This window comes from Semicossyphus pulcher, unplaced genomic scaffold (assembly GCF_022749685.1).
Source record: "Semicossyphus pulcher isolate SPU_LCO1_2020_fin unplaced genomic scaffold, fSemPul1.0.p SCAF_6, whole genome shotgun sequence".
NCBI lineage: Eukaryota > Metazoa > Chordata > Actinopteri > Labriformes > Labridae > Semicossyphus > Semicossyphus pulcher.
Window position 1 is genome coordinate 5386151 of NW_027211737.1, and position 134381 is coordinate 5520531.

At 40.9% G+C, this 134381-nt stretch overlaps 4 protein-coding genes across 4 annotated transcripts; 2 read left to right on the plus strand and 2 right to left on the minus strand.

Annotated features, from left to right (window-relative positions):
• Positions 1-207: 207 nt before the first annotated feature.
• Positions 208-8199, minus strand: LOC138609734 (NLR family CARD domain-containing protein 3-like). The gene is made up of 5 exons (XM_069682381.1): positions 7902-8199; positions 4426-4434; positions 2276-3786; positions 1842-2194; positions 208-397 (listed from the first exon to the last, which is right to left on the minus strand). The coding sequence occupies exons 1-5, from the start codon at positions 8197-8199 to the stop codon at positions 220-222; spliced, it is 2349 nt and encodes a 782-aa protein (XP_069538482.1). The 3' UTR covers positions 208-219.
• A 41111-nt stretch (positions 8200-49310) lies between these two features.
• Positions 49311-50285, minus strand: tcima (transcriptional and immune response regulator a). The gene has a single exon (XM_069683468.1). The coding sequence runs from the start codon at positions 50155-50157 to the stop codon at positions 49855-49857; it is 303 nt and encodes a 100-aa protein (XP_069539569.1). The 5' UTR covers positions 50158-50285; the 3' UTR covers positions 49311-49854.
• Positions 50286-56480: 6195 nt separating this feature from the next.
• LOC138610282 (STAM-binding protein-like A) lies at positions 56481-64178 on the plus strand. The gene is made up of 10 exons (XM_069683012.1): positions 56481-56592; positions 58908-59132; positions 59532-59607; positions 59688-59783; positions 60413-60791; positions 61004-61128; positions 61605-61742; positions 61923-62035; positions 62149-62248; positions 63171-64178. Exons 2-10 carry the CDS (start codon positions 58930-58932, stop codon positions 63225-63227), a joined length of 1287 nt encoding a protein of 428 aa, XP_069539113.1. The 5' UTR covers positions 56481-56592; positions 58908-58929; the 3' UTR covers positions 63228-64178.
• A 904-nt stretch (positions 64179-65082) lies between these two features.
• On the plus strand, positions 65083-109348 carry ppil2 (peptidylprolyl isomerase (cyclophilin)-like 2). The gene is made up of 20 exons (XM_069683565.1): positions 65083-65223; positions 65432-65481; positions 66382-66427; positions 66669-66731; positions 67449-67500; positions 68309-68360; positions 68776-68867; positions 69309-69398; positions 69500-69575; positions 70919-71079; positions 75925-76000; positions 78392-78498; positions 86595-86684; positions 90454-90487; positions 97472-97589; positions 98189-98245; positions 101658-101730; positions 104048-104110; positions 105549-105691; positions 109131-109348. The coding sequence occupies exons 1-20, from the start codon at positions 65192-65194 to the stop codon at positions 109231-109233; spliced, it is 1578 nt and encodes a 525-aa protein (XP_069539666.1). The 5' UTR covers positions 65083-65191; the 3' UTR covers positions 109234-109348.
• Positions 109349-134381: the final 25033 nt, after the last annotated feature.

Genomic DNA, 134381 nt, shown 5'->3' on the forward strand with positions numbered 1-134381 from the left:
ACTGCTGACATCATCTTCACGGTCTGATCGACACCAATGTGAGTCGTGTGGAAACTTTCAAACAATTAATTTCTCCTTTTTCTTTTCTTGACTCGTTGTTTGGAAAGACAGAACATGTTTAAATCACTCCTTCAGATCTGTGATCAGGTCGATCCTGAAGATTAATGACCCAAAACTTTAAAACCTCATAAGAAACACTACATGCTACAGTCAGTAAACTTACTGAAGAGTCTCCAGTCTACAGTTTGGACTCTCCACTCCAGCAGACAGCAGCTTCACTCCTGAATCCTGCAGATCGTTGTTGCTCAGGTCCAGCTCTGTCAGATGGGAGGGGTTGGACTTCAGAGCTGAGGCCACAACTTCCCAGTGAGTCTCTGACAGTCCACAGCGAACAAGTCTGTTATGACACATTAATTACATGATATGTTATAATGAAAGAGACACTTTGTGTTTACTTCATGAGTCTGATCACAGTTTGACACATCAGGTTAAATAAAACTCTAAGTTTGCTGTTCACCTCAGGGTTCAGCTCATCTTATCTTTCTGTGTTTGACATGAAACAATAATTCTCCTCACTCCCTCTCGTACCTGCACACTTTGAATCTTTGATTTGATGTTCTCAGTTTATCAGTATTAAGAGAAATAACACTGGTGTGTATACGATCTCTTTAAAAGTCTGAATTTGACCAGAATGTTCTGAGATATTCATCAGACCTTAAATATTGGTGGAAGCTGTGCATTTCCTGCTCCTACTCTTCTCTACAGCAACAAGAGAGAGAAAGACCTGTCAGCTTCTTTCTGTGAGCAACAAAATATCAGGAAACACTTCAAACACAGCCATGTAACACAACCTCCCTCTGTAAACTGTGGAACTCATGAGCAACTAAATGCACCACTGCTCAGTTCAACACACTCAGGGGTGTTACTGTGACAGTCTGTGTCGTATGAGCAGCAGTTTACAGAAGCTAATGTTAGCTAATGTTAGCAAACTGTACATAGATATTGTTGTGTAACTGACATCACTGAACCAGTTGGCAGGTTTGATGACGATTCTCTGCTTGTGCTACCAAATCACTGTGTTACAGCTCTCAACATGATCCCATAGTTTCACCTGTGGCCACAGCGGCTGCAGCAAACATTAGATACTCAATCTGAATCATACTAATAACACTTATCCTTTATCTATAGCACTTTGTAGAAACACGTTTACAAAGTGCTTTGACAACAGAAACACTGGATATATACAGAGCATCACAAAGTAAAATAAAGTGCTTTGTAGAAATAGAAAATATAAAGCAGAGTGTGTTGCGTCCCCGACCATCCTCTGTCCTGACCAGAAACATGGCAGAAATAATCACATGAAAGCAATTCTCTCTGTCTTCAGAAATCTGCTTTAGAAAATGAAACAGATCTTTTTTTAAACTTTGAAGAATAGTGGTCATAGTTATTGATTAGATAGCACACCTTGCAGAATCTACTCATGTAGTAATCATTTTACTGGTAGCTGTAAAACACTGTTATATATATATATGTCGTTAAATGCTGCTGTGATAAAACATCAGCAGAAAAAAGGTCAAAGGTGACACATATTAGAAATAACTAGAAAAGCTTTTCCTTCATGAACTTGACAGCAGGAAACAAAACTGACTGAAACAACAGTTTTGCATTTCAAACATTTGAAACAGCTCAAGAGAATCTGTGACAGAATAAACTGACAGATCATTTGTGCAATAAAAGAGTGGAACAGTATTTAAGAGTAATGATAATTCTATAGTGATGATGTTTGAAGAACTGAACTACTTATTAACCTGATTTGTAATTTTAATCACATCTGGACTCACCGAGCCTTTCTGCAGTTCCTCACAGCTGGAATCAGTCTCAGTCGTCCCTGATCTGATGTTTTGTACTTCTGCAGGTCCAACTCATCCAGAACCTCCTCTGACATCTGCAGCATGTAGGCCAGAGCAGAGCAGTGGATCTCAGAGAGTTTTTTCTCTGATCTGTTCTCTGACTTCAGGAACTCTTGGATCTCCTGGTGTACTGAGTGGTCGTTCATCTCCATCAGACAGTGGAAGATGTTGATGCTTCTGTCAGGAGAGATATCTTTACTATTCATCTCCTTCAGGTTGTTGATGACTCTCTGGATGATTTCTGGACTGTTGTCTGTCCGGCCCAGCAGGCCTCCTGAGAGTCCCTGGTTGGACTTCAGAGAGAGGTCATGAAGGAAGCGAACAAACAGGTCCAGGTGACCACTTTTGTTTGCTTCCTTCATGGCCTCTCTCTGGTTGGACTTCAGAGAGAGGCCATGCAGGAAGCGAACAAACAGGTCCAGGTGACCATTCTTACTTTGAAGGGATCTCTCCATGACACTCCTCAAAAAGTCATCCAGGGATCGTTTCTTCCTGGTTTTGCTGTTGTTGTTCTCTTCTAGGAAAGCCTCCATTACTTGCGTGTTCTTGTTTGTGTAACAGTGGAACATGTAGACTGCAGCCAGGAACTCTTGAACGCTCAGATGAACAAAGCAGTAGACTGTTTTCTTGAAGATCACACACTCTCTTTTAAAGATCTCAGTACAAACTCCTGAGTACACCGAGGCCTCTGTGACATCCAGACCACACTGCTCCAGGTCTTCTTGGTAGAACATGATGTTTCCTGTCTCCAGATGTTCAAACGCCAGCCTCCCCAGCTTCAGAAGAACTTCCCTGTCAGCCTCCATCAGTTCCTGAGGACTCACCTGATGTCCCGCATCATACTTCTGCTTCTTCCTCTTTGTCTGAACCAGCAGGAAGTGTGAGTACATGTCAGTCAGGGTCTTGGGCAGCTCTCCCCTCTGGTCTGTGGTCATCATGTGCTCCAGAACTGTAGCAGTGATCCAGCAGAAGACTGGGATTAGACACATGATGTGGAGGCTCCTGGATGTCTTCATGTGTGAGATGATTCTGCTGGACAGCTCTTCATCACTGAACCTCCTCCTGAAGTACTCCTCCTTCTGGGCGTCAGTGAAGCCTCGGACTTCTGTTAGCCTGTCAATGTATGTAGGAGGGATCTGATTGGCTGCTGCAGGTCGGGAAGTTATCCAGACGAGAGCCGAGGGAAGCAGATTCCCCTTGATGAGATTCATCAACAGGACTTTGACTGATGACTTCTGTGAGACGTCAGACACAACCTGAGTGTTGGTGAAATCTAATGAAAGCCTGCTTTCATCCAGGCCGTCAAAGATGAACAACAGTTTACAGACAGCGAGCGTCTCTGCTATGAGCTTCTGTAATGTTGGATGGAAATCATGAAGCAGCTTGAGAAGACTGTACTGCTCGTCTTTGATCAGGTTCAGCTCCCTGAAGGAAAGCAGAATCAGCAGACTGACATCTTGGTTCTCCAAGCCCTCTGCCCAGTCCAGAGTGAACTTCTGCACTGAGAAGGTTTTTCCAACACCAGCGACGCCGTTCGTCAGGACCACTCTGATGGGTGTCTGTTGGTCAGGTAAGGCTTTAAAGATTTCCTGGCACTTGATTGGAGTGTCACGGAGGGTCTCCATCTTAGACTTAGACTCAACTTTATTGATCCCTTTGGGATGACTCCCTCTGGGAAATTCAGTCTTGGAAGCTGTCTCAAGCTGCCTGACCTCATGTTGGGTTTTAACCTCCTCACTCTGTCCCTCAGTGATGTAGAGCTCAGTGTAGATTCTGTTGAGGAGTGTTCCACTTCCTGTTTCATCAGTTCCTTCAGTCACACGTTCACATCTCGTCCTCAGACTGATCTTATGTTGATCTAAAACCTCCTGCTGACCTTTTAATAAAAAGATAAAAAAGTGTGAAACGAAACCAAGAACATTTGACAGTCTGGTGATTATCTTATTGCCAAAAAGAAGATCAGTATAAGAAAATATAAAGTGTTAAAGTGTGAGAGTGCCACAAGTGTCAAACAAATTGTAAAAGGGAGTGCATGAGAAGGTTTTAAATCTAAGAGATAGCCTAAGTTTTTGAATGCCTGTTTTGCCTTTAATTTGTCATGTCTGCTCATTTTCCTTTAGTTAAGTTACCATTTTTGTCTCGTTCTTTCATGTTTTGTCATTTCCTGTTTTATTTTGAAAGTAACCCTGTCCCCTCTTGTTTCAGATCACTTTACTTCCTGCCCCTGTTTTTCCTGCGTCTGGTGATTGTCTGGCCCCTCCCTAATTGGTTTCACCTGTCACACCGTCTCGTCAAGTGTCCGGTAAAAGGCGGGGCTCGTCAGTGAGGAGGAGGACACTGATGAGCCAGACTACGTCTGAGGATTTTCCTCCCCACACCATGACTGAGGTACTGATCATGGTTAAGAACACTACTTTGAGGAAAGGGGCTCTTATTGATTCCGGGGCGGATGAATGCCTCATGGCATGGGATCTGGCTAAGACTCTGGGGTTGAGGACTGAATTATTGGATAGACCCCTTGAGGCTAGTGCCTTAAATGCCAAGCTCCTATTTAAAGTGACACATAAAACTGAACCGGTCAAGTTATGTATTGGGAAGCACTGTGAGCGTTTAAGCTTTCATTTATTTGACTCAGCATTACACTCACTGGTCCTGGGGCTCCCTTGGCTAAAGAAACATAACCCTCACCTAGACTGGAATAAGGGTACTGTCATGGGGTGGAGAGAAGAATGTAATGATCTCATGTTTTGCTTCTTATTGTCAGAGTACGTTGGTAGGTGGTTCTGATGTTGGCCTTAGCTCGTCAGCCCCTCCTGCTTCCCCCGCTGCTACGGACAAGCCTAATCTTATCAATGTACCATTTTGTTACCATGATTTAGGTGTATGCGATGTCTCTGCCTCCTCATCGCCCTTACGACTGCGCCATTGAGTTGATTCCCGGTGCTTCCATTCCTAAGGTCCGTCTGTATTCCTGTCACAATTTCAAGTTAAACAAAAAGGTGAGGACCCAGAAGCAGACTTATATGTATTTAATTAAACAAAAAGGCAAATAAGTACAAACAAAATCTAAACTCCAACAAAAGACAAAAAAAGGAAAATCAAAAGACAGAGCAAAAAACTTACAAACAAAACCGGGAAAAAGGTAATCCAAGGGAACATGAGGAGGGATCAGGGGAGGCACAAAGATAATCCAGAGTAAGGTCAGGGACATAGACTCACACACGATGGACGACAATGAACTGGCCACGAGACATGGGAGCACAGAGACTAAATAAACTTAGGAGGTGAGGCTAATCAGACACAGGTGAGACAATCAAGGGGCAGGTGAAAACAATCAGGGCAGGGCACATAATCAAACAAGCGGGAAACACAAAGGCAGGAAGTGGACCAACACGAGAGACAAGGTGACAAAGTAAAACAGGAAATGATCTAATCAAAAAGACACAAGTGAACCGAACATTGAATACACTAAACACAAAACTAAACAATGAGAACTCATGACAGGGAGACAAAGTGACAAGGTAAAACAAGAAATAATAACTGAACACCGAAATACAAGAGAAAAACATAACTAAACTAGAATGACTCATGACAATTCCATCTCCGGACCGGAGAAAAGGGCTATGGAGAAATACATTCAAAAGAGCCTGAAGGCGGGGCTTATTCGTCCCTCTTCCTCTCCGGCAGTAGTCGGTTTCTTTGTTGTGAGTAAAAAAGACAGCTCACTACGGCCATGCATTGACTATTTGGCTCTAAATGAAATAACTGTTAAAAATAGATACCCCCTCCCCTTACAGACAGCTAAGGTTTTCACGAATCATCTGGTGCATATTATGGAGGGGGATGAATGGAAGACGGGGTTTAATACACCTTCAGGCCATTATGAGTACCTTGTCATGCCATTTGGTTTAACTAACACTCCCGCAGTGTTTCAGAACCTAGTCAACGATGTGCTCAGGGAGTTTTTGGACAGATTCGTGTTTGTCTACTTGGATGACATTCTTATCTTTTCTCGGGATGAGGAGACACACCAGGACCATGTTCGTCAAGTGTTAACTCGCCTGCTGGCTAATGAACTTTATGTCAAAGCAGAAAAATGTGAGTTTCATGCCGGGTCGGTATTGTTCCAGGGCTTCATTGTAGCCCCGGGACAGATCCAAATGGACCTGGCTAAAGTAAAAGCTGTTGCAGAGTGGCCGGTTCCAGATAGCCGTGTAAAGGTGCAGCAATTCTTGGGTTTTGCTAACTTCTACAGGCGGTTTATCCGGAATTTTAGCCCAGTAGCAGCGCCTTTGCATACATTATCCTCTTCTAAGTCTTCTTTTCAGTGGACCACCAAGGCTGGGGAAGCGTTCGAGAAGTTGAAGAGGACAACCGCTCCCATTCTGTCCGTTCCTGACCCTGCCCAGCAGTTTGTTGTGGAGGTGGACGCCTCCAACGAGGGGATAGGGGCGGTTCTGTCCCAAAGATCAGCAGAGGACAGCAAGATGCATCCCTGCACCTTTCTGTCTCGCAAGTTGTCACCAGCAGAAAAGAACTATGATGTGGGAAATAAAGAGCTGCTGGCAGTCAAGGTGGTGTTGGAGGAGTGGCATCACTGGCTAGAGGGGACCCAGCAGGCATTTATCATCTGGACTGATCATAAGAATTTGCAGTACATTATAAACGCTAAAACACTCAACTCACGCCAAGCCCGGTGGTCTCTGTTTTTTAATTGTTTCGATTTTGTTTTGTCTTTCAGGCCAGGATCCCGAAACGCTAAACCGGATGCCCTTTCCAGGTTGTATGATCCTGAGCCTGTTGCCAAGAAGCCAGAAGCTATCCTTCCACTGAACTGTGTGGTAGGGGCAGTCTCATGGCGAATAGAATCTGAGGTTAAGCCAGCAAATGGTGAGAACCTGCCACCTGCTGGCTGCCCGCCTAACCGTCTCTTTGTGCCAGAGACTAAGCGGCCACAGGTGGTGCACCGGGCTCACACCGCGTTGTTAACCTGTCACCCTGGGGTTAAACGCACCCTCTTTGTCATCCAGCAGCGCTTCTGGTGGCCGGCCATGGAAAAGGATGTCAAAGAGTACGTGAAGGCGTGTCCTATCTGCGCTAGAAGCAAAACGTCATCCAGAGCGCAGATGGAGCTCCTGCAGCCCTTGCCTATTCCCCATTGGCTATGGGCTGAAATCTCCCTGGACTTTGTTACTGGACTGCCGGACTCTGAAGGTAACACCACCGTGCTCACGGTGGTGGACCGTTTTTCTAAATTGACTCACTTCATTGCTTTGCCAAAACTTCCTTCTGCTAAGGAGACAGCAGAAATAATGTGTAATCATGTCTTCAAGATCCACGGGTTTCCTGTTAATGTTGTTTCAGACCGGGGTCCCCAGTTCATCTCCCTATCTTGGAAGGAGTTTTGTTCCCTCATTGGAGCCACTGTCAGCCTCACGTCGGGATACCACCCTCACACAGTGTTTCCGCTATATACATTTAGTGGCGGCGCTCACGCTGCAAAAATGATTGCCGCCGCTGCTTCAGATTTCTATGACGTGTCCTGGAGTTACAATTAAACAACTCCACAGAGATGTCCGCTCCAAATGAGCAGTCGTTCGCCCGCTCTCCTCGCTGAGGAAGAGCACTGAAACAGTGACAGGAGTAACAGGACGTCAATCACACATGAAGTCGTGGCAAGAGGTGCAGGTGTGTTAGGGGATTGAAGAAAAGCAAAGTGATCAGAACTTAAGGTGAAGAAGAGAGTACAGTTCAAATGTGGAAGTAAGAAAGAACAATCTAGAAAGAGGGCAATCCAGAGTCTACATGTGATGTGCCCCCCCCAGAATTTCTTCCGGGTTCAGATTTATCTTCAAAGGAGAACACGGGACACGTGACACAGAGCAGATATGTCTGCTGGAGCAGAACAAATCAGTTCACATGTGATGTTATTTATAAAGCTCTTAATGTTGGTGCTGAATGACACAACAAATGTCTGATGGACGGTCTTACTTTGTAAAGTGCTGGTCTGACTGGCTGTCTGCAGTCCAGGTGTTGTTCTGGATCTTTCTCCACACTGGGGACAGGAGGAGTCTCCTGATGAACCACACTGGTCCCAGTATGAGGGGAGGCACTGTCTGCAGAACCAGTGTCCACAGCTGGTAGAGACTGGATCCTTCAGGACGTCCTGACACACAGCACAGCAGGACGGCTGCTCCTCCACAGAAACATGACTCCTCTTCTTCTCTCTGTTAAGACATTTCTTTATGACTGAAATGATTTGTTGAATTTGGTAGAAAAATATCACCATGTGATCAACACTGTGTAGAAGCTGTGATAGCTCACAGAGAGCACTGAAAGTGTTTGTCTGTCAGAGGCTGCTTCTCATGTCTCTTAAATTGCATCCATGCTTCCTTCACTTGCATCTTAGTCCCTCCCACCAGAGATGCATGGAGAGACGGGAGGAAACGAAGAGAGGAGAGAGGACACCAAGAGAGGAGAGAGGAAACAAGGGAATGTTTTTTAAGAGACATGAGACGTCCTTTCCGATGAAGCGTCACTTGCAGCGACGTCCGTTTGTGACGACCACATCATCTGCTCTAACAGCTGTTTGTGTCTGCAGACATGTGCTCTGTATTAATTCTAATAAAACACACAGTAACAGTGTTTTCTCTCTGTAAGCTGTTACCTATAACAAACACCTGCACATGAAGAACAGGCTGCAGTCTGTGTTCCTGCTGCAGAACCATACGGACATTTCTTACCAGCACTGTGTCTTTATATTATTTGTTCATTATTTACATTTTATAACTGATAATCTGAATTAATTATTTAATAAGCCCAAATACTGTCTGTTCATGAACTATGAAAATGATTTATTAGGCTAAAAGTTTCAGGGTAAATAGAAATCCCGTCACGCTGATCAAACCGACCTCATTGATGATCAGTCTCACACGTAGTGTTACCTGCTGACAGAGAGACTCTCCTGCTCCCTCTGAATTCATTCAATTATCTGTAATAAAAGTTAACAGGGAAATAACTGATCATGACGAGAGGTATTTTTTTAGATTGAATTTAATAGAAATGAATCTGTTTTGCTACTTTTGATTTTTAGACAATTAACTTATTTTTACTCAAAAACATCAAATCTGCAGTTATTCACTGCATTTTATTTATTTTAGTTATGCTCAATATTTCGTTCTAAACGATCACAGGTTGTCAAATACCAACTCATTATACCAACGTTGTTTGTAGACGGTTTCAAGGCACCCTGTGAAGTCTGTTTAAAGGTCCGCTTCTTCCTCTCAAACTTCAGTGATGTTGTGAAGTTTCACATTAGTCCGATCTGCTGCAGCGTCCAATCACTAACTGATATCTAATAAGTGGGCGTGTCGGCCAGCTAAAGAATTCTGTGGAGGCTGCTCTCATGTATCCTCGCTTATCTCTCCTCTGAATTCGCTCCTCTGAATTCCCTCCTCTCTCCTCGCTCCTCCGAGCAGTGCTAAGAGCTTTGAGACGGTCCTAAATATGGGCGGCTCCGGAACTACTTCCGGTTCAAGCAAGGAGCAAGAAGCGAGGATATATCAAATAAGAGACATGAGAAGCAACCACAGACTCTGCTGGAGCCTCCCACCCTCCTGCTGCTTCTCCTGCACACACCCCTCTGCTCATTATCCAGTCAGCACCTGCCAGCTTTTTCCATGCCACTGACTCTTCCCCTCATTGCCAGCCTGCTCCTCCTGCCACACACCTGTGGCCTGTTAGCTCATTCACCCCTCAGTATTTAAACAAGCCATCTTGCCTTTGTCATTTGCCGGATCGTAGTTTGAGCTTCTGCCTGCTTCGCATCCCGCCGTTCTGTATGTATTGCCTTTTGGATTTTGACCTGTGCTTGCTACATGTTTTTGAACTTTTGCCTGTCGCCTCTGTACCTCTGCCTGATTCTGTGGATTTGTGGTTTTGACCTCTGGAAAGGACTGTACATTGCTCTAACTAAGTAAAATAACTGTTGCTGCCTTACTCCTGCCTCTGCCCTGTGATTCTGCGTATGGGTTCTCTCTGATCTGTGACACTGTCCTTTCATTAACTGCTTTCCTATCTGACAGTCTTATTAAACATTCAGTGATCTGCCTGTAGTCTGTTAGTAATACAAACACTTCCTGCAGCTGCTTCACAGTAAAAGCCTCCATTAAAGACAGCTGATTATGTCCTTCACCGTTTTACTCTCACTGTGGGCGGCTCAGCGTGAGTAGGTCATGTTTGAACTGAGGTCAGAAGTGGCCTAAATTAAACTGAAGTAGAGCAGCAGGCTCATTATTATTTTATGATTATTACGCCTCTGTTACGTTCCGTCCTCCGATGCCTCTGAGCCGGCATCAGAGGACGGAACGTGACGAAACGGCGTCTGTGTAAACTGCAGAGCCGGCAGGGCGGGACAGCGCCGTGTGTGTTTGAAGCACGCGCTTGGTTTACACTTCACACACGTTTTGCTTCCGCAACGCTGGAACGCTATTTAAAAAGACTCTGGGGCGGCGGCGTTGTGTGGTCCAATGTAGAATAACAAGGTGGCATGAGGACGGACCTTCGTTACGGCGCTGAGGAGGAACCGCAGTGTAAAAAAGGCTTCAGACACACAGCATGTAACAGAGGTGTCACAGGTTCAAGTCCAGACAGGTGCCTTTGTTTTCAGGCCCTTTATGTCTTCAGTCACTTTCCACTGTTCAGGGACGGACTGGGACATAAAAGCAGCTCTGGAGTTTGACACAAACATCACGTGAACACAACGTGGTCCCTGACAGGGTTCTCACATAGCCTCATTTTATCTAACAGTGCTATACAAGCCAGTGTATCGATGTAGAACCATCACTAATGTAGTACTACCACAGACACAATGATGTCAGTGTGCTGCAGTGTTTATATATCTGTGTCTCTCTCTAGTTGAACAACAATACTCACTGAGTGTCAGAGCCTGCTGTGCTCCTCATCCTGAATAAACACATTTAAACACATCAAGTCTTTTCTTTACGTTTTATAACCACATTGTGACTGCAGCAAGTTTCTGAATCTTCCTCCTGTTCCTGCTTTATTTACGTATATCCCAGCATGCAATGAAAGTAACACTTCATAATGCAGAAAACTCTACGCACTAATATGCAAGTTTAACAACATACGTTTGTCACGTTTTTCACATTTAATGATCCAAATATAAAAAGATTGTAATAACTGGCAGTGACAGCGTTTAAAAGGGAACATAAGGTCTGAGCATTTAACTGTAATGAAGCTGTTTGATGGGACTTGAGATACTACTGTCACATGTATTGTCTCTGTTGTACTTGATTTCAAAGTACTACAACCAAATACTTCTAGTGTTATAAAATGTTTAGATATTATCGGTCGACTAGGAGTTAGAGTACGGCCCTCACATCTTTCCTCCAGAGGACAACTGACAGCAGCCGTTTAATGTCCTGATAACACCTGAATCCACTGGAGAATTACCAAGTGCAACTTTGAGCTTCATTTTTTTCACCATGTTTTACACAAGTAGTGAGTTAAAGAGAAGATGAATCTATTGTCCACAAATGTCCACTGGGTAATAAAGCTACACACAGCTGTAAACAACTTTAAACAACATGTAACCAACAAGGTCCGGGTAGGTCCGGGTATCATCGGATAATCTGTTCTGTGATCAGATAACCCAATGGCAGGCATTTGTTTATATTGTGCATATTTCATACTGCATATTCCCATTCATTCATTCATTCATACCAAACATTGATGACTACCTCAACTACGACTACCACCAACACCAATATTAATTCTAGTAGACTACTACAAATACTGATAATAATAATTATAATAATAATAATAGTTCTGTAATTACAATTTAACTTAAATCTACATTCTTATATCATTTCATTATTTTTTAAATCAAGGAGTTCAGAACATTTTTTGCAAGTCTGGAAAACGTTTTGTTACATATTTTGTTTCCTCTTAACTCCAAATTAACATTTATATGAAGATGAGGTAAAAAAAACCCTCAAATTTCTTTCAGACAAATTTGGGCCAAATTTATAATTTCTACATCACAGATTTTGATTTACTTTTCACAACTGAAGATTTTTGTGATTTTTTTTTTATTAAGTGATATCATTTTAGGTTGGGCTGCACGGTGGTGCAGTGGTTAGCGCTGTTGCCTCACAGCTAGAAGGTCACTGGTTCAAACCCCAGTTTGGGCAAGGTGGGCCTTTCTGTGAGGAGTTTCCATGTTCTCCTCGTGCATGCGTGGGTTCCCTCCGGGGTCTCCGGCTTCCTCCCACAGTCCAAAGACATGCTCGTAAGGTAAATCGGTGACTCTAGATTGCCCATAGGTGTGGGTGTGAGTGCGAAAGGTTGTCTGTCTCTATGTGTCAGCCCTGTGATTTACTGGCGACCAGTCCAGGGTGTACCCCGCCTTTCGCCCAATGACAGCTGGGATAGGCACCAGTCCCCCCCGCGACCCTGAACAGGATAAGCCAGCGGTCACCAAACGGCGGACCGCGGTCCGGATCCGGACCCAACTGCCGTCGTCTCCAGACCCCGGACCTGTTTGCAGTTTTGACAAGCGCATCTATTTTAACCTGCGCAGCTTTTTTGTCTTTGCGGTAGTGATTTGGGGGTTCAAGAAACTCACAGACCAATGTATTTGTTGTAAATCATCACACGTAACGCTACTCAGCCAATCAAATCTGTCACTCAGATTGCCACTGACCCAGAATCTGACAGATACAGACTGAAGAGCTAGCCAACAAGAGAGTTACAGAGACACAGTGGGAGAAAATAAGTGAGTTAGGGAAAAGTAGACATGGCTCTAAAATAAGAGCAGTAGAGAAAACCAAGCTTTTAAGACTGGACAGACTCGTATATGTTCCGTGACCGTGGCAATTATTAAATGCGGACATTGTCTGACACTGTCACTCCGTTTGTCTCTGTTAACAGAGACTCCAGGCTGCAGTTTAGTTCAAACACTTTATTGATAAACCTGAGAGTTACACAGAGCTACATCAGGCTTCATCATCATGACTAGTTTTCCTCTTATTTCCGCAGTTCTGTTCTTATATGTACCGGTATGTGCCCTCTCTCTCTCCCCCTCGCTCTCACTCTCTCCAGCAGTCCGTCAGTATACAGTGCGTTTAAATAGTATTTATTTCATAGTCATTGCCTGTTTTAAAACTCACTATGACTCACCATGAGAAAAAGTCTAATGCAACTGCATTTCGGCAAAACAAAAAAATAAAATTTGGCAAACATGAAATAAAATATAAAGTGAATCCTCCTGTTATGGTCAAATCTTGATATTCTGTCAGGAGGCAGAGAGACAGCAGCTTAAGTGAAGAGGTAAAGCTGTCTCTCTCTTTCATTTGATTTCTGCATGGACAACATTATACTACCAGTAGTGCCACACATTATTATTATTTGTTTTCATTTACAAATAAAGACACTTCCATCACAAACTGGGGCAAAGAATAAACCCCCCAACATACAAACACACACTATATTTCCTTACCAATATTGAAGTATTCATTCTTATTATTGTTAAATTATAAGAGCTCTGTGTAAAAGTGATTAGCATTGTTGTAAAAACTATTAAGCCTAACTGTATTTTCTTTATTTGATTTGACAGACGTTCAAAATGTATAAATGTATGGTACTGAATCATAACGCAGGTCAGACATTATGATGTTCCGGACCTTTGCTTGAGAAAAAAAACCTCTAACTTTCAAGTTTAATTGAGTACCCTTGGTATAAAAAGATGGACGACATGACAGCTCCCTAGAAGTAAAGCCAAAACATTTCGGGCACCCCCTGCTGACTGGCTGCAGTATAGGTCATAAAGCCCGCCTCCTCCATGTTAACAGATGGGACATGAGTCAAACTATAAAATCAAAATACACACCAGATACATTTTTCTCAAACATGGTTTCTGTCATTATAGTTAGTTCTCATCCTGCTGATTTACGTCCAAGTGTTTATTTTTCCGACAAGTGTATTTTTAATTAGTTATTTGATGCTTTAATAAGGATGATTGACAGCTCTGTTGACAAATACGGCTCCTGCAGCCGATCTGTTCCTGATTAGCAGACTAGAGGACGATCCGCGAGAGGAGACGTAACTTAAACAATCACTACAGTCATTGAAGTTTCAGCTGCACGGATCAGTTCAGTTAAACATGTTCAAAGCTAACCTGTCGTCGTCTTCTTCTGCTACTGAAAAATAGTTTGTGACTGTGGTGAGGCTGCGGCCGGGATGGTGTGCGTAAAAACACAAGCCCCAGACTGGAATAACTTTATGGCAGTTTACTTGAAGTTTGACTGTGAAGTAGTGTGAATAGCAGACTTAACAAAGTACATTTGAATGTCCATAATTACCGCTCTTCATTTAAACGGGACACATGACAAAAGTACTGACATCTCTTTTCTCTCGTCTTAATTTGCAGATTTAATATTAAAGTCATCCAAAAGTAACTAAAAGTAATCAGTTACGTTACTTTAACATTGTGATACTTGGATTACGTTACTGATCACATTTTTAACAGGTAATGAGTAACTGTATCAGAACACATTTATAAAGTAACCCTCCCAACCCTGGATGTCACTGTATGGTTGGCCAACATATAACCTCTGCCTACACACGCTGTAACCTGCTGTGAGGTGTTATTACCTGAGGTTTCCAAGTAAAGACGTGTGTTCACCTCTCTCATCTGATTACTGAAGCCAACACAGACACTACAATGTTATTATATGAACTGATTCAAGATGGCAGCTGGTAGATCAGAACGGTGATATGAAAAATATTTAAATATTTGAAGCAGATTTTGAAACGTAATGAATCCTATATTTTCTGAAGTGTAAATTCTGAAATGGAGGTTTCAAGTGTTTCCTGCAGAAGAAACATCAGAAGTTTGTGGATATAAAACTCAGACTATATCCACCTTAGTGTGAAACTGTTCCTGCAGTAATCGTTCTGCATCAGGAATATAAATCTATTAGCAAAACATTTAGTATTCATCCTCAATGAATCGTCGTCTGTCAGGTCAGTTTACAGTAAAAACAGTCTCTTACTTTGTGTCTGAGGGTCCAGGTTCATTACTGAAGTCTGGAGGACAATCTTTGGACAGGTCACTCTTCAGAGACAGACAGCTGGATACTGCAGACTCTGCTCCGTCCTCCTCTTCATCCACACAAACACTCATCTTCTGGTAGAACATTCAAGAAAAACAAGTCTGTCAAGGAGTCACACACGCAAGCATGTGCACGCATGCGCACACACACACACACACACACACTCACACACACTCACACACACGCTCACGCACACTCACACTCACACGCACTCGCACACGCACACGCACATGCACACACACACACACACACACATGCATGCACGCACACACACACACACACACACACACACACACACACACATGCATGCACGCACACACACACACACACACACACACAGTATACAGTGAATTAAAGCAGTCAGCGCTCCACCTGCTCAGTGTTCTTTATATCTCTGCCTGTTTTCTTGAGTTACTGAAGGTTTCATGTAAATTATTCAGCCAATCAGACTTTGTGTCCACAGATGAAACAAACTGTCGAGTTTATTCGAACTTTTCTTTCCTCTACAGTCCACAGGTAGAAAAGTGACTCAGAGACTTTAACAGTCAAATGATACAAATGTTTGTTAACACTCACCCTGCCTCAGCCTTCAGCTTTGTCTCCTTCTGCTCCGTCGACTCAAAATGGAGTCTGAGGTGCCTGACACTTTCACTTTCAGGTTCCCTCCCTGTTCTCATGGATCACCTGGACAGGTTGCTCCTCCCCTCTCCATTTACAGGAAATGAGCTGAGTGTAACTAAAAAGAGCACAGTGAGCGGGAGCAGGTTGTCTAAGTAGTCACATTGTGCCACCACAACAACCTCCTGCTCAACACATCCAAAACCCAACAGGAACAACAGTCCCATCACTTTTTTCACACACCTCAGCATCACCTTTATATGGAGCTAAATTTACATCATCAAAACTCCTGAAGAGACTTTTCTGTGCAGAAAGGTGAAGAAGGACTGATCCTACATGTTTGTACAACGTTAAAGTATCCTGATCTTGTTGACAACAGTCTGGTATGGCAGCTTGCACAGTAGACTCTGTGTTCCTCACCTCATTGTTTTTCAGGGGGACATTTCTGAGGATGTACAGTCATGGCCAGAAATATTGGCACCCCTGCACTTCTGTCTGATAATGCACCACTTCTCCCAGAAAATTGTTGCAATTACAAATGCTTTGGTATTCACATGTTTATTTCTTTTATTTGCATTGGAACAACACAAAAAAGCAGAGAAAAAAAGTCAAATCTGATATAATTCTACACAGAACTCCAAAAATGGATTGGACAAAATTATTGGCACCTTTTCAAAATTTTAAGAAATAATTGTATTTCAAGCGTGTGATGTTCCTTTAATTTGCATTTAAACTCACCCGTGGCAAGTAACAGGTGCTGGCAATATAGAAATCACATTTGCAGCCAGTTAAAATGGAGAAAAGTTGACTAAACCTTTGTGTTGTGTGTCTGTGTGTACCACACTGAGCATGGAGAAAAGAAAGAGCAAAGAATTGTCAGAGGATTTGAGAACCAAAATTGTGGAAAAGCATGGACAATCTCAAGGCTACAAGTCCATCTCCAGAGCTCTTAATGTTCCTGTGTCCACTGTGCGCAATGTCATCAAGACGTTTACAGCCCGTGGTACTGTAGCTAACCTCCCTGGACGTGGATGGAAGAGAAAAATTGATAAAAGATTGCAACGAAGGATTGTTTGAATGGTGGATAAAGAACCTCAGTCAACTTCCAAACAAATTCAAGCTGACCTGCAGACACAGGGTACAATAGTGTCAGCTCGCACTATCCGTCGCCATCTGAATGAAATGGGACGCTATGGTAGGAGGCCCAGGAGGACCCCACTGCTGACAGAGACATAAAAAAGCCAGACTGGAGTTTGCCTAAACTTACCTGAGGAAGCCTAAATCCTTCTGGGAGAACGTTCTGTGGACAGATGAGACCAAAGTAGAGCTTTTTGGTAAAGTCCATCATTGTACTGTTTACAGAAAACGAAATGAGGCCTTCAAAGAAAAGAACACGATCCCTACGGTCAAACATGGTGGAGGTTCACAGATGTTTTGGGGTTGCTTTGCTGCTTCTGGCACCGGATGCCTTGACTGTGTGTATGGCATCATGAAATCTAAAGACTACCAAAGAATTTTGGGGCACAGTGTAGGGCCCAGTGTCAGAAAGCTGGGTCTCCGTCAGAGGTCATGGGTCTTCCAGCAGGACAATGACCCAAAGCATACTTCAAAAAGCACCCAGAAATGGTTTAAGACAAAGCGCTGGAGAGTTCTGAAGTGGCCAGCAATGAGTCCAGATCTAAATCCCATAGAACACCTGTGGAGAGATCTCAAAACAGCATTTGGGAGAAGGCACCCTTCAAATCTGAGAGACCTGGAGCAGTTGGCAAAAGAAGAGTGGTCCAAAATTCCAGTAGAGAGGTGTAAGAAACTCATTGATGGTTATAGGAAGCGATTGATTTCAGTTATTTTTTCCAAAGGGTGTGCTACCAAATATTAAGTTGAGGGTGCCAATAATTTTGTCCAATCCATTTTTGGAGTTCTGTGTAGAATTATATCAGATTTGACTTTTTTTCTCTGCTTTTTTGTGTTGTTCCAATGCAAATAAAAGAAATAAACATGTGAATACCAAAGCATTTGTAATTGCAACAATTTTCTGGGAGAAGTGGTGCATTATCTGACAGAAGTGCAGGGGTGCCAATATTTTTGGCCATGACTGTATGTGATGTATAAAGAGAGAGAGAGAGAGCGACTGCCTGCACACAGACAGCCCGGACACAAAACAAAAACTGGTCCTTTAAGCATGAGGCTTATTATTCAGCTGTATAATTGTCAGGTTAGTGAAGTGCTTTTTTGCAATCTTTCTTTATATTAAATAGTGTTTATTTAATTATAGATTTCCATGACAATTATTTGTGTTTTGTAACAGCTGCACCTCGTCCCATCATGGTTAAGGCTACGGCTACACATACAGACAGTTCAAGGAGCAGACGTGCTGTTTGCTTTTAGCGGCTACACCTGCAGCACACACAACACCTGAGGTTGTGTGTGGTTTCATAAAGCGACAGTCCCAGGGCTGACCACGCTGATTAAACATATATTTGATCATCAGTAGCAGTTAGAACCCGACCAACTTATCGGTCAACTGATTTTATTGGTCGATATTCGCACTTCGCAGATATATTGCTATCGGCATAGAAGCACTCATATGCTCAGATACTTATACATTCAATTGAAGCAGTGCTACGGGAAAACGCCAGTGCACCTCCTGACTAGCAGTGGGTGCAATTTTAATCTTGATATCATGAGTTTACTAAATTACCGCTCAAATCAAGAAATGAAACAGCCAGTTACAACTATAAACCTGCATACAAATGACAATTACCAACACATGCAGAACATATGGTGTAAACAGACATATTAAAAGCACTAACAAAATATTTTTTTGCATTTTGTAACATAAATAGCAAACTTAACAACTTAAACTACTCAGTCAGCACTAGGCGGCAGGCATGATGGGAAATGAGGACGTCCCTATCACTGCCAGAGTGCGTGTCACAGCTGAGCAGAGCAGCACACCCAGCGAAGGGAAGCATTATCTTTCCCATACAGAACGAAACATTGTGAACAACAAACTCATGTTAAAATCAGAGTAACCAGCCAAAGAAAGATGTTTCTACCCTTTGCGCATCTAAACTGCGCAGACGAGATTGCGTGTGCACAGTCTGGTTCTCAGTTAGTTTTGAGTTTGATAGTAACGAAGGCACAGGAGCTTTAAGCTTTATTGTCTGCTAGTTTCACAGCAGTTACGCTCTAAACAACAAGCTTACAGGTCTACACCTCCGTACAACTCCCGAGGAAGATACAGGGTTTTGTTTTAATAAGCCATCGTCGCGCTGCTGCCAGGTGTGTGCGTCCGTCTACTCCGCCCGCAGCACACCTGCTGCTCCTTACAGCAGTGACACACACGCGCACGGACTGTTCTCATTCACAGAACGGCAAATGAAGCTATTTGTGAAGTCCCTTTCGCGTCTCATAAAGATGTTAAAGTTACGATGTTCCGGTGTTACAGAGAGCAGAGCACAGAGACAGCCATGTCACCGTGATGCTGCGTGTTGATTGAGTCCCGACCTGCGGACTGTTGGCTGAGCTCCAGACCACTGCCCCGCGATAGACATTCTGCTCATTAAGCCTTTTATTACTTTTATTAACAGCATCAGTCTGTGAGCTGGTGAGCTGTGTTTAGTGAAGGTGGGAAAAACAAGAAAATCATTTTTGTTCCTACTTTAGTGTGTTTTTGTGTTATACTCACTTCTGTTTAATTTGATATTTTATTTTAGTGCTATTTAAGCTGCTACAGAAACACTATTTTATTTGAATTTTGAATGTCTTGCAAATGTGACAATAACTTTTCAGATTTGGAATTGTAATATTTTAATTTCAGATACATTTTGAACATATGTGAATATATCGGCCGATATATCGATATCGGAATTTTTTTACTCCCTAATATCGGGATCGGCATTGGCCCCAAAAGTCCAATATCGGTCGGGCTCTAGTAGCAATGGTTGATGACATACCGTATTAATAACACAAGTGAGGCCCACAGGTCTGTTAGTATTTATTTTACAAAGAATGTGTCGCTCCAACTGTACTCTCTACTGTTTCATGCAGGTGTCAGAGTCTGAACAAGGAGTGATAAAAGTGTCTGTGTCTGTGTGTGTGTGTGTGTGTGGGGGGGGGGGGGTTGTTATAAGCAAGGCTTAAAAGTCCCAAATAATACAAAGTATGATTGTTAATTGTTTACATAAAAACACACTGCGTTTATCTGGTATAAGTTTCTGTATTTTTTAAAAATTGAAATTAATATCGCAGAGCAAAAAAATATCGCAATACATGTTTTTTCCATATCATACTCATATTGTTCAGCCCTAGTCACAGCTCTAAGAGCTGACACCACTGCTCAGATACCTACCTATTGTCAGGTCCTGAGTTTTTGTCTGTACTTCCTGTTTTATTTTGTTAATCTCCCCACTTCTTGTTTGCATTAATTTGAGGTTTCTTTACTCCCTGTGTGTGTGATTGCTTATTGTTTTCACCTGTGTCTCGTTGTCTCCTCCCCTCTTGTGTATATTAGCCTGTCTTCCCCAGTGTGTCTTTGTCAGATTGTCTGCATCCTTCATGAGTAGTTTTCCGGCATTTATTCCTCGTGTTTGTTTCCCAGTGTATGATCAGTTTTCCTCGTGTTCTCCTTTTTGCCCAGCACTTTTGTACTTCTGCCTGTCTAGTTTGCTGCCTTGGTTTTGACTTTTGCCTGTTTTTTGGACTACGACGTTGCCTTCCGATTTTTGTTCTGCTGCAATTGACATTGAGGTTTTCTGGTGAGTCTGGGGACTGTAGACCGTTTCTCACTCAATGTGAGCTCCATTTTGAGTTTCAAGCTGCTGCTTTCCCTTCTGACCGTAGTAAGGTAGCCTACATGATTTCTTTTATGTCTGGTCGTGCTAAAGCCTGGGCCACGGCGGAGTGGAACCGCCGTTCTGCCGTCTGTAACTCCCTGTCACTCTTGGAGAAGACGTTCACTCAGATTTTTCAGACTGTTACTCCTGGCCGTGAGGCAGCTAAGGCTTTGGTTGCTATGCGGCAAGGAAGACGCAGTGTAATGGACTATGCAATTGAATTCAGAACTCTAGCGGCAGATAGTGGATGGAACCAACCTGCTTTGGTAGATGCCTTTTTTAATGGACTGTCAGAACGTGTTCAGGACTTGTTAACCCCCCTTGATCTGCCCTCTGAGCTTGATGCTTTAGTGTCTCTTGCGTCGAAGATCGACAAGAGGTTGCTAGAGCGGGACAGGGTCAGAGGATCCCTGACACTTACACAGAACAAATAATTTTTTATCTGTTCAATGCACCTCAACATCAACTCGTTTTAGGCTATCCATGGTTAATTCAGCACAACCCACACATAGATTGGTCCTCCGGCAAGGTTCTGTCATGGGGGAGCAACTGTAAGACGCAGTGTTTTTTGGACCCACCTGTTTCCTGCTCCGAAGGGGTTTCCACCTCACCTGAGGAGGTCGATGAGGAGGAGTTTCCGGATTTGTACGCAGTTCCGCCCTGTTACCTGGACCTCAAACAGGTATTTAATAAGACTAAAGCTACATCCTGACCTCCTCACCGCCCTTGTGATTGCTCCATAGACTTGCTTCCTGGCTCCCCGCCCCCTCGTGGCCGCCTGTACTCCCTGTCGGCACCCGAACATCGGGCTATGGAGGAGTACGTTGGTGCAGCTCTCAAGGCTGGAATCATCCGGCCTTCCTCATCACCTGCTGGAGCCGGTTTCTTCTTTGTGGGAAAGAAGGATAAGACTCTTCGACCCTGCATTGACTATTGTGGACTCAATAGCATTACTGTCAAGAACAGGTATCCCCTCCCACTCATTTTCTCTGGTTTCAAGCTCCTTCAGGGGGCCAAGATTTTTACCAAGCTGGACTTGCGTAAAGCTTACCATTTGGTATGCATCAGGGAGGGGGATGAGTGGAAGACGGCATTCAATACTCCCACTTGCCATTATGAGTATCTTGTCATGCCCTTTGGACTCACTAATGCTCCTGCTGTGTTCCAGTCGATGGTGAATGATGTTCTCCGTGAATGTTTGAACAAGTTTGTGTTTGTGTACCTGGATGACATTTTGATTTTCTCCTCAGATGTTGATTCTCACAAGAAGCATGTACGACAGGTGTTAGAACTGTTATTGGCTAGCCAATTGTTTGTTAAAGCAGAAAAGTGTGAGTTTCATGTGCCAACTGTCTCCTTTTTGGGGTTTGTGGTGTCTGAGGGGAAGGTCAGCATGGATCCTGAGAAGGTTCGGGCCGTTCAGGACTGGCCCACACCCACTTCCAGGAAGGAGGTTCAACGCTTCCTGGGGTTTGCTAACTTTTATAGAAAGTTCATCCGTAACTTCAGCCAGGTTGCTTCTCCTCTGCATGCTCTTACCACCTCCAAGGTGCAGTTCCAGTGGTCCCCCCAGGCAGATTCCGCCTTCCAAAGGCTCAAGAACCGTTTCACCACCGCCCCTGTGTTGATCCTTCCAGATCCTAAGCGACAGTTCGTGGTGGAGGTGGACGCCTCCGATTTGGGGGCTGGGGCGGTTCTCTCTCAGCGCTCTGAAAAGGACAACAAGCTCCGCCCTTGTGCCTTCCTGTCCCGCAGGTTTTCCTCCGCTGAGAGAAATTATGATGTGGGGGATCGTGAGTTGTTGGCGATCAAGTTGGCTTTGGAGGAGTGGAGGCATTGTCTGGAGGGGGCTGAGCAGCCCCACAAGAACAGTGAGTACATCCGAGCAGCTAAAAGACTGAACCTTCGTCAAGCCAGGTGGGCCCTTTTTTTTTTCACGGTTCAATTTTTGCATTTCTTACCTTCCAGGCTCTAAAAATGTCAAGCCCAATGCCCTGTCTAGACTGTTTAAGGGAGATTCTGCTCCTAAGGATTCAGAGACAATTATCCCTGAAGTTTGTGTAGTGGGTTGTGTCACCTAGGAGATTGAGGAGCGGGTCAAGAACGCTAACCAAGGGGTTCAGATTCCCCCAGAGGTACCTCCCAACAAATTGTTTGTCACCCCTGATCTTCGGGGGCCAGTGATTACTTGGGCTCACTCTTCTCTCTTCTCCTGTCATTCTGGTTTCCGCAGAACTATGTCCCGGGTCCACGAGAGGTTTTGGTGGCCAGGTATGAGGAATGATGTCAACGAATACGTGGCGGCCTGCATGACCTGTGAACAGAGCAAGAGCAAGAACGCCCCTAGTGTCGGGCTTCTCCAGCCTCTACCGGTACCACAGCGGCCCTGGTCGGACATTTCTCTCGACTTTGTCACCTGTCTACCGCCTTCTGAGGGTAACACTGTAGTGCTTACAGTAGTAGACCGCTTCTCCAAGATGGTTCGGTTCATACCGTTACCAAAAATTCCCTCTGCCAAAGAAACGGCAGAGGTGCTCTTGTCTCATGTTTGACGAGTTTTTGGGTTTCCCAGGAATGTCCTGTCTGACCGGGGTCCGCAGTTTGTGGCCCAGTTCTGGAGGGCGTTCTGCCAGCTCATAGGCGCCACGGTTAGTCTGACCTCAGGCCACCATCCTCAGACCAATGGGCAAATGTAGTGGTTAAACCAGGAGCTGGAGAAGGGACTCCGCTGCCTGGCTTCCCAGAATCCTGCTTCCTGGAGCAAGTTTGTCATGTGGGTGGAGTATGCCCACAACACGCTCCCCTGCTCCTGCACTGGCCTGTCCCCGTTCCAGTGCATCTTCGGTTACCAGCCACCTCTGTTTGCTGCACTGGAGAAGGAGGTCAGCGTCCCGTCTGCTGTCGCCTTGGTCCGACGTTGCCGTCGGATGTGGACCCGGGCCCGTCAGAACCTCCTTAAGTCCTCACTGGCCTACAAGAAGTTTGCGGACCGGTAGAGGAGAGCAGCGCCAGCTTATGAAGTTGGACAACGTGTGTGGTTGTCCACCAGACATCTGCCCCTCAAGCTGCAGTCCCGTAAGTTGGCGCCCCGTTTTGTTGGACCATTCCCAGTGTCAAAGGTTATTGTAACGAAGAGCCCATCGTTACTGGTGACTGACGGCTTGGTTGCCATGTAAATATTGCACACTGGGTTTGGTTAGAGGCACAACTTAAATTATTAATGGTACTTGGCACTTTGATAGTAGTATTTGCACTTTATTAGCGATCTTTGCACAGTACATTTATTACATTGCATATTTGCATATTTTAGGATTAAACATTATTTATTGATTGTGTACAAACAGTATTTATTTACGTTTTAAGCCCATGATTGAGGTGGTCTTCTGGCGGGTGCTGGCTTGAGAGCGCTGCTCCGCCTAAAAGAGAGGGGAGTTAGAAAGCTCCGATGATGCTGTTTGTTTACGTGAATTAATAATTAACAAACGGTGACATGTGTTCCGTTTAGGGTGTGCAGTATGTAGTATGTGTTGATCGTGGTAATAAGTGTGTGTGCTAGTGCCTTAAATGTAGATTGATGTATAAGTTGTGTGATCACTCACCTGTCTTGTCCTGTGTCCGCTCCAGGGTGTTCGGGCCAAAAGATTCCCCCGGGGAACGGACACCCAGATAAACGGAAAAAGGGATAAGATAGGCAGAGGGGAGGTGAAATAGTGTGGTGTATATTTATATTTATTGTAAGTACGGGTAATGGGGTTTATTTAGTGTTAAATAGCAGACTGTGTTTATTGTTAATATTATGGATAGGGGTATAATGTATACCTATTTCGTCAGCCCATTTTTGTTTATTCATAATATTTTGGAGAGCACCTCCAAATAGGTTGGTCCAATATGAGTCTACCGGTGGCACAGTATAAAAGGCGCCATACATCATCTGTCTGTGTTGCTGGTCAGGGCTATGTTGGACCCTGTTAACTGCTGCTGTTTTTTTTGTTGATGGCTGAATAAACATGTCTTTTGGTACACCTTACCACCGACTTGCCGTCATTTTCCACCCTGAACACTGCATCATCCAGCCGCGGAACGGGTCATTCTAACAAGTGGTGTCAAGAAGCTGGGGCCCACACCTGCAGTGACATGATGACAAGAGGTGGAAAGAAAAACGACACAGAGGAGCCAGACCAGGGAGCTTGCTCATCAGCTGACCCGAGCACCATGGCAGAGGTTAAAGCAGACGACAAGCTGGAGGAGCTAACAGGTCTGGTGAAGTCTTTCATCCGATCTCAAGCAGTGAAAGATCAACAGATGGAGAAGGAGTTCTGCCGTCAAAAGAAGCAATGGACCAATATGCAGCATCAATTTGTGCAAGTACAGCTGAAAGTGAACCAAATGAGCCAAGACAGACAAGGGCATGACACACAGGCTGACCAGCTAAATGATGATAATGGTGAACACTATGAAGGTTATGATTACTATGATGATGATGATGATGATCCAGGTGAAATGACCAGCAGAATGAGTCAAGGTTTCAGACCCTGGCGGGAACCCCTTGCCCACAGGGAGCCCAAATTGCTGCCATTAACCACAGAAGATGACATTGAACACTTCCTGACAACGTTTGAGAGAATGGCACATGTATGTCACTGGGCCAAAGATGGTTGGGCTGTGCGTCTTGTTCCCCTGCTAACGGGAAAAGCTCGCAGTGCCTATGTCATGATGGACATCAAAGACTCTGAAAATTATGACAAAGTTAAAGCAGCAATCTTAAAGAAATATGAAATCACACCCGATACTTACCGAGACGATTCCGGTCCCTGAGGATTGAGCCTGGTGCGACTCCACAAGAGCTGTATGTTCGGCTGAAGGACCTCTTCTCAAAATAAGTCAAGCCAGAAAAATCGACGGTAAAATAAATATCAGAGACTATTATCCTGGAACAGTTTCTGAGAATGGTCCATCCGGAGCTCGACACATGGATCAGAGAGCATGAACCCAAGACAGCGGAGGAAGCAGCTCGCCTGGCAGAGGTCTTCACATCAGCCAGAAAAGGGAGCCGGCAGGCCACCTTTGGCTGGGAAGACCACCAAGCCCATTCACGTGAGTCCACTGGGGGGGACAGGGGTCTGGTCAGCCAAGAAGTAGAGGGTTTTCTAATAATAGGCAGTTCACTCCCCAAGCCCATGCTAAAAAACCTCCACCTAGGTCATTCAAACAGGAAGTTAGATGCTACCACTGCAATGGTTTAGGTCACACTAAGCAGTTTTGCCCAGCCTTAAACCACACCAAGCCATCTCTCCTGTGTTCAGTCCCAAGGCCTACCAGGTTAGACACTGTAAGTAAGGCAGGCAGAACAGCACCAGTCCTGATCAATGGTCAGCGCGAGGAAGCTTTACTTGACACAGCATGCTTTCAGACAGTTGTTTTGCCTAGTTTGGTGCCAAGGGAAAAGTGGAGTGAGGACAGGTCAAGGATAGGCTGCAATCACGGGGATGAACATGTTTACCCCACAGCTGAGGTCTATCTGACAGTAGGAGGGCAGACTTTCCTGTTGTCGGTACCATTAGCCCCCACATTGCCATATCCAGTCATTCTAGGAAATGATGTCCCTACACTATATGACCTTGTAAACCAGCCTGTTTGTGAGCCTGACATGAGCAGTTGTGAGGTTCAGAGCGCAAAGGCAGATGGTAGGGAGCCACCAGTCACGTTGCCAGTCCCTGTAGTACCCTGTAACGTCACCACCAGAGCGCAGAGTGCAAAAGGAGACCTCAGCCAGTTGCCTTTCTTTGGGGTAGACTGGGAGGCAGGGCCAGTTAAACCTCACAAGCCAAAAGCACAGAAAAGGAGGGAAAAGCTAATGGGTGCCCCTTGGGAAAGAACAGAAGAACTGCCCGAACCACCAAGCATGCTAGATTTTGACTTTCCCCCAGACATAGGGACATTACAAAAACAGGACACCACACTGCAACAGTGGTTTGAAAAGGTAACAGAGGTTGAGGGAATTAAGCAGAAAAACCAAAGCTGTCTAGATGATGCCACTTATGTTGTCAGAGAAGGCCTTCTGTACCAGTGAAAGGGTCAGATTGAGTCATTAGCACTGCCACAACAGTTTAGATACAAAGTCATGGAGTTGGGTCACCCAATTCCATGGGCTGGTCACATGGCTTTTCAGAAAACTCTGAACAGGATTGCTAGTCGGTTTGTTTGGCCAGGGATGTATACACAAGTCTCGCTGTTTTGTAGTTCGTGTGAAACATGCCAACTTACCTCAACAAAGGGAGTAGCACGAGCACAATTGCAGTCTTTGCCAATCATAGACACCCCTTTTGAGAGGATAGCGATGGATATTGTGGGACCACTGGAGAGGAGCTCTTCAGGTCACCGGTACATACTAGTTATATGTGACTATGCCACCCGTTATCCTGAAGCCTTCCCCCTCAGGTCAATCAAAGCTAGACATGTAGCAAACTGCCTCTTACAACTCTTTTCCAGAGTAGGGATAGCAAAAGAGGTCTTAACAGACTGTGGGACAAATTTTTGGTCCAAACTATTGCAGCACGTTTACAAAGTTTTAGGAATTAAGGGCATTAAGACCACCCCTTACCACCCCCAGACGGACGGGCTGGTAGAACGATACAACCAGACACTAAAAAACATGCTGCGCAAGTTTGTCTCGCATACAGGTGCTGATTGGGACCAGTGGCTACCGTACCTGTTGTTTGCCTACCGGGAGGTACCACAAGTGTCAACAGGTTTCTCACCTTTTGAACTGTTGTACGGCCGCCAGGTGAGAGGGCATTTGGACCTTGTAAAAGACCACTGGGAAAGTCCGGGTCATTCTAACAGTTATTAATCCTGTTGCTGTGAAACTGATACTTCCTAGGTCCCTTCGTGTGAACCCCACTTTTCATGTCAGTGAGGTTCAGCCCGTCAGAACTAGTCCTCTGGTCCCTCCTGCCAGACCCCCTCCTCCCGCCCGGATCGTTGATGGGGGTCCTGTTTACACAGTCCAGAGACTGCTGGCGGTTCGCCGTCGGGGAAGGGGTTTCCAGTACCTCATAGATTGGGAGGGGTATGGACCAGAGGAGAGGTCTGGACCAGAGGAGAGGTCTTGGGTCTCTTCTCGGAACATCGTGGACCCGGACCTCATCAGAGACTTCCACCACGACCACCCTCATGATCCTGGGCCTTCAGGAGTCGGCCATAGAGGGGGGGGTAGTGTCAGGTCCTGAGTTTTTGTCTGTATTTCCTGTTTTATTTTGTTAATCTCCCCACTTCCTGTTTGCATTCATTTGAGGTTTCTTTACTCCCTGTGTGTGTGATTGCTTATTGTTTTCACCTGTGTCTCGTTGTCTCCTCCCCTCTTGTGTATATTAGCCTGTCTTCCCCAGTGTGTCTTTATCAGATTGTCTGCATCCTTCGTGAGTAGTTTTCCGGCATTTATTCCTCGCGTTTGTTTCCCAGTGTATGATCAGTTTTCCTCGTGTTCTCCTTTTTGCCCAGCGCTTTTGTACTTCTGCCTGTCTAGTTTGCTGCCTTGGTTTTGACATTTGCCTGTTTTTTGGACTACGACCTTGCCTTCCGATTTTTGTTCTGCTGCCATTGACTGATCTCCTGTGTACCGAACTCTGCCAATAAACGGTTGAAGGAATCTGCACTGTCTCAGGTCTGCTCAGTTGGGTCCTGTTGTCCGTCTGAACGTGACACCTATCACTGCGACTGCCCTGGCGCAGCTCTTTTAGCTTCTGGGCCATGCATGTTTTGATATCAACAGGACTCACATGTGGAAATCTCTTCTGAACATGGTCTGTCAGATGAATTACAAAATGAACATAATCAATATCTACTTTAAAAATATGAGGCAAATGCATATCTATTAGAATTGCACATAAGCACAGACAACTAATTTGTTCTTACCAATTATTGTTTCCACCTTGGCTGGGTCCAAGGCAGGCCTGGTCTCGCCATCCTAAATCTGTGGTGATCAGCAGTGAGGAGGAGGCTGGGGGGAATGAAAGATGGTCAGGGGGTTAGGGGGGAAGAGAAAAGAAATACATTTTTAGTTCACCAGTTTGAGGGGTTTTAAAGCAAAAATGTATCAACAACGCACACAAAATTATCTATCTTTCTCCAAATTAGTACACCCAACTAGGGATGCAGCAATTAACCAGGTACACTATTAATCACGCTTAAATCGTCATGCTTATTTAATCGTGAATGTCAAAGTATTTATTTATTCTTCAAAGGGCATTACCAGTTTAACCATAGCCAAATAACATTTCAACTTTATTATTATGACACTGCGTGGTTTCACCTGGTTCATTACTGCTTCTTTACTAAAGGACATGTTTTTCATCTCCTCTCGCCGAGAGTAGTGCATTTTAAACACTTATTATAGGTTAAAGTGCTAAGTCCTCCCCCATGCTATAAAAATGTTTTGCTACTTCAGAATTACTAAACGAGAAGAGAAAAAGCGCGTTGTGATTTTCTCTCGCTGCTTTATGCTTTTTTTGACAAGTTAATAGAAAAGTCCACTTCTAACACTACTAAGCACATCCAAATAACATTTAAACCTAATTATTATGGCAGTCGGCGTGGTTTTATTTGGCACATATACACTATATTAATACATACACACTATATATACACTATGTGCACCTTTGACAATGACAATGTTAACAATAACAATAACTTTATTGATCCCCAAAGGGAAATTCACTTGTTGCTACACACTAACACTAAGACTTAGATGCACAGATAATTTGTATACACACAGGAATATTGCGCAGTATAAAGGAATCAACACTCTGTACACTCTTAAAGAATAGTATATAGATACTAGTATATAGAATAGTGTATCTATGTATATAGTCTATAATTTATTACAGTTTACTTTCAATATAATTTCTTTGGTTTTGGGGATTTTTCATGGGATTTCAAGAGTTGTGGCTTGTGATATGTATCAAGAAGTGATGTTACATTGGCAAACTGTATTTGCATGATAAGTTTAAAGAAATTAATTGAGATTTACTCTCTTGACCATAGATACTGGTGTGGTAAAGTGATTTATTGGCACACTGTTGAGTTATTGACTATCACACTCAAACAGAAAATGAGTCATAGTGTAATTTGTCCTTGTAGTGCACGAGAGCATTGTTTTTCCTTCCCCCAGCAGACTTCAACACAATACTTTATGTTTATTCTGGGCTTTTCTCCACCTGTGTGTTCTCCCACATTGGACTTTGGAATCTACAATAAACATGACAAATGAATAGAAAATGGCTCTTGGATGTAAAACAGGAAGGGCCTTTCTTTCCCCGCATGCAACTCCTTTGTTTATTGTTTCACACAGAAGGCAAGGCATGTCTTGTCATGCTGTATTCATATTTATTTATTTTTATTATTATTATTATTATTTTTACAGTGAATTATCATTGCTTTGATGCCAGACAAGAAGAGTATCTCTTTGGTCAAGGCAAGAATTCCTGTAAGCGTATACATTTCAAAAACAATATTAAAGTATACATTTTGGCCACTAGATGGGGTAATTGTCTAAAGGTACATGTGAGTTTGATGACAATTCTCTACATGTTTGTATAAGGGACTGAACTTCTGCCAGAAAAGGATATGCATGCAACAATTACAATCAAAGAAACAGGAACCAAAAAATACCTTTGTCAGAACGTCACTGGAAGTTTGGATAGAGTTATGTCACAAGAGTCATAGCCAATGAATTAGATCAGTATCACACCACACCTTCCAATTTTAAACAAGTTTAAATCCAAAATAACTGGAATTGGCAAGCCAGGCTGGTTTAAGCCAAACCATTACTAGTCCGTTCTAGATGAACATTTTAAAATGTAAACCATGACCTTTTCATCTGCAAACATTAATGCTGCATGATGTCTACCTTTAAAAAGGACCAAATTATTTATACAGTGACTGTAGATGTCGCATTATTAGTTACATCTTTCAGAAGGGTTTTCAGAATATTAGTGAACATGTATCACCTTTTCTAACACCAGGTGGCACTGCACTCTGCATCCAGCAAGCTTAGTTTGGAAATTCCCTGTCTCTGAATCCAAATGCCAATTAGTCTCAGCAGGTTAAAGCTTGATCAACCACCTTACAGACTGATACAGATCTGTTTCTATGTTAATGTTAAGTAAATATTAGAGGTTAGAGAAAACTTCTTTCAATGATTATACAATGTTTGGATAAGCTCATGAAATACACTGTAACAATATCACATTTAGAAATATATATTATAAAATAAAAACAAAAGCTTGTTTGAAAACTGGGTTGAGAAATAATGGAATCTGATTCTGAGTAGTGTGAAGGGTAGAGCCTTCACTTACCAGTCCCCCCCCCCCCCCCCCCCCTCCTCTGGAACAATCTACCAGTCAGGGTCCGGGAGGCAGACACCCTCTCTACTTTTAAAAGTAGACTTAAAACTTTCCTCTTTGATAAAGCTTATAGTTAGGGCTGGCTCAGGCTTGGACTAGCCCATAGTTATGCTGCTATAGGTTTAGACTGCCGGGGGGATCTGACACACCGAGCTCCTGTCTCTCTCTCTGTCTCTCTCTGTGTCTGTCTCTGTCTGTCTGTCTGTCTCCGTCTCTCTGTCTGTCTGTCTCTGTCTCTCTGTCTCTCTCTGTCTGTCTTTCTGTGTGTCTCTCTCTGCCTCTCTCTCTGCCTCTGCCTCTCTCTGTATGCATATATGTTATATTAATGCAGCTCATTAACTCTGTATCTTCTGGTCCCATTAACATTACTAACCACATATATCTTCCTGGGAGTTTTTGTGCTCCCTTGTCTTGTAGGTTCGTTGCTGCAGACCACCTGCTGCTGTGGACCTGCTCAACTGCAACAACAACTAATATCAGTCTTCCCCATAGTATCATTATTGTTGCTGCTAATGTTAAATAGTAGACCTGTTAACTCCAACTGTTACAATTACTTTTACTACAGCCTTTATCAGTACTCTGCTTCTCTTGCTAATTTATTATCAGTCTTTCATTATGACTATGCTGTTCTTGCTAATCTTTACACTATTATTGGCATTGTAACCATAAGTATGTATTACCTGTTGTTGTTGATGTAACAAAAACATATGTTGTTGTTGCTCTCTTTGCCTGTCTCTATCCTGCATCTCCTTCTATCCCGTTTTTCATCCCATCCAGTCGAGGCAGATGGCTGTTCAAAATGAGTCTGGTTCTGCTCGAGGTTTCTGCCTGTTAAAAGGACGTTTTTCCTTGCCAATCTCCTCCTTCTCATATTGTGCAGCTGGCTTGAGGGAGATCACCAGGGAGTTGAAAGTTTGATATTGAGCACACAGCTGATATAGGCACGTGGATTGTTTACATTGATCGTTACCGAATGACATCTGCACCTTTTTTTAGCTTCATAAACAGCGACAATCAATGCAGACAGTAGGGATGTACGGAGTTAGATACACAATATCTCCTCACCTCCTCATTTTCATATTGTGCAGCAGGGAGCTGAAAGTTGGATATTGAGCGCACAGCTGATATAGGCACATGGATTGTTTACATTGCATAATAGAACTGACTGGACGACTGTTGATTTGTAGCAGAAATCTCCACGGAATCGTTTAATTGCAGCTTCAGGACACGTTAAAGAAGCAGCGGTGGCAACAATTCTGTGGCCGCCACCACTAAATGTATGTAGCAGAAACATTGCTGCTTCTCCAAGTCCACCCCAGTTAGAAAATAAAAGAATGACATGTTGTCATCTCCGACGGTGGATGTGCACCTGGGGACAGCACACACAGGTATGATGGGGAAAAAAGCAAACGTTAGGTAGCTAATTGCAACAGGTATCTGCAGAGACGTTCAGAGTATGTGGACACGAGTTAGCTCAGACTCAGAGTGGAAGATTCATTGAGAGACGAGAAGTGTTATTGCATCTGTGAGGGCGGGACAACTGCAGCTGATTATTTCACACTTGGTTCAAGGAAATTTAATCAAAGTTTATCTCAAAGGTAGAGTGTAAAGGTGAAACTATTTGTAGGGGGGAGGGTTGCTGCCTACCAAGCTGGGAGACCCAATCTATAATGCAAAAGGGCAGTGAAATTACACATACACATACACACAAAATCAAAATATAGCAACCAAAACTATAAATAGTTTTAAAATTTAAATCCAGAAAACATACATTCTTGTGGTAATTCTGTAGAGACAACGAAGAAGGCAAAATGAAGAGGTGCAACATTAGTTGTTTCACAGAAGTCTGTGAAGGTTCTCAGTCATCCAGGTCATCGTAACACTAAGCTTAATCCGAAAGGCAACTGGACTTGGCTGGCAACAAGACTTCAACCAAATCCAGAATGTTCGCCTTCACAGAACATTTCTGTGAAGGCTGCTGCTTGTCAAGACTTTAGCAATCCTACCATATGACCATATATGGTATAAGTGCTGTTTTTTCAAGAACAGTGTTTCCATTCTGTATGTTTGCAAGATTAATTTCTTTCCTCTTTTGGTTAAGTTATCCCATTCCTTGTTTGTAGTTTATGTTGTTCCCCAGAGCCAGTGTGACCACAGACCCAGTGTGTTGTGAAAAAGAATCACATTACATTCTACCATATTTTGATAACATAGATCCCTCCAAATCGTCTCGATACAATTAAGATTGTGGTGTAATAAATCAAAGCTGAATTTCCAAAACAGGTGATGAGCATGCAAAACAAAACAGAAAACAGAAAAAGGATTATTATTATCATTACTTAACCTAATTGTATCATGAAAATTACCATTGAGATACAAAAACCCACTACACTATTGTCTTGGCCAAGACAGCAGCATTAAAAAAAGATTGACCTAAAAGAGAAACAGCAGACCAACACAAACAGAAATTCCATGAAAAAATGTAATAGCAGTATTCCTGCTACAGGTCATGCACATTCAGTGGTCAAAGAAGTCAAAAAAGGGGGGATTTTTTAATACTGTTTTTGTAATCTTGCACATAAATAATGCATTAATGTGGCTCTGTAACTGATAAAGACGAATGAGCAACCGCTTTCCAGATCTCAGATCTGATTAAAAAAATACTCAAGGGCAAGTTCATAAAAGAGTGGATGGCGGCTACTGATATTTATGCTGATAAATTGCGTATCATTTGCCATCACTATCTTCCCCGTCTTAAGGTCCTACTAACAAAGCACGAATGATGTTCAAGCTAAAACACGCCCATACAACTTTAAAGTTCCATGCAATGAATGTTTGTTTTGCGTCTGACTGTGGAGATGATTTTTAGTTCTTCAAAACAGAGAAAGAAACTCCATTTGATGGAGCAGATTGGCTGGACACTCAATGTCGCAACTGAGTGTGGTTATATTGGCGGTCTATTTAAGCCGCAAGATTTCCGGTCTCTCCCTCTACTCTGTCATTGCCATCGCTGCTCTGCACCAGTACTGTGCTCTTACTTTCAGCCCCAGCATCCACCTGTAGGCTCCGAATAGGGGGTTTAAGATATTATCTCATCACTCCTTAATTTCTGCATGTAAAATAAATCAACGAGGAGTGATGAGGTCGGAGCCTAGACGCCAAACACAAGCAATGTTTTGCTGCTGCAATAAACATTTCAAACTATAACAACGTGAGTTGTCTGACTGAAATGCAATGCCGAAAACATGCTGCAAATAAAAAAAAGTGCTGCAAAAGTCCAAAACAAATGCATTAACATCAAACACGCTGCAAATACAGAAACGATACAAAGTCAAAAGCACACAAACCCAGAAAACACATGCAAAAGAACACAACTGAAGTGCTCCAGACCTGCAGGGGACCCTCAGTGTAACAGGTTTTTTGTTGATGGGAGAGAGAGAAACAAGACATTTATTAATTATCAGAGTGTCTCTCTCTGCCATGTAACACTGACTGTTCAAAAAACATAACTGTATAACATGAGCAAATAAATCCTACAACTGTTGTTGAGAAATGGCTCCTGATCGACAGACAGCTTTCCTAAAGTAACCGTTGCTTAGTGTAGCTTCTGTTAGCTCGGATCTCAGTTACCTGTGCAGCTAGCGGTACTTAAGATGACTCTCCCCGGTTTGGGGCTCTAAGCAAGTGAAGTGTTGGTGTTAACTCCTCCAGAGTTATCAGGCCTGCAGGAGAAGGCACGGCCAGGTCACTACCAATACAACGAGAGACCAACAGCTCAATTTGAGGACAGGGAAGACATAAGCACGGTGGTTTTCTTGCAGGGTGCAACCTTAGCCTGCTGTCTTCGAACCTCCCATCAATCAGCCCGAAATGCAATCAGTTAACCGTGGGTGTGTAAGCCGACAGCCTGCCTGTCTTGAGCCAGCTTGCTAGAAAGTCAGCTGCCCAGTACTCCAGACCCCAGATGCCGAGCTCAGATTCCATATCGGTCAGCCAAGGCCGTTAACATCAAGTCTGACCTCAGTTTTAATTTCTTGTAGATCTGGTTTTAGACTCCACCAACTCCTGAGGGAAACATGACTCTCCAGCACCTAAAAAGAAAAGTAAAGCTGAGTCTGACAGGAAATGTCATTAGTTTGCAGGTATTTGGTCTTAAGGAACAAATTATTATTTTGTTTTACCGTTACATTTTTATGCTTCATAATCAATGTCTGTAAGACATTTGCCACTGTTTAGATATTTCAGTCAGTGAGTTATCTGGGTCAACCAAAGTGACTAATGAACTGACACTACTGACCATGCCAGTCTGCAAAAAATGCACCAAATCATGTACCTTTTGATTTTAGTAGACTGACAGCCTGAGTCATCAAATCCCTCGACTAGACTAGAGTTCCCTGCAACAGAGCACATGTTGTCCAACTTAATATCATCTGACATCCATTTTATATTATTGCAGCATCAAGTGAAACCTGGTTTGTATGAAAACAATTTGTTGGTAGCTGATAGTGGTGCCTTCCAATGTTCCCTAGCCTGAGGTTACGCTTGTGGAAGAGTTTCATATTTCAAACGTTGTCTTACATAAACTTGGATTAAATATCAGAAACTTGCTTAATCCCGACCACCTAGGATAGTACATGCTGATAGTAAGTAAGCCAAGACAACTACAAATGTTATGAACTTTAGTTACCTCTGCCTTTGTAACACACTATCCCTGACCGGACAGTCTGTTCTTTGAATTTTGTGTGAGATTTGTCCCTGGAGTTACAGCAGAGTCATGTCCAGGGCTTGGTCAGGATGGGGGCCTCTATTGTTCACATTTTTCTTTATCAGTGTGTGAGGTTTTATGTTGTGTAAGTCAGTGACTGTGTGTGTGTGTGTGTGTGTGTGTGTGTGTGTGTGTGTGTGTGTGTGTTAAGCAGCTCTGGAGAAAGCCCTTTCCTGTGTGGCGCTGTAGGTTCCTTCTGGGGCCGTGCAGACGACTGCCGCACAGACATGCTGTCTCGCTCCAGTTCCACCACAAGGCCTTCCCATTGTTCTCTCTGCCCCTCACTCCCTTTTCTTCTGTTCAGTCTGCCAACATGCCACCCCCTCAGGTGCAGCTGATCTATCACCCAGAGAAGGAGGAAGGACAGAACTAGAAACAATAGCCCACAGTTTTTAATTATAAGGTACATTTATTTTCGTTTCTCTATGTTTTGCTTCTTACTTTTAGGGTTGACAGGAGTTGAGCCGTGTGAATCTGTGTCAGCATGCAAACTAAGACTAATCTATGGGATTCAGTCTGATTTTGGTTAGGATAAGGGTCCATTTTATATGGTACTTTATATGGTATGTACTAACTACTTTGAGATGTGAAAATCACACACATTTCCATACAGATATTATTTCATTAGTCAGTGGCTTCATCTTATCATAGGTGGGGGAGAATCAATCTAATAGCTGACGTCTTTCTCAGCGTTGGATGCAAGACAGGGAAACAACATTACTGTATTGAACACAGTAGTGCAAAAGATGAATGTAGTAATGAATAGCTGTTGGTACAGTGAAAAGGGTCGACACTGGTGGACAAGTGCAATCTTTCAATGATAACGTCTTTATGAGTACCCAGGAGCGTAAATCCCACATAAGATTATTGCTGTGCCTTCTTCCCTCCCCGAACAACAGTAGAATGGAATGTGTTTATTGTACAGGTGCATGAAAGACCAGAGAAAGAGACTTAATATATTGCAAAAGACGGTAACACTTTCTTTGAAGGGGTGTGCATAAGACTGACATGACACCTTCATAACCATGACATGACTGTTGTCATTAAGTGTAATTCCGTCGATTATGTCATTTTTAATGCAAAGTTGACATTGTATGAGATGTCATGACAACTTGACCTTAACAACGACAAAATAACCTGACAAACTTTCTTTTCTTTTTGTTTCTATTTAAGTTTCACATAAAAAAGTGTGTATATTTACAGTATGTAACTAATTTTTTATTTCATTATCTTTATATTATAAAACTGATTCTGTTGAACGTCACAATAAATTGATTTTAGAAAACTTGTCTGGGCATGTTTTTTTCCTCCACCTGTTCCTAACCAAGTCGGAAGCATTTGTCCTGGAGTCGAGAAGGAATACTGCTAAGCCAACACATGTAAGTTACCATTTACAATACTTTTAAGTTAAGTTTTTATCCGATCAGCATGATTGTGTTTCTCTAGCTATTGCAAGAGCATCGCTCCGTTTCCTCCATGAACGATATGTTTGACATTTTTGTGGGTGACACAAGGCCTTATCAAATGCGCGCTTATTTCAGTTAACCGTACAAAGTACATTTTTAAAGACAAATGCTGTTTCTCCCTTGAAGTAGAATCTCCTTGTCAGTTTATTAGTCGAACAGTCTTGCGTGGCCGCCATGCCTGAAGTTCGCTAGTAAATCATACACTTGTAAGCTGACATGCATGCAGGCTTGTAGAAGGTCGACATGAGGTTGTCTCTATGTAATGTGAATTACTCAGTCACAAACCACTCAACTGAAATCACTCATGACGCAAGGTTTGGGAGTAAATACATTAAATTACTGCCTCTGTACCATAGACTCTAAAATAATAGACGTAGTCTCAGTGACGTCACTCACTGGTTTCTGAAGAAGCGTTTTGAAGCCCAAATTGCACCGGCGCTGGGTGTCGCCTTATTGGAAGAGCCCGCTAATACAGAGGCAGGCAAAGAGGCGGAGCTGAAGCACGAGCTGAAGCCTATGGCTGAGGACTATAGGCGGGCCACATGAATCAGCCAGCTACAGCTATGAAGCTAGGCTATATGCTCCTCAGCGTAGTGAGCGGTTATTAGCCATAGACTGTATAAATAATGAATGAGCTAGTTTAAGTTTACCAGGAGGGGATTCTGTTTGTGACGGTGACTGACTGCAGGTGTTTAGTTATCTGACTAAAGAAGTAGCAGACTCGCTGCTCGCTCACTTGTGTTGCTTATTCTGCAGACATCAGAGTCAGTCGGGGTAGCAATAGGCCAACAGCAACCCCTACGATGTGTGTGTCATTCAGGTACACATTAGGTAAGCCTGTCAGCAGATTGCAGACTGTAAATGTTTTACAGGTTTTTGTAGCTTTTTTGTACAACTTTTGCTTTATGGGGAAAACTTCACCAGGAAGTGAAAATTCATGGTCATCTCAACAAATGTTTCTGGTTGTTAATCATAGTGTTTTGTTTGTTTGTCATACAGGGAACAACAGAGGGCGATGTCCATGAGCACCTGAAAATGAGGATATATGCTTACTGTGAGCCTGATGCAATGGGCATCATCATCATGGGTATCCCAGTGCTTACTGATCTTGACAATCTGGCCGGAGCATGCTGTTCATAAACCATGTCAAAGAAATTAAACTAAAAACCTTGTACTCACTCTTGACTTTGCTTACATAATTGGATATCATACATCAGCTGTGTGAGCAAAAACTAACTTTAATCTATTTAATTGAAATTTGGGCTCCATACAGCCAGACTAAATCAGGGCTATATCGAGCACAGACGTTTAAAGTACGTCTTTTCCTTGCTGGGTAGGCACTGTCGAGGTGTCCTTGAGCAAGGCACTGAATTCCCCAACTTCTCAGGGTATATGTCCATGTGCAGCCCCCTCACTCTAACATCTCTCCAAAAATGCATGTCCTTAGGGTCCTGTTTGTGCATGTGTGTATTTGGGGCCAATGTGTGTGTATTCTGTTTGTAAAAACAGAACAAAAAACAAATTGAATATCTCCTCGGAGATTAATAAAGTATTTATCCTATATTTTATGTCCCCTTCTTTGTTTTGTCAAGCTGCTACTATGATCTGGGAGGCTGTATTATCTTGGCCTATGATCGACATCACTATGATAATCGGAGCAAGAGGGAGGCAGTTCACACTGTTAGTCTGCGATGGCGGGCGATGAAAGCTTTTAATCTGCCTACTTATGTCGGCTCGTTGCAGAAGTGAAGATGAAGGCTTTAGCAAACGAGTGGGCTCACATGATGAGACGGCGACCGGTACAGAGAGGGAAATGTTGTAAGAGGGTCTTTAACTGGGTCAGTACTGCAACAAGTCATGTACATAAAGTAGAATAGCTTTGAGTAGTTTTTTGCTGGTTATTAAACAGACTGAAAGCCCCTCATAAAGAGTAATCAGAATTAATTTCAATGTGTGGCAAAGTGAGCCTCCCCTGAAAGAACATAAAAGCAGCTGCGCCCCCCCACATCTAACTTCACTTTTTTTTAATTACTCCTCCACAATTCATGAACTAAATTGCAAACAGCCTCCAAAATTTCACAACTAAAATCATTCATTATAACTAGGACTCTACAATCTATACTGGCTGCGACTACAGCAAATAGATGAGTCTCAGTTAGCCAATGGTAGTTGCAGTTCCTGGCCATAAATGGGGGGGCAGTGTCGCCAAAATGTGTGTAGTCTGCCGGAAATAGTAGAAGAAGACAACTTTGCGACCGACTTGTAGACTTAATTCTTCATTGTGCATAAATTATGTTTTTACGTAGGATGTAGAAGTCAAATGAGAATTAATTAATAGGATTGGTACCCAGATGTTGAGCAAATGTACGTATTAATTGCTCTTTTAAATTAATCTTGCCTGCTCATCTAGCCGATCAATAACTTAAATAGGAAACTGAAATCAAAGTTTGCCAAAATGAAGCGATCACATCATTTAACACGGATTCCTTGGTTGTTGGCATGTGTTTACTTTGCATTAAATGACTTTCTACGCTTTGCTGACACGCAGCAGCGGGGGAACATAGACTCAATGCGTAAAACAAGGGAGTAGAAAATGACTCGCATATTACGCCCGCCCCCTGCGCAGCATACGCGGCTGGTGGAGAATGCAGCATTGAATAACATTGGAGCGGCTCTGTCCCGGCACACGCGTGACAAAATAATCTCTCTCTCTCTCTGTGTAGTTACAAAACATCGATCTATTTTGCCCCACACATCACAGACGTTCATGTTTAAAGTTATTTTTTCTGGTTTATTTTTTCTCATGCTGCGCCTCCCCTGAAGTCCTTTAGTGCCCCCCAGGGGAGGCGCGCCTCACACTTAGAAAACCGTTGCTCTATATGACCTACAAAAGCAAACCAGACCATCAGCTACAAGATTGATTGTTTCTATATAGTTATTTTTAATGCCTGAAACCGCCCGCAGGGGGTAGGTGTCAGACGAAGCGATTAACTGCACGCTGCCTTTGTTTACATTTTCCAGGGCAAAGCTTTAAAGTGAGTGATACATATGACTGTTAAAGAAAACAGGATAAGTTTGTTATGTCACTTTCAGAATGTATAGGACAAAATCAGCAAAGAGATGAGAAGTACGGCTTTGTCCACAGGGGGCGCCAAAATCAACACAAACAGAAAGTTACTCACAGGAGCTTTAACTCACTGGACACCCTTGCTCTCTGTCTCTCTCATACCTACAGCAGCGTAAAAGAAAAACAGACACACTGAGAGGTCCGCTGGTACGTCCCTCCTGTAAATGCATCGATTGAGGTGCGACGTCTGCTGTGAAATATTAACGTTCTTATTCTGAAAAATATTTTAAGTGCAGCTGTGCAGCGTTGGTCTGATTCATTGGTTTTGAGGATTTTGACACGCAACGTCTTTGTGTCTTGTGTATTATCAAGTTTAATAAATGCACCTCAGCTGATGTCTCTGAGTGAAATATGGCCTCTGCAGTAACACCCAGCTAGTCACATTTTGGGCTGAGGACAATGGAGGCTTTTAGGCTGCACAAAGGGTAGTTTAATTCTCAGCATGCCCAACCACACCAGTGAGGGAAACCTACAGAGTCTCTGTCTGCATTTGCTTGGACCAGACCCCCCGAACAGGATTTAAACCTGTTCAGATTAACCCTGTACGTCAAGTCAGCGGGAGCTGGAGAAGCATAGCAGAGCACACCACCTCACTGCTTTAGCCATGCAGCATGGCACCAACAGTAAAGCCGATAAGTAGATCAGCTGTCAGCCCGAACCGACCACACCACACACAAAACAGTAACCTCTACTGAGCAGGCCTCTGTTGTATTTTAGTGACATAATTCAGTCAGTCTCTTCTTGAAAACTTCCATTTTAGAGCATCCATCCTTTATTCAGTGTTCAGACCCAGAAAGAAGCACTTATACAGTTAAACACATCCCACTTGGTGTATGTGGTAATATTCAAGATGCTTGTTAGGGACAGCCTGAGATCACTGTCACCTAAATCCTACTCAGCTTTTTGCAACAATGTCCAGGCTAAGATCAAACCCATGCATTTTAGAGCACACAAGACACTGCAAAAGGTATCAAAGGTTGAACTTTTTACTGCCTAAACGTAGAAGTCATTTTTTCCCTCAGCTTCAGTTATGTCACAGTGTTCGCAGACACACTGTCCGTTAGGCTGGTGTAAACATTCTCCAAATCTATTTACAGAAAACAAAGCAAGAGTATGGAGGTAGACAAGAACATTGACTGTTTACCAAACACTACAAAAGAAATAGACAAGGAGAGAGATATCCATTTAGCCTTTTTGGTTTGGATGTTGTATACCTGAGGCATGTCACACAGTGTGATGAGATGGATGAGATCACTGTTGGCATTCACATGGACCAGGTGTCTTGATTCTGCATGCATAATAGGACACATGTGACCTTTGTTCTTTGCATTTGCATCATCCAGTTGTGTTTGGTTTTAGTGTCAGTTATCTGTGTAGGTACTGTATTATCAGAGCCAAGCTAGCAACTGGTTTGACTCGCAACCCAACATAAAGGTCACAGCTCGGAAACCACTGTAACCAGCAGGCCCCCCTCCTCTGGAACAATCTACCAGTCAGGGTCCGGGAGGCAGACACCCTCTCTACTTTTAAAAGTAGACTTAAAACTTTCCTCTTTGATAAAGCTTATAGTTAGGGCTGGCTCAGGCTTGGACTAGCCCAGAGTTATGCTGCTATAGGTTTAGACTGCCGGGGGATATGACACACTGAGCTCCTGTCTCTCTCTCTCTCTCTCTCTCTCTCTCTCTCTGTGTGTCTCTCTCTGTATATCTGTTATCTGGCATTGTAAACATTGTATGTATTACCTGTTGTTGTTGTTGTTGTTGTTGTTGTTGTAACAAGAACATATGTTGTTGTTTCTCTCTTTGCCTGTCTCTATCCTGCATCTCCTTTTATCCCATTTTCGGCCCATCCAGTCAAGGCAGACGGCTGTTCAACATGAGTCTGGTTCTGCTCGAGGTTTCTGCCTGTTAAAAGGAAGTTTTTCTGCCGATGTGCCGAATGTTGCTAAGTGCTACTCATGGTGGATTCATGTTGGGCCTCTCTTTAAATAACTTAACAAAGAGTCGATCTAGACCTGCTCTTTCTGTAAAGTGTCTCGAGATAACTTTGGTTATGATTTGGCGCTATACAAATAAAATGTGATTGATTGACACGTAGCATGTAATCACAAGACAACCAGTAGGTGGGGCAGTACATTTTATCTTCTTTGTCTTCTCTTTACTTGAGATAATAATTGTATAAATAAATAAAGGTAACGCTTAATAATACGGCCCGCAGCTTACCGTGTGTACCCGCGACTAAGAATGTAAAATCATAGCATGCATCAGTACTTAAATGTATGTGTGGTGGAACAAGGGAGTAACAATTAGGAATTTTAGAGGCAAGGAGAAAAACATTATACTGTAATTTTCTCCTTGCTACTTAAGTTCCTAATTGTTACTCCCTTGTTCCACCACACCTACATTTAAGTACTGATACGTGCAATTTCATTATAAGCGGGTACTTACACGGTAAGTTGCAGGCCGTATCGTAACGCGCTACCGCAAAAAACTATTTACAACATAAAGTATATAACATTTAATGATATTTTTGAGTATGTGTGTTTTTTTTTCTGCTGAGCAGGGAGTCCCCTGCTGGACCTGGATGGGCGTCTACAATAAAGACCCTGGTTTCTTTTGACATCATCTGGGCTGATCTCCAGAGGGTTTGCAGGGCTGACTCAATCAACGGCTGCCATGTCACTGAGATGTTTTCAGAACGTCGCAATACGAGTTCGTAAAACGTACAACTTCACAACCTTATTTTGACAAACGAAATCTCACAAAAAAAAAACATTTCAACAGGCAAAACTGTTCTACAAAACATTTTAAAAAAGGATGATTGCTTTACAATTCTTTACCTTGCCTGTTAAAGTAGTCATGGTCAGGTAGCACCTCCAGGGTGGACGCCTCAGAAGATAGCTGGTCCCGCAGGTGAGAACCACTGACTGCCTTCAAGCCATTCTCCCCCTCATCCTCCACCACATCCTCCTCGGGCTCATCCTCCAGGACCATGATGTCACCAGCTCCAAGCAGATGTTGTGCAGGATGGCACAAGCTGTTATGACCTGTAATGGTAAAGGAAAGAAGTTATACCTCCTGAAAAAAAGGATTTGATTTACTCCTCTTCAATATTCTAAAAATATAATTTCTTACGTGAGGTACAAAGGTGAGGTGCACCTCCAGCGCTTGAAGGAAGATGGCCCAGAATCTGGTCTCCATCATTTCAAAGGCACGCTCTATAATTGAGCGTGCCCTGGTATGATGGCCGTTGAAACACTGGGCTCCCACACCCTGTCATGACCTCTCGTAGGGAGTGGTGAGGGGGAGAGGGCGTTCGAGGCGCGGGTACCCACCATCTGAAAGGATAAAGTGCCCTGGAGGAGGGTAGACTGGACTGCAGTACAGTGGGCTCTGCCGGAGCATTATAAAGTCATGGACTGACCCCGACCAGCCCACGTAGGTGTCAATGAAGCGGCCCTGATGGTCACATCATGTGGACGATGCGCTGGAAAGAGGAACATCCCAAAGACTCTAGGGACCTCCCTGTATGATGCCCCACTTGCTACTCAGAAAAGAAAAAAACAGGGTCTCAATTGTGGCACCCCAACCATGTCTCCTATCCTGCTTGAGAAGGTCTAGCAATCTGGCCTCGTGTCCTCCCCATCAAAAAGTCTTTTCAGCACAGGAAGGCTTGGGTTTATCCTGCAATACAGGGGTCGTTGCTGGTTTAGGGAGAGGTGAGGAATAAAAGGAGAAGGAAAACTTTTAGAGGGATATGTATTTTCATCTATCTCTCTGGTCAGCCTTTTTTAGCTGGTTGACTTAAGAAGTATTTAGATCTTTACTTAAGTAAAAAGTGCATATACCAAACTGTGCAAATACTGCACTACAAATAAAAATTGAAACCATCAAATGAAAACCATACTAAAGAAAAAGCATGATCAGAAATATTATGCAGTAAAATGGATTCTCTTGGTGCAAATATTTTATTATGTTGGATTATCTAATTTCCCCTGTCAAATTAATCTGATTGACAAGAGCTGTGACACTGTTTACAGAAAAAAGTTCATATACTTTTTAAGTATCTTTCTTTAAAATAAAATGCTGCATTCATGTGTAAGTTGCATTTTACTTACTTATTTTAACTACTTTATAAACTGCTGGGTAGTTTAATCTACAGCGATGCATCATATTCTATCAGAGAGTCAAAAACAGCCTGTTTCAGCTTTGTGACAATGTATTTTCCAGCTCACACAAGAGGATTTTTCAAAGGTTTATTTAGATCATGAAGCAGGATAAGTTTGTCCTCATATAAAGGAACACTTCATCCTACAGTTTATCACAAATTCAACATCACCAATTCACAGAAACGTGGTTTGCCCTCGACAGGAAAGGTATGAATAATTGTAATCTGAAAATTAACTAGTAACCAAAGATTTCATGGCATATGTCATGGAGTACAAAAGTACAGTATTTACCTCTTACATGTACCGGAGTGGATGTTTAAAGTTGTACTTGAGTAAATAGTTATATTTCCCCACTGGTTAGTTTAAAATGAAATTATATTGTCACTGTTTACTGAATTTAGCCATACATTTACTAACTTGTTAAGTAGCTAATGTTAACATTACGGTTAGCTGAAAGTACACAACTTGACCAATTGAACTTACCTGGCCTCCATGGTTCCCTCTCGGCCTGAGGTACATCATGCGTCAGCGGTGAAGCACCTCCATCTCCCCCAGTAAAAGATACAAAATAAAAAATTAAATGAAAATCTTGGGCTCCATTTTTCTTTTTTTTCTCCTTTTCGCCGCTGTCAGGGTTGCTAGGCGACAGTAGTTGTGTTTTGTGATGCAAGGGTAAGGGCGGGAACAGGAAATCCTCCGTAGACCAGACTGTCTCATTTCAGTTTGGCCTTAGCGGTCAAACCAGCCTACAAATGACGCATCCTTCACAGGCTGGGCCCAACAAAGAATGCAGCCTCTGGATTGGGACACAGATATTAGTACAACATCACTGGGACTTTTCACTCTGTGTATTCCTCCACCTCAGCCGTGATAAAAAACAGCTGACCTTTGGTGACCTGTAGACTAGGAGTGCAGGGGAATGTCTGGTTGCTTGACAAAAGAAGTCCAGGTTCAGTTAAGTTGTGGAACGAGCTGGGCTGGTGGAGCAAACAGTAGCTAATCTGTGGTTGATTGTTACCCTTTACTACTATTTTCCGTTATTTTGAAGCCGTGGTCAGATAAAGTCTTTCGACCGCCCTTTGTTGGCGTGTTTGTCATTTATTGTTTATTTACTTTATGAAGTAAATTTACTACAAAGTTTGGATCGTTTTTTCGTTTGGTAAATAAATGACCTCTTTTGTTTGGATGTGTTAAAAACACGGCTTTTAATAAGAAAATCCAACAGAAGACTATCACATTACAATAACCATGTGTACCTTCTTTGAAGAGATATTGCTGTGAATTTGGCCTTTTCAGAAGTAGACAATATACGAATATAAGATTAACGACTTTATAATCTCAGTAACCTATATTCAAGTGTATTTCTAATTTTTGCAAGCTTTTGTATTGCTATTTATTTAGTTATTCATTTTTTACCTAGGCCTACCTAATATAGCGTTGTTTTAGCTTATTAAGGGGCCCCTACTGAGTGACGGCCCTGGGGCGGCCCCACCTTCTGCCTCCGCAATTGGTCCGCTACAGTCTGCAAGGCAACATGTTCTTTTGCATATAGAGCAGGAACGTGAGAAGGTACAGACAGTTCTAGATAGTATGAATTGTAAAAATTTCATCAAACTAATCAAAGAGTGAAGTGAAAATAGTATGTGTAACATAATTGCTAGGGGCACGCTGAATTGAAATGTTAGAATTCATGATAGTGGCATAAACTCCTACTCCTAAACTCCTACAGGGACGACAACAAGGATCTGACAATGATTAATCCTTTGATCGATTGATCTGAAGAGGCTTATATTTCTGGCTCCGTCTGTTTACAACTGAGAAGCCTTTTGGATAGGAGGTGAAAACGTCTTCAAAAACTTCAACAAAGTCCAGTTGCCTTTTGAATTAGCTTCGAATTACAGTGACCTGGATGACTGAGAACCTTCACACACAGCCAACATCATTTAATCAGATGGGACACTGACTTATAAACAGGGCTGTAAATGATCTGGAAGATCCTTCCAGATGAGTGCTGACTAATCCTAAGCCTGTGTACAGCTCATGCTAAGTCCCTCATCACAGTTTGAACCAGTCTGCACTGGAATCGAGTTGACGGCCACTCCCTTTGCTGTAATCACTAATCTAGTGCCTGCTCCTATCTTTTCCCTTATTCGACACCTTCTGGCTTGATTATAACAATAGAGTGATATTTAACCTTTCCCAGAGCTGCTCAACTTTGCATCAGAAGCAGAAAAAAGATGACATCGACCCTTTTGCAGCCATTTGATCCTAAACTCTGTTATTTATACAAATGTTTCCCGGAGCACAAGGACTCTGTAATCTCGGCCCGATAGGCACCCTTCATCTTTGACCTTTCTAATTATAAAAATAAATCAACTAAAATAAATCAGCTAAGGGGGCTGCACAGTGGTCCAGTGGTTAGCGCTGTTGCCTCACAGCTAGAAGGTTCCTATTGAACCGCGGTTCGAAAGAAGTGGGCCTTTCTGTGTGAAGACTGTACCTCTCGCCCAATCACAGCTGGGATAGGCTCTAGCCCCCCCCCCCCCGTGACCCTGAACAGGATAAGCGTAATAGAAAATGGATGGAATTCAACTAATTGGTGTCAAACAGAGTAATGTTTTGTTCTCCCTGAAGTTTTTTTTGAGCAACACTGTTGAAGTTCATCATGTCTTATATTATCATTTATGCAATTGAATTGATCTTATTGCTATTAAAGGGAGAAGGGGCTAACTGGTGTGAGATACATGAGCCAAACAAAAGGAACAGCTACCAGATAAGGCAAAAATATACATCGTGATTTAACTATCTAATAAAATGGTAGCTTAAATAAAAGCTTAGGTAGGCAATTTATTGTCTAAAAAAATGTCTGTATTAGTTACTGTGGTTCTCTTTTCACTGACAGCAATCACATCGTCTTTCAAAAAAATATCCGCTAGCTGTGCTTGTTGCTGCCCTGTCATGAGCCAACCCAGTCATTGGAATTCACCCAAGAATGGCAAAGGAAGTTGACAATGGTTAGTGATGACAGCAACGCAGTGTGCGCATATTTCATAAAAATATTTTGGAAAATGTTTTAACCATTGACTTTTGTTTTAACAATGAACAAAGAAAGCAGCCTTCTGGTTCAGGAGGTCACATGGCTTACCAAAGCGTGTGCCACGATGTCGTGAAAAACCAAACCCCCCTCAGATGGACAATCATGTTTCAGGCAGCGGGCTATCTTAGCGTAGCTTAACTAAGCGCAAAGACTGAAAACACTTTTTAGCAGTAAAGTTTAGTCACCTCTTTTTCATTTCAGCAAAACAAACACTTTATATTAAAATATATTCAATATATTATCGATGGAAAACATTCCTTAAAAAAAGTTTATTGCCCCCAAAAATCCCTGTCAATATTTTGTCAGAAGTTTAGGAAGGTACTTTGACTCAGCATTATAAAGCACCTTCAAAGTAGTAGTAATTTGTCTTTAAACCCACTAATTTCTTGATTCAAACAGTCTTTTACATGAAGAAAATCATTTTTAAATTAGTTCCTTTATATAAATGGTTCATTTGATTATTCTATTTCTCCACTTTTTTCCCCTTTACATTCAGAAAAGTCCAGTCTAGCACATCTTAGAAAGACATTTGGGAAATGTTGAAGTTTGATTAGAGTGTGAGCATCTTCCTGTCTGTGGTGTGATGAAATGTGTTTCTGGCCGCAGGACAAAAACATTCCTTTTCCCAGTCACAGGTAATTATTCAGCGGGGAGTTCCACACTTGACTGATACTGAAGCTTCCTATTTCTTTCAGCACATTCAAGGAGTGTCTACAGTCAGATGTCGTCATGCACAACAACTCAGGGAACTGGTTTGAGCCGGCAGAGGGACTACAACAGCAAGCAGATTAGCAGGCATCCACTCAAGTGATCTGTGTTTCTGCAGCTAAGCCTTGTAAACACCCAACGGTTGATGAAATACTGTAAAAAATATACCCAAACGATTGTAAATGTGTAGAAGTGTAGTGGGTGATTGCAGTGATAGAGGGGTTATTTATGCTTTTCTGGAGAATACAGAATCAGAGGCTGAGAAACCTAAGCCTCCACTGTTATACCATACTTAGACACACTCTTATCTCGAGAGCAGGGATGATTACAGAATCCAGCACAATGCTGTGTGGATAAGGCATTCCACCCCCATACCCTCCCCGCCCAAACTGAGCCAAACCGGTTCAGGCTTGTCTGGTGAAGCATATATCCCTCTGAGGGGAAACCCTGTGAAGCTTAACCACATCCTCTCATGAGTAACTCTACTCCCTGTAAATGGCCTCTGGGCTACAGAATGGAAATGATTCAGGGATAAATGTTTTCATCATGTGCCTATTTTTTATTTTCATTTTGTGGTTGTGAAATTAGGCTACACCTGATACTTGATTACACGACTCAAACCTTTTCATGCGTGCTGCATTACTTTGTTATGTTTCCATATACCAAGACTAAGACACGCTTTTCTATTTCTAGGGTTTTCTGTGGTGATTTGGTTTGTTTTAACAGATGGGTTACTCTGTTTGACAAAAATCTTCGTCACAGTTGTTGGATCGCAGATGGCTAAGATGTGTATTAGTGTATTAATTGTAAAAAAAACTATTTAAAATTTATTTAATCATGGATGAAGATATATCTGTTCATTTTTATGACCGTTCACTTGTTCTTCAAAGAAAAAGCTAATCAAAGTAATCCTGCTTTGTAAATACCCTGTGTATACGACACAACTCATATAACCAGAAATAAGCCACATTTATATGTATCAGCCATTACCGCATATTTATGTCAACCCCATGGCCTGGTGTGATGACAAATTGTGGTATCAATGTCATAATAAGGACAAACAGGGCTGCAACCTTTCTATAGAAAGAAATAATTTATTAAAAATGACAAAGGAACATATCTTGCAATGTTATAACATTTTTGACAACAACACTGTGGCCACTAAAGGCTAGTCCTTAATTAACAAAGTGAAGCTTAGTGACAAGGCATATGTTCAGAAGAGGCATTCGTTCTTCTGCACCACAAAGTCACATTTCAAGCTGTGATCACAATCAATACAGTACTGTGCACCTGTACACGGTGCGGCCTCACACTCAGGCATCCACAGGAGTGTTCCAATGAATTCAAGTCTCAAGGAGGACGTTTATGTCCATATTCCCAGTCAGTAAATCTTGCTCCGTGGGCTTAAGACAGGACTCTTCGCTGTCTGATCTGTCTATGAGGCGGAACCCGCCGCATATCGCCCTCCTTGCGGCCGGCTACACGTCCTGTACTGCACCTGATGCGTCCTCCCAGGCGCTATATTAGCCGAACCTATGGCGGTAACTCAGTCATATCAGGAGTGTCTTCACATTCTGGTCATTCGAGAGACAGGCAGTAAAAGCGTTGTAAGACCCAGTCAACGCATTTTAAGCAACAACCGCACCATTCCCGCGATCTGGAGGAATTTATCCTTTTTTCGCTGCTTCAGGGCCATCAGAGCCCTGGCCGTCTCCTCCGGGTCCTGTGTGTATGAGAAGATGCTCCTCACTCTCTCCTCCGCCTTCATGTCGCCCATTTTCTGGAAGAGTCTTATCAACGCGTCCTGGTTGACTTTCTCAAAAATGTTGGCCACTGCCTTCTTGCGGTGCGCCGTGTCGAACTTGTTGCCGTGGACGGAGGGGCTGACGCGACGGCATTCAGATAACATATATGTCGACATCTTGTCCCTTTTTCTCCGCGGTAATCTCGGCCTTCGAACTCGGTGAGGATGAGTTCTAAGTTGCCTACTGTTTCACCGGAGCGTCTCTTGATTTCAGTGCTTGGGCGATGAGCACAGCAACGCTTATCCTGGTGGTATTTATAGAGTGAAGTGGGAGGTTTGCACTCCGGGAAGCACTGGCAATATTAAGAGGCGCCGCCCCACTCGTTGGAGAGAGCCAGCCCAGCCTCACTGGTTACTTACTGGGGGGAATTGAGGAGTCTTTTCAGTCAAACCAACACCCCACAAGGGTTATTTGTTAAATAGTACATCACCGTTTTCTTTAAAGTCATGATTATGACAAAATTAGGTAGAAAAGCTGTTAAAAAGTGGCGCCACGTACTGTATGTATGTAAAGTGACAACTGACACAACTCACAGAAGCTCCCACATGAAGGACAAAATGAAAGACATGTTTTTCTTTTGTAAAGTGATGGAGATTAATTAGGCTATAGCTGACTGAATAAAGACTGCTTTTAAGTCTAATTATTATTATTATTATTTTATTGTGTCTTCTTCATTATCCTCTTTATTCTATTAACTTATATTAATAGTCGTATTATGCTTATACATTGAATTGCTATTCATGAAAGGATCGCAACTGTGCTTTGGCAACGCATGTTGCATATCATACCAAAATAGATTATTGAACTGGAATATACTCGGGGTACTTAGTCAGAAAAAGGGTCTGCTGGTGAAAACTGTATATTATTATGCAGCATTATGTGATAACATTCCCTCTGCAGATGCTTAACATAGCTCCAAAATGTCTGTAGATATAGTCCAGGTCACACATAAGACATGGAAAAGGTTTGATCCAAGTTTAAGGCGTCTTCCTGATGAAGTAACACGGTCAATGTTCAGCGTTATCTCTTTACGTAGACCAATTGTGCTATGTTTATGTCTTTTTTATGGCTGTACAGAACTTAAGACAATAAATGTAATACATTTTATTCTGAAACCACCTGAATATTTGGCCAAACAATATCTGAGATGAGATGCCTTGAGCAAGAAGAAGGTGTTCGTCAACAAAATGTTTGAGGTTTAAATGAAGAATCAATTTTAAAATGCTCCAAACAGATTTTATGTGTTTATGAGCCAAAGGTTTGGTTCACCACAGGAAGGTTGCATGATGTAACAGGTGGCCTGACATAGTTTACAGTTAGGGATAGGGATCATGCAGTCAGTAATCTCACACCAAAGTAAAAGTACTTTGACACAGATTGATGACTTGGCAGATACATGCACAACAGTAAGATGAACAGTGTGAGACCAGACACATGGGTACTATTATAAGTACTATGAGGCAGTTTGTTTCTTTTATTCTTCAACTTTGTCGTACAAAATGTGTCCTGCACATTTTAAAGGTTGGGCTTTCAACAATATAACAACATGTTTCATGTTTATGCTTAATGCAAAGTTTAAGATTGATATATTTTTATTCACTTTTTTCCCAAGAGAATAGAAGATAGATACCTCACTCAGTTCTTATGAAGCTACACTATCATATGTGTGGGAAGTGCAGAGTGGAAGAAGGATCATTACTGCATATGGGAGTGCACATTAGTGATAGCATTTTGGGTCAAAGTTATAAAATAAAATCTCTCACTTTTGTAAGTTCTACTCATTCGAATGAACATATCTTTATATCATCTAATCATAATCATAAAGGGGGGTGGTTAGCACCGTCGCCTCACAGCAGGACTGTTCCTGGTTTAATCCTCAGGTCTCCGGCTTCCTCCCACAGTCCAAAAACATGCTTGTTAGGTTGATTGCTGACTCTAAATTGCCCATAGGTGTGGGTGTGAGTGTGAAAGGTTGTCTGTCTCTATGTGTCAGCCCTGTGATTGCCTGGCGACCAGTCCAGGGTGTACCCTGCCCTTCGCCCAATTACAGCTGGGATAGGCTCCAGCTCCCCGCAACCCTGAACAGGATAAGCCGTATAGATAATGGATGGATAGTGCATGGAATAAATAAAGATATGTAAGGTTTTGTTCTCATTCATTCATTTTTCTGTTTTTAACCCACATGAGCCTCGTATCATTTGATGCTTGTTGAAAAAATAGGTATTAAGACCAACTGACAAAATTTGCACACACTGAATCCAAAATCCATAATTCAGAGATAGGATGTTTGTATTGGCTAAAATGTTTGGAAATGCTTCAGTTGGTTTTGGCTGTTCTTCTCGTCCCAGATATCAGATACCGCCGCTTACCTAATCCACACATGAGGTAAGCATGAGGCACCTTTATCAGAAGATGGCCCACAGCAGACTTTGGCCTTTGAGTTCAACACCATATGATAATCTGTTAAAGAAAAGAAAAACACCAGAAAAGAAACATTTAAGAATTAAATTGTGGAAAACCGATGGCATCTTTTTGGATCATAGATCATAGGATTGATTATCACTGCAATAACATGCCATGATATGATGAATCATGAATCCCCTCAGACGGCAGGACTTTACTGAAACCTGCAGCTTGCAGCAATCTCCCAGCATGTCTGTTATGCTGCTAACATTAGGGGAGGAGGACAACGTAATCATCAGAAAAACATATAAATACACTGAAACAACAGATGAGATTTACAGCTGCCTCACAAAGTCTGAAACACTCTTCAACCTTAAAATTCAGCGGCATCCCCTGGTTTCCTTTAATGAGGCAGGATGGGCTGCTACAGGAACATGCTTTACAACTTGCTAGTGGGAGTTGCATCAAAGTCACCATTAACCAAGCAGATACAGTTTGGAGTTCATGTTTCCTCTGTCCTCTGCCCCTCTCTTCCTTAGACATGTATTCATGTGCCCCACAAGATCAACTACTATAATCCTTTAACCCTTTATCAAGCAACATCAGCAGGTCTATATTCCAATTTCATTGAAACGTTGGTGTATAACATCACTTATTCCATAATTTATACTTAATGTCTTCAGTCAATGTTTTTCACTCTGCTAATTCACACACTGAGAGCTTTAATGTTCAACCATAGTCTTTTACTACTCGACCACTACATCAATGGACACAATAGATATTGTCAAGTGTGGTGACCATGCATTATGTCGCCGGTACAATGGAGAAATACATGAATTGATAGGGTTTGGTCCAGCAGTAGGTAAAAGGAAGCGCTTTAGACGGTCAAGGTGGTCCGGGTACCATCGGATTGTCATCGGATTGTCACTCAGAATCCAAAATTGAAAAAACAACAAAACCAATTCAAAGGAAACGGTCCAGTTTGGTTTTTTGTCCATTTATTATTTAGATTTTTATTGCAATGAATAAAGGAATACATTTGGGCAGTAATGTGACACGGAAGTAATAGTTAAAATGTCAAAATAAAAGCCCCTAAACAGCGCTGGCTGGCTGGCAAGATAGATAGATGGACACAGATCGATTAGAACTGAACTTAAATCTACATTCTTTTATAATTTCATTATTTTTATATCAAAGAGTCCAGAACATTTTTTGCAGGTCTTTAAAGGAGAATTAGGTAGTTCAAAAAGAAAATCTTACAATTAAATAATCAAATCTCGACACCACAGATTTTGGTTTCCTTATTTCCTGTTTATCAATTTTCTTCTCACAATTGAAGACTTTTTGTGATTATTTTTTTATTAAGTGATATAATTTTCTAAGTTGTATAATATAATAATATATATATAAGGTTATGAGCAGCAACATGGTTTAGGATAATCATGACAACAGCAAATAATGATATGAATTATACAACATATTACAATTGAACTTAAAGGTACATTGCTCTATCATTTCATTTGGCCTGAGTGACTCATTTTACTAACAGGTATATATTCCAAATGTGTATAATAGTAGGCAACAAACAGTTACATGTAATTTTCAGCTGCCAAAGAATGATTGTGGTGTGTCTCTGCCCAAAAATAACTAGATCTAAATTTATAGACATGATCATTTCCAGCAATCAAATATACTTTGTTACCACACAACCATATAGAAATGAGAAAATAACACTTAAAGTGTCATCTTCCTTGTTTCAGTGGACAAATGCACATTGTAAATCTACAGGAACATATTTCTCTTTACAATTTACCAGAGGATCTAAATATGCAGTGGGGTGTGAGAGATGTCACTGGCTTGCTTTGCAAATATTGTTTTCCTTTCCGCGTGTTGGAGGCCTCTTGGGGCAGCTCTTGTGCCACAGTGGGCAAAGGCAATACTGGGTCTTACAGGGTAAAGGCTAAACCTCTGTCATCTCCCATCATTGCACCTGCGCTTCTAATCTGTACATGCAAGACCTGGTTTTAGTCTGACCATTGCATTCTGCACCTGCAATGATGGGAACAACTGTATAATTTCTACAGGTACTCTCACTTTATCTTTTAAGTGTCCCACCGTAAACAAAGACGGCAGGGCTTGATGGAGAGAGAGAAAGAGAAAGGCTTGTATCAGACTTCACAGAGTTCTCTTTGGAGCCACAAGTGTTATTTTCTCATTTCTATATGGTTGTGAGGTAACAAAGTATATTTGATTGCTGGAAATGATCATGTCTATACATTTAGATCAAGTTATTTTTGGGCATAGACAAACCACAATCATTCTTTGGCAGCTGAAAATTACATGTTACTGTTTGTTGCCTATTTTTATACACATTTGGAATATATACCTGTTCGTAAAATGAGTCACTCAGGCCAAATATAATGATAGAGCAATGTACCTTTAAGTTCAATTGTAATATGTTGTATAATTGTTATCATTACTTTGCTGTTGTCATGATTATCCTAAACCATGTCAATGTTTGTAACCTTCAGGGTGGAGAATGGGGACCTCTGCTGGTGACTTTGAAGATGCTCTATTTGGCTGGACGATGTTAACTAAACAACATAAAATTAATTCACTTAATAAAAAAAGATCACAAAAAACATTCAGCTGTGAAAAGAAAATTGATAAACAGGAAATAAGTAAACCAAAATCTGTGATGTAGAGATTTGTAATGTAGCCCAAATTTGTATGAAAGAAATGTAATTTTTTTTTTTACAACTACCTTAACTTCCTTAAAGGTTAATTTTGGGTTAAGATGAAACAAAATATGTAACAAAATGTGTTGCAGACTTGCAAAAAAAGTTCTGGACTCTTTGATATAAAAATAATGAAATGATATAAGAATGTAGATTTAAGTTAAATTGTAATTTCAAAATTGTTATTAGAATTATTATTATCAGTATTTGTAGTAGTCTACTAGAATTCATATTGGTGGTAGTAGTAGTAGTTGATGTAGTGATCAATGTTTGTCAAGGGAATATGTAGTATGTAGTATGAAATATGCACAAAATAAACGAGAAAACGGAAGTACGGAGCCGTTTTGTCACTCAGAATCGAAAATTGAAAAAACGACAAAACCAATTCAAAGGAAACGGTCCCATTTGGGTCCCGTGGTCCACTCAATTTGCATATTTACTTTTCCTCGTACGACATGGACACAGAAATGCAGAGATAAATAAGTGTGGAAATAAATAAATAAATAAATGTAGGAATGTAGAAATACATAATTAAATAGACGTGGAAATGTAGAAATAAATAAATACATTAAGAAATAAATAAATAAATGAATAGATGTGGAAATGTAGAAATAAATGTAGAAATAAATAAATGTGGAAATGAATAAATAAATAAATAAATAAATGTAGAAATAAATAAATAAATGTATATATAATAGTCCTTTTATTTTTTTTTACCAAATTTGTTTATTTGTATATTTTCTTATGTATTTATTTAGTATTTATGCATTTATTTGATCATTTATTTATTTATATATGCTTATGTCATTTTTTGTCCTTCATATAATAGAGGACCGACTTGAAAAGGACGGCGCATGGACGGCGAAAAAATTACATCATCTAAGATAAACTGTCAAACAAAATGCTGAAAAATTGGGATTTTAGAGTAAAGTAAGTATCTAAATAACCAGCTGAATAAATAAATAAGTCACTTTTCAAAACGACCTAAAACTAAATTGTGCCGATAAATGTTTACTTATGTTTATCTCACTTTCCTATCAATAAAATGTTGTAAATTACCATGCATTTTTATACAATCAAATACGATATTACACGTATTACACGTCTCCCTAGTGTAGTAAAAATACATATAAAGGGATATTTACTCTACAAACGATATCATAGCAGTTATTTGTTTATTTACGTATTTATTTGTTGATTGGCATTTATTTAACTGCTCATCATATCGATATCCCTCTCTGCCGGCGTGATGATCAGTGACGTCAGGCGGAAGTTGTTCTGATTGCGGAAGTGTACAGATGCCGTAGGTGCAGCCCACCGTAGCAATCTGGTTTCGGACTGTGTAATTTGATCGTATTTTGATCCAGCTGTATGTAGGCCTGTGGGAGCTTCAGTTTACAGCTCGATCGGGTAAGAATGAAGATAAAGTTACTTGACGGTTGTTGCTTCTTAATCTTTTATGGTCCTACTGTAAAGAAACCTAGCTTGGCTAAGTTAGCGCGGCTAACGCGATGTCTGGACAAACATTGATCACTTCAGTGACAGGGCTAGCTACAAAATCAAGAGACGGTTGAGGGAAAAGCGGATTTTTATGACACCACAGAGCAAGGCTCTGGACTAAACGACTTAAGACCTTCTTAATATGGTGAAAGTATACTAACTACTTGAGCTAAAAGGGCCCATAGTTTCACATGATGTATAATTTACCTCTGGATCTCTTCTTTGAGGTTTGATAGTTTTAAAAGTAATTTCGACACGAAATTTTGTAGTTTACCTGTACCTGTCAGATTATACACATACAATTAGTGTGTCTTTTGTTCACTTAAGTCCTACATTTTCATTTTTGTTGTTTACATTTCGAACCTCACAACAGCAGGGTATTGTGAGATGAGAATTTACTTACAGGAAGACTGAAGAGTTATAAGAACACCAACTGAAGGGAGGACAGTAATCTGTGAAGTAATGTTAACTTCCCAGAATTGATCACTTTTAGATGATTTGTTAAATTTTACCGTTCTCATAAATAAAAGGGAAACAAAAGAAGTTAAAATACATTTTCCCTTAAAGATAGGAGTGAACAAACACATTTTCCAAAGCACTCCTGACTTCTCATTTCTTTGAATAGCACTATAAATGTCAAGTTTCTGATAATTTTGTGAGCCAGACTGATGACAGTATAGGCTACAGAAAAGTGAAGTTCTTTAAAAAATACAAAGAACTAGAAACCACTTGACAGCTCGCTCCACCTCTCCCCTTTTATCAGAGCGAAACCTCTCTAGTTTAACAGTTAACTATTTGTCCTCTCTTGACATACTTCATGTTTCCGGCTGATTAAGATGTCATCATGACAGAATCAATGCAAACCACCTGACTGTTAGTCAGCATGATGAGGAAGCATTCTCACATTTGTCTTCATTTGATCGATAAAGAGTAGAAAACTCAGAGTCATCTCGAATGGACCATCTTAGCAGAGCAGAGTCACTGCTCCTCTAAATATACTCAGTAAGATTTGTGGCCTCAATACAGGGAGTGAAGAGAGAGACGCTGCATAGTTGTGCTAGTTTATGTGTTCTTGCACTCTAACTGAATTTATTTCTTAATATCACACATGCATACTTTACAAATAATAAAGCTCAAGACAGATCATAACATCACATCCAAAGGAATGCAAGTTTGATATTTATGAGCAAAAGTTTTCCAGGAACATCTTTGGGACTTCCAACTAGAAACCCCCAAGATCTTGTTGTGCTTTTAGGAACTTGGCTTCGAACTTCTATTAAAGTTTTACCTAAAGTGAGGAATGGAGTTCTATACATTATTCCTTAAATGTTTTGGTCTCGGGTTGAAGATACTCAGCAAGTCTGCAGTCGTGATGGAAGGATATTTAGTTCAAAACAAAATTGCCTTCATGAAAATGAAATACCTAATGAAAAGCATCGTAAATGGAAGAAAGGGTGTCTGTCACACCAATGTCATAAACAAACACAGTGCAACATCAGCTGTTGAACTGTGCTTAAAGGCTCAGTTCACTTAAAAAGCATTGTCTCTGTTATCCTGTACAGTATCTTGACATGAAGGAAGTTTTTCAGGTTTTTCCAGCTGTTTAGTTCCGTTTATTGGATTATTTGCAAAGAACAACAGAAAGTAAACAGAAACATTGACAGTTGCAGAAGTAGTGACTGATGTATGGAAGATGTGTAAAGCTAGTTTCGAACACCCTTGATGAAAGTTGATGATAAAGGAATCATTAAATGACAAGTTATTATTCAGAATCTTAAAATCATTGCATTAATAAACCAGAACAAGAACAAGATCCATCCATGAGAACCCACAAAACAGACAAATAATAAACAAAAAAAGCAAAACATTTATAGCAGACTTAAACTTAGAATATATTACTTAAGAGTTAAATGTTTCAGTGAAAATTGTTAAAATGGGCATTTTTTGTGCTTGTCCTCAATGTTTTTCACTTTGTTTTTTTGGCGGCAGAAGTTACAGACAGAGCTCTCAAAAATGAAACATGTAAAACTGAAACCATCTGCTTCAGTAAGCTGTCGGGAGCCTCAAATGATGAAGATATCAAAAGAGCTTTTTAATGTCAAAGAATCTAAACAAGGACTGAACCAAAAAGAACAGTTTTCAAACTCTCTCTGACTTACAGTGTACTTGGTTTGTTCAGGTTCATCACCTCATTGCAGCATTACATCATTAGCTTGTGTTTACAGTGTTCCAGGCTGAGCTGCCACCATGGCGGACCACAATGACGTCAGTCTGCAGCCGGAGGAGCGAGTGCGAGCTCTGACCAAGAAGGGCAGCTCAGTGGAAGTCAATGACGATGTCCCCCCGCGCCGCTACTTCCGCTCCGGCATGGAGATGATCCGCATGGCTAATGTGTACACAGATGAGGGCAACATCGAGCACGCCTTCGTGCTGTACAATAAATACATCACGTGAGTGTTTACGCTGCTGTTGATTAACTTGTAATGAGCTTTTGCTTGTATTTGTCGTGTTTGGCTCATTAATTGTAGTAACTTGACCTTCATTCTAATCGGTTTGGTCCTGCTTAGTTTGAGGTTTTCACACAAATAAAAACAAAAAAGCAAATCAAACACCTTCCTCAGGATAAAGCTTATTGCCTTCCTGGAAAAGGTGGACTTATTTTAGTAGTTTAAAGCAAATTAACATGCGGCTCTCCACATTTTGTTATACCTCTGATGGAAGATAGGCAGACAGGTGAAGATTTTATTTTCAGAAAGCCCACCAGAGGCGATGTCATCTTCAATTTCTCTGAAGCAGCCATGGACAAATGTTTATCAGAGAATAACAAGACGCTTCTTTTGTTTATCCAGACTCTTTATAGAAAAACTGCCCAAGCATCGGGATTACAAGACAGCTAACATCCCTGAGAAGAAGGACACACTAAAGGTATGCAAACAGTGTTAATAGATAAATATGAATGAGTATGGACTGAAATGTTTCAACTCTACATTTTCGTTCTCCTCCAGAAACTGAAGGATGTTGCATTTCCTCAAGCAGAGGTCCTGAAAAAAGCTCTTCTGAGGAGATTTGAACAAGAGTATGCACAGTATCTCGTCAAGAAGGTAAACCTAGCCTTCTTACAGTTGTCCTACTTAGCTGTTGCTTTGCCTTTCTTTTTCTTTTCATCCCACAGTAAACACAGTCCTTAATAGTGCCGTACTTCTTACTGCAGATTGATATAATTGTTCGTAATCCTCCACAGTCTCGGATTAGAGCTGCGTCTGAAGCAACAGTCTGTTATTTACTGTTGCCATATTCACATAACAGACCTTAGAATCCTGTAACTGACCAATCAGATTTGAGGATTCACCACAGCCGTGTAATAAAGCAAAATATCTAATACACATTTACGATACAATAGACACTGCTCACTGATTTTACAATGTATTGTGTGAACGCTGAACAAGTGAAACGTTAATCAACAGCTGCAGACCATGGTTGTACTACAAGGAAGCAGTTTTTATTAACAGAGTAAATGGGGGGTAAACAATAACATTGACCTTGAAGAATCACATTTCTGTTACAGTGATTAAAACAGGCGTCTAGTAAGAATCAGCCTACATCTTACACTGAAGACAACCTAACCATCAAAGAAGATGAGCAATAGATGTGATATAATTAAGCTTTGGAGCAATGGTCAGAGAAAGAAACCACCTGCTGAAACTCACATGTATGTGATGTGTTTGCTCAGAAAGCGGAGGAGGAGGCCCTGGCCCGGGAGCAGTCCAAGCAGCGAGCGCTGGACGCCGAGCGGGAGCGTGTGGCTGAGATGCAGCGGCGGCAGCGGGAGCAGGAGCAGTTCAGTGCCTTTGAGGAAATGATCCGCCGCCAGGAGCTGGAGAAGGAGCGCCAGCGCGTGCTCCTAGAGTTCGCCGCGCCGGTCGCACCGTCACCCGACACGCCCCTCATCCCAGGTATCCAGGGCCCCTTGCCGGTCTCCCCCTCAGATCCCCAGAGCCCAAGTGACCCGTCCGCCAACCACCAATATAACCGGCCTCCTGCAAGCGGCGGTCCGCCCAGCTTTGACCGCTCGCTGAAGCCCGGCTCTCTGGTCAGCCCAGGGAACAACAGTGAGTTAATCTTTTTCTGCCACGAGGGGCCGGCCGTCAGAGGATTTAAATACTGCCCTGCTCCTGCTTTAAAGTATTTATTCTTCTGAGCTGATTTCTGTCCCCCCCTGACCTACTTTATTTCCAGTTCAAACCATGCTGTGTTTCAGAACGACACTTGAAGCTAACTTTTGCATTCAGCTTTTGTTTACTCCTCTACATGGTGTTCGCAGATACAATGGTGGATGCCCTTCGGCAGTTGGCTGTTCCTGCTGAGCTGTGCCGGAGCTTTCTGAGGTTGGCCGAGGCCAACACAAGCCGAGCTGTAGAAACGTGTGGCATCCTGTGTGGCAAACTGGTAAGCTTCTGAAACAGAGCGACTGTGTTGAATAGATCTGTTACAGGAAGCACAAAATGTGTGTCAATCAGATGTTAATAAAAGCTTTAAATCAATCAGGAGTTTTAAACATCACTGAGTGTAGAGGGTTAAAGAATGAATTCCCTGTTCATTGTCTAATGAGTGTGTGAGGAATGTGGATTGTAGGTTCTGAATGAAACTTCGACATCAGCTGACCTCCCACCCCAGAGGGCCAGAACATAACTGACACTTATATGACTGTCCCAGATCTCCCAGGGCTTTTGTTTGAATAGATGAATCATTTTCTGTTCAGGTTAACTTAAAGTTAACTTTTTTAGGAGCATGTCTAAGTTTTGTTTTAACCAGCTGTAAACCATTAAGAGATGTTATTTTTGCTCCGACAAAGTCTTTCAGCAAACGTTGTCTGTGCATTATTTAAAAAATGTAATAGTTTGACAGTTTTTGTTTTTTTCCAGACCAGAAATGCGTTCACCGTGACCCACGTCATCGTACCAAAGCAGTGTGGTGGTCCGGACTATTGTGACACAGAAAATGAGGAGGAACTCTTCCTCATCCAGGACCAGTATGATCTCATCACTCTGGGCTGGATACATGTGAGTGAGGACGGGCAAATTCAGATTCTGTGCTGACAGAGAATTACCTTCCCCATGTGTGAACCACAAAATCTGCAAAAACATTTTGTAATTTTGTCCAGTTCACTGAAACATACAGTGTGTTTTCATGTAATACCCTGTTGACAATGTAAACCAATATCTGTCCACCGTGCGTCCCAGACTCACCCCACACAGACGGCCTTCCTGTCCAGCGTGGACCTCCACACGCACTGCTCTTACCAGATGATGCTGCCGGAGGCCATCGCTATCGTCTGCTCGCCCAAGTTTAACGAGTGAGTCAGAAACCTGCTGCTGTCCTGTCTTCATAAACATTTTTAGGATGCTGTCAGTGTATTTTCCAAAGTCTCTCTGTGCTAAACTGTGCCTGTGTGTGTGTTTGATCCAGAATCGGCTACTTCAGGTTGACAGATCGAGGAACAGAGGAAATCTCTACGTGTAAACAGAAAGGCTTTCACCCTCACAGCAAAGACCCCCCTCTATTTACAGTGAGTACATCACTGCTGTGAGGCAAACAAATTGTTAGTAAAAAAATGGCTCATTTTAACAATGTACTAGCTCCAAATAACATCTGGTTATAGGGATGGGAATTGCTAAGATTTATTCATGTTGATGCCATTAACAACACTGTTAATTGATTTGGTTCTATTTAGAATCTCTTACTGATTTATGATTGATTTTCTGTATGAGGAACAAAGTAGGCCTACAAGGGTTTTAAGCATCAACACAAAAGTTTGGTGATGACATAATGGATGATATGAGAGAATATTTGCATTTATGTATTTTTAGTCAAAGAAAAATCTGCTACATTTGCCTGCGTGGCCCTGGTAACGTGTTTATGTGAGAGATATTTGCCCTTGGTAAAGAATGTGCTGCTTGGTTGTGAAGCAGAGAAACATGCATTGAGTATTTAATGCATAGCATTCCTGGAACTTGCAGCATGTGCCCACTAACGGCATTCAACCTCAATTTCAGAGCATTTCTCAACGGCACTTGCTGTTGCTAGGTTACGAAGATAGATTATACAAAGAAAACAATGGAAAGGAATCGTGTACCCTCAAACAAACAATGGATTAGCTTCTTCTCCGCCATTGTTGTTGACGAAGTTGATATCAGAATACCTGCCCATTCTTGATTCTGATGAGTCAGTGAGGGAGAAGTGACAATGACGAGCACGGCAGTGTTCCAGATGTTGAAATATTTTCAACTGAGAGCACTGGGAGCGCAGTGACAAAGAACAGCTGACACCCAGGGCTGAGCGCTGAAAACTCTGATCTGCATTGGTTTTGTTTAGAAAACATGTGCTGCCATTAGGGGACACAATGTGTGAAAATAATGTCTTCTTTGCAAGCTGTGCTGCTTTGTAGGTTTTTTCCCTGTCTCTAACTCTTATCTGTTTCTCCTCGTCAGCACGCGGGACACGTCACCATCACTGACGACACTGTGTCCATGATGGATTTGCGGTGATTTTGTTGTTTTTTCCACCAGAACACTCACAGACTGTTTTATCGAGCTGCAGACATTTTACTGGAGAAAACACTCATGTTGTTTTTAGGACGGTACAGAGCGAACGCCGGCCACAAGTTTACCATTTACAAGGACTTCTGTTGTTCTCAAAACGAACGACATTGTGAACTTTTTTTTGCTCTTTAAGAAAAAAAAACATATTATTGCACTTTCCAAGCAAACAACTTCTCTCCCCTTCATGGACTGGCAAACCTCTGGCTCTACAACCCCTCTGTTTTTCTGTCCCTGTATGCTCTTGATATTTTGTTTGTTTTGCCATTAATAAAAATGTACGTTTGTGCGTGACGTGTCTGGTAACCCAACCTTTGTTTCATAATTGTTATCAAAGTTTGGTTCTGCCTGACGGAAAAAGTGCCAAGGACGAGAACATTCACATGTTGTTGAGTTGTTTATTGTGTATCAAGAAGTTCAGTTAGAAGTCTTAATTGTTCTTTTGACTCGTGTTTCCCTCATAAGCTGTTGAAGTGCTCTGAGTGATGAGAGAGTGGAAAGCAGTTGTAACTCAGGTATGCAGGCAGTGTTGCTGCTCTGTATTATATTTTTATATCCAAACACTCTCACTCCACAGTATCCTTTATCCATAAAGGGTTTTGTTGAAGTTTAATCCCTGCTTATGACGGATCCACCGCCTACATGTTTTTATTTTCTCGTTCTTTCTTTGTCTTTTGGGGGAAATGGGTTGGTTGTACCTGTATAATGAAGACATGCGTGCAACAGGTGATCTGAATGTACTTTCTGCTACACATTACTAACCACCTGGCCATGTTTCATGCCTCTAACCGTTTCTGTTTGCTCCCTTCTCTTGTTAGAAGAAGTAAATGATTAGCCATAAATGTGAGAATACCTTCAATGAATCAAATGCCAAGAAAAAATAAACTCATTGTAGATTTATTTGTTCTGCATTGTTGTTTTTGTCATATTTGTTCACTTATAAGTTTAAAGCATATTTACAGAGTAGAAAATCTATTATGTAGAGAAAGAAGTGAAATAATGGAAACCAAGTGTTCACTTTCAAACTAAATGGGATATGGGATAGCATAACTTATGTTATTATTAATATCATCACTGCATGCTTTAAAGTAAAAAATATATGGCACAAAAAATTACGAATTACAAAGCAAACCCATCCTCTTCTACAGATGATCAAAGAGCATTTCTTTAAATATGAGCAATTGGTCATAGGGAGTATTTAAACAAGTTTGTGTTTATGATTTACTGTGATTGAAATCATTGTCTGCTGGTAGACAGCAGGTAAAAGAAGACAGAGGTGCAAACACATCTAATAGTCTGGGGATGACCCTGGGAAGATGAAGGAAATGGGAGTGAGTTACAAAGATTTGGGGTTTGGTTGGAGAGGAAACATAAATCTGGTTTCAGGAAAAATGTCCAAAAAATTAAACACAGTTCGGCTTAAGAGGTGTTCAGTAGCAACAATTTCCAGCTGATAGAGAAGCCTATGCATGACTTTAGGTTTTGGGGGGTTTTTTTATGGAAAAAACAAGTTAGAAAAGCATCAAGTTTTAAAACGATTCTCCATTCATGCTCCTGCAGATGTAGGAACTGTTTTAGCTTTAAAGTGTTTGAATAGTCAGCTGATTATAGAGGGAAATAATACATATTGTATACATGAATTAAATTATTCTCTAACACATTGATTATTCATATGTGGAATTTGGGTTTACAAAAACCCCAACCACGAAACCAGGCAGTGAAAATTCATTTATTAACCCATCTTCCGTTAGATGGCGCCAGAGTGCTGGTGATATGAGTGTTGTACCGTCAATCCTGACGACGATCGAGAACATAAACAGGAAGTCACAAAAGGCGAGCAGGCTGTGTGTTTTTGTCGGTAAATCTTCCGATTTTATCCTAAATAATCTCCCGAACCAACACAAAAATTCAAAATGGGGAAGCGACAGCACCAAAAAGATAAAATGTAAGTATCAAAGTAATCCTGAAGAACAAATCGCACCCCTGAAACGAGCTTGTTGTTGTTAGCTTAGCGAGCTAATATTGCTTGCTAACGAGCTAGCTAACTAACTTGTAGTATCTTATTCCTCGTATTTGTTAACCATAATTATTTATTATATTTTTATTTTCATTGTCTTTCCTCTTTTAAGTGTGTATTTTTATGCTCCGTACAGGTACATAACATGTACAGAGTACACACACTTCTATGGAGGGAAACGAGCAGGTGAGTTGACTTACATCTCTAACGTTCACCCATTTATCTTTTTACGTTAACGATAGCTAGATGGTTAAACAGACATTAACAGTTACACCTATGAAGTAAGCTTTATCAGCTTGTTAACAAAGTGAACTTCATGGAGGCTATAGCTATTCACATAACAGTTTAATAGGTCTATATTCAATAACTTAGCAAAAAATAATATAACAGTTAGCCCTAATACAGCAGCATTAAAATAAGACGCTCCTGGGGCGTGTTATGGTCAGTGTTTATTGATATTACACTGTAAACACAAACGAAAGCCTCCAAAATTACCATAAAGTTCAGTCGACACATCTCAACAAAACCTGACAACGTTAACCTTCATGATGGTAGAATTTATTGTAGGGCCATTGAATCAGTCTGAGGGTTACCAACTTTTTTGCTGGTGACCTCTCAAATTGAAACAGTTTCTCCCCAAAATCCTTTGTCTACCTGTTGTCACCATTTGAACCAAAATGACGTACTTACCTAATTTTACTTAGATAACTTTTCTGTCTGGAAAAGGTAACATCATCCAGCTATTCAGAGGACCATTAAAAGAAAAAAATATAGAATCAGCAAGACATTTTAGGGCAGAAGTATTTTTTTCTGCTTTCCATGCAGTTAATATTCTTGCAACCACTTGTTGCCTACCAAATCCCATGTTGAAAACCACTGTATCAGACTACATTAGTTTTTGCTTCAGTACGTAAACAAAACATGTTGGCAAATCAGAGTGTGCTGCTACGCTGAATTTTACAAGATGCTGATCAAACATTTTTAATATCAAAGATTCTGTCCATCACTGGGGACAAATACCGTCCATTGTAACTGTCATATGATGTTAGATTTTAATTTATGTTGCTTAATCTTTGTACTTTTCAGAAATCCCACAGTCAAACTTCAGACGGCTTCCGTTTGATCACTGCAGGTGAGAAGAGATAAATAGATATAAGATAGAGATAGATACAATTCAACTATATTCTGCTCATTGGGTTAGCTTTAAGACCAATTACCAATTCTGGCCATGCCACCAATTGTAGTGGATGCTTAAAGCTATATATTAGACAAATGTGAAAATGTGATGCAATAACATGTATGTAAATCTTGCTGGATGCAAGTTTTTGATGTGTAATTGTAACTACTTAACTGTTTACTCTGAATCATATCAGCTTGTCCCTTCAGCCATTTGAGTATCCTGTCTGTACTGAGGAGGGAGTCGTCTTTGACCTGCTGTAAGTTGATTATGCTGCCTATATAATAAAGAAAAAACATTTTTACATTCGACAAGACTGTCAGCTGCCTTTGGCTCTTAGACGAACCTGGAAAGAAATAATTCATCATGATGTAATTAATCTTAAAATTAACTGTGTCTTATTGCTTACTGTTCCCTGAACGTGGAGGGATCAAAAAGAGGACTGAGTAAAACATGCTGTGGCCTCTATTGCATCCCTCCATTGGCTTCCTGTAAAATTCTGAATAAACTACAAGATCCTGTTAATTACATATAAATCACTGCATGACCTCGCCCTCAGCTACATTTCAGACCTCCTCGTTCTATATTCTACTTCTCGTCCACTCCGATCATCTAATCTCGGCCTTCTATCAATCCCACGTTTTAATACCAAAACAAAAGGTGATCGCACGTTTGCTGTTTTAGCCCCGACTCGTCAGATCTGCTGAAACTGATTTGTATTGACAGGCCTTCTTGCAGCTCTCCATCTCTGTCTTGTGTTTAAGTTTGTTTTCGTTTTGCCTTGTTTAACTTTGTGATTTTTGCCTTTTTTGTCTTGGTTTTTATGTTTTTTATTCCTGTGTTTGTGAAGCACTTTGTAACCTGGTGTTTTAAAAAGTGCTCTATAAATTAAGCTTTACTTAGTGTATTATGGTATTTGGTTGTGTCTGGTGTAGTCCTTAAGTTAACATCAATTCCTTTCTGTCTTGTGTTTCAGGAGCATCGTCCCATGGATCAAGAAGTACGGTACTAACCCCGCCTCTGGAGAGGTATGAAAACAACTCAGAGAATGCAACCAAAAACATGTGTCTTCAGCAGACTGCTCCTACTACCTCGTATAGATTAACTATGTGACTATGTGCAAACACCATGAATGTCATACAAAGGAAAGAGATGCATTGTACTAGACGTTGCTGCTAGCTGCTTTTCACATGAATCATTTGCTGCAGCATAAGCTTAAAATAAAACACATCAAGAAAACACAACAAGAAAACATGGGCGATCTTGACGAGAGGTAAACTGGTCTTCATCCATCTTCAGCTCCTGGATGAGCGGATGAAATTCCCCATGTATTATGCGCTCTTGCAGAATAGGGTGCACCCACATGTGCTTTGGTTTTTGTTGTCTCTTTTTCTGACGCAGATTAACAAGTGATACACCAAGTGCAGTTCTCCTTTCACTATCCATATTGTAAAGGAAAGAATTAGCTTACGTTTTAAGGGAAATCTAACAATAATTTTATGTTTGTGATTGAATATCATTACTTACAGTAGCATCACCATAGCAACATATCCTCATGCGTGTTTCGTTTTGCCGTCCTGCCTTTCTGTCAGAGTGTTTGTTTAGTAGCGTATGTGTGTTTGTAATGTGTTGATTATTTCATAGCTAAATATAAAACCTTAAAAACATCAGATCTTGTAAACAGTTAAAATATTTTAGTGTTCATAAAAATGATCCTTGCATCCTTGCGGTGCATAAAAAAATCTTGGAAAGTACAACGTTTCTTTCCTTCATTTTTTTATCACCTCATTTTTTATGAATGCACACCAACAACTCAGTGTCTTTCCTTTCCAACAGAAACTGGAAGCAAAGTCCCTCATCAAACTGAACATCGCCAAGAACATCGATGGTAAATACTCCTATTGCGTGTCTTCAATGTACTTTAACTTATAGTAGGAAACAGGGACAGAGTTGATTTTTGTCATTAGAGCTCAACAAGTTTCTAATCACCAAAATCAGCTGGTTGTTAAGAAAGAAAAGGTCAAGCTCACACTTATCTCTCTGCACCACTGTGTGAGAGAGCAGCTTGAAAGAGAAAATGTGGCTGAAAGAGAGTCGGAGGGTAATTTTTTGGAGGGGATAAGAGCAAATTAAAGAAAGTGGAGGAGGAATATGTGGGCGGGATGATATAATTCAGCAGGGAGCACATTACATGAGGTACTCCTTGACTTCTGAAGGAGATGAGTCCTCAGCCTGTGTTATGGATGAAAAGGACTCTGCTGCTTTTCTCACTTCTGATTTTTTCGCTTTTCATTTTGTTCCAGGAAAGTATCACTGCCCTGTTCTGTACAACGTCTTCACAAACAATTCTCACATTGTTGCCAACAAGGTCACCGGCAACGTGTTTTCTTATGAGGTGGGTGAACTCACACACTTTCCCTGCATTGGTCCTCACACAGATTATTTTATGGAACAGATCGATGTCTAAAATTTCACACCCAAACACGCACACAGAGATGTTATTGATTTAGATTTCAGTGTGATACAGAGCAGATACTCGGCCCACATGGCCCCACAAGATGCTGCCTTACATCACATCCAATTTGTTTTGCACTACAAATGTTTTTCCAAACAAATTAAGGATTACATGCTGTAGAGGACACGCTCGTCTGTTTGTCAAGATAAATTGGACAAAGTAGAATCCTCATTTCTTTTTATAAATGTCTTTGCAGAAGAAAACAAGCAGACATCTACACTATAGGGCTATTAAGGAACATAAAAAAATCAGAAAACAACCAATTGTTTTAGCTCATTTTGTCATACTTCTGTTTACTTAAATATATCTGTTTCCACCCAGGCTGTTGAGCAGCTCAACATTAAGACCAAAAGCTTTAAAGATCTGCTCACTGACGAACCCTTCACCAGAAAGGACATTATAACACTTCAGGTGGGCTGATGCTTTATTTTGGTTTCAAAAGCTAAAAGTTTTTCATGAAGGGAAACATGACCTTTAATCTGATCGGAAGTGTGTCCATTTTGTCTTTGTAGGACCCAACAAACCTTGATAAATTCAACGTTTCCAACTTCTTCCACGTGAAAAACAACCTGAAAGTGTTGGATCCAGGTGAGTTATCAAACTCCCTTGTAAATTAGGAATTGTGCTGTGGACTTGGCTTTTTTGTTAATCAGGAATCAAGATAAACTTCCTTTCAGTGTTAATTTCTTGAACAAAATAATGACGATAAATGGTCGTCACCGACCTTTTTTCCATGGCGAAGACGAGACTTTGATAATAAAAACTATGATGACACATGGTTTGTTTTCGTTAACGAGATCAGCCGGGAGTAAATGTTAGTGGTGGGCTGTCAGACATTCAAAATAAGGATGCGTTGACAGACATCGGTCCCATCAGCAAATAAGGTGGCATGCGCCTATGTTTTTATTATTTAACTGCTTTAATTGTGCAGTAAAATTTTATTGTGACATAAGCACTTACATAATGTAAGCACTGAAAAATGTTTGTACTATGACCAGGTGATACTAAAACAGGCTAAAGAGGCTTTTCAGGCAGTTATTTTCAGTAAAAAGATTTGTATGTGAAAGAAGTTTAAATAAAAAGATGTGTTGGGAATTTTAAAGATTGAATTCATGCTTTCTCAAAGAGTGTGATGAAGGCCTGAATGAATTTATCTTTCACAATTAAAGTTAATTTTGGCCCCTTATCCAGACGAGGGCATTCATTATTACAGTTATTGAAAAAAACATTGGTCGGCCATCGGCAGAATTGTGGTTTTAAACAGGTATCGGCCCTGAATTTCTCAATCGGTGCATCCCTAATTCAAAATGCATATTTTCTCTGTCTGTCGAAATACAAGCAATGCATTCCTGTAACTGGGTAACCTGGTTGGAGGTAACGGGTATCACGAAGCTGGTTATGAATGTTCTCTGTTGACTCAGGCTTTCTGCTTCAGGCTCTGTGCACGCTCACAGAAAAAGGAGCGTTTTACGTGTCAGTTGGCGCTTCTTCTGCTCAAAAAGGAGCGAACATCGGCTGTCTGCTTCAGTCAGACTGTTAAATGAGAAGAGCTGATGAAAAGGAATCTTTAGATGTGTCTTTACTGTACGGATGATCTGCTGAAATTTTACCTGATGTAAACAGGTAAAAACAAGGAATGGGGAGACTGGAGAGGGGGTCATATTTTCTTAAGAGAGAAAACGTTTCTAAAAGAAATGACTAAAATGTTTCGACTTGTCGTCGACTCAAACTAGACCGAAAATATAAAGGGTAAAAATGACTAAAATGTGACTAAAACTAAGAAGCATTTTCGCCTGAAGACTGAGACTGAATCTAAAATAGTTGCCAGAATGAACACTGCTACTTTTGGAGTTCAGTCTCTATAGGATATGAAAGTACTGCTGTTAAATCATTTCCTTCCTTTTGCTTACTTCTTCCCTCGTATGGCTCAGATGAAGAAAAGGCCAAGCAGCACCCGTCCTACCACCTGAAGAGCACCAATCTGGAGACCAGGGAGACCTTAGCCGAGCTCTACAAAGAGTACAAAGGGGATCAGCTCCTGGCTTCCACTATGAAGGAGCCAGAGGCCAAGAAGACAGACAAGTTCAATGCGGTAAGAAAACACACTATAATGCTAAAACTATTATAACTGCAAAGTCGTACAAGAGATGGAGAGCGAGGAAATGTTGAATGAAAATATAAAATGGATAAAGAACATCTCTACTTTTGATGTCGGAAAGTCGGATAGAGGGAGAGATACAGACAGACAGACAGACAGACAGGTAGACAGACAGACGTACACACAGCAACAAAAACAACAACACACTTATGGTTAGAACTGAATAGAAGTGATAAGTTATATGCAAATATTAGTGGCGCAGTGGTTAGCGCTATTCCCTAAGGTTCCTGGTTCAAATCCCGGTTTGGACAAAGTGGGCCTTTCTGTGTGGAGTTTGCATGTTCTCCTCGTGCATGCGTGGGTTCCTTTTGGGTACTCCGGCTTCTTCCCACAGTCCAAAGACATGCTCGTTAGGTTCATTGCTGGCTCTAAATTGTCTGTGTGGGTGTGAATGTGAGCGTGAAAGGTTGTCTGTCTCTATGTGTGAGCCCTGTGACTGACTGGTGATCAGTCCAGGGTGTAACCCCGCCTCTTGCCCACTGATAGCTGGGATAGGCTCCAGCATCCCGTGACCCTGCACAGGATAAGCGGTGTAGATAATGGATGGATGAATTAGCAATAACAACTAGAAAAATGGTAATGTAAGTCATTAATAAAGATTATCTTAGCAGTTTAAGTCGAGCAGGTCCCTGCAATGAAAACAAAATAATGTAAGCTAGTTGCTCAGTCCTAGGACTGTCTGTTATAATCAAGATCTCAGTTTCGTTCTCTTTGGCTCCACCTATGGCGATAAACGGTAATTGCAGGACCACACTTCCCAGATATCCAGTGTTTCATGTGTGACGTCCACGGTTGGCTCCAGTTGTAACTCTTGATTTTCCTGGCTGACGGTCGCTTTCCTTTTTAGACTGTTTGCTTCATCTGAGCGACAATTTGTTTCTTCTTCTTAGTATTTTCACTTATTGTTGAAGTTGTATCTGTAGTCATCCATCTTTTCTTTGTTTGTTCAGCCATAGTAGATTACTGTTTACTCACAACACTTGCAGAGAGCGGAAAAGCAGCCACTTAGCTCCACTGCTGGGTGAAAACGTGTCACTACAGCCGCTTTCCAACTGGTCAGAAAACCTGCAAACAGCCGGCATTTTTGCTTAGTGGGAAAGGTTACACTCGGCTTCATACCCGGGTCAAATTCCACCAGTCTCTGTTCCAGCAGCGCTCGAACATAGACAATAGACCAGATACAATAAGACCTAACCACCGTAACATCATCACTTGCTTTCCTTCTGCTTACCAAAGAGTATAATGTAAGTTCTTTGTGCGTACTACTAACCCTGTTTCCTGTGCGTTTGTGACTTCAGACGGTGACGCAGCAAAAAAAGGACAGACAGGAGTATACTCCACAGGCGATGGGAAAAGAGATAATCAGCATTTATTAGTCTCTCGGGTCTGAAAACCCCACGTCAACGCACTCATTTTGATAGGAAAGGGGTATGACTGGGTGCCGCTTGGGATTTTTTTCCTGTGAAACTTGCACCCGACATCCTGTAATTGTGCAAATGCAAAGGCTTTCATCAGTGGGCCATAGGCTCAATCACCATTGTGTTACTCATTCAGCGATAGACAGTGACTTAACAGACATTTATTTAAATGAAAATCTTCAAATTATTACTGTAAACTTCTTAAATTTTAGCATTATTTCAGATCAGTCTAGACATGAGAGACATTTGATTCTTGAGCTTTCAGTCACACAAGTTGTACCAGGCTTGAATGAGAAGGAAAGAAGGACTTAATTTAGAGAATAAATGTTATTATTACTTTGTACACCGGAGGGAGCTAAACACACATTAATGCACTGACAGCACTGTGGGCAACGAGACAAACAACCGCATCCAGAAGCAGAACAAAGAACATTTACAGTTCTGCGAGGAAGATGAATAATGGAGCATTAAAGGAGTTTAAACAGATATATAACCAGACCCAGGCAGTAAGAACATGTCAGGGTTTAAAAATACAAACATGACTGAGAAATAGATTCGACAAAGGCCTCGTTAAATATTCAGCAGGTTTAGATACTTAATTTCAATTAGATTCTTCATACTTATTGTAACCCATCTAAATGTCTGCTTTTAGTCATTTAAAGTCAGGTGTAACCTTTGGGGAATCAAACGCACAGAATCGTAACAAAAAAGGTCACCCGCGGCCACGCAACCACCGTGCCTGTGTCCTTGAATGACCGGGGGGAAGATGTCTGATTCAATTTGAACGGCATCAACACTCCTCTTCTTATCAGCTCTACTTTGATGCTACACCGTGTCTGGTTTTTTACGCCCGAGCTTTTCCTTGGTTGCTCTCCGTCTCGAGTTCACAGTCGATGTGACGCTCTGACAGCATCCGAGAGAACAGGGAATATAGGTCAGACGGAGCATACAAGGTAAAGTCTGCGCTTTCATGCGCCTTCACAAGAACTAGAGCAGAAGAATGCTAAACCAGGACCGTAGAGTAGACTTTCTGAAATCCACTTTCACATCTCTTCCTTCCTCTATTGACTTGAATAACTCCTCCAATCCTGCTGCATTGTAGGGTATATTTCTGATGTTGAGTATTACTGTGCAGCAAATGTGTTCTACTATAATTTAAGCTCAAAGAACCTTAAAGCTTCTCCAATGCCCCTTAATTATGAGATGGTATAAATCTCTCAGGGCTGGGGATGTTGTGCTCTTAATCACACAGAAGCTGCAGAGGCTGTCATTAAGCTAGTTTGCACTTGATGCACCACTTAGTGCAAATGAGGGGACCAGCCAAGTGTGTGGCTGGAAAGAGGTGTGGGCTGAGTGGCGCGATTATTCTTCCAGTGGGGGATGAAGCTCGAGGCTCTTTTTAATGAGAAAGTGTCGGTTCTGTTGAAGTGCCTCTGAGCAGAAAACCTGATCTGAGCTGATCCCGATCTCCAGTGTCTCTACAGTCTCTAATACATCACGACTGGGATAAACACCTAAACAAATTATCCTTATTACATATACATTTTCTTTTCTTCAAGGTAGTGATTAAACAACTCAACTCTGTGCTAATGTAGACCCATTATAACACTTGAAAGAGTTGTAAATCATTCCGTGTGAAGCTCATTCTTGACCATGAAAAAATATATATGTGACAAAATCAGAAAACCTTTCAACTCAGGAGTTTTATTTTTTTTTATTACCTTTATTTATAGGACAGCTGAAGAGAGACAGGAAATGTGGGGGACAACATGCAGCAAACTATCGATAGCACAGAAGTCGAGCCTGCGATCAGTGCGTTGAGGACTGTGACCTGTGTACATGGGGCGCCTGCTCTACCAACTGAGCTAAACCAGCGCCCCAACTCAGGAGTTTTTTCCAAACCTTTCAAAGTCTACATCGATCATTTTCAACAGTGACCCAAAATCAATAGATGAACAGTTAGTTGGTTCAGTCTTATGGACTTCTTTTGCGGACTGGAATATTTGCCCTAACTGCATTCCCTACTTCTTGGCACCAGCTCTAATTTTGGAGTGCCCTCGACTGGATGGCAGCCCAGTTAATGAATCAATTTTAATTCATATAGTGCAGTTATCAGAACAGTTATAACTCCAACCATAACATACTTTCCCAGCTTCATACACAGCACATCTAAATATTTATTTATAAACACCATTTACTTGGCTGTGGCGCGGCTGAGGTAGAGTCATTCGTCTCTCAATCAGAGGGTTGGGGGTTCGATCCCTGACTGCTACAGTCCCATTACCCGTGGCAAGAAACAGAAATTGCTCCCTAAGGCACAGCCATCTGCCATTGCCACTTAGGCTTGAATGTGACATGTAGTGTTAAAGCGCTTTGAGTGGTCTGAAGACTAGAAAAGCGCTGTATCAGTACAGTAGGGATGCACGATATTATCGGTATCTGCAGATTATGGCTTGAAAATGACATGTTAGTTTTCTTTTTTTTCCCCTTTTTTCCAGCCGATAAAACAGCGCTTTAATTCTGCCTAAATGCTGATAAAAGAAACCCGTGCGCACTGCCTTCTTAAAGTTATCAACAATATACAAATAAAGGCTAAAAAGTCACAGAAACTCGAGCCTATGATTACAAGTGAAACAGCTTTCACAACTCTTAACTAGCTAACAGTTAGCTCACGTTCTCGTCATTTTACCGGACTTAACATCAAACACGCCGAAAATACACTTGCGAGTGTAACTTCAGTGCAAAACGAACTAACATATTCATGGACGCACACATGACAAAAAGAGTCCGTCGGCAATCACTGATGTCTCCATAGCAGGTGCAGTAAACAAGTCCGGGCATGTCTCCCTCACGGCCTTGTTTTGCGGGGATGCTGCATTCAGGTGCGCTCAGGTACAGTTTTGAGGGCCATTTGTTGGCCTGGATAAACACTAACCCTTGAGCCTCAAAACAAAGGGGAGAGACCCTTCCCTTTGCAGCACAGTGCAAATGGTGGGGCCAAGGGCGAGTTAGGGTAAGTAAAACACCAAGCCCCAAACTGCTCAGGATGCTGTGCCCATCTGTGCTGCTAAGCCCCATCGCTCTGGCATCTCTTCACCATAATACAAGGTCCTCTGTGTATGTCTAAAAAAATAAAAAGATAAAGGGCACCAATAAAGTACACAATACAGCAAACTCCTTCCACTGACGAAGCTTTGGAAAAGGTTTGAAAGCTAAGAGCACCATGAGCTGAAATTTGAAGAAAGAAAAGGAAAAACTAAAATCTGCAGATAAAAGGTATATAAGAAGTGACGGGAGAAGTAGTAGCTAAAAAGTAGGCTTAAAAACATAAAAACGTATTTTTGTCTCTTTTTGTCCCCAGGCCCACTACTCCACAGGCAGAGTGTCCGCCTCCTTCACATCCACGGCCATGACTCCTGCAACAACACACGAGGCAGGCAAGTTAACGTCTCATACACAAAAAAACCCTCTGCTCATTCCCAGCGGACAGAAACCTTCACTGCTTCTATCTTTTTAGCTTTAATCTTTATTTGATCCAAAGAAGACTGGCTGGTCACGCCTGCCGTTTTTCTCTCACATGCAGTTGAATGTAGCTGCAAGCGTGAGCTCCTCCGTTTGACTGTGTGTTCTTCTCCTGTCAGCCTCTGAGCTGCTTCATGGGAGAGATTTGCTGTTATGCAACTTTATAGTAGGTTCAGTACACTTGAGAAAAGGAAGACTGTTTGGATTTAGTGACCCAGTTCAGGTTTCTGAAGAAGAGTGTTATAAAATATACTTTTATGGATGTGAGTCTTAGTCACATAGAATACTGAGGCATTTTAAAGATTATTTTTTTGGCCTTTGGCTTTATTTATAGAACAGCTGAAGATAGACAGGAAATGTTGGGAGTAGAGAGTGGGGGATGACATGCACCAAATGATCGGCAGACCGGGAGTCGAACCTGCGATCAGTGCGACGAGGACTGTAGCCTCTGTACTGAGGCATTTTAAAGAGGCAGTGAATGTGCAGTATATATTCAACATTCAACACTATGATGCATGCTGTTATATCTGCTGTCTTCAATAAGTCCCTCTTGAAAATGAGACCCTGTGTTTCAATGACTTTACCTGTCGAAATAATGGTTTGATGAAAATTACCGTAAAATCAGGAATATAAGACGCAGGCTGTGTTGGGGGTATCCCAGAGGTAAAAAGGGTTTTCTATAGCTACTTATTAATAAAAACGTGTTTACAAGTTATTTCAACACTATTTCAATTCATTTTCATTTGAAGCACATTCAAAATACACACGTCAAGTTTGTAATCCTGCTAGCTACCGGTGCTGTAGTTTAGCTCAGCCTACGGAAATGTTGATTGTCGTGAGGATGGCAGCTGCACTGGCGATTGTAACGGCACATGTCCGTCACGAAGCTTTAGCTAGATTATAGGGCCATCGTCTGGGTAAAATACCGTAACACAATTAAAGACCTCTCTGCATTTTATACTGGTATATTGGTCTCTGCGGTATATAGGACGCAGCACACTTTTTAGATGAAAAAGATTTATTAAAAGTGTACACCAAATTGTACGGTACATAGATAGTTGAAGAGATAAACAGAAGTAAAAATTCAAGCTTCGTCAGGTCTGTCCTCAAGAGGAGAGGAAAACTTTTAAATTGCTTGTTTATTGAATGGAGGTCAGATCGACCTGATGCATTCGAGGAAGTCGGGAAATCTGAACGCTGAATGGCTTTGGTGACACAGCGTCAAGGGAATTCATCTCAAGTTAAATTTTAGATCTGGAACAGATTGTTAGCTGTTAGCATGCAGATGTCTGTTTATAGAGATTAATAAGAAGCTAAATCATCGTCAGATCACGCTGATGGGAGCCGGGATGGCAGTACGTTGGATTACGTTCCGCCTGCTTTTGCTCTCCACACAGACTGTTTTTCCTGCATATGCTGCAGCCTGCTGATACGTGATTGGTCGATATTACTCAGACTACAAGCATAGTTCAGACAGAACTCTTGCCTTACCGGAAATCCACGTCCCTCCCTAATAGAGATTAGGCAAACAATGATGGACACTGTTCATGATTTTCTGACATTATTTTGGGTGAACAACTAATTGAGAAATCAAGAAAGTTATTGACAGATTAATCGGCAATAAAAATAATCTTTTTGTAGCCCTAATTTATCATCTACGTTAGCCCTAAGCGGACATGCATCCATACACTTTATTTACTCCGTTTTCCCGTGAAAACGAGGAGCCCAAATGCTGGTTGTTTTCTTGAGATCTCAACTTATTTATCTCAAGATAACAAAGCTGTTTTTTCCCATGATAACGAGTTAATTTCAGTTGTTTTCTGGAGATTGCAAAATGCAACAGTAAAAAGAACAGTAAAGAATTAAATAAAAATATGAGGTAAAAAGTAAAGTGCACTTTGTATCGTGCATCTTGAGATAACGAGATAAATAAGTCGAGATCCTGGAAAAGACCTTGGAATGATTCGTTATCACGGGAACACGGAATAAATAAACTACATGGATGCATGTCTGCTTTGGGCTTACGTATTAATTAAATACCCAACTTTTACTTACATTTTTGTCAGATTATTTTCTACCTGAGTTTTTTAGTAACATAGGTCTGTATAAAGGCTCATTGAAGAGTAACACTTGCATTAATCTTAATAACAACCTGTGCTGAAGAGGCTCAGCAACATCAAACTGAGTCTCCTAAACAATCAAGACAATCTTATGATAATATTTCAAAATAAGTGACCGTCTTAATCCCGGAGTTGTAATCTATGAAGGCGCATTAAAATAACATATTTTGTGTTTTTATGTTATAGATGCCATCGCAGACGACACCGTGCGTTACCAATATGTGAAGAAAAAAGGCTATGTCCGTCTGCACACAAACAAGGGAGACCTGAATGTGGAGCTGCACTGTGATAAGGTAATAACACGCGTATTCGCACACAAACAAAGAATCACAAACCAAACAACTGGAAGAAATGACACTCACGCTTGCTGTATTATGGGGGAAGATTGCCCTAGTTTCTGTGTCTTCTCAACTTAAGAAAAGATAAAGCGAGAGAGCGAACTCTGGTTAGGGAATCACAACCTTTTCTTGTTACTGAACTGACTGAGCCCCTGACGGATTTTACACATTATCATGGAAGGATAGAAATAAAAGGAAGACCGTCTTTGAAGTTCCTTTGAAATCATAGATCAGGTCTGTATTTGTCACTGCAGGAAGCGTTAGAAGAAGTAAGAAGAGTTTTAAAGGAGTATACTTTAAACAAGGGCTGTCGATCGATGAAAATATTTAATTTTTTACCTGTTGTAAATGTACCTTAAAGAGATATTTTTAAACGTTTTTAATCCTCCTATCAACAAGGGAATGGACAAATATGCTTCCTTTATGCAAATGTATGTTTATTATTACTGCAACATTCCAAAACAATGACAAATACTGTCCAGAATATTCTACAGAATAACCTCAAAGGTACTGCATGCTCATAACATATGCTGAAAGCATAACATGGCAATCATCGCATATATCAATGATTTGTGTGAGAAGCACATCACATGTAGACTTACTCAGTCTGGATTAGCCTCTTTCTAGATGCTTATTTCTTCCTTCCACACTTTAATTGTTCTCTCTTCTTCACCTTCATTCACGTTTTAATTCATAAACTACTTTAATCTGATCTCTTTGCTTTGCTACAAAGTTGGTGTTGGTCCCCCCAACACACCTGCACCTCTGCTCTCTGCTCAGCTTCTGGCCCCGCCCCCTCTTCCTGTCTGTCTCTCTGTCTGCTGTGTTGACCGTCTTCATCAGCAGTCTGTTTAATTCAGTCACAAAAGTTAAATATTTTCTCTCGCAATTCAGTTCTCACAGCACTTGAGCCGTGTGTGCACGAGGGACTTTATTAATGACTTAGTGATCAAAGCGATCGATCGTTACCGAATGACCTCTGCACCTTTTTATAAGCTTTATAAACAGTGACGATCAATGCATTTACAATAGGGACGTACGGAGATACACAGTAAACAGGAATGTTTACATTGCGATACAGTACTGCATATGATTGTGTGCGGACAGAGAGCTTCCCGATGTCCTGTGACTGCTGTCACTGTTTCAGCGCTCTTCCTCAACAAGGAGAGCGGGCGAACGACCGTTCATTTGGAGCGTAGTCGTTTGATTGCACAGAAATCTGAAGCAGCGGCAGTGCCGCGGCAAAATGTATGTAACGGAAACACTGCTGGTGGTAACTCAGTTCACATCGACAGTAAATACAAATAACTTTTGTCTTGTCCAACGCGTTAACTTTGACAGCCCTACTTCCAACCCTTTCCTGAAATAATTTTTATTAAAATATAAAAGTTAAAGTTTAAGATTAGCACCCTGACTCATAAAATGTGTCAAAGAGGCCAGTTGTTTGTGACTTCTAATTTGCTGGCACTGGATTCTCTTGTTGTGACGTTTGTTTGGCCTGAGCAGGCGGTTAAATGGTATTCAAGGTGAAGCATCCGAACAGTGAAATCCGCCTCTTGCAGAGTCTACCCCCCGGGTTGCCAGGTTGACATCTTGGCACAAATGTGTTTCTTGTGTGCCTGGTTTTTAAGGTTAGGTGTGGGGCTCCGGAGAGACGGCGTGAGTTCCAGGAATGCATTTCTGCCCCGGTAACCAGGCGCTTCATGTGCTATGTTTTCATTGGCTTCTGAGCTGTCGAATCAGAATAATGAGGGGAAAGTTGCAGCGGTTAGACAACCTGCCCTCTGCGCCCCACATCCTCCTCCCCCCGCCCCCCACTTTACTCCCCAGTGGTTTTCACACAGGATTGCAGCTCTATTTGTGGCCTGCTGTTTATGAATTAATGAGTGCCGTTTCACTGTCACATTCACTCTCAGTCAAACAAGCCCAGAGCCTACCTCCCTGTGAAGTACCTTTTGCTTACCCATCTTACTTACCCTTCGGATGCTTTTGGAGATGTGAAGGGGCAAATGCTAGCGATTGAATGACATGTTCTGTACCTTAGTCACACATAATATCGAGGAAGGTACAGCTTTGTTAAAAGCACTGTGGTCATGTTAGACAGTCTTTACCTGTGCGTGATGAAATAGGATGACTCTGTAAGGTTTTAAAATGATTTTGCATTATGTTAAGATGGAAATGTAGTCAATTTAAGGTGCAGGGAAAGAAAAAAAGGCCCAGCTGAATAATATAGAACACATTCACACTGTTAAAAATGTGTTATGGCATAGAATAGTTGGCACAATTCTCAATATTGTTCAGTCTGTTAAGTCTCTATCGCTGAATGAGGTTACACAATGGTGATTGAGCCGATGGCCCACTGATGAAAGCCTTTGCATTTGCAGTATTACGGTATTACTATAGGTGTCTGGTGCGACTTTCACAGAAAAAATCACAAGCGGCGCCCAGTTAGTGATGCGTTTTCCATCAGCCAGCAGTGGTTGGTCTGCCAGAGAGGGTAGGCGGAGCTAAGCGGCTGCTTTTCCAGTCTCTGCAAGTGTTGCGAGTAAACAGTAATCTACTTTGGCTGAACAAACAAAGAAAAGATGGATGACTACAGATACAACTTCAACAATAAGTGAAAATACAAAGAAAAAGAAACAAACTCGACGCTCAGATGAAGCAAACAGTATAAAAAGGAAAGCGACCGTCAGCGAGGAGAATCAAGAGTTACAACCGGAGCCAACCGTGGACGTCACACATGCAACACTGTCTGGATACCTGGGAAGAGTGCTCCCCCAATCACTGTTTATCACCATAGGTGGCACCAAAGAGAACGAAACTGAGATCTTTGAGATTATCACTTTAAGTGGGAGTGGGACAAAATATCAATACAGCAATATATTGTCGTCCTGACTCGTGCGTTACAATTATTGGAAGGCTTGTGCCAAATATCGATATTTTAATTTACAAATATTTGGCACTCTAAACAGATTTCCCTGCAATTTTGACACATCACGCCACTATGTCATGACTCCTCTAGGTATCACTTATGATATGAATGAGAGTGATATGAATGGAAATTAGGCCGAAGAAGAAGTTAATCACATATCGTCTTGTAATATATCAATTGTAGCAGTATTGTGATATAATCATTGTCGTGGGCCATGAATTGCGCATTATATCATGAGTTACTCTGCGATTCCCACCACTAAAATTAAGATTATTACAAAGGCTAATAGAATGCTATTTAGATAGAAACACTTCTGGCAGTATTATCTTGTGCTTAGATTTTTTTTAAAGAGACTTTAAATGGATTCAAAATTAAATTTTAATGTTAGGACTAAAGTACCAATTTCAAAGAGCTCAGTTTAGTTCTCCATAGTTAGTGATTAACTGGGATTGCTCGTATGTTTTTTGACTGCACACTAACAGCTTTCTCTCCCGTATTGGCTGTTTAAATTTGTATCCTTCTCTTTGCATTCCCTATTGTTTTTGGAGCATCATTGTCTTTAGTCATCAATCTTTGCTTTGTTTGTTTAGCCACACTAAACATTAACACAACCCTAAAAAAACACTGCACCAGTACTTTCACATACTCTGTCTGGTGGACCGATAACTGCTCTGGTGTCTGGGACGCTGCCCATTTCTTAATACCAAAGAAAACTGCAAATTCCAGGGCTGTAATCAGTGGACCATCGGCTCTATAACCACATTGTTCACTCATTCAGCCAAAGAGTTAAGCAATATCACATGAGAGGGGGTTATGTTGCACTGAATATCATCACGACTGTGTGAGTAGTGACCAGTAATAATCAACAACAGATTACTTTTTGCTCCAACAACTAGAGATAGACCGATGTGGATTTTTCAGGGCCGATACCGATACCGATTCTTAGTAGTCAAGGAGGCCGATAACCGATATTTGGAGCCGATATTCATTTGCAGTAAAAGTGAAAATATTGGCGTCAAAATTTTGAATAATACAAACTCCAACACTTAACTTTGTTTAAATGCCTTTAAGCATATGTTTATTAAACAAACAAACAAAGAGCGCAGGGAGTTCCCAGGGTCAGCAGCATCTCTTATAAAGTTAACTGAAAATTTAAATAAATAAATAAATAACTTCCTGAAGTTTTATAAAGTAAATAAAACAAAGTTAAATAAAAATCGCGTTCGTGTGTGCGCACTCTGCATGCACAACTTTCACTGCTGATTGGCTGTTACCCGTGCCATGGCTCTGCGTGTAACCAGTCAGTGCTGTGGGTGGGACAATGCTGGAGGCAGAGTAGTGACTGCAGACAGAGAGGCGCGGCTGCATCAGAGCCAAAATAACCCAGTTTTAAATTGATCTCTTATCGGCTGTCGGATTAAAAAAAAAAAAAAGGCAGATATGCGTCAAAATGCCGATAATTGGCCCGGCCGATAATCGGTCTATCCCTACCAACAACTCAACTAGTTCCACAACTTAACTGAAACTGGACTTCTGTTGCCAAGCAACCCAGACATCCTCCTGCACTCTGTGTGTACAGGTTACCACAGATCAGCTGTTTCTATCACGTACATTTATCTGTTTTAATGTATCAGCAACTAGTGAAGTTAGAATCTGCTGTGTGATTCAGAGGTACCAGCCTGATTAATGTAGACATACATGGTCTGCTGTGATGTTAATTAACAGTATACAGAACACCTGGTTGAGGTGGAGTGATACACAGAGTCAAAAGTCCCTGTGATGTTGTTCTGTATATAAGCACTGAATGCCTCTTATCTAATCAGAGTAGTTGGTCAGAATTAACTGTAAAAAGGGCAATCTCGAAGATTTCAGTTTTGTTCTCTTGGGCGCCACCTAATGATGATACACGGTTATTGGTTACACTTTTAATTTAACCAGTCGTCTACGGCTGGCTCCCTTTCCTCGCTGATGGTCGCTTTCCTTTTCAGACTGTTTGCCTTCATCTGAGCGTCGAGTTTGTTTCTTTTTCTTTGGATTTTCACTTATTTTTGAAGTTGTATCTGTAGTCATCCATCTTTTCTCTGTTTGTTCAGCCATAGTAGATTACTGTTTACTCGCAACACTTGCAGAGACCGGAAAAGCAGCCGCTTAGCTCCGCCTACCCTCTCTGGCAGACCAACCACTGCTGGCTGATGGAAAACGCGTCACTAACTGTGACACCCAGTCTATAATAACACTATATTCTGCAAAAGCAAAGGCTTTCATCAGTGGGCCATAGGCTCAATCACCGTTGTGTTACCTCATGCAGCGATAGTGACTTAACAGACATTTATTTAACTGAAAATCTTTGAGATTATGATTATGATATGAACATTGATTAAGTAATTTAAACATGTTTTAAGTCCCTCTTTAAAATATATATTAGGCTGACTGTCTGAGTAGAACATGAAAAATAGAGGGGGAAAGAAGCCTGTAAGCGTACAGGAATTAGGAATTTTTCTGTCTGCGTCAGAAAACATTGTTTCCACACTCACTCACTGATAGCAGACATTTTTAGGCACCTAAGAATGTTTCTAAATTGGATTGCATTTTAAACATTCCCAGGCTCAAACTCACTCGCACAAACACAAAAGCATGCATGCAGACATGCTAAATTAACCTCCATTACAGGGCAGCTGCAGGGACAAGAAGAAAATAAGATCAAAGTAGCACACACAGCAAAAGGAAAGTTTGTTTATCTTGTTGTGCATTTTGTTCATACATGTACTTGTAATCTCTTGTAACAGTCAGTTTGACATTTAAAGTTCTTTTTGGATGTTCTTTTCCAGTTCAAAAATCAATTTTATGCCTAAAGTGTTCAAAGTGAATCATTTTTTTGGTCCAGTTGTTTGAAACAATAAGCCTCTTTGAACCGGAGAGCTTTGGAAATCTGGGATTTATAATAGATGGGAAAATAGGCAGAGCGTTGAACCCCAACAGCAGAATTGAGACATGTGGAAATAAGAGCAGTGGAGCTTAGAAGAGACCTGTCACACAGGAAAAGGCCAATGAATAAAAATAGGTTCATACAAAAGCATCTGGTGATTCTTGGAATCCACCAAATATTGTTGCCAAGGGAAAAAAGATAGTTTCTCACACATGCACACAACATTTTTCCTCCAGGCTGTTGAAGTTAATAACAGTAGACCTGACCAGCATCATCGTCAAAGCCCCGCCTCCAACAGAGTGTCAGACAGTCAACATTAGCTTCCATCAGTGGGTGTTTGTTGTAATTATTGACAAGATGCCTGAAAGTTTTTTATGACCCAGGATTTACCTTCAGCAAGAGGAGAAATCTGTTTTCTACACCAACGTAACAGATCTTTGTAGCCTGGCTTCCTGCAGTATAGGCACATGAGGCTGCCTCGGGCAACACATGAACCCTTCTTCATTGCAGACTTATGTGTATTAGAAATACTTTGAAGCAGGTCAGCCAGAGTTACAAGTGTGTGACTCGGTTTGTTTATGTGAATGCAAAGCTACCTGCAGTCGTGTCGGCTCCACCTGGAAGTGGAAATCTAACCTGCCTCTGTAGCTCGACAACTGTCCAGTGTCCTTAAGGCAGCCAGGTGCAAGGAGTCAGATGGCTCTACTTTTCCTCTTCTATGTAGGTACATTAGAAAAACACCTGATAGTAGTTAGTCGATATCTTAACTAATGCTTTCATGGCGTGTATTATTATGTGTCTTCAAACTGCCTGCACTTCTTTGTGTTTCTGTCTTTGATGCATTTGGGTCGCCTTTTTAACACCTCAGCCAGGCACATGAAAAATCCCCTTTTGGCCATTTTTTTTAGTTTTTTTTTTATCATGCGTGTTTATAAATTTGAAAAGTCCCCTCCTAATGAAGCCTAAGCAAACTGAAACATGTCAAGACTTAAAGGCTTCTGCCTTCATTTGTCCTTGGCAATACTATTGAATGTATCAAGGTACCTCATCCTCCTGACACCCTGATGGCGTTTTATGTAGTTTTTAACCATATTTTATAAACACGTATCCGGCTAAACTGCCAAAGAGTTTTATTTATTTTGAATACATAGCAATGCTAGTAAGTTTTCTTGCCAGTCTGCGTTTGTGTGTGTTCAAGGTCACTTTGTTGAAGTACAGAACAAATAAGTTCTTAAAGCTCCTGTGAGGAACTTTCGGTTTGTGTTGATTTTGGCGCCCCCTGTGGACAAAGCTGTACCTCTTATCTCTTTGCTGATTTTGTCCTGTACATGCTAAATTGGTGGTTTTTAACACGAAGCCTCATCCTGCTTTCTTTAACAGTCATATGTATCACTCAATTTTTCCCTGGAAAATGTAAACAAAGGCAGCGTGCAGTTAATCGCTTTGTCTGACAGCTACCCCCCACCAGCGGTTTCAGGCATTAAAAATAACCATATTGAAATAATCAGTCTTGTCACTGATGGTCTGGTTTGCTGTTGTAGCTCATATAGAGTCATCACAATAAATTTCAGCCTGTTTCACAACCAGCAAAAGCTCCTCACTTGAGCTTTTTGTCATATAACATGGTTCCTCGTTCGAATCCCGATGATGTTTGATGTTTGGGTCTTTCTGTGTGGAGTTTGCATGTTCTCCTCGTGCATGCATGGGTTCCCTCTTGGTACTCCGGCTTCCTCCCACGGTCCATAGACATGCATGTTCATTGGGGACTCTAAAGTTTGCCCGTGAGTGTGAGCGTGAATGGATGTCTGTGTCTATGTGTCAGCCCTGTGATTTACTGGTGCCCAATGACAGCTGGGATCAGCTCCACCCCCCTGCACCCCTGCTCAGGATAAACGGTATAGATAATGGATGAATGGAGTATAAGATGACAAAAGGTTAAGCCCCTAATAATGTTAATGGGCATCAGGCAGATGTTGACATTCACTGTCCAGGTAATCTAAATGTTTCAAGGTGTGGGTGTGCAGGTAAGTTACAGGGCTTATCAAAAGGTCTCCTCTCCCTTTCAGAAGGCTCAGCTGTGATCTCTGTTAATACTCTGCATCTTTACTTTAGTTCATGTGTCATCAGTGATACCAGTACAATATGCTTATAGAGCAACAACTCTGTCTAATCTCTGCATGCTCTGTCCTCCAGGTTCCCAAAGCTGGCGAGAATTTCGTCCGACTGTGTAAAAAGGGCTACTACGATGGGACCATCTTCCACAGGTCCATCCGGAACTTCATGGTAAGGACTTTGACCTGATAGAAATGCTGTTCTGCACCACTTTCAGCTTTGATTGCTGCAACCAGTCAGAGTTGCCGTGTGTTAAAACATCTATGGATTTTTGGATTGCAGAGATGAAAAGCTAAATGTGGGGATTGTAAAATTGGGTTTCCATTCAGCTCCTTGTTGGGATTTGTTCTGGGCTCACTGAAGTTTGGACATGTTATTACATAAAACATGATTACAGATGTTTGCAAACTCCAAGTGAGATGTTATGACAGATATTTGCAGATATAAAAGATTGGATCTCAGCAATTTTGCGAATGGCTTGAAGCTTTTTTAGTGCCTAAAGGGAACTGTCCCATTACTGGAACAGCATAGGTTGTGTTGCCAAAGCAGTATCGTGTTATGAAGTAAACATGTGTGAATTATGACACTCAAATACTTCTTACTTTTAGTTCTTGTATATAAACATTTGTATAAACTGGATATAGGAGAGTTTATCTTCAAACCCCAAATATAAATAATCTAATAACCACTTTATTTCATTATTTGGCCTTTTGTTGAAATAATAATGTACTTTCTTTTTGCTGCTGAATGAATAAACACCTCTTTGTTGTCCAACTCCCTCTCCAGCTGAAGCCTCTTAGCTTAGACTGAGAATTTGAAAAGACAGCTCTCTGAGCCGCCGCTCGTCAGTGTGTTTCAGAGGTGCCGCTCCCATAATTAAAGTGGCTCTGAGTGGTCATCTGGTCTCGAGAGGACCCTTACCTTTCTCATTCTGTGCCGTGGTTTTCATAGAGTGTGGCGCGCTGTGAATTGTTTATACATAATTACCGAGCCACTTAGGCCTTCTTCGATTTATCTGTTGAAAAGGAGAGGAGGACGGCCGCGGAGAGAATAATTTCATGGCAACAAACGCGTTTGAAGCAGTGTGTTAATGGGAACAGAGACTTGGCCCTCACCTCCCTTAAAGCAGATTATGGGGACCTTGTGAGAGAACTAAACAACCTGAAATGATTGTTAAAAAGATTTGACCAACAGGGCGTTACCCCTCAGGCTCAAACACTGAGGAATTGTTTCACACTCGTATGATGCAGGTGTTTCACACTGGAGTCTGTCTCTGGGTAGGTACCTGGGACTTTTTACATCAGGCTACAATTGTGTCCTTTCTCTAAGTCTGCTGTCTCCCTTCACTTGAGAACATAAAGGCAGTCTTAGACTTGAATATTTGTTTGCTGGGCGCCGGTTTAGCTTTAAATCGCACATCAAATACTCAGAGGCTGCAGTCCTCCACACAGAGGCCCCGGGTTTGACCCCCACCCTCGGCCCCTTGCCGCATGTCCCCACCCTCTCTTCCCCTGCCTCTGACACTATCCACTGCCTCTCTAAAAGAAACAAAAAATGTCATCAAACATTTTGACTTTGACTAGTGAGGTGATGTGACATGAAGTAAAATAACAGCAATACCACTCACTGAGGTATTAACCCTTACAGTATGTAAAATTACACATTGTACATGTCTGTCTTTGAGAGCTTATGTTTTTAATGACTATTTAAAGGAATTTTTGCCATGTTAGTGCATGTTCAATCTGCCTTTATTTTTAATGGGGCGCTGGTTTCGCTCAGATCTGATCATTTGGTGCGTGTCATCCCTCACTCTCTCCTCCACACATTCCCTGTCTAAGGCAAGAGCCAGAAAATGATCTTTAGGAAAAAATGTAGCAATAAATTCTTTAGTGTGTGCTATACAGAGATACTGAGCTCTCCTGCTTGCGGAGCCACCAGTGCCAGCATTTACCAAGATGCATTGCGCACAAACAGAAACAGTCAGCTTTGCTCGCGCTCGTTTCCTGGCTTGAAAGTTTTCGACTGATTTCAACATCAGCCTTACACTAAAATGTATCCTCTTCATGACGTCCTCTGCATTCATATTTTTGAATCCCATTTCTGCTGTTCATATTGTAATTATTTTGCAAATTTGCAATTCAAACGAGGAAAGAGACCAGAAATCCAATCAGAAAAAGCCCGTAGTTCTTTCCAGCCACCAGCTACCTCAGATGACATGCATGAATTAAAACTATACCGTACTTAACAGCTGCCCTCCAGAGTACATTAAGAAAAACAACTTGCTTTTTTAACACTGTATACCTCACCAAGAGAGATGGAGAACTTTCCATGTAAGTGCTATAAGAGTTAATGGGTAGTAGAGTCTATAGTGTTTTAGTAAAGAGTTCAGTTTATATTCAAACACATGTTTATTCATAAATGTGGTTGTGCACATGACCTCATGGTCAGCTAGCATCTTTTTACTATCTCATAATCATTTAGCAAACCTCTTAATGCATGTTTTAAAACGGCCATTGGTCATCGATCTGTGTTTTAGGAATTTCAGACTTAAAAAATTATGAATTTGGAAGCTACACGGTGCATGGCCAGCGCTGTCGCCTCACAGCTAGAAGGTACCTGGTTCGAATTGGTTCGGACGTAGTTTGCCTTTCTGTTTGGAGTTTGCATGTTCTCCCTGTGCATGCATGGGTTCCGACTCCCGGTCTGCCGATCATTTGGTGCATGTCATCCCCCACTCCCTAGTCCCAACATATCCTGCCTCTCTTCAGCTGTCCTGTCAAATAGAGGCAAAAGCCAAAAGAATCTTTTTTTTTTTTTTTTAAAGATTATTTTAAAAAAAAAAGTCCCAAATAATGAGAAATATGATTGTTAATTTTTTATATGGACATGAAAACACAGTGCATTAATCTGGTGTAATTTCCTGTATTTTTTAATATCGCAAAACAAACAAAAAGATATCACTACTTTGTATGTTTTTTTTCCAATATCACCCCTAGTGGGTGAAATAAAACTAACTTAACCAATCAGAAACGATCAGCACTGCAGGCCCTGCCCTGATAGTCCCTGGACCTTTGGAAAGTCCTACCCCCTGAGCAGGGGCTTTTCAGGGGGTAAGTCAACTACCCTGGAACTAAATTTAGACCCTGGTTCCTGCTGTTGAAACGCAGAGAGTTCCTGAAAAGGTTTCCAGTTCCTGGGGAAAGTTCCTGCTGTCGAAAAAGCACCTTAAGTTGCCCGTAGGTGTTAGAGTGAGGGTGAAAGGTTGTCTGTCTCTACGTGTCACCCCTGTGATTGACTGACAATCAGTCTGGGGTGTACCGCGCCTCTCGTCCAATGACAGCTGGGATAGGTTCCACCCCTGGTGACCCTGAACAGGATAAGCGGTATAGATGATGGATGGATGGATGATCAATTTGGTGTAACTTATCCCATCTCCAATAACAGCCGTGTCCCAGATTTCATTCTGTCATCCTAAGTAATGTTTCAGTGTGTCTGCCAAAATTCAAAACAAAAGGTTGACATACTCTTAGTAGAAACCAATATTGTAAAGCACTTTGCTCGTGGTGTCTGTGCGTGTCGTTGCACTCAAATAGTACAGCACTAACAGTCAACCCCCACTCTGTGCATTTCTTTGGACTTCTTGTTTAAAGATACAGAGCAGAACTCTCTTCTTTCTATAAACAATAATAGGAAAATTGAGCCTTTACAATGAACAAAAGAGGCCTGTGTCCTGTCAGCTTATTCACTGCAGTGTATGCAAGGAACATGTCTCCAGGCTGGAAACGTGACACAAGGAAATATTGTCAGTCCTCATTTGACCACTTCTCAGCAATACGTAAAAGGAAAAACTCTTCAGAAAAGGCAGAACAAACCTGTGTTTGGCTTTTAATGTGCAGCAGCTGACGTCAAACAAACCTAACAGAGTGTTTTTTGTTTCCAGATTCAAGGAGGGGACCCCACTGGCACCGGCACAGGTAAGATGATGACTGCACTTAAACCACATTCGGAGTTACATAACACCATCTTTGTTTAATTATTAATAGTTCCTTTTTGGAAGCTTTGAGTAAATACCACTTGCAACTCGAGATGAACGTCAAGAGTGTTACTAAAAATACACTGTGAAGGCACATGGGAACACAGAAGACTCCTCTACACACACACTAAGAGGTGATGTCATGGAAGAGTGTAGGGTACTGAATGGGAGGTGTGGTGAACAACCAATCAACCAGCATTTGGTGTAATTCCCCTCTTTCTAAAAGCCGGTTTAAAAGGCAGCTCAGTGTAATCGACTGCTCGGCCTCACACAGTTAATTTCCTGCCTTCATGTCGTCTGTGCCGCTCAGAGAGTGGGCTGCACAAAGAGCGCTGTGTGTCTGTGGGCGTCTCTGAACACAAACTGCGTCCACCATGACAGCTTTATGAAGGTGCAGAATTCCAGGCCTGTGGGTGAAACTCTCCTCATCCTCTGGACTGAACGACGTGTGCACACAGGTCATGAAAAGTCCTTTAACATGCGGCAATTGTGTAGGAACTAGTATTTTATTTTATGTATCATTTAGAGAAATAACTTCTAACATCTGCCCTACAGCTTTGGCCTCATTAATGTCACTGAATTCGTGTTTAATTGACGCTATTGTATTCCTCAGGCAATAGGCAATACAAACTGACGAAGACCGCTGATTATTAAACTTTTTGTGGCATTGAGTAAGTGAGCAGGCTTGTCTTCTTTTCCTTGTTGCTGTTTTTTGATTGCCCTGCACCTACGTGATGTGTGTGTAACCACCACCTTCATCTGCAACTGCTAGGCCATGATTTGCTTATAGTACCTGAGAAGTCTGCTTACAATCTTTATTTTTGTTCTTCTCAAATAATATCTAAACTAAAAATATTCAGCTTTTTTCTCTTAACTTTACTCCCATGATACCTTGCCTTGCTGTACCCGTGTTCTTCCCGCTGGCTACCTGAGGCTGCTGCTGCATGCTCATTAAATCATGATGGGAAAAAGATTATTTTTCTCTCAATGAAAAATGTAGTCTCCTTGAAGCTTATGAAAAACCACCCACTAAAAACCAATGCAACAGCTGAACTTAACAGCTCCTAAAGCACAGAGAAACAGTCACGGCTGCTAGTTATGAACACAGAAACTGAACGCACACATGGGAAGTAGCTGCTTACAGTTAAAAAAGAGCTTTGAAAAGTAAAGCTAGTTAGTTCCAACCACGTAATCTGATTGGACAAGAGGCATTCCATGAGTGGCGATATAGAGAACAACATCACTGGGACTTTTCACTCTGTATCACTCCACCTCAGCCAGGTGCCCTGAATACTGTTAATTAACACAACAGCAGACCGTGTATGTCTACATTAATCAGGCTGGTACCTCTGAATCACACAGCAGACTCTTATTTCACTGGTTGCTGATACATTAAATCAAACCGATAAATGTACGTGATAAAAAAACAGCTCATCTGTGGTAACCTGTTTACACAGAGTGCAGGATGATGTTTGGGTTGCTTGGCAACAAAAGTTTTAGTTAAGTTGTGGAACTAAAGGCCAGTTCAGATCAATGATTTGCAACAAGACTGGATGCAACTGCCAAAAGAATCCCTCGACATCTGATCGTAAACGTTCTAAAACTGGGCCGTACACATCAAAGCAACGCAACGCAGCTGACCGTCTCCATAGCAACGAAGCACTGACATACCCCACTACTTCTGCGTTAATACTATATAACGTTAGAATTAGGCCCAGGTTACATTAATTATCTAGCTGGATTTCTGTTATCGTTATAAAAAGAAGTGGATGACAGTGACATGCTCACAATGTTAGCTGTAACACTGATTGTTAAACGTTGAACACAGAGAGTTTGGAAAGAGAGGATCTGGTGCCGTCTTTGGCTACTGCAGCACCAGAGACAGGGTGCTACGCCAGCTTATGCTGTTTCCTGATTGGCTGAAGTGAAACAGCTACATCATTCAGTTCTAAAACTGCATTAGGAGATTTGACAAGTCAAGTCTTCTGCGACTCCACTCAACGGCTTCAGACGCTCTGCAACTAACCAGCTCACATCGCTGCAGTTTTCTCTGCAACATTCTGAAACTGTTTTGTTGCGTTACGAATCATTGATCTGAACTGGGCTTAAAGTTGGTGGAGCAAAAAGTAATCTGTTGTTGATTATTATTGTTTATCACTAATTGCAGCTTGTATAACTGTTCTATAAAAGAAATATCACTCTAGAGGTCGTTGTCTGCAGCTTCAACTGAATCACAGCTGTGATGATATTCAGTAAACTCCCTCTCGTGTAATTTTGTTTAAGTAATACATATACTAATGTTAATTAGATGATGATTTGCATGTTATAATACTCTTCAGCGTATAGTCATTTATTTGACCTTTACAGACGAGATCAGTATAAACAATTTAAACAGTTTTGTGTTTTGGCGAGACAATATGTCTTCTCACATGATCCAGGAACACTCGTGAAGAGGTGAGGAAGTATTTTTGGGAGAGTCAGAACATTGATTGTTCAGAAAATACACTTACTCGCTTGTTTCCAGTTTTTGTGCTCGAGGCATTGATGCCAAAATAAGATATCCAACCATGATGTGATCCTTTCTTGACTCAATATTGCCCACATATTGAGTGAACTCCTCTCCTTCATCGCCTGTATATATTTTTGAAAGAGACACATCCTTCAGCCGGCTCACAGTAGCGTGAAGGCTTTGCCCAACTTCAGACGAGCCTCATTGATCTAATACCCTTCAGAACCCGATACTTTGGAGAAAGACATGTTTTATACATTGACTTGTGATTGAAATGCCAGACGTATATTGAAAAGAAGAAACCAGAGGCAGATAAACCCATATCTCGAAATTCCCAAGTAATGTTTTCACTAGAGGAGATGCTCCACAGCTGTCAGTCGATGGAGGATGATTTCATATTCCTGCTTTCTTTCCTGTTAAACCCGTTCAGCAGGTAGAAGTTTTAAGAATTTTCAAATTAAAGTCAGAGGCGATGCAGTTTAATTTATTTGCTGAGGGTTAATTTCTCTTCTCTTCTATCCTCTCGCTCTCCCTTCATGTATGATCAAGTCTCACTGAGGTAAAATGTCAGCGAGTAGATGAATTATGCAGAAATGTCAGCAGGGGAAGCTGACTGCTGCACACATCCTCTGCACAGTTCATTGGTAGGCAGTATGCTTTAACACACCCGCATAAACACACACAAACAGTACGTACTGTACCTGGCAGTTTAATGCACACACATGCACCAGCTGGCAGAGCAGTGAAACACACCTCATGGTGACAGATCCTCTCCCCCTGTGGGACGCCAATAAGCTCCTGCAGTGTGTATTCCTGTATTCTCATCATGATGATTCTTAATGATGAAGTCAGTCTGAATAATGATTCGCAGCTGAAGGCTCTCGACACGGCTCCATGTTCAAGGGCAAACGGGGCTTTTGTGTCTCATGAAACACTCAGCGCCTTGTTTCTGTCTCTCTAATAGTGCAGTAATTAAAATAAAACGTTCAAATGGAGCAAGTAATTTGTCTGGTTTTCACATAAAGTTAATTTATTTTATTGGGTTTAATTGTCCTTATTTCCGTCCCTCCCGGAAGTTGCAAATCATCCTGTTTCCCCACGTGTGTGAAGTCACCAAACTACTAGTACTTCTTTGATATTCGACGTATTATCCCCTGAGGTCTGCAAAGTTGTACAAACATCTGAGGACATTTTTTTACTGTACTTACAGTTGCAATCAGAAATATTCACCCCCCTCACCTCGAAAGACATTATTGTGATGTGCCTGGCCTTTCTAACGCCAGACATACCGCTGGTCCATGTGTCCAAAAAGTTCCAGTTTGGTTTCATCTCCCAAAACTCTGCAGTCTTATCCAAATTTCTCCTGGCATATTGTAGTCGACCTTTAATGTTCTTCTTGGTCAAGAGTGGAGTGCGTCTCAGTGTCAGTGTACAGTTGCCACTGCAGCACGTGTCCCGGCTTCCAGCAGGTCATGCTGTAGGCATTTTGCAGTAACAGGTTTTTCTTATTTGTCCCTCCGCCAGGCAGGTTTGCTGTTCCAAACGTTTTAAACTTCCTTATAATGCTCCCAATGGTGTCTCTTGGAATGTTATATTTTTTGTAAATCTTCTTGTACCCATTGTCCTTCAGGTGCAATGAAATCTTTCCTCTCTCAGTTTGTGTGAAAGCTCCTTTGTTTTACCCATGCTTGCAACTCACCTTGCACACCGTCATGGGTGGGGTTTATCTATGCAATACAGCTAAAGCAAATTAGGGATCATTATGGAGTTCCCAAAGGCAGCATTATGTTCTAACTCCACTTAAGGCCATAACAACTTTCAGAAGGTTTATATTATAAAGGGGTTGAATAATTGTGACATGGCCATATTAGCAAAATATCCTGTTACTCAGAAATATTACATCACACATTTTCTTTGTTGATTTTATGTATCACTCAACTGATAAAGTCATCCAAAGCAAAATCTGATAAACCCTTACAGTCATTGGGGAGTTGAATAATATTTCTGATTGCATCCATAAGTGTTGATGATGTTTTTGTCAGCGCTGATTTGATGTATTCATTGTACAGTGAGATAGTAATCCCCCTGCTTCTTATCAGTTGTTTACTGCCGCCGCAGCAGCCAAAATAAAGAGTAGAACAGTGTAAATGTAAAAGCATTGAATGGGCATGTGCACTGTAAAATGAGCATTTCATGGCTATTGACTTTAGTGTCATTCAGTTCTTGCACATTTTATTTGGGAATTTGGACACAGAAATGGACAGGAAGTGATGTCAGAAGACAAACAGCTCGCTCAGCCAAGCAGATGTGTAATGTGTTCCACAGAAAAAAGAGTGAAATCATCGCAACTTTTTAAAAAGCTGCCGTGAAATTGACATTTTAGGCTGCAACAATCACAGAAAATACCGGCGAAATCCTGGAGGGACTGTTATTTAATTATACATCGTTGTTCATAGTAGAGCAGGAAAATAAACGCTGTATGAACCCAATCTGATCAGTTGTTTACATACATTACATCCAAGATGGGAAGGGGGGAAGCAGAGTCACTGTGTGAACTGTCAGTGAACTTCTGCTGGAAAGTACTGACGTAATGATCTTCTTTATAGAGAATCAGCAACACAAAATAGGTTTCTAAGAATATTTTTAAACTCGATTGAGCAAGCATTTCTCACTTGTTCATGAAGCTCAATTCAAAGTTTCCCTTTTCTCTAAAGTAGGATGTTTTTGTACATACATTAAAGGTTCGCGGCAGAGGTTTCTTGAAAACAAACTCAGCTGTTTTTACTTTGTGTTTCTCACCAAAATAAAGTGTCTTGAGGTCAGATGAGTTAAATTAATTTCCTTCCCTGCATTGTTTACAGTCATGCCTTGTATCAGCTTGCATTCTCTGTTCTGCTGGTGCTTTGCTACGTTTATAAGCATATTAGCTGGTATCAGAGGAATCACAAGAAAACCCTGCTTTTGTGTGATAGACTTCTTTGACAAAAATGTGTGCTTGATTTACAGTTACATCCAGTTCATGTTGTCCTCAGCGTTTTGTCTTCTGTTTGTTGCTGCTTTCTTCATAATGTAGGGTTTCATTGCACCTCACGTTTGCTTTACTGCCTCCCTTTTAGAACACAAGATACAAACCAAACATTGCTCATCAAAATATATAAATGTAGTGCGACTCCTGGTCATTCATAGATGAGATCACATCTTAATATGACTTTTAGTATACATATTATATAACACACTTTAATGGAGCCGACTGTATGGGGACATTTTTAGTTAGCAGGTAACAATCACCATCAACAACAAAAGTCTTGATGCAACGTTTCCGCTACAAACATTTTGTGGCGGCGGCCCACCACCACAGAATTATTGCCGCCGCTGCTTCAGATTTCTATAACGTGTCCTGAAGTTGCAATTAAACGACTCCGCGGAGATTTCCGCCCCAAATGAGCGGTCGTTCGCCTTCTCTCCTCGTTGAGGAAGAGCACTGAAACAGTGACAGGAGTCACAGGACGTCAATCACACGTTTTAAGTCGTGGCAAACAAATAATCAACAGCGGGACCAGTTCACTTCTACTACGCATCGCTGACATCGGACGCTCTCTGTCCACACAGAATCATACGCAGTTCTAATACGCAATGTAAACAATCCACGTGCCTATATCAGCTGTGCGCTCAACTCCACAGCTGCCACAATATTGTAGTAAAATGATGAGATATTGTGTATCTAACTCTGTACGTCCCTACTCATAAAAGGTACAGATGTAATTTGGTAACGATCGATCGTTTTGATCGCTACGTCATTAATAGCGTCCCTCGTACACACGCGGCTCACGTGCAGTGAGAACTGATTTGCGAGAGAAAATTAACTTTTTTGAGTTAATTAAACAGACTGCTGATGAAGACAGTCAACACAGCAGACAGAGAGACAGACAGAGAGAGGGGGCGGGGCCAGCAGCTGTGCAGAGAGCAGAGGTGCAGGTGTGTTGGGGGACATGATCAGATTAAAGTAGTTTGTGAATTAAAACTTAACAAGGTGAAGAAGAGAGTACAATTAAAGGCTGGAACTAAGAAATTACCATCTAGGAAGAGGGTAATCCACTAAGTCTACATGTCTACATGCATTGATATATGAAATTAATTGCAATTAATTAATAACAAAGCCTGTAATTAATTAGATTATATTTTTTATTCACCTGACAGCACTAGTTTTGATGTGACGTGCGCATGCCCACATACCTGGGTGGTACAACAAAACCCCCTACCCCCGCTGCTGAAAAAAATCCAAGAGGAAACACTGCAGTATGTTTTTGAAGAGGTTAAAATGTGTTACCTGCAGTGATAAATATAAAATGTTTCACCCTGTGTGCCTCTCTCTTTCTCTCTCTCTTTTTGTGTCTCACTCACTCTCTACGTTCCCAGGAGGGGAGTCCTTCTGGGGAAAACCTTTCAAGGATGAGTTTCGGCCCAACCTGTCCCACACCGGCCGGGGGGTTCTCAGCATGGCAAACTCGGGTCCAAACACCAACAAGTCCCAGTTGTAAGAAATGTTTTCAAAAGCCGAAACTTTCAAACTTTTGGCTCTTTTTTCCTTTATTGAAAGAGAGAGGACAGATGATAGGTTAAGATACAGGGGAGGAGAGAGTAGGGATGACATGCAAAGGTTGGGAGTCGAACCCGGGGCTGCCACATCAAGGACTGTTTTTTAGCATTCTGTGCCACAAAATCAGTCAACAAATGTGTCTTCTTATCTTTGATGCCTTCGCTGAGGCCCCACAGGAGTGAGAGCAGGAAAAAGAACATTTAACTACTTTGTAATGTACATTTGAGCAAAGGTTTTGTTAAATACATATATCTGATCAATTATTCACAAAGAAATAAGTACTTAATGTTTAATTGTTACTTTAAGACAACACATGTGGTCTAACTGAAACTGAAATTAGACTTGTTATCAGCTTTTTAAACTTACTGTATCCGTGGTAACGCTTTACTTTAACCCTCCTCCTCCTGTGATGCTGCATGAACAGGTGATAAATCACAATGTATTATGTGTTTGTTTTATTTTTATAAAGTGCCCACACATCATATATTGAATTATTGATAAAAACTCGATGCTGTATTTGTTCCGTTTTCTCTCAGCTTCATCACGTTCCGGTCGTGCACCTACCTCGACAGAAAGCATTCAGTATTTGGAAGGTAAACCATCTCTCTCTTTATCTTTTAGTCTGTGTGCTGAGTTCTCTTTAAGTCTTGCTTCCACTGTTACAATGTTTTGCGCAATTTTGCAGCTCAGGCAGATGACTTTGACAGGTGACAGACACTTGCTCAATAGTCATTGGCTCCTTTTTTTCTCCTTCTTTATCTTTCGTGTCTTCTTCCTCTTCCTCTCAGTCGTCCCTTCCTTCTCTGTCTCTCTTTCTCACCCTCTGGTATTATTCTTTAATTCATACTTCATCCCTGTGAAAGTCCAGACAGTACAAACAGTATTGTGACTTCCAGTCTGACTCCTGGCTGACAGCAGTAAAAAATTCAGTAGCTGCTGAATTTAAACTAATGGCTCTCTCTCTCTCTCTCTCTCTCTCTCTCTCTCTCTCTCTCTGCTGAGCTGAGCATGATCTAGAATGGTTTCTTTTTAGAGAAAGTCCTGCCTGTTGTCTAAAAATATTCAGTCTGCTTTCGACTGACTGACTCCTCACATGGTCAACACACTTTAAAAGCTTCTGCTTTTCACCTCGCGTCCACTTTTTTTTATCCTTCCCAGACTGCACTCTTTGCACATTTAATGGGACTGGCCACGTCAGGCCACTGCACCTGATCTAAAGATAATGTGAAGTCTGGCTGCCAAGGTGGGGCCACAGCCAGGTAGACAGACTGTTGCCTTATAGGTTTAAATGCTCCCTCAGTACCAGGTGTCTTAGTGAGAAAGTTTTATTGCCATCTCTTTTGGCTTCAAGGTTGATTTTCATTATAGTTGGGTCAAGAATCTCATTTCCATGACCATTCTCTGAAGATGTTTTGATAATTGATTTGACTTCTATGGACCTTTTTATAAAAGATTTCGCACCTAGGTCCCTCACAAAAATCGTGGGATTTTTTGCCAGAGGGCCAAATCCAAGATGGCTGCCGGTGCCATCTGGACAAATAAACTTTTGAACCAAAGCACCTAGAATTATGTATGACGACCAAGAGGATTCCAATTTTGACATCAGTTTGACATTAGCTGTGTCCCAATCCACGGGCTGCAGCCTTCGAAGGAGGCGGTCCACGGAGGATGCTCCATTCATAGCCTGCGTAGACCGTTAAAGCTGAACTGAAACGAGACGGTCTGGTCTACCCTTGCGTCACCAAACACTGCTCCTGTCGCCTAGCAACAGGTAGCTAGCGGGCCAACTAGCTAGTTTAACTAACGCCGAGTAAGTTAACCTATTATTTTAAAGATAATTTGTTTCAAGGGCCCTTTTGTTTTCTCAAACATGTGTAACGCTAGTTATTTGATGGAGTTGAAACTAAAAACTTTTACATTTTAAAGTGTATTCCTCGGCTGTTTAAAAGCCCGCCATTTCGTTTGAATTGGCATGCAATGCATCTCGGGATTCGGTGGGCCGCGAAGGATGCACTCGATGGATCCTTCGCGGCCGGGGAAACGGAGGACGCATTTGTCAGCCGCATTTGTCGGCCGTATCTGAAGGAGTCTTCGAATTGGGACAGCCTTTTCGACTCATCACTGTGACGCAATCGGCCTTCAAATAGGGCCTCCGAAGGCTGTGGCCCCTGGATTGGGACACAGCTATTATCACACCATTTTAACCCAGAAATCCAAGATGGCCACCACCCAGTTAGGTGAAAACTGTATTTTTAAACGGGAAAACCTATTTTTCATAAAAAACTGTCGATTAAAGTCACCTTCTAAGGTATATCATACGTTTTAAACTATATTTGATCATTTATTCTGGTAGATTTTGATATTAACTTTAAAATGATATATAATAAACCAAGGTTTAAACAAATGGGGCGGGCTATTCCGCGGACTGTTGTCGTGGTTACTGTCCCCTCCAATAATTTGACAAATAAATCCAGTAACCAACCAAGAGATTACAGTGTTTATTTTACACATTTGAAAGGGGGGGACTTCACTTCACTTTTGATCTGAATACACAAAGACAGTCTTGGCTGGAAGTCCTTTATCGCTATACACTGGCTAAACCAGACATGCCCGGCATGTTCACCGTTGCTCCCAGAGGCTATATTGTCGTCAGACGATAGCCGATGGCTTCTGAGATTATGTTGTGATTTTTAGGTGATATGGAGATTTCTTTTAGAAGATTAAAACATTTTATTTATACTGTTTTCTACTGTTCATGAAACAGGATCTCTTTAACATCCCTGGTTGTAACAGGCCATTGTAAGAAATCCTGCAAAAGAAGAGTAGGCAGCCATATTGGATTTTTCTATGATTTTCTCTGATCTCAGTGGGACCAACCAGGTTAAATAAAGGTTAAATAAATAAAACATCTATTGGTCAGGTATTTTATTCACTGGATTAGCCAGAACTGACATCCCTGTATAATTATTTTATCCAGTAATGGATAAATCAAATGGACAAATTCTGATTTATAGAGGAATATTAATTGTTTTGATCAACCTCATTGTCCGGTTTAACATTACAGACAGGTGTGGTGATAATTAGTGAAAAGTAGAAATGTCAATAGTTTGTTTTATGTGTGATTTTTGCTGCTTTTGTTCTAAATTTATTTCAAACAAAGAAGAAAGAAACATCTTAGGACATTGAAAAATGTAGGAGAGGTTGAGATACGAGTTCTTAAGACACAGTGTTCTGTTTGGAGTGAATTTATTGGACTCTAATAGTTTTTACTGAAAGATAACTGAATGGTTTTGTCTGATACAGAAGGTCAGTGAGTCATGGAGTGTGGGAGCTCCTCTGTTCATGTGAACATGTGGCAGCAGAGCACATGCAGCCTGAGAGGAACCCCCTGCTAGCTACTGGGTGTACTGTTAGTGTGTGAGTGTGTGCTTTCAGTCTGCACATGAAACCAGGAGGCCCCCACAGGAGCAGCTGCATAAAGACTTTTCACTTTAAAGAGCAAAGTGAGAGCGACTTCGTGCAGCGCTCTGCAACAGGGGAGCCAATAACAGATTGACCTCTTGGCCCTCAGCGTTCGACAGACTCTACATCTTCTGTGGTTCTTTTCTCTGCTGTGTTTACACCATTAGGCCAGTGTGCTCGTAACAAAGACTGTAAACTTTTACTTTAGCAGAGACTCATGTTCACTGTAGTCTGAGGAATATAATAATGTCTGGACAAACCCCACATCTACTGGATGCTGTCTCGGGATTAGATCTACTCCTCGAATCCACCCAACAGCCCTCTCATCACAATTTAAAGTCTACCTTTTACATGATATATGTCTTCAAATGGTAAAATAGCTCAATTGCCAATTTATTTAACATTATAATAGTTAATATTTTCTTATTGTGACAAAGATCAAAGTGGTCTGGGACCTGTGTTGGGAGCTGAGGTTTCTCCTTTGCTCTTACTTAGTTGTCATCTTTATAAAAGAAGGATGTTTTGTGTCGGTCTTGTTTGCAGAATTGTCGGTGGATTTGAGACGCTCACAGCGATGGAGAACGTGGAGAGTGATCCCAAAACAGACAAACCAAAGGTAAGAATGAGTGATGTTTAAAGGAGCAGTCCGTCCCTGTAAAAAGCCACCGTCAGTCAAAGCTGGTGTTCTCTGTAATCAATAGAAGCAATAATATTTGAAATTGGCGCCATAGCTGTGGAGAAGGTTGTAGAAACAGCTCCTGGTTTTGCCCATTCTACATTCCTACAACACCCAGCATGCATTGCGCCTCTCCCTCTGAAAGGAACGGCCCAGCAAGAGACGCTGGAGTGGAATACTACAGTTTCGCTGCAGGCAACAACTCAGAGCGGTACAGAATCTGAAATACGACGAGAATATACCAGTGAATCGTCGAAAAAAACTTCAGCTCTGCAGTCTACATTTCAAACCTGACGATTTCAACGAGACATGACTCGGTTATAAATGTGGAATGTCTGAGAGGGAAAACAGGAGAGCAGGCAGCGTTTCCTCACGGAACAAATGCATTTTACAGTATATGTTTTTTTCATCTAAACACGGAAGACATTGGAGACGGGCATCCTAGATTGAGGAAATGTAGTTTAGCGAGCTCCCTGGCCTCCGCCTGATGATGCGTTTTAAGTAGTCTGGAGGAGGTTTTCCAGGGTTCATTGGAGAAGTGGATAGCGTCCTCCAAAGGCACAGAGCCAAATTGCATTTTTTTTCTACCATGATGCCATTAGCTCCCCGTAATACCATGATAGGACAGAGGTTGAAAATCTGCAAACTGGCCCTCTAAGGCCAAGTTTCATGCTTTTTCATGTCACTCATTAAAATAAACAGAGCAACTCTTTCAGTTCCATGTTGTGCTGCTCTACGCCTCATGTACACATTTTGAATCAAACAAAGACTTTCAGTTCTTTACCTGAATTTGGTGCATCATGGGTAATTTCAGTGAGTCTTTGGAAGATGGGTGGATAGCGTGTCGCGCTGTACTGCGTCGCTGTTCTAGATGTCTGACTTGATGCTAGACAAGCACGGGGAGTAGCTCGTTCTTCCTCTGGGCCTCTTATACTCATCATGCTGCATGCTGTTTTTTTCAGCTGCTTGAATAAGTTAGTTGTGTTGCTTTGCGGCGCAGACGCATGTTTCCTGACCTCTTTGCTGATTATTTTTTCTTACTTAACATCACTTAAACCTGAAATACCTCCAAACAACTGATGGTGAGCCGTATTGGGGGAGCGGTGTTTAGGTTCAACGACTGACTCGCTCTCTTCCCGATTTAGCGAAACAACAAGCAAGCGTCAGTATCCTTCATGACATGTTTACACAAACACTTCAATGACATAACGAAGATAAGAATATTTGAGATTGTAATGAAAAACAACAAAGAGGCATTCAGGAGGACCGCTACGTATTCTTTCCGTTTTCAACAGCTGCTGTAACCGCAACGACCACAGACACAATTGGCTGAAAGTCACCAGTTAACATGGTCACTCGTTGAACCAAAACACCTGTGTCTGTTGTTCACTCTTCCACTCTAAACTGCCGCTGCCCGGTAGGTGCTCATGACATGCGAACTCCCAAAAGTGAAGCCCAAACCTCTCCATCGCCCCCTGGGGGAGTGGCTGTTAGTTTAGGGAGCACTCGATTTGATATGCAGTTTTCTACGGGCGGAGCATTTTAAAGATCAATATTAAAGTTATCAATTATTTAATCCTTAAAGCCAAAATCGTGATCGGGATTAGTATTCGATTAATTGTGCAGCCCTACTTCACATCAGAATCTATAAGTGTACACATTGAATCAGAGAAATATCACTCCACCTTTCTCAACATCTTGACATTTATGTGACACCCTGTCCAGAGCAAATTACAGAGTTCAACTGCAAAATCAGTCCAACTTCCTAGATGACTATTATTAATATGTGCTGAGGAGGGCAGGACTCAGCTGTAGTGGTTTTTGACCCGTTACACGGATCATCTAAAGGTCAGCTGCTGAGACGAGAAATGAAGCAGGGGCCGCGGAGGGATGAGTAAGAAATGCCAATGAGAGGTGAAATTCAGTCTTTGTGAGGCCTGAAGTTCAGTGTCAGGCTTTTGTTCTAAATAACAAAGAAGCTTTAAAAACACAAACCAGCTACAGTGTTTTTAATTTATATTGATATCGTTACTCAATTTACTCACAAATGTCTGAAGCTAAATAACTGAAATTCAATCTGTAAGCAAAAACTTGATATTTTATTAAACGTTTTTAGCTATTAGACTTGAAATAATCTGATGGTAGAAACTAACACTTCAGATGTTTTATCTTTCAAAGATCATTTGATGGACACTTTGAAGGAGCCATGTTGTTTTTGGATGCAAATTTTTTTCAGTATGATTCTTTTTTGTTATAGTCGGAGATCAAGATCATCAGTGCGACTGTGTTTGTGGACCCGTACGAAGAGGCTGATGCTCAGGTGTGTATCCCTCTGCATGTGATGTGGTGCGTCTCACTGAAATACGATTATTCAGACAGACTTTCTCAGTCTGGATTACGCTGTTTCTAAACAGTTATTTCTTTACTTCCACACTTGATTGTACTCTCTTCTTCACCTTATTAAGCGTTAAATTACAAACTACTTTAATCTGATCACTTTGCTTCCCTTCAGTCCCCCAACACACCTGCACGTCTGCAAGCTGCTCCACAGCTGCTGGCCCCGCCCCCTCTTTCTGTCTGTCTCTCTGTCTGCTTTGTTGACTGTCCTCATCAGCAGTGTGTTTTATTAAGTAACAAAGGTTAAATATTTTCTCTCGCAATTCAGGTTTCACAGCACGTGAGTCGCGTGTGCACGAGGGATGTTATTACAGACATAGCATTTGCGGGCGTGTGCCTGCGTTTGCATGTGCGTGAGGGTGTGCGTGGGTGCGTAGACCCTGCTCGCAACCAGTATGACGGGGAGAGAGTGGGGGCAGATTGTCCACTTATTGATCGATCTCAGATTGATAAAATAATGATAAATGAAAAGCCAGCTAAAGTTGTATCATGTGTTTCCATCATGTTTACAAAGCTGCCGTGTATGGTTGTATCTCCTGACCTCATGCCTCACTGATCATACAGACTAATAGTGTGCAAATAATCTGTATTCGTTTTTTTGACGCGTTATTCTTTCTGTAATCAACAATCAAAATTAATTATTTTGACATCAATACTTATTTAATAATATAACATTCTCTCCACAGAGTGTAGCAAGGCTATTCAGATTGTAAAGAATCTTTCTATGTAATAATTTTTCAAAGCAAATAATTTAGAAAACATCTGCCAATAAGGTAACCTTTTGATAACGCCTTAAAAAATCTCCTCCAGACATGTTTTAAGATAAATAAAAATACTCTGCTTCTCCCAGTTATTAGTGTGAATCCTAATATAACATGAACACTGATAATGTTGTGTTCGATATGCTTTTTAACAAAAGATTACCCCTCACAATTATAATAAAGTTTAAGAGCTGGAACCAAGATGTCTCCTGCTTCAACGAAGTCTATTCTCAGCTTTATCAGGCTTCAAGTTTCACTACACTGTGTAGCCTTGAATTACAGTTTTATAGTCACCGTTTGATTTTAGATCCAAACTAATAAAGTGAGTTCTGAGCAAACACAACAAAAATACAATTGTTTTTATTCACTTAACTGTTTTGCAACAAACTCTTGGACTATGTTCGATAACAATCTGGTGCCAGTATAAGTGTGTTATATCTAGTGTCGTGTGAGGACAATCCACCTGGAGCTCGTGTCCCTCCTGCATTTAATACAATGGTTGTGAAGCAAACTTGTCAGCATGGGAGGAACAATTACTGAGCATTAGCGTAGCCTCTGTTCTGTATCCTCTGATCTTTAAAGCGTGATTTGTGTGTTCAGATTGCAGCAGAGCGAGAGAAGGAGCTGCAGAAGCAGGAGGAGGAGAGGCAGCAGACCAGCGTCGCCCTGAAGAAGGCTAAAGAGGAGGAGGGGCCTAAGACCTTCAAAGCAGGCGTGGGAAAATACATCAACCCCGCCACAGTGTAAGGACGAACACACAAATGCACACTTATTTACTATTCATCAAATACACTCTACTTCTGCCTCATAGTGACTCACCGACTGGCATAGTGACGTATTGAAAAGCTGCATATGCATAAAAAAATACCCTTTTTTCCACTCTCCAGACAGAATTTAGATTAAAAAGTTGACCTGGCCTACAAAAAAACTGCATTATAGTCTTTCTAAGTGTCAGATATATATAAGTGCTTTGAGAGGCAGGACAGTAATGAATGGATGATAAAACATGATTGTTGCATAGCGGCGTAGGATGAGTGGAAACATAAAGTGCAAAATTGCCAATTACAGAGAAGATTACCCGTTTTCCTCACGGGGATAATTCAGGATTATTATCCAGAACACATTTTCCCTGAGTCCAGGTTCGCCTGCTTGTTTTTTTGTAATGTTATGACATATTTCTTTTTTAAGTTAAAGTTCTTGTGTTGGCAGAAAAGGACATTTGCTGTTAAAAATTAATAATTAATATGATAAACACATAATAACAATATAGTCTTGAGGATTTCTTGATGGCCGTGTAAAGTTTTTATCTTGTTTTATTGGTGAATTTTGAAGTAGAAGTACAGATACTTGTGTCAAAAAAGACTTTGGTAAAAGTAGAAATATTGATTCAACTCCTTTACTCAAGTAAAAGTAAGAATTACAGGCTCTGAAATGTACTTCAGTACAAAAGTAAAAAGTATTCCTCTGAAGGACATTTTACCGACCACTTCTGTGCAGCTAACTAAACTTCACAATAATAATAATAATGATAATAATAATTCAAAGACAATTAAACTCAAACATAGTAGCTTAAAATCTAATAAAACGATATACTGCTAATTATGAACATTAACTTTGTTCTACAGTTGTAATAACACCAGAATTTTGAACTTCAGCAACACACGATACCTCTTTTGATAACTAGCAAAACAAAAAAAGTCCTCGGCACACAAGGATAGCTTTCTTCGTTTATTATCACTGGACACTGTCTGGTTTTGCTGCAAGCCGAATTTCAGACAGAATAATAAAGACTGAACCGACCTGAGGTCCCAAATGAGCACCTGGATCATTTTTTACAGGTTTGAAATCAGTCTTGATGTTGGGAAGGCAGCGTGCAGAGACCAACATAAAAATAACCAATAATTCCCCTCACATGCAGTAAAACTAAAGTAACGAGCCTGTTTTGAGAATGTAAGGAGTCGAAAGTACAAATTTTTGTGTTCAAATGTGGGGAGTAAAAGTAAGAAGTTGTCAGAAAAATAAATACTCAAGTAAATTACAGATACCTGGAAAAAAAAAGTTTTTATTTATATTTATTTATTTATTTCGAACATGTTTAAAATGACAACATAAAAAAAAAGGGGAAAAAATCATTCAGGCAAATAAGGCAAATCGCAATAACCACATTCTTTCTAAAGAGTCTCAATTTATCACTAAGTCTGTTCAAGAGGGTGTAGTTTTTCTATAAACTACATCTGTTCGGTCTAGGCCGAAGCATTCAAAATAACACTAAAGGATACAGATACCTGTAGCTAACCAGACAAAATATGTAACAACCGAAACATTTTATTTACACAAGCTACACAGTAGTGATGTTAGTCCAGCTTTTTGTTCTTCTGTTCTGTATCTGTTCAATATGTTAGTTCTGAAGATTTGTTTAAACTTGCGTAATGTTTTACATGTTTTCATTTCTTCAGTGCAGCTGTTCCACAGATTAACCCCCTATGCTGTAACGCAATGAAGTTTAGCATTGGTTCTAACTACTTGTTGTTTAAAAATATAAGTTCCTCTGAGATCGTGTTTAGTTTAAAAAAAAATCTACTTAAGTACAGTAACAAAGTATTTGTACTTTGTTACTTCCCGCCTCTGATTGTGTCAGAATCCTCCTCGTGTCCCTGTCATAAAACTTTTTAAACATTACATCTAAAACCCTGAACACAACGTATAACCCTGCAGCTTTTGTTGGAACGCTGAAATAATGTCATTATCAAAATTAAAGTGCATACACTTAGCTAATCATGTTGTACTTGGGCTAAAGTGTGTATTAAGAGATAATTAGCTTCGTGATGTTTCTCCCTCATTTGACTTCTTATCTTCAGAATGTACTCATCTTCTCCAGCTCCAGTCGTCCCATCACGCTCATACATTTATATTTATGCAGAGCATGTCGGCATTAATGTTCCCAAATAACAGCCTGTCTGTTTCCCCAGACAGTTATTTTTAAAAGTGGCATGTTGGCTGCTTCAGCAGCTGTTAATGGCCTTTTTAGATTCGTCTGTGGGAACAAGCTTTGTGCAACACGATGTTTATCTGACATTAGAATTGTGCTTTAAAAATGATTTTTATTTTCTATCAGAATGTAACAATATAATTGATCTATTGACTAAAATTATTCTATGGAAGATGTAATTACATGCAAAATATAGAACAGATAGAGAGATAGAGATATATAGAGATACGTATAGATATAGAGAGATGGATAGATAGACATTTATATAGATTGATTTGATCTTAATTTGATACTTTGAAGACTTCTCTTTAGACTTTATAAACTACTAAAATTAATCTGGTTAATTATCAAAGCAGCAGCACTTAAAGGTATAATAAGTAGGATTTTTCCTTGCATATTGTCAACCACACATTCAAACTGGGCCCCTCCTCCTGGTCTCTTTGTCACCAGAAGCTCACTCTCACTGTCCCGTGTGAGAACACGCCCACCCCGTCGAGCTAACACCGACAGCATCACGGTTACCTTCGTGCTAGCATGCTAACCGTTGGTTAGCTTGTCCTCCCCGGTTTGAGGCACCTACCTGTCCAACAGAAAGAAGGCCAACTCTGCATCGCTCTTTCGCCATGTTCGCTGGTCTGAATGGGGCCCAGCTGCTAATTTGAACCACTCCCACACTCAAGTTTTACGCTCAGGGAACCACAACAGCGCCCCTCCTGAAAACGTCCCGTGCAAAGCAAAACAACAGAATAGATGCAGAGGGAAGGGTCTCACAAGGGTCTGCACACACACTCACCAACACACATGTATAGAGGCCCATAAGTGATGATTTATATTATATTTGTAAAAGTCTGTGTGATCATCTATGTTCATGTTGACGTCTTATTAAAGGGTAAAATCTTCTCATTGTTGTTCTTCCTACAAATTCCTCCCTGGCTTCGTTAGACCACAAAGAGATAAACAAACGTTTCGTTGACTTGGCCAGACTTCTAGTTTCACTCCCTGTAAGAGAAGAAGGAGCCTGAAATGCCTGCATGCTGTATTAAAAAGGCACAAACAAACACTTTATAGAGAAAAGAGTTATAAGCTGCAAGGCAAAAGGAAGAATAGATCAGAGGAACCCAAAGTCTAAAAAGAAACACACACACACACATGGGAGAAACAGCTGACTATGATGTTTTATTCTTCTCCCTCAGAAAACGTCCGGCTGCTGAGGATGAAAGTGGGCCGTCCACCAGCGGAGCAACCGCCAAGAAGTCCAAAGGCAAGACCAGCTTTGGAGACTTCAGCTCCTGGTAGCAACAACACATTCAGCAGTCACCAGTCTTTTTACGTGCATCATTAATTTCATTCATACTTGTGTCTCTTAGTTGTGTAATCATCCTACGATTAAATAAAGTTTCTTTTTTCAAAACACAGTCTAAATTTATAAAGATTTTTAAAGAAGTAACTGATCTTCTATTGTTAAAGACTGTTGAGATGGTTTAATCCAACACATCGATGTCTTTGGTCCTGGACAGATTAATCAATCTTTGGTCTGAGAGGCTCTAATCTCTATGTGTTAACTCCTCACAGCAGCCCGGGGTGGTCATCGATAGAGGTTTCAGGATATCTTAGGTAAAGAATGACGACATGCAGCTGCTTTGGCTCGACTCCCACGAGTGTAAATGGATTTTCGTGTAACGTTTCCATAATCCTTTAGCACAGCGCTGTACAGAAAGCTCCAGTTATAGATTGTAACAAAGTCAAGGAGGCTGCACATAAAAGATTAATCTCAGGCTCGGTCACTTTGTTATGTCCACGCTGGTGGGCTGGTTATTTAAGGACACACTCCCACTCTCCTCACCTCACTTAAACCTTTGAAACCGTTTGTTCTGTTTGACCATAAAAAGACTTTTCTGAGGAGCACTTCAGGGTGTGATTGTCTCGCTAGCACTAAAGAACCTATAACTCTCATTGAACCTTGAAATCATGACTAAAATACCTAAAAATGTTCTCAGCTTCTACAAACATCAATGAAAGAAATTAAACTGTTATTGCTGACTTCTGTGTGCAGTAAGGTGTGTAATAGTTGCATTGGATTGTTCTCTTAAGCCTTTTTTACACTGCGGTTCTGCCTCAGCGCCGTAACGAAGCTCCTTCCTCATGTCAGCTTGGTCATTTCACATTGGACTAAGCAACGCGGGCGTAAAGCCGCCCCCTTGTGCTTTTTTTTAACAGCGTTCCGGCGTTGTGAAAGCACAACGTGCGCGAGGTGTAAACAAACAGTGCGTGCTTCAAATACACACACACTGCGCTGTTCCGCAGTTTACACAGATGACGTTTCGCCTCTGTTACTACCTCTGATGCCGGCTCAGATGCGGAACGACTTCGCCCACCATTCCGCCTCTGTGTGTTCTACATAGAAGACGAAACGTAACAGAGGCGCAGTAATCCCACCTTGAAGTGGCAGTGTAAAAAGGGCTTTAGATTTACAGTCATGTCTGTGTTAAGTTGGCATTGTGCTTTTTTATAAAATACACTAATATAAGTTGTGATGACAGTTTTGGCTCCTGGCAACCCAGCAGAGCATTTCAAAATGTCATGGTTTTTGCAACATGAGTAAGTAAAATAAGCAAGGAGGATATTTTGATGCTTTATTAGTGTTTCAGGTTGTTTTGGAGGAGTTCTCTGTCTAGACTGAAAACCAAAAACAGCAGGGAAAGTGCTGAATCTTTTCTTATTCGTTTGATCAATAAACAACACAATGAACTTTACAGTGAATGGTTTCCCTGTTTAGTTTCAGCTGATTAAACCTCTGCTCATTCCCCTTCTCCTGCTCGGTGACTGTATTAGATCTTTAATTGACTATTTAGTCATTCTTATTTACATACAGTATACTGTAGGTCTGCACAATTAATCAAATATCAATCCTGATTACGATTTTCGCTTCCCACGATTAAATAAACATGATTGACTGCGATAGAAATCTCTGCTGCATCTCAAATCAAGTGCTCCCTAAACTAACAGCCCCTCCACCAGGGGGCAATGGAGAGGTTTTGGCTTCACTTTTGGGGGAGCTGTCATGTCATGTCATGAGCGCCTACCTTGCAGCAGCAGTTTAAAATGGAAGAGTAAACAACAGAGACGGTGGTGAGAGACAAAAGTCAATTGTCTGGAAAAGAAGACGAAGAGCTGGTCCCCCGAAACAGCTCCACAACAGTTGTTTGGAGGTGTTTCAGGTTTAGGGCGAGTGATGTTAAGAAGGAACAATAATCAGCAAAAAGTTCATGAAACCTGCGTCTGCGCCGCAAAGTAACTCAACTAACTTGTTGAAGCAGCTGAAAAAAACAGCACAAAGTGCAGCATGATGAGTGTGTGAAGGCCGAGAGGAAGAACGTCAAGCGTCCTTGTCCAGCAACAAGTCAGACATTCATAACAATGTTGACGTTGTCTGTACAACACCCTATCCAACCAACTCCCAAAGGCACACTTAAATTACCCATGATGCATCAATGCAAAGGTGCACCAAATTCAAATGCAGAAGTTGTACATGAGCCAAAAATGTGGCACAAAATTCAAACTGAAAATGTTGTTTTCTTTATTTAAATGTGAAGTACAATAAAAGAAAATGGTGTTCTGAAAATGAATAAACCATAAAGAACTCATTATTGATCAAAATAATCATGATTGTCATTTCGGCCACAATCGTTCACCCTAATACAGTATATTCTTTTGTCTGTTGTCAAACAACTGATGAGCTGAAAATCTACCTGTGAAGTCGTCTGACAAAGTACAACATCTGTGTGATCAGAAAACATGGTCAAGGCTGTGTGACAACTTTCTGCTCCCTCTAACTTTCTCTTTAATCACTCATTTTAAATGTCTGAAGTCGCTGTTTAAAGCGCACAGTTTGAGTTTCCAGATTTAACCAGTTTTTTTTTTACATGACAAACACGAGTTAATGTTGGTCGGAAGGCCAAAACAGACATGGAGAAAATGTATTTATAAGTTCACCTGGCTTACCATGGACGTTCGTGCAGGTGGCGAGTATCTTCGCCCATATCTCTCTCTGTACCTTTAAAGGTCTCTTTTTGGAGCAGCCTGCGTCTCTGAAGTATGATCTTTCCATGCAAATAAATGCCTATTAATATTGACATTTAACTCATGTCTTTACATACAGCAATACAACTGTAGACCCACTTGTAATTAATCTTGTAAAACACAAAAAATGTCAACATTAAAAATGTATCTGTTGAACAGCAGATGCTCCTCTGGATGTATAGTCCTGACATGATGGAGACGTGATGCAACTAGAACACTATGCTTCTGGGAGTAGATGTCTCTCTTTCAAGGCACTTTTTCCACCATATGGAGCCGCCGTCCCTTTTCTAAGTCGGCCTCTGCTTTTTAAACCTTTAGGGAGCGGTGCTTGTAGAGCGTGTCTAAGTTAAGATGTTCATGTTTTACCAGCAAACGAACAGCAGGAGGAATCTATTTGATTTGGTCTGTATTTTTGCTTTTTCCCCTTTGGGCAACTGACATGTCTATTAGAAGGGCACACTGAACTGTATTTGTTACTATACAATATGATACAAATACTTTGAGTTTAAAGTGAAAATTATTTTGCATTCTTAAACAGGTTAAAAAAAAAAAAAGTCTAGACTGTTATAGACATTTATAATACGGCTGTGTTAAATACTTGATTCTGATTGGTTAATTACGGCATTCCGAGATCTGCCATTTCTCTATAACGGCTTGATAAAGAGGGGAAAAAGAAAAGAGACAAAATCAGCAGAGAGAAAGTAATAAAGGTAAAACGATGCAAAAACTCAAGAACGACAGAGAGATCTACAAAACTGAAGACAGCACATGAAGTAAACAAACAGAACACAGTATGGGATACGGCGGTGTTTAAAGACGGTGAATGGAAAAGAAAATGTCGACAGACTCTGACAGTGACGAGACAGAAAACCTCCATCAGGTGCTGCGCTGGTTCCTTCGGTCCCGTTGACCGTGTCTTACTTCACCATCAATGGAAATGTTTCCATTTAATGTGAGTGAAAACAGCTAGCTTAGCTCATTTTAAGGATACAGAGTTAATCGTCACTGTGAGTGTAACAGACTCTTTTTAATTGGAAAAAAATTGTAATTAATAAAATCAATATTTTCTGTCAAATTATTGATTTCTTAAGTAAATAGACGTGTAATAAGTGGGATGAAGACGAGGTCCCATTCAGCTATAACAACCTGCTCACTGCACATTATCCCTTACATAATGCATCAAACAGTCATCACAATTATATATACCACATTGTTTCCTCTGGACTCAGGTCTTATTTAGCAGCACTTTGATGTTTGGTTCAGCAACAGGCTTTATTGACACATTTAAAACTTCTGCATGCTGCATTTCAATCTCTTGGAGTTCGGTACACTCTTTTTAAAACATGCAAGGAGTCAGAAGAGTTGGGAGTTGCTTGTAGGGAGTGTACCACAGATTGGCCCTTAAACTTTGCACAGATCTGGATTTTAATTTAAGATTAATACATTTTTAGAAAGCTAACATACACAAATACAATTTCAATCTCAAGGGACAGAATAATAGAACATTAAAGTAAAATACATTGGGAAATAATAATAATAAAAGCACAGCAAATTAATGATTATTAAAAGCAATTTCATAAGCTTGAAAGGCCATTACACGCATGATATATAAGTGTTGTAATGCCCCGATTTAAGGTGATCATGCTCCACCTCATCAACAAGGATGCTGCTTGTGCAGAAGAGACTTTAACACAGATTTGAAGTTTATTATATAGTTTAAAGTTTCACAGAGAAGCTTTAGAGGACACATGGAGCCTTCAAGCCCAGGGTGCTGTAAAATTTTAAATTAGCCACTGTGGACATGAAGAACACTTTCAAACAACCTGTCATACCTGGAAAAGACGTCATTATCTATATGAATGTTTCCCAGAAACACCCTAAATAGCAGGTGTTCAGAACAGCAGATACAAAAGCTTTTATGTTCTGAGAAATGAATCAACAGAAACAGGAGGCAGGTAATTGCCTTAAATGGAGCTGTGTGGGATCATTCCTCTTCAGATCCTTGCTGCGCTGGTGGAAACGGTGGTATTGGTGATAGCACCCTTGTGTCACATAACACATAATTTATTGGATGCTTGGTTATCGGCCTAATGCTGCTCCACTCGAGCCTCATTATTTAGCTGAGCTGTTGGCAGCAGCTGCCAGACTTTGGGCTTTTACCTGAATGAAAACACCCGCGAGTGTCCTCCGTGTCCCCCCCCCACCCGCCTGAGCGAGAGGAAGGTTTGTAAATACAGGAGGTGGGAAATGAAGTTGTTGCCCATCAGAACTCAGGATCCAGACCTACACGATTATCCTTTTCACACGTGGAGTGCTAAAACTGAGCAGCCCTGCAATGGGACAGGTGTCCCTGCTGTCCTGTCAGCACGGCGGCATAGAATGACTCCAGCAGGCTGTAAGTCACTCACTGAATGAATAATTGAAGTCTGTGGTTCTTACAAGCATTCGATCAGTGATTTGAGACAGCGGAGTGACAAGCAAGCTGAAACTTTAGGCTGCTAAGTTCCTCACATAATGTTCTCGAATATTTAAGCAAAGACTTTGCTAAAGTATAAAGTTATCAGATTAGAATCAACACTACAGGTGGAACTTACATAGTTTTTGTGCCTGGTACAAATCTGTCCGTACCACAATAACTTACAGATAAAACAAATAAGGTATAACCTGGAGGTGAATTTTCCCGTGTTTGTGCTAAGCTAACAGGCTAGTTAGTGGCTGTATTTTTTCATTTATTGGGGTGGTTCTGTTTTTTTCAAAATGGGGTTGCATGTGCGATGCATCACAGAACACGAGGGAAAGTGGACCCAAATGCAGGCACAGAGCACAGACAGGCAGGTAAGTAGGTGCAAAAATAAGATATTGTGTACTACCGTGAAGTAGATAACAGTCAGCACGGCCCCTGTACCAACACGGGTGCTATGTACTTTGCTGTAGACGGGGTCACGAGAAAAACATGTTCTTTCGCCGCTTAAAAAGTCCTTCATATGAAGAAACATTTCTGTTAAAATGTGTTATATTTTTTAATTTTTTATCGCTTCACTTTGTCATCCGACAGCCCTTTCCTCTGGGACTATTGTTTGGTCCGTAGAACAGCTCTGTATTAATACGCATGCCGTGCAGTGTGTTATGCCGTATGTCAGCTGTTTGGGTCAGAAAGTGCTGTGGCCAGCGCAGACTGAAATAAAACTTTTCTGAAGATACCACAGCTGGTGCTGGTGTGTTTTTCTGGGTTGTTCAATCAAAGTTGAGTTGAGTTGTTGAGTGGTAATGACCTCACATAGCGGTGGCTAGCTGCACTGAATGTAAACACCAACACTCCCCGGCAACACTTTAGACAGCTCTATGACTGTGTCCCAATTCAGGGGCTGCATCCTTCAGAGGACGTATTTGAAGGCCGACTGACCAAAGGCTGTCCCATTTCAATGGCTCCTTCAGATGCGGCCGTCAAATGCATCCTCCTTTTCTTGGGCGATGAAGGATCGATCAGGCGCATCCTCCGTGGCCCATCATATCCCGAGATTCATTGCGCGCCAATTCAAACAAGATGGCGGACTCTCAAGCCGCTGAGGAATACACTTTTAAATGTGAAACTCTGAATAGTTAGCGATCACAATAAGTGATAATTTACAAAAGGGCACCTTACAATCTCCATTAGATGCTCCACGTGTTATAGAGTCTGATAGTCTCAGTGGGACCACGAGGCCACTGAGCACCTGAGGAGCCTGATGATGGAAGCATTTATGGACGAGTTTTAGATTAGTAAATTTAATAGAAATTATCAAAACTTATATTTGCTTATACTTATACTAACATATTTCATTTTTTTAGAACGTCACAGTGATGTGATCTTATTAGCTTCCTGTGTAAAATCTTTATGGCTTTATTATATATCATCATCAGAGGCTTCAATGAAGATGCTACTTGTGACCAGGAGGTTACACAAATTCTGTTTTCACATGCTTATCAAATTTTAGGTGGGAATCTAATACGAGGCCGAGATATTTTACTTCTGGAGCCTGCTCTATACATTGTCCATTAATCTTCAGGTTTAACTCATTGGCTTCTGATGAGGACCGAGCTTTGCAAGAAAAGCAAACAGACACAGATTACTTGATGTTAAGTGTGAGACATGAGCTCTCAAACCAAGCTGCTATGGACTGTAAATGATATGAAAGCTTTGTAGAAATGAAATTGAGACACAGCTTACATCTGCAGTTTCATTTTTCTAAAAAATAAAAACAAAGCGAAATAATCCAGCTTGACTCTTTCTACAGATCACTACTGTGCCCAACCGTCAGGAAACATAGCGCTAAATAAGTAAATGAATAAAACAACTCACAAGAGAACCACAAAAGTTTCCCCTCTCATCTTTGGCCTGTCTAACTCTGCAAAAGTAATTCCTCTGCGTTCTCTGGTTAATAGAAGTTGCAAGGTACCTCACCCAACCCCACTTCAAAAAACATGAACTATCCTGTTAACAGACAGGTGTGAGGGTGGGAGGCCTATTGATCTTACATCTAAATGCAGTAATTAAGCGTCCTCTCTCCTGAGAGATATCCTGCTTTTGACTGTAACAGGAAGAGAGCAAATTGTTTACTGTTTGCCCTGCAGGTATCATCTCGTTTCAAATGAGATAAGCTCACTTTAATATGCAGGAACATCTGACTACAATAAACAGTTATTAGGCATCATGTTATACACAGTTTTTTTATGGCATACTCATAATCTTTGGTCCGGTTTGCAACCAGTTTAATCTCGTATAAAAGGCCAAGGAGAGGACACAGTCTTCATTAAGTGAAGTCATCACCTTCCTCTTCTGTACTGTAATAAAAATTGACCGGAAATCTCTCAGCGAATACGTGCATGAAATTGCAATGTGAGTCTGAGCACATCATCATCTCTCACTGCTCATTCTTTTATTTCCAGGCCTCCTTTTGAAGTCGACCATTGAGAGTAGACATCAGCAGAGACACTGTGAGGGAAGAGAGTGGGTGTTTGCTGTGTGGAGTTACTCAGCAGCTTATTACTCCCTATCTAGTTCAGCATCCTCCTCCAGTCTAGGAATATGATTACCTCTTCCAACTGTCAATCACAATGATACTGTAATCTATGTCCTCATTGTAAATATTATTTTCTATTATTTCACTTGATGCAGGACTATTTGTAATATTTTTTAAGAGCTGCAGCTAAAGATATGCGGCCATGCTAGCAGTATGTCTGTCAGTCTGTCCACCACTTTGGTCCAGATTTAAATATCTTTTATTTGGTACAGACATTTTTTGCTCCAAGAGGAGGAATCCTACTTACATTGGTGACCTCCTGAAAGTAAATCGTAGCGCCACCATGAGTTTGATATTTGTGTTTTTAAGTGAGAATATCTTGACAGCTACTGGATGAAATGTTATGAAGTTTTGTGCAGAATTTCATGTTTTGAATTAACTTTTTATTCTCTTTATCCAATACAGAACTTACTAGAAAACTAATGCTCATCCCATTAGCTTCAACTGTTTAGTGCCAATAAGCAAATATTAGCATGCTAGCACATTAAACTAAAATTGAAAATTGTAAACATTATACATCAGCATTTTAGCTTTGTCATTATGAGCATTTTAGCATGCCAATATTAGCATTTAGCTCAGTACAGCGTTACATGAACGCTAGCATGGCTGTCTAGTTTTGTTCTTACTTTTTACATTTTTCAAAGAAACGTTCCTCAAATTGAACAAAACCTTGCATGTTTGCAAAGCATCATATTTTTGTTAACTGGAAAATTTACAAAATTTCCAGTTTAAAACAGGAAATATCTGAGTAGGTAGGCAAATAGAGGATGTGAACTTCACCAAGCTAGTTTATTCTAAGGGCTAATTAGCATGCTAAACGTTGAACATTGTAAACTGTTACCATCAACATTTGAGCCATGCCATTTTGTGCTTGTTAGCATGCTAATTACAATCCAGTTCAGTACTGCCTTACATTTTGTTTCTTCTTACTTTAAGGAAATAGTTTTTTTCATGAATTTCCAATTATTAAGGCATTTACAAGAAGTCTGAAAAAATTCAATATCAGTTTTAATTTTAAGTACCCAAAACTTTGTGCCACATTCTATATACATTTTACTATTCACTAAGTAATAAGGTTCTATACCCCGGGCTAACATGCTGCGTGTTCTTGCAGCACTATATTGGATTGCTTTTCAAACTACCTTTTAGACTCCAAATTCATTTTCATTGTGCTGCCAGGTTTAAACTGTGACTTTAACAGCAAAAAACATAATTTTTCTCTGCAGTGTGTTTGGCAAAAAAAACATCCCCAAACAAACCTTCAACCTTCAGTCTTGCTGGATCCTGAGGGATCTGCTGTCAAAGCCACTGTTCAGGCCTTTTTATATCCCTCCATTTCAAAATTACAACCATCAGCTGTCTGTCTGCTTTCCTTTCGCAGGGCAGCCCTCCATTTTACATGCAGCAACCATTTCACATGAACTGCTCTGAAGGTAAAATAAATCACTTGTTTCTTTTTAAGACGAGGAAATGAATCACCCACCCTGGAAAAAGGAGACTCCGGGACTCTCAACACTCCCTTCCTCTCTGCGCCACAGCAAGGGCAAAGGGTTTATTTGAGCTACATCTCAGCTGTAGCTTTTTAATCTAAAACATTTATGATGTTTCACAGTCCAGAGAGAGATGCTGAAGTGAGCCACAGAAACTCTCCACTGCCAGAAAAGCTGGTAGACACACTGTGGATTATGTGCTTGTTAGATATCTGTATGAGTCATATGAAGCAGTTAATAGCATTTTAGAGCTTTTAACTGAATATAATTTAGTGATACATGACAAATGGCAACGATTTAATTCTGTAATATGGAGTTTTATATCAGGGATCATAACTTATGCTGTGCTTTTCAGGAAAGGGAATAGTATGGCTTCACAAGCTGTAACAGAACTTCCAACAACAAAGTTGTCGAGGCCAAATGTTGTATTGAACTTCACCGCTAATGTTTTGTAAATGTAAATAAAACTTTTAAAACAATTATATATGCTTATATGAAGAAATAAGGGTTTAGAGTTACTACTTGTACAGGCAAAAACAAGTGGAAAATCACTGACTACATCTACGCTACCTGATATTAGCTAGCTAGCTTTGTCATTTGTTTCAGTATGAGTAAGAAATATCTGATTATGGTTACCTGACATGACAAGCAAGCTAACATTAGCTTTACCTGTTACTTCAGTTAGCTACATAGCAACTACTGTAGATTAATTGTTAATATTTAGTCACGAGTAGTCTCTATGTATGAAGATGTACATGGAGAAATAAATGTGTTATTCAACGTAAGTATATTTAGAATGATTTGGAAAATAGCTTATGCTATCCCATCCAACACTAGCAGGCTAACGTAAGTTGTTTTCAGTTAGTGAATTAGCTAGCAATTTGGCTAACTAACTATAACTATAAATACTACTAATCCTTAAGTATGTATCTTGGCGTTCATGGAGAGTGTTTTACAGTAAGTAGTCATACAGTTTAGAATTATTGGAAAATATGTCATTACACTAATCTTATTTTACATTAGCAAGCTAACGGTAGTTTTTCTACTTTGTTCAGTTAAGCCGCTTTCCCACTGGTCAAAAAACCTCCTAACATCCAGCTTTTTTTGCTTAATGGGAACGGTTACAATCGGTATTCAGACCTGGGTCAAATGACTCTGCAGTAGACCTAGGTAATTATCGCCTCTGCTCCAATCAGCATTGAAAGCAGGATACTTCACTGGTAATGGGAAAAGAGACAATTGGCATCTATAAGCGGGTCTTCCCGAGTCTGAAAAACCCACTTTGACGGGCTAATTTCAGTAGGAAAAGGGTATTAGCTAACATTAGCGCCAAGTAACTACTAATCTATTATGTAATTCGAAGTATATGGAGAAATATGTGTTTCAAAGTTAGAATGCAGTTTAGAATTATTGGGAAATATCCATTACATTCTCCTTTCTTAAGCTAATTTTAGCATTATCCGTTAATTCTGTTAACTAGTAGTTAACTGACAGTAGGCATATAAATACAAAGTAACAACAGCTTTCTATGTCTGGAATGTACATGAGAAATGGATGGTTTAAAGAGTACGTATTCATACAGTTTTGGGAAATATCTTATTACATTAAACTATGTGACACACTTAGAATTGTCCTTATATCTGCTAACGAATGCATTATAGTGTGGCAACCCATGTATTCACTGTTTGTAAATGCTAAATAGGGGGTCTTGAGGTTAAGTGTTGTCTACTTTGGTTTTATTTTGAATTTGCAAAGTATGTATTTTTCTTTCTGATAATACTGAAGCCGAACATGAGCATCTGCAATAAGGCTTTTCAGGATGTTACTAAATAATTTTTATGCTTTTCAGCTGCAGTAAAGAAGCACCGTCTCCTCATTTCACATCACATTTCACCAATGTAGAGCGGTTTCAGAAGAGGCACTGAATCATAAGCAGCAACACTGGGGACTCATCTGCTTAATGAACTGTGACTGCAGTTTAAATTTGTGTTTACATTCCGGTTTGTTCGTCTGCTTTCTTGTGAAGAGCCGACCACTTTACTTTTACCACCGAGAAGAAAAGGTAAACAAACCTTCTTCATGTTTCTTCTTTGGTGTTAAAAGTAAAGCTGCTTTCTTTGTGTGTGAAAGGGACGATTCAGGCAATTTGATGGCTTTCAAGGGACAACATGAAAGGGTTTGAAATCAACCACGTTGCTTTACCAAATGTTTTTCTTTTTAATGTTTTTCTTTGTAAAAAGGGGCCTGCAGGAAATTTTTAAAATGGCCTCTGAATGCCTCTAACATAATTCACCAGACCTTTTCACACATCAAACACAAGAAGATCAAACAAAGTGATTATGATGGAGACAATTGGGCAGCTGTGGCCTCATGGAAAAGGAAAAAAAGTATGAGACACAAGCAAGCAACACACAAAAAACTCTCACCTCTTGGTGCCTGGCTGCTGAGACAAATGCAGCCATACATATATACACTGCCAGTTGATGACATTTGGTTTATTTCTCTGACTGTCAAGACACCAGGAAACTGGACATCATAGTGGAAGAGCCAGAAAAGACAAGAAAGAGCCAGTATCGCTATCACGTCTATATAAAACAAGCAGGACAGCAGTTCATCTAAGTGTTGGCTACTAGATTATATCAACTAAACACGTGTGTGATAATAAAATAGATTACATACTTTGGAATTAGTTTTCTGGCCTAACAGTCAACTGGTAAATCACACAATTCGTTGCTCTGATTAGTTGTTGTGTCGAGAGGCAATTCGGTGTGTGCCCGTTAAAATTCAAAATGAAGTGAGAGGTTCAAGATAATTTCACATGAACTAATTAGGACATTTGGCGATGTCAGGCTAGAAAACAGCTGTCTGCTGTTTAATCTTCAATAAACCAAAACAAACAGTTAGAGCTAAGGGAGCTGCAAAATCAAGAATGGCTAGGTCATAATAAGTTACACCTTTCAGTCAAATTCAAATCAAAAAAATGTTTTGTGTAGCTTTAAGTTAATATACTTTTTAATCTTAAGTTTAGCTACCTTTCCTAGCCGAGCTGTCTGCCCCTAAATCACAAGTTTCATTGCTCTGATTCGTTGTTGTGTTCGGGGGCAATCTGGTGTGTGCCCACTGATAACACCCCTTGTAAATCAAAAATTAACTGAAAGGTTCGAGATAAATTAATATTTACTTATTGTTTTAGCATGTCAGGTTATCATTTCTGAGTAACAGCTACGTGGGAAATCACTGCGACCAAGTATCTTTACTACAGTATTCTTTATTACTAAAAACATGTGGCATCTCTGTATGGCAACACAATAAAATCCAGGATCCCTCTGGGGTCCTCACATGACCATAACGTAAGCAATTACACCACAAAGTGATGTCAGGCTAGAAAACAGCTGCCTGCTGTTGTAAACTCGATAGTAAGAGCGCCTAGTGTAAAACAAAACTAAAACAGTACACTCAAAGACAATAAAATGCATTATTAGAGCTGAGGGAGCTGCACAATAAAGGATGGCTTTGTCATTTAAAGTGCCAACTTTTAGTCAACTTTAAAAGAAAAAAAGATATGAGTAGCTTTAAGTTTATATACTTTTTAATTTTATGTTTAGCTACCTAGCCTGGCAGTCTGCCCCTTAAACACAAATTCCATCGCTCTGATTCGTTGCTGTGTCCAGAGGGCGTTGATAACACCCCTTCAAAGATTTGAGCAGCTTCAAGGTAATATGCTTTTTTTATTTCATCTTTAGGTTAATAATCTCAATAATAACCTTATTTATATAGCACTTTTCCTATCTTAAAGCTTGAAGTACTCTTAAAAAAAGAATGATAAAATGCAGAAACAGTACATGAAAAAGAAAAACATAATACAAATTTACACAGAGATAAAAGCTGCTTTAAAATAATGTTTTAAGATTTTATGAATGAAAACCGACAGCACAGATCATACACAGTATTTTAAAGCTATACCAGGTACTTTCCCATAGTACTTTGTATGTTTGTATTAAAGAGAAGAAGTGTTATGAGATCTGCTTCAGAAAAGTTCGACCTCCTCTGTTTTAATATGAGCCTTGGTGCCGAACCCCACCCAGGCGGATGATCAATGGTTTAATTGGTTATATTAGTAATTCAAAGGACAGGCAGCAGATCCAGACAGCTGTAAAAACACATCTCAGACCCTGACGTCCTCCCTCACCTGTTTCTTTTTAAAGAGATAACTGCTAATGTGACAGCCTCTCTTGTTAAGTTGGTGCGTCAGCAGAAGATCTCTGACTCTCTGCGTTTGGATACACATCTCCACTTTCAATGACATCACTCACCTGCTCTCTGGTTGGACAACATGCCCGTCAGTCCGACACACTGACCAATGGCTGCCTGTGTGGTTCGGGCGCAGGGGAGTGTGGCGGATGCAGTGCTGTATCCAAGGCGACAGTGGATGCTGAGAGCTGCCACGACTTTGTGTAGGCAGAGTCTGAATGAGGATGACATCACTCAGGGAGACAGGAGGAAAACAACATCTCCTTCAGCCCCTGTGTCTGCTCCTCTGCCCGTGACGATAACAGCCAGTGTTATTTAGAGGATGATGCAAAACCAGAGACGTGTGTTCTGATGGACTAAAATTCCTGGAAATAAAATGTGATTCCTTGTAAAGCAGAAAGAAACTGTTTGTGTCTTTGTAAAAAGATTAAACCAACAACGTAATATCAGAGGAACTTTTATGTCCTAAAAACGGGCATTTACGACAATTTCCCTGCTGATATTTGAAAATGAGTTTGCCCAAAGCACAAGTTTTGTTTTGTTTTTTTCATGGGAATTATGTAACATTAATATACCATGAAATATGAAGATGCCCAGACTTTCTGTTTACATAAATAATTTAGAAAAATATGTGTCGGAAAAATTAAGTTAAAAGCATCTCAAAATCATAAATATGTCTGCAAATATTTAAGAAATGTCAGAAGAACTTGATTAAAAACATAAAATATTTATTATGGAATAATTTCATTTATTGTTTATATATTTTTTACACAAAGTGAATCTTTTTTTCCTCTTCATTATCGATATCGTTTTACTGTTGTTGTACTTTCTTCTATTCCTTTCTTTCTAACTGGGACCTTGGTACCTTATTTCATATCACTGATACATTTACTTTATGAACATTATTTATTGATATATTTAAAATACCATCTGAAATATAACAAATATAAATAAATAAAAGTTGAAAGAAACTGAAGTGTCTGTTTAATGGAGCTGTGCTTATAGAGGAAAGCTGGCTGGTGAATTTACTACACAGCATAAATACATAACACTATATGACTACTGTACTATATAAGCCCAGTAAGACCAGTAAGTGGTTGCTGGCTGTGACTTGTGCTGCTGTTTTCCACAGCTCGCACACTTTTCCTGGGTGACAACATGAACAAAGGCCGAACCACAGTTGTTGTTTTGATGCTGTGCACCTCTTCCTCACTGAATCTCCTCTCCTCCTCTCCTCTCTGGCTGTGACTCACCGCTCTGGGGATGAGGGCCGGCCCCCCCTTCAGATGACATCAGAGGGCCTGAAATAGCAGCATTAAAGCTTCCAGTCATGGGAGCCTGCTGCGAGGCCTGCAACCCAGGGCAGCCACTTCCAGCTGAGGGGGAGCGAGCGTGGGAGGGGGCGGGAGGAGCAGGCGGGGGTGAGAAAAGCAAAGTGACAGAGGAGATAATGAAGCGAAGGCAGCAACAAGTTAAAGGGGGGTCACTGGCTCGACTTTCTTTAAGAGCTAATATCACATGCAGACAAAACGCAGGAGAGGCTATTATGTTCTGTCTGCCTGAGTAATGTTTCCTGAATGTACAATCAAAGCATGAAATATACATGCCGCATATTGTAGCTGTGAAAGCTCAGGAGCTTCCTCGGAGCTTCCTTTGACCTCATGGTTGAACTTTTTGTGTTTTATATCCATCATGTCCACTCTGGAGGACTTTGCAGGAAATTGTTGTCATTTTTGAGTCATTTTAAGTCATTCTAACTCTGACATTATTTTCTCTTAAAAAATGCATGAAATTAGATATTAGTACTTGGCTTGTTGTTGCATTCTTTGCCTTGAACCTCCCAGAGATCACTTGCGAACACAAATGATTTCCAAGAAATCTCCAACAAATGTGAAAAAGAAGCGTTAAGTGTTTAAAGACTCCTGTTTCAAAACTTCCACCTGTTAAGAGTGAACATTTTTCTGCGACATAAATGTAAGAGTATTTCTGCAGACGAGTTTCAAGCCTTGGAAGGCTCCTGTGAGGAACTTTCAGTTTATGTTGATTTTGGCGCCCCACTTCAACTTTTTGAAGCGCTGATACTACAAATGATAAAGCCAGTCAATCCTGTTTTAAATCATCTGGCAATAGAGAACAACAGAACTTAGTTTAATACTATAGAGGACATTAAATAACACCTGTTGGTCAGTAAATGCTCGTCCTCCCTCCCTCTCACTCTTCAGGCTTCCTCACTACTAACACTGTCTCACACACAGGACCTGTCTGTGCCGGAGTGTGAACAAAAGAAAAAAGACTTTTGATATGCGATCGCCCAAACACTGGACGCCTGAGTCTCCCCTCCACACACACACACACACACACACACACACACACACAGACCCCCCAGTGGCAGAGCGTGAACTGTGTGACCCAGCGTCGCAGAGAAGTAGGTCAGGAGCCACTGTGAGCATGAGAGTAACACACGCCGACATAAACAGCCAACACCACCACATCCTGTCTATTTGCAGCCATCACAACACTGACAACAACCCCACACTCCCTCTCCCTGTCTGTGTGTTCAGGATGTGGTCCTTTCAGAGTAAAGGTTGGATTTGATTCACACTGGGGTTTTGAAATATACATGCACTTAAAGTAGCACAAGGTGCTCGGGATGAAAGCAGGACGCTCTTCTTACGTCTGCTCTCAGGCCTCTTTAACCTGCATGGATGTCCAGTGAGCAATATTCATGTTAAGGATGCTATATTCATTTTGCAACCAAAAAAAGATGCATTCAGTACAACTACAACATTTCAATACCACGTCTTTATCAGGCACGCTGGGCATGTAACCAAGACGATCAATACACACATGTAAACCTACTTCATTTATGCAAACTGTTTACACTTTTTACAGCAAACAAAGCTGAAATAATTCCATTGAAAACCATGGTTATATAAAATAAAAACCTCAACATGGAACTCTCAAAGATGTTGTCAGTTTGGGTTTTTACTTCATGTCTTGTCTTCTCTGGCAGTGTGTACGCTGCTGTCAGGATGATGGGGTGGGATGCAGGTGTGGACAGGGGTAGCGTTTAGATGGGAGCGGGGGAAAAACAAAATGATAACAAGCTAGAAAACAAACAAGCTCCCTTCACTAAACAACACTTCGGAAACACTAAGTAAGGTAAGGCAAGTTTATTTATAGAGCACCATTCATACATGACACAATTCAAAGTGCTTAACCAGTTAAACCAGAGCAATAAGAACATTAAAAGAAATGTGACACAAAGCAAAATATAAGTTCAGGTCTGGTCAGGTCTGGTTTGGGGTCTTGGCTCCGACCTCCTCGCAGATTTATTTTACGTGCAGAAATTGAGGAGTGATGAGATCATATCTTAAACCTCCCTATTCAGAGCCTGCAGGTGGCTGCTGGGGTGGTGGTGGGGCTGAAAGGAAGAGTGCAGTACTGGTGCAGAGCAGCGACGGCAATGACAGAGCAGAGGGAGAGACTGGAACACTTGCAGCTTAAATAGAGCGCCAATTGGGAGGAAGTGTTGTCAGGCGACTGTGGAAGTGACGTATATCAATTATGAAATCAGTGCAGCTCGAGTTGTCTGCCTGAACTAGCTCGCAGGCATTAGTCGTGTGCAGAATGCTTTTTATCTGCGGGTTCAAACCCTGAAAAGGGTTCTCTTGTAAGGGTTCCAAACCTTAGTTATAATTTTCCTTAGTTTTTAGAATTCCCAGAATTCTCTTGGGTCCCAGAACCTGGAGTCCCATGCTGTGTTCAAAATGCCATACTATACTAGCAGTACGTACTGATTTGGCCAAACTGTAGCATGCAGTAAAATGTGCTGTATGCCAAAAATATCCTGATGTTGTACTGATTTAGAGAAAATCTCCAGTATGCATCGGACCAGTCTGCCTCGCCTACTGCATCCCACAATGCAAAGCGCTGGAACGTCACAGCGGCAGTTGAAGTGACAGACCACAGCAGCATTCCAGCTGAAGGGCGAGCTATAGCTAAAGAAGCGACGGTTATTGTTTACTTAAAAAGTAAAGCTCCTCCATACTACAGACTACCGCCGAACGCAGTGTGCAGTATATAGCATGTAGTATATAATACAGTATTTCGAACACAGCCCCAGATTCCTATGCTGTGTTTGAAATCTGTTACTATACACTACATACTACAGTATACTACATACTGCGTTCAGAGGTAGTATGTAGTACGGAGCTGTTCAAATGTATTTTGCAGTATGCAACGCCAGGTGTCAGTCTCCAATTTTGGAAAGCGGAAGTTAACAACAGCCCGCCAATAGCAAAAAACTGCTTCTTTAGCTATAGCGGCCCACAAAAGGCTGGGTTTAGGCCGACCCTGCACCTCTCACTACCTCTGATGGTGAGATAATGTGTCAGCACAGAGCAGTGCAACCCAAAGGCATATATAGGCTTCTCACACCTGGTGTTAATCTGAGGCAATCAGACCCACACACCTGACCCTGCACTGAGACTGAGTCGATGATGTCACCTTCAGACAAACTCCTTTTGTAACTTTACTGTATAACGTCACAGACTCCAAGCTGTTGTTCTGAGCATAATGCATTTTGTTCTATTTATTCCAGGAACACCAGCTGCTGCAAAGTGTTTGAGGATATTCTTTGTTCTTACTGGACCTCATTACATAATGATTATTAGCTGAATGATCAAGTTATTTAAAAAGTTGCACTTTATTCCCTCTAATTTTAAACTTTTGAACTGTAAGAATAAATTGTCTTCTTAGAGTGAAAACAGTGTAAACATAAAACGTTGTTTGCACCAGTGTCCCAAACTTTTTTAGAGCATGGCACCCAAACCCATGAAGACATATGCTTGTTATTTTAACAAGTTTTATATAATTATATTAAATAAGTTCTCAACCACCAAGCCTACAAGTTGCCTGTTTACAAATCCATCACATACAGAGAAACATTTGCATTCATTTGGAGTTTTGTCAATCAATGACCAATCTGATCAATATAACTCCAATATTTTCTCCCTTTTTGCTCTGTTTTGGTCTCCACCAACCCCAGAGAGAATGGCTGTAAAGCAACTAATTTTTTTCACTACCCTGTTGCTTACTATTTTTGTCTGCTTGTCAATTTGTGGGAGGTCGTGTACATTGTGTTTATTTTGCTAAAAAAAAAAAAAAAGCAGAAAAGGGCATTTATTCAGTGAAAGTGAATAAATCAGTGAAGTTGTGAGATTTACACTAACAACGAAAAGCGGAGATCTCTATGAGCGAAACCTTTCACATAAAATACTGTCATTTGATTCACTTTTAAAATGAAAAAAACTATTTTAATTTACTGCTAAACATGCTGGACTCACAACCTGATGAAGGTCGGTACGACAAGCAACAAGCGACAACAAGTTTCTTCACCTATTGTTTTAAGACTGCACCTCCGACGCACCTGTCACAATTCAGGTGTGCACAGGCCTTCTTAAGCAAAATAAAAGCAAACATACCCCACTTTGCAAACACTGGAGCTGCTCTATACTCACAAGCTCTTGTTTTTGTGCTTGTGGTGCTTAAACATACGACAGCAACACACTTTAAGCAAAGAAGAACCAATGAAGACACATTAAATAAGAAAGAAAGTCTTCCCGCGCCGGTTTGGCTCAGTGGTTAAAACGGCAGCAGAGGCTATAGGATCTTTGCATTGACACCCACCCTTGGCCCAATGCTGCGTGTCAATCCCAAGGTCTTTCCCTGTGTCCAATACTATCCACTGTCCTCTCTCAATAAAGGCATGCAAGGCCAAAGAAAATCTTCTGCATAAAAGAAAAAATATATTTTGCAATCATAAATATGCCACCATGTAAACTTTGTTTAATTCACAGGTTGCTGTCATAAAACGATCAAATATTGGGGCAATATTACGGAAGCCCTCTGGAGATAACAACGCTGCACCACCGTAACATCAGATGACATAACTGGTATCCCCAGAGCTGCAAAAGAACAAAACAAACATAGAAACAGGCTTAACTCACCTCATCAGTGTGAGCAATGGCAGCATGGTATGTGGCATCCATTTTCTTTCACCTGGCCCGGGCGTTCCCTCCTATTCAGATGCCCGAACCACCTCAACTGTCTCCTTTCATCGTGAAGGAGTAGTGGCTCTACTCCAAGCTTCCTCCAGATGTCGGAGAAGGAAACTCAATTTGGCTGCTTGTTCCCGTGATCTTATTCTTTCAGTCGCTACCCAAAGCTCATGACCATAGGTGGGGATTGGAACGTTGATCGACTGGTAATTTGAGAGCTGTAATTTCAGAGTGACCAGCCTGTTGTTTCGTTTTTTAAATCACTGAAAAGTTATCACGAGAAAACCAGCTTTGTTATCTCGAGATAACGAGAAAAATTAGTCGAGATCTCGAGAAAAATACCGGAAAATACTCGTTATCACGCGAGTAAATAAAGTGTATGGATACATGTCCGCTTCCGTACAATATACAAAAACAGTGATATAACAAATACTCCATCAAAGAAGCAAAGGTCTTTTAAATGTGTTTTTCTTATTACAAGAAAGGGTTGTTATTGCAAAAATTAAAAAAAAGGTATTTAATGAACCAATTAGTTGTCATTAGCAATGATTATTGATTAATCAGCAAGAGGTCTCAGCCTTAATGAGATGTCTGCCTTGAAACAGCATCAATAACTAATGACCTTTGAGTCAATCACAGGTCCTGAGTGTTTGAAATATTAAAGGAATGTTATGAGCTGTTTTTGTGTGTTGCAGTTTAAACCTAACCTTTTGTTATTGTCACTCTGGCTTCCTGTCTGTTCCAACAAACTAGGGACAGTTTGCACATGTTAGGTCAGAGTCACAAGAGACTGAAAAGAAGTAAAATATGTTGTAAATTGTACGTCAAAATCTTCTGGTTGCAGCTTTGAGAAACATTCAGGGAGTGTGAGATGAATTAGAAGCTGACAGAGACTTGAAGACAAGCCAGCCACCTCAAGGACATGGAAACACGAGGCTGTGTGGGCATCAGACTCACTAGGAAGGAGACGAGAAGAGTCATCTAACTATGTACTGCCATAGCAACTCCAGTCCATACAACTAATGTACACTCTGTACTTTTTCATGTCTAATTAGCGATGCTGCAGTAGGTCTGAGTTTACTGATTATCAGAGCTTCAAATAACCTGACAGATATCAATAAAATTGTGCTTCACTTTGAGGATCAGAGCTGTAGAACATGTTTGCAGTCACAAGAACATAAATCAGTCCTAAGAACAGCTGCAGAGCTTCGTTACAGTAACACATTTTTAAACATACAAATTGTGTCACCTGCTCTTAGAAGTATAGAGCAACACAGATACTTCTGTCCACAGTTTTCTGCAACATCATCATTTGTGGGGCTCAAAATCAAGTCAAGTCAAACCTCAGACAAACATCTCTGTTGAGTTGAAACACTGCTCTTTTAAAGTGGGGTTCTTTTAGTTCTGTGTGTTTAGCTTTACCTTTAGGTTGTGTTTTGAACCATCACTTGAAAAAGCAATTTTAGCCTCTATTGATCGCTATGTTGGTTGGTTTTTCAATCCATCACTTTCGTCTGGACTGAGATATCTCAAAAACTTTGGTTGTTGTCCACAAAGCATTAAACCTGCTAACTCTGGATTATTAACTGTTTGTCTAACACCAACATGGGGTTGATATTTGTAGAAAACGGAAGATACTCCTGTTAGCTGTTCTTTGTGTTAAGTGCTAATTAGCTAACATGGCAATCCAAAAGGCTGAACATGCTGAACATCACACCTGCTTGGCATTAGCATCATAGTCGTGTCATTGCAAGCCTGTTAGCATGCTAATGTTATATCTAGCATAAAGAGCCACAGCGCGTAGTTAGCTTCACAGAGGTGCTAGCATGAATGTTGATTCTCAGTCTTGTTTTGAACTCCAAATACTTTTATTTTGAATGATGCACAGACAACAGTTTTCAGTGGTGTTTTCTACTGAAGAAAATGTATTTGGGTCCACTAACACTTAAACTGTTCATGTTTTGTCTTCTAATCTGCAGATGTTAGCTACATTAGCCTCGTCCCAGCATGAGCTTTGAACTGCTGTGGCTAGCAGCTAGCAACACTTAGCTTAAAGTAATGTATTCCAAGAAAAAAAATAAAAAATCCTAACCCAAATTATCTGTTTTTGTAATTTTCATAATTTCACTAATGACATTTTATTTGTACATATCCTCATTGATGTAAAATGGGTGGTCAAAATATTATAAACGGCTTGTGAACATCACATCTGTTTTGCATTAGCATGTTAATCTTGTACTTGCGAGACCTGTTAGCTTGCTGATGTTAGCATTTAGCTTAGAACACAACAGGTCCAGTGCTGGGTGCTAGCATAGATCAACAATTTCAGTCTTGTTTTGATGTAAACTCTACACTCTTAATATTTGATCAAATTCAACCATTTCTCTAGGGAGAAGTTAGCTTTTAATTAAATGATGCACAGGTAACAGTTTTTCACTTTTGCTTTTTACTGAAGGAAACTTTTTTGTGCACTTCAACAGACTTCAACAGTTTAGGTTTTGTCTTCTAGCAACTACACGTTAGTTACATTAGCCTAGCTCCTGCCTCAGCTTTGAACTGCTGCGACTAGCAGAGCAACTAGCAACACCGAGCTTAAACCAATGTAGACCTACTCCATCAAAAAAAATTTAAAAACCTTATCCTAAATATCTATGTTCATCTTTTTTATTTTTTTGGCCTCGTCTTTATTCGTTAGGACAGTGGATAGTGTCAGAAACATGGGAAGAGAGAGTAGGGATGACATGCAGCAAAAGGCCGAGAGTCAGAGTTGAAACCGGGGCCGCCTTGGTACATGGGGCGCGCGCCTTAACAGCTGAGCTAAACCAGTGCCCCATCTGTGTTTGTCCAATTATCATAATTGGATGACAATGGGGGGTTCAAATATTTAAAAAAACATCTTTGTAGCCACAAATTGCTGTCTCCAAAACCACCATAAATTACTCATTATCTCATTATGGGGGTAGTTTATTGCAGGGCTGTTACTAATTAGGCCTACTTGGTCAAAGGCATGAATGGTAAGACTAGAAAAGATTCAGGGATAAAAAGTTCACTTCTGCGGTTTGGGAATCGCTGAGAAGGAGCCAAGAAATCTGACTGACTTGTCTGTGAAACTCTCTGGCTCTTTCCAGTAATTATTAGAGTTTTGGAATCAGTGAGGCAAAGACTTCAGATTAGATTTTCTAAATTCTGTTTATGGCATTTTGAGGGAAAGTTTTGAGTACAGCATTGAATTGTGTTACAGATTCTCGTCATTAATCCTGATTTCTTCTTCTGTCAGATGCTCACACCTCAGATCATTTTCAGTGTGACAGTCTGACAAATCTGCTGATGCAATACATCTATGTTTCTGTTTTTTGGGGGCTTAGACTGTTTGAAGCTGGTCATCTTTCAAAGCAAGCAAGACTTTAACAAAACTTTAAATGGAGATGAAAATGACGATCTGAGAGGTTAACAGAGTAAAGTATGACTTCAATTATTGAGGACTACGGCTCCTTTTTCGCAATAAGTCTTTCAAAGCTCCATCTTGCAAATGCTAATGGAATATTTATGTTTTTATTTGACTTTCTTCAATGTATGAACTTTCTAACCCCTGAGGCCGCCTGCTTCTTCATTCCACACATACCTCTCACCTCACAAACACAACATTTCTTCACACATTGCAGAGATTCACATTCAACCCTCTTCTTTACCTTTTAGTAAGTGCAGGTGAAACGAAGTGAGAATGGACCAAGAGATCTTCACCGCCGCTCGTCACACTTTTCAAATGAGATAAAAATATGAAGTTGAACATTTTTACGAGGTAGCTGAACGAAATTTGTTTTAAATGATGCTTTTTTAGTAAATTCTGAGGTTCCAGTCCTGGTTCATCACTTTTATAGATGTTTTAATACCATCAAATGTATTTTCCCTCAGGATATTCTCTTTACTTGGTTCCGTTTTCACTGCCTTCGACCATGCAGAATACACTGTATAATGATAACTGACACTGGGGGAAGTACAGAAAATGTTAACAGTGTTAACTTAACACCAGTTTATCTAAGAGGAAGTTATTTGTTTGGCTTTTAGGCTGTGAGACATTCTTGCATCTGAATACTGAATCATTAACCAGAACTGACAAAAAAGAGAAAAAGCTGATGAAATAAAGCCCCCATTTCCTGTAAGTGAAACCACAAAACACAAGGTAGCAACCAACCAACCTCCACAGCTTAGTGTAGTTCATATGGAGTTATTTGCTGAAGCTAGTTTGGGACTCATAAAATAGACTTAATTTATAATAACAAAAAATAAGTCTGTCTAAATGTATTAGATGTTTTTGGGAGCCAAGTTCATTTCATCAGTGTTTTAGAGATATATTATCTTCCACTCCAGCAAAGTTATAGTGACAGAAAGAGCGGCGTGTCATCAGTGTAGAGGGGGATAATATATTAGATGTTCATGAGGTACAGCACGTATAATCAACATATGTGAGAGCAATGCCGACTGATCTTTTTGAATTGAGAGGCAAGATATGTTTAAAAAGATGTTTTGTCTTCCATTAAAGTAAAGTTAAATGAGAGAAAGAGTTGGGTGTCATCTGCATAGAGTGGGATAATACGTATATTAGACGTGTATAAAGTATAATCTGAGCAATGCAGACTGACTATCTGTAATGAATTTAGAGGCAAGATGAAAATCAAGAGATGTTTTGTCTTCAATTAAAGCACAGTTAAACTCTTGGTTTGTGTTGATTTTTGTGCCCCCTGTGGACAAAGCTGTACCTCTTATCTCTTTGCTGATTTTGTCTTATACATGCTTTAGTGGTGGTTTTTAACAAAAAAATCTTACCCTGCTTTCTTTAACAGTCATATGCATCACTCACTTTAATTTTTCCCCTGGAAAATTTTAACAACGGCAACATGCAGTTAGTTACTTTGTCTGACACCTCCCCCGCCCCGCCAACAGTTTCAGGCATTAAAAATAACTATATAGAAATAATCAATCTTGTTGCTGATGGTCTGGTTTGCTTTTGTAGGTCATATAGAGTAATCAGAATTAATTTCAGTCTGTTTCATAACCATTGAAAAGCTCCTCACAGGGGCTTTAAAGTGAGAGAAGAGTTGAGTATCATCAACTTTGTGTTTGTCATACTTTGTACATATAGATGATTTTGTGTTGGTGAAGATCATTGCTACAGTTTAAGAGTGAAATTGTTAATGCCTAAAACAAATAAGCCTACACATACATATTGTTTACAAAAACAAAATGTCCTAAAACTGTACTGTAGTTATATTTTTACATGCTGAGAACCGTAAAACATGTGAAAAGACACGAGAACATCACACGTAATGAAAATCAAACATCAGCTTGTTGCAGGAAGTCGCAGCTGAAAAAAGGAACCTGTCTGGCGGTTGAGGGATGTGTGAAACTGTGATGAAATGAACTTTGACAGTCACCCACAGAGGCTGAACTTGTGCTATGTCAGAAAATGCCCTTCAAATGTAAAACAATTACTGAAGCATGAA

Excerpts from the sequence above, each read along its gene's own strand:
- tcima (XM_069683468.1), bottom strand. The coding sequence starts at position 50,157 with ATGTCGACATATATGTTATCTGAATGCCGTCGCGTCAGCCCCTCCGTC.
- LOC138609734 (XM_069682381.1), bottom strand. The coding sequence starts at position 8,199 with ATGGTGATATTTTTCTACCAAATTCAACAAATCATTTCAGTCATAAAG. Across the intron at positions 2,195-2,275 it reads TGAAGTCCAACCAGAGAGAG|GGACTCTCAGGAGGCCTGCT; the intron begins GCCATGAAGGAA and ends AAGTCCAACCAG. Across the intron at positions 398-1,841 it reads AGGAACTGCAGAAAGGCTCG|ACTTGTTCGCTGTGGACTGT; the intron begins GTGAGTCCAGAT and ends GTGTCATAACAG.
- ppil2 (XM_069683565.1), top strand. The coding sequence starts at position 65,192 with ATGGGGAAGCGACAGCACCAAAAAGATAAAAT. Across the intron at positions 69,399-69,499 it reads AGGACATTATAACACTTCAG|GACCCAACAAACCTTGATAA; the intron begins GTGGGCTGATGC and ends TTGTCTTTGTAG. Across the intron at positions 101,731-104,047 it reads CCAAAACAGACAAACCAAAG|TCGGAGATCAAGATCATCAG; the intron begins GTAAGAATGAGT and ends TTTTTGTTATAG.
- LOC138610282 (XM_069683012.1), top strand. The coding sequence starts at position 58,930 with ATGGCGGACCACAATGACGTCAGTCTGCAGCCGGAGGAGCGAGTGCGA. Across the intron at positions 59,784-60,412 it reads CACAGTATCTCGTCAAGAAG|AAAGCGGAGGAGGAGGCCCT; the intron begins GTAAACCTAGCC and ends GTGTTTGCTCAG. Across the intron at positions 61,129-61,604 it reads GCATCCTGTGTGGCAAACTG|ACCAGAAATGCGTTCACCGT; the intron begins GTAAGCTTCTGA and ends GTTTTTTTCCAG.